The sequence below is a fragment of the Erpetoichthys calabaricus genome, chromosome 9, assembly GCF_900747795.2.
Source record: "Erpetoichthys calabaricus chromosome 9, fErpCal1.3, whole genome shotgun sequence".
Taxonomy (NCBI): domain Eukaryota; kingdom Metazoa; phylum Chordata; class Cladistia; order Polypteriformes; family Polypteridae; genus Erpetoichthys; species Erpetoichthys calabaricus.
Genome location: NC_041402.2, coordinates 75,061,011 through 75,205,189, shown reverse-complemented (window position 1 = coordinate 75,205,189; position 144,179 = coordinate 75,061,011). Strand labels below are relative to the sequence as shown.

The 144,179-nt window shown below is 41.1% G+C and overlaps 3 protein-coding genes across 5 annotated transcripts in view; 2 read left to right on the top strand and 1 right to left on the bottom strand.

Moving 5' to 3' along the window:
* ankrd11 (ankyrin repeat domain 11) overlaps positions 1 to 2,963 on the top strand; it is a 428,609-nt gene extending 425,646 nt beyond the window's left edge. For all 3 annotated transcript variants that reach the window (XM_051931662.1, XM_051931660.1, XM_051931661.1), the window contains 4 exons: positions 70 to 168; positions 918 to 1,061; positions 1,246 to 1,338; positions 1,771 to 2,963. In XM_051931662.1, the coding sequence (XP_051787622.1) occupies positions 70 to 168; positions 918 to 1,061; positions 1,246 to 1,338; positions 1,771 to 1,956 (522 nt within the window). In that variant the 3' untranslated portion in view covers positions 1,957 to 2,963. The remainder of the gene's footprint in view (positions 1 to 69; positions 169 to 917; positions 1,062 to 1,245; positions 1,339 to 1,770) is intronic.
* A 31,578-nt stretch (positions 2,964 to 34,541) lies between these two features.
* slc22a31 (solute carrier family 22 member 31) lies at positions 34,542 to 87,147 on the top strand. The gene is made up of 9 exons (XM_028809757.2): positions 34,542 to 35,243; positions 66,926 to 67,029; positions 69,543 to 69,697; positions 76,948 to 77,116; positions 77,610 to 77,755; positions 78,401 to 78,509; positions 81,388 to 81,602; positions 81,824 to 81,935; positions 85,944 to 87,147. The coding sequence occupies exons 1-9, from the start codon at positions 34,785 to 34,787 to the stop codon at positions 86,392 to 86,394; spliced, it is 1,920 nt and encodes a 639-aa protein (XP_028665590.2). The 5' UTR covers positions 34,542 to 34,784; the 3' UTR covers positions 86,395 to 87,147.
* A 4,523-nt stretch (positions 87,148 to 91,670) lies between these two features.
* Positions 91,671 to 138,533, bottom strand: cdh15 (cadherin 15, type 1, M-cadherin (myotubule)). The gene is made up of 14 exons (XM_028809756.2): positions 138,374 to 138,533; positions 110,810 to 110,968; positions 110,577 to 110,732; positions 110,361 to 110,505; positions 110,087 to 110,268; positions 109,338 to 109,466; positions 107,264 to 107,449; positions 104,676 to 104,920; positions 102,017 to 102,159; positions 101,300 to 101,536; positions 98,328 to 98,567; positions 96,493 to 96,629; positions 95,235 to 95,411; positions 91,671 to 91,956 (listed from the first exon to the last, which is right to left on the bottom strand). Exons 1-14 carry the CDS (start codon positions 138,422 to 138,424, stop codon positions 91,750 to 91,752), a joined length of 2,394 nt encoding a protein of 797 aa, XP_028665589.2. The 5' UTR covers positions 138,425 to 138,533; the 3' UTR covers positions 91,671 to 91,749.
* Positions 138,534 to 144,179: the final 5,646 nt, after the last annotated feature.

Sequence of the window (144,179 nt, the reverse complement as noted above, 5' to 3'; positions counted from 1 at the left end):
AACTTGTAACTATAATAATCCTGTATATTTCAAATCTATTCTTACATTAATCTTTGTATTTCTTTCTAGATTGCACCACCTCCATCTTTGTCAGAGCCTTTGAAAGAACTTTTTAGGCAGCAAGAAGCTGTACGTGGGAAACTGCGACTTCAGCACAGTATAGAACGGGTAATGCATGTACATCTGCAAAATTATGCTTAATCCATTTGACAAATAGTCTGATATTTTTGTAAGAGCAATGGTGCAGCGCCTTCCATGGAACGTTTGCAATATATAATTTTCATGCATATTAGGAAAACAAAAAAGAAGCAGATTTTACTAAATTTTCCATTTTTGTTAGGGAAACTAGGTGTTTAATGTATTGATTCAAGTTCAGCTTTTGTAGCACCTGATAAAGTAGGTTTTTTTGGGTAAACACAAGCATAGCCTTTTAATGTTGTGCATTATTAATATTTTTACTTTAGGTTTAAAATGTTACATCATGAAGCGTCATCAGTTTTTTTTCTTAGTTCTTTAACATAAAATTGCAGTGTGTATGTACAGCTTTTGCATTATTGTAATATAAATGGAAAATGCTCAAAAATTACCAGTTACCTGCTCATGTAATGAAAAATATACAAATAAAAAAATTCTTATTATGAACTTACTTTTGAAAGATGTGATGGAAATAAAACTGTACAATATTGTTATTTTAATACTTGAAGCAGTGGATAAAAGCCACTGTTTCTAAAACTGTCACATGGTTAATTTTTTACAAACATTTCAGAGATAATACTGTATACTTTAAATAAGGTTTTGTGTCACATGCATGAAACAGCTTATTAGAAGGGAACTAATAACTAATTTTGTAACTCCAAAATTACAGAGATGGAATATTTTATCTTTTAGAAAATTATTATTATTTTTTTTTTTTTTAGGAAAAACTGATAGTGTCTTGTGAGCAGGAAATTCTCAGAGTGCATTGTAGGGCAGCAAGGACAATAGCAAACCAAGCTGTGCCCTTTAGTGCCTGTACTATGTTGCTTGATTCAGAGGTGTACAACATGCCTTCAGAAAATCAGGTTAGTATGATGTGAAACTATTTTCAATTGGATTTCTTTAAGTTCCATATCTATGCAGAATTATGTTTGGACATTAAGTGTGATCATGCTAAAATGCCTAAATTAGGAAAATGTATGTTAGTCTTTTTTACAAAAGTTTTACAAGCTGCATTTTGAAATATTTACCTGTTTCTTTATTTTTTAGGGTGATGAAAATAAGTCTGTAAGAGACCGTTTTAATGCTCGACAGTTTATATCATGGCTTCAGGATGTTGATGACAAATATGATAGAATGAAGGTAAGATTTTGTGCGTATTCGTTGTTTAACTAAAAGTAGTGTTCAGTGTTATATATGTACTGTATATCCTGGGGGATTATCATAATAATATTAATTATTGACCCAGAGGTGTAAAAGCAGCCTTCTGAAAATAAGGCTTGCGGGGACCATGCTTTAGTTACCATAAACATTTTTGACCGCCAGTAAAGTGGCCACCAGGTTACTGCTACCTAAAATTTGTTGAATTTCCAGAGCATATCAGGTGATAAGCTTTCAATTAAGACCAATACCATGGTACTGGGCTCATTAGTTTGCGAGTAATCAAGTGACAGACGAACAGATATCATAATTTTAAATATATAAATAAGAAAGAGGTAATTTGGAAATGGTTATAGTTATGTACGTAAATTTGCATTGAGTGCCAGATGTTCTAACGTATTTTTTCATTAATAGACATGCCTTTTAATGAGACAACAGCATGAGGCAGCTGCTTTGAATGCCGTTCAAAGAATGGAGTGGCAACTGAAGGTACAAGAACTAGATCCTGCTGGACACAAGTCACTCTGCGTCAATGAGGTCCCTTCATTTTACGTGCCAATGGTTGATGTCAATGATGATTTTGTGCTGTTGCCAGCGTGACAAGGATACTCAAAAGTTCATTGTAATAAAATATCTGCAACCAGAACGTATGGAAAGGGCTAGTCAGGAATTTTTTTTTTTTTTTTTTTAAAGAATGGTAAAATTTAATAAGTGCTAATGATTCCTATATGAGGAGGAAGCATAATTTTTTGCTGGGAAAACACAAATTGCACTTTTATCCTACAAGAGTCAATGTTCCTCTTCAAACAAAACAATGAGATGGATGTGTGATTAATCATGCCGTTTGGTATATGTTTATATATTTATTGTTACAGTTTTGTTCCCTGAAAATCAAAGCAACTCTAGAGCAAGTAACTGGGTAATTGGCTTAAAAAGTAAAACAATATGTGGCTTTGAGGATAAATCTGAAGAAAGTGGAAGGATATCCAAACCTGCAAAAACTTCCCTGTCATGTTAATTAAATAATAATAACAACATTTGTAATTGTTTTCTTCAGATATATTCTTTAATATAATATATTGTGAATACCCAGGTAGTTAAACCAGTTAATACAAGACTTTAAAATCAACAAGAAAACTTTGCATTACAACTGCAAGTTTTAAAGTCTAGATGCAGTTTTTTTGTAAGCCTCTACTTTTCGTCTTAGTATTTGATACACTTTGGCTACATGCACAAGTGTAAAATAAACCTGCAAAGAAGAAAATTTAAGTAAGAGGCAACGGCTTTTTCAGAAAAGTAATATAGTATTTTAATGGAGTTTATTCTTTTTGGTCTATTTCTTTACTTGGGCATTTCATGTTTTCTCACTCTGAGAAACTAACTTGAAACACTACAGAGCCAATATTAGTTTTAAGAGGAAATAAAATTGTATCCCGTAAATTCTGTACAGTTTTTATATTTGTTAACCAATGTACTTTCGCTGCCTTCTAGATAATTTATTTTGCCACACATTACTGCACAGTTGTAAATAACTTATGTACTGTAACATCACTCTCAGTTAAATGTAAAAAATAAATAAATGAATAAAATTATCTTTGTACAGTTCACTTTTGGGCAGCACTTTCCCTTTTAACAATGGGCCAAAATGTGTACACATTTTCAGTATTTAAAGATGGTCTCCTGTGCACCTAACTAATATTGACCCTCAGCATTCACTAACTTGAGCATAATGCAGTTTGGTATTTCACAAAGTTTTATGAATCAAAAGTATTTTAGTAACCCTCACTACTTTGGTAATATTTTTGCAGAAATTAACAGCTGCATTCCTAAGAAGCAACTTAAATGATAGGATAAACTGAAATATGTGCTAACCCTTGCTTTAACACAGGAGTGTCTGAAATGAAAATATTTTAAACCAAGAAAATGCCTTTTTATTGTCTCTCCATTTTTCCCACGCATCGCACAAAATGTTAATGCCATTTGTTGATATTTTAGTTACGCTTTATGCTGCTGTTGCATTCGTCTAGTAAGCAAAGCTTGTAATAATGTTAGTAGATTATTGTTTATTTCTCCTGTTAATAGTGGCATCATAAAAATGAAAGTAATTTTCTGTCTGTTTAAGCTTATGTATTAATCCTCATCTGTTCTAAAATAAGAAACGACATTTAAATTTAAATTCTTTAAACACAAAAATGAGCCTTTTTTCATTCAACTAAAGCCAGACAATAATGAGCTTGGTTTAGTTTTGGTGCCCAAATGTTAATTTGCTGTCAAGTCTCTTTTTCTGAACACCCATATAAAAATGAATGGATCTTCTTAAGTTATACATCATATTCTTTCATAGTTTAAAAAAAAATGTTTATAGTGTATATTTACTCACTTCCTTTCTAGCAACAGCTAGAAGGAATCTCTTTTATAAAATTTTGAACACAGTGCTAAGATAGAGTTTCATTTTTTTAGACTGTGATGTGTTTGTTTATAGATAATGAAGATATGTTATTGTATAATACGGACGAATAATATTTTCAGCATTCAAATGCAAACCATTTAAATTTAAAATAATGTATGTTTGTTACCAGCAAAGCTATAACATTTGTTGATGTACAGCTGAATCTGCAGTGTCCTATCATGAGGCTATGTTATGAACACTCTCTGGTGACTGCTATAGTGTGTCTGTTCCTGCCCGATGACTGCACTTTTACAGTTCTTTACAAATAACCACTATCAGCAAATAAAACTGATAAATTGTTCTTCTCTCTTATCTATATAGTTAATAAATGGTAATGGAACTGACCTATTATGAAAAGCAGTTTATCTTAAAAAATTGTCTTTATAAAAAGAGCATTCAGTATATTCAATTGTTAAAAAAAAAACACAGTTGTTAAAATACTATGGCTCAGTTTTATCAGAATTATGTTGCCACAGTTACAACAAATAACTTTCAATTAAATCATGTATTTTAATTATACTAATATAAAATACTTTATCACATTTCTGCTTTCTTGCTAATTTTTGTTTATTACTGCTACTTCATTGTTCCTTTTCAGAAAATTGATTGTCGCTCTTTTTAAGACTTGTTTAATTTCAGTCTTTTCAGTTGATATATTATTTAGTTTAAAATGCTGAAAAATTTGCATTATTCAGAATTCCATTGTCTAATGTTTATATATATATATATATATATATATATATATATATATATATATATATATATATATATATATGTGTGTGTGTGTAGTGTACAAACCTTAAAATAATAATATATGGTTAAAGATTTTAATCATTTCCTGTTGAAAACAAATATTTCCCTTTTTTAAATGGCTGTTCAGGAAAAGAGATTTAAAGCTGACTAAAATGTCTTAATGGTGCATCTTTTAAAATGTCAGAACATATAAATCTTCAAGTCTATATGAATGTTACAAATTTAATCCTCTGACTTAGCAGTTAACATGTGTATCATGTACATTTTGAATTCATTTTAATTGTAGGGCTCAGTCATTGTTGTTATTTATACATCATTAATCAAAGGTATTCTTTCACCAGTACAGACAAACAGAATTCATCATGCACAGAGCTGAAAGGCAGTACAGTCTCCATTCCATTGATAACCAATGGTACTACCTCCATGATTAATTCATGTACCAATGTATTGTATTTTCAGTTGTCTTTTAACCTTTATACCTTTAGTGATATTTTAATTTTTTATTATGTGCCCACTGATGTAAAATGCTGCAGAACAAACATTTGCTGTACCAAAATTAAATTACTTTTTTTTACGGCATATTTTGCTGCAAAAATATTTAAGAAAATTAGAGTAGTTTATTTTTTAAACTTTTGTAAAAAAAATAAATAACATTAAACAGATAAAAATATAATAGGTTTGAATAGGATTTATTAGGGTTAACTCCTTTTTTTCTTTTTTTTGCTCCCAAGCTTCTGTATAATACTGTATGAATTTCATGTTAAAAGAAATAGTGTATAGCTTTATATAAAATGTCAGATTTGTATTTGTCTTTTCTGTCTGTTTTATGCTGGAAGACATTCAGAAAAGCAAATGACACATCTTAAAGAGAGATTTTTCATTTACAGATTAACTATCTCAGTGTAAACTAAGTCTTAAAATATTGCACTCATTTTGACACTGGTCACTTCTGCATAATGAATCCTGTATGTCTGTGCTACTGCAAAGTCATTATTTTTGAATATAAATGTAGAAGACCTGTGCTCTCATGGAAAGCATAAACTATTGTAGCTTGTTGTCAGAGCCATGCTTATAGCAGAATGTATACTGTTAGTATGTGTCCCCCACCAGCTATGGTTTATATAACATACAAAACTCTTACAGTGAATTTTGATTTTAAATTGTTTGAGCCCTGTTCTTATGTTAAAATTTTCTAAAGGGCATGAAATTATGAAGAGGGCAACAAATATTACATTAGGTATTTTGCAACATCAATCTGAAAAATAATGTACCAAATTAATAATTTGCTCTTTCAGTTTTGAGGATTTTTGATGTTTTTGGGCACACTGTGAATAATTTTATTTACATCTACAGGTTTAAGCTATGTGTTTCTGTGCCTTTAATACTTCACACCTTTAATGTCAAATTTTTACTAGTTAAAGATCCTCAATATGAATACCTTTATTTGGCTCTTAATTCTATAGCAGTTCATATTCCTTTTCTTGCTTTTGATATGTCGAGTACTAAGAATCAACTTCATAATTTCAAGCTCTTTCATTTGATATTAATCTGAATCAAAAATTAGATGGGGGTCTTTTGTTTGTGTTTTTTTTTTGTTTTTTTTTTTTTGTGTGTGTTTTTGCTTTTTAAAGCATGGAGATCTACTCTTTAAATGGTTAAAAAAATATTTATTTTATCTTTCTGACACCTGTGGTATGTTGGCGTCAAGTCTCTGCTGTGTAAATTTCCCTCTTGTAATGCATATGAGACATTGTATATAGCTGTAAATAACTCACAGGTCATTTTGCACCCTTATCTTTGTACTAGTCTAAACTTGCGTAGAATGTGGGGTATAACAGCGGCCAGGTCGTGCGCTGTCGGTGATGTAACAATGTAATTTTTTGTACAATGTAGTTAATTGTGTACATATTGTTCAGGCAGCTGTGAGGTTATTGCGACTTCCTCCTGTGCAGCTGCAGCTATCGCAATGTCACCTAGCTATATAAGTTTCTGAAAAAGCGAAAAAATTAAAATTATAACAAAAAAAGTAAAATGAAAAAAAAAAAAAAGGCTAAATTGTTATTTTCTACAGTTGCATGTACAGAGAGCGCAAGAAATGCTGTTGTCCCTCAGAGATTATGTTCGTAAATAAATTTTTAAAATATAATTGTTGTTGAGTTTTTATTCCCACATACAAAGCAGCTTAAAACTAAGTAATCTACATTGTAATGAAGCAGTTGTGTAAAAAAAAAAAAAAAGTTTGTATTCATAATGTCACATTGCTTCTAGTTTCTAAATGAGATTTTATAAAATATACAAATTCTAATTAGAAATTATGTAATGAAGTTTTAAAAATGGGCATTTCCCTAGAAAATCCCTGATTTCCTAACTGTTTTTTTCAGTGCTGCAGATGTAAATACATTGGTTTGCATGTGTTAATTATTTTGCAAGACAGAAACAGATGTCTGTTAGAAAAAAAAAACATTACTTAATATACGTGATGATTATTAATGTGTTCCTTAAGTTAACAAATAATATTTAGTTTGTTTTAAGGACATTTGCACTTTTGTCTTTAAATGAATTTTTCTCTCAAAAATTGTATATTTTTTAATATGTTCAATGCCCCAAGTAGTTTGTAGTGATGGAAACAATTAAAGTTTTTATTCTCATGTTTTCATGCGGAACAGAGAGAAAATGTTTGATATAATAGAACCCAATGGTAAAAAATGTTTTACAATGGCAACTGATTTATAAAATGCCCATGGAAAAATTAAGAAAAAAGAAAAATTGCATTATTCGTATCTCATAAACCACATGTCAGTTATCCAGTTGTATGCTTAAAACGTGCAAAACACATGCTAAAATATTGTTAAATACCTTACGAATACTCTGCCTCTTTCTCTTATTCACTGGTCAAGAGTCCTGTCTTCAATTGTCCTCACAGGTGGCGCAGTGGTAGTGCTGCTGCTTGCAGTAAGGAGACTGTGGAAGATTGTGGGTTCGCTTCCCGGTTCCTCCCTGTGTGGATAGCGCTTTGAGTACTGAGAAAAGCGCTACATAAATATAATGAATTATTATTATTATTATAATTCAGGGGTACACAATTATGAGAATGCATTTCCCATTTCTTTCCATTTTTGTTTATTTTTCCCTTGTATGTTTTTCACATCACTTGCAGTTGTAATGTTGTGGCCAAAAGTTTAGAGAATGACACAAATATTAATTTTCATAAAGTTTGCTGCCTCAGTTTTTAGGAGGGCAATTTGTATATACAGTGATCCCTCGCTATATCGCGCTTCGCCTTTCGCGGCTTCACTCCATCGCGGATTTTATATGTAAGCATATTTAAATATATATCGCGGATTTTTCGCTGCTTCGCGGGTTTCTGCGGACAATGGGTCTTTTAATTTCTGGTACATGCTTCCTCAGTTGGTTTGCCCAGTTGATTTCATACAAGGGACGCTATTGGCAGATGGCTGAGAAGCTACCCAACTTACTTTCTCTCTCTCTCTCTCTCTCTCTCTCTCTCTCTCTCTCTCTCGCGCTGACGTAGGGGGGTGTGAGCAGGGGGGCTGTGTGCAGCTGCTTCCTGAAGGACATGCTGCATACTTAAAAGCTCAAAGGGCACGTATTGATTTTTGACTTTGTTTTTCTGTGGCTCTCTCTCTCTCTCCCTGCTCCTGACGGAGGGGGTGTGAGCTGCCGCCTTCAACAGCTTTGTACCAGCGGTGCTTCGCATACTTAAAAGCCAAAAAGCCCTATTGATTTTTTTTTTTGACTGCTTGCTTTGTTCTCTCTCTCCTGACGCGCACTCCTTTGAAAAGGAAGATATGTTTGCATTCTTTTAATTGTGAGACAGAACTGTCATCTCTGTCTTGTCATGGAGCACAGTTTGAACTTTTGAAAAAGAGACAATTGTTTGTTTGCAGTGTTTGAATAACGTTCCTGTCTCTCTACAACCTCCTGTGTTTCTGCGCAAATCTGTGACCCAAGCATGACAATATAAAAATAACCGTATAAACATATGGTTTCTACTTCGCGGATTTTCTTATTTCGCGGGTGGCTCTGGAACGCAACCCCCGCGATGGAGGAGGGATTACTGTACTCCACATTGTTATGAATGTCAGATGAATTTCAATTAATTACAAAGGCCCTCTTTGCCATGGAAATAAACCTAATCCCATTTCCACTGCTGTTATGAAGAAGGCTTCAGCAAGAAAGTCCAGCAAGCACCAAGACCGTCTCCTAAAGTTGATTCAGCTACGGGATTGGAGCACCACAAGTGCAGAGCTTTCTCAGGAATGGCAGCAGGCAGGTGTGAGTGCATCTGCACGTACAGTAAGGTGAAGACTTTTGGAGGATGGCCTGGTGTCAAGAAGGGCAGCAAAGAAGCCACTTCTCTCCAAAATAAACATCAAGGACAGACTGATATTCTGCAAAAGATACAGGGATTGAACTGCTGAGGACTGGGGTAAAGTAATTCTCTCTGATGAATCCCTGTTTCCGATTGTTTGGGTCATCCGGGAAAACAGTTGTCCAGAGAAGAAAAGGTGAGCGCTACCATCAGTCCTGTGTCATTCCAACAGTAAAGCATCCTGAGACCATTCATGAGTGGGGTTGCTTCTCAGCCAAGGGAGTGGGCTCACTCACAATTTTGCCTAAGAACACAGCTATGAATAAAGAATGGGACCCAAACATCCTCAGAGAGCAACTTCTCCCAACCATCCAAGAAGAGTTTGGTAATGAACGATGCCTTTTCCAGCATGATGGAGCTCCGTGCCATAAGGCAAAAGTGATAACTAAGTGGGAACAAAACATCGAAATTTTGGGTCCATGGCCAGGAAAATCCCTAGACCTTAATCCCATTGAGAACTTGTGGTCAATCCTCAAGAGGCAGGTGGACAAACAAAAACCCACAAATTTTGACAAACTCCAAACATTGATTATACAAGAATGGGCTGCCATCAGTCAGAAGTTGATTGACAGCATGCTAGGGCAAATTGCAGAAAGAAGGGCCAACGCTTCAAACATTTACTCTTTGCATAAACATAATGTAATTGTCAATATAAGCCTTTGAAACTTATTAAATTATTGTAATTATACTTTAGTATACCATAGAAACATCTGACAAAAAGATCTAAAAACACTGAAGCAGCAAACGTAAAAAACAATATTTGTGTCATTCTCAAACCTTTTGGCCACAACTGTACAGCTTTGATCAACATTGGGTTCTGTCTGGGACAGATCTACTATCAGTATGTTTTGGGTGTACACCCATGGGCCCGTGATGACAAGGGCCCTAACCGTTTTTTTTTTAAATGGTCAGTTGTCCTCACACAGAAATGACTGAGTTGAAGCCCTCCAAAGTATCAAGTATCCGCGAATTGAAATGATCAAGGGGGATAACCCCCAATTGGGTGATGAAGTGATCAAGTCTCATTCTGAAATAAAACATGGGAAATGCAGCACTGCATTAAATTTACCCAGTGTCTGCTCGCTACATTAAGGAGCTATGTCACCAAGGGGCCTGTGGGGATCTTAATTAGGCCTTGGGTCCAGTTATATCATCAACTTTTTCTTCTCTGTTGTGCATGAAAACATGAGATTAAATTTTTTTCTATACCATCAATAAAAACTACTTGTGGGTAAGTAACATGCAAAAAAGTAATTTTGGGGTGGAGTATTCCTTTAGATTTCTGTCAATCATGTTGCATGTTCAGTTGATGTTGCTCATTCTTTTGTGTATTGTAAATAAGTTAAATATGAATGTTAAACCCCTATTTAAGGTAAACATACACTTTTATTCAAGCAAAATACATGTCAAACTGTGGTATCAGGGGTGAACTTCTTTTGGCATTGCAAGCAATCTTTCCTCCCATTTGGAAGACAGGCATCATCCCAACTTACTGGAAAACGGGACTTGTCATCCCTATCTGGAAAGGGAAGGGTGATCGCCTGAATTGCTGCAACTACAGGGGAAGTAACACTGATCTCTGTGCCAGCTGAGGTCCTTGCTAGGGTCATCCTCAATAGGACCCATGATCACTTGCTCACCTACCAACAACTGGAGCTGTTTATCATCAACCGCATCCTGGCACTGAGGGTTCTCATGGAGCACAAACACAAATATCAGCAGAGTTTCTTTGTAGGCTTTGTTGGTTTTCAAAAAGCGTTCGACTCAGTTAAATGAGCTGCCCTATGGGACATCCTGAGACTTTGCGGGATCTCCTCAAGGTTGCTGGATATCATGGCCGGCCTGCACAATGGTACTGTGAGTGCTATGCAGAGTGGAGGCAGAACCTCTGCGTTTTTCCCAGTCAATTCTGGGGTTCATCAGGGATATGTTCTTGCTTTTACTCTGTTCAATGCTTGCATGGACTGGGTATGAGCAAGGTCACGGAGTCCTGCGGCTGTGGGGCATCTGTTGGTGAAGAAAGATTCACTAGTCTTGCCTTTGCTGATGATACTGTGATCTTCACAGAGTCAATGAAGGCTCTGATCGGGGCTGCTTTTACTCTGTTCAATGCTTGCATGGACTGGGTATGAGCAAGGTCATGGAGTCCTGCGGCTGTGGGGCATCTGTTGGTGAAGAAAGATTCACTAGTCTTGCCTTTGCTGATGATACTGTGATCTTCACAGAGTCAATGAAGGCTCTGATCGGGGCTCTCGAGAGACTGAGTGTCTGGCCTTGCAAGTGTCCTGGATAAAAAACAAGATCCAGGCCTTTAATGACCTCTTAAACACAGCCATCAGCAGTGTGTCTGTCTGTGGAGAGTGTCAACCTTGTCGAGAAGTTTACTTGCCTTGGCAGTGGCATTCATGTCTCTGGTGACTCTTCCTATTCAGTCAGTACATGGATTGGGAGAGCATGGTAGGTCAAGAGATCACTGGAAAGGGGTTTGTGCTGCTCCCAATATTTATGCAAAAGGACAAAAGTCCAAGTCTTTAGAGTCCTTGTGCTTCCTGTCTTGCTATATGGTTGCAAGACATGGATGCTATCCAGTGACCTAAGATGAAGACTCCTTCGGTACTGTGTCTCTTTGGAGATCCTTGGGTAGCACTGGTTTGACTTCGTGTTGAATGAGCTGTTGCTCACCGTGTCCCAAGTGAGGCACGTTACCAGCATTATAACGGAGCGTCAGTTACAGCACTACAGCCATTTTGTGTGATTCCCCAAGAGTGTTCTGTCTTGCAGGATCCTCATTGAGGACTCGTGGGACTGGACCGCATACCTGCCTGGGGGGTTGCCAACCAGGATCCTGAGCTGTCTTGTGTGGTGGGTGCAGCAACACGCTGTACCAGTGCATGCTCCCCAACCTAACCTGACCTGCCCTGAATACACTAAGGTGGAATTGTACCAGTGAACCACCTCATCTAATGCCAATATAAAGTACACAAAACTGTGAAGTAGAGATAATTGTCTTTATTCAAATGTGAATTTCCCCTTGGGATTAATAAAGTATCTATCTATCTATCATAGGAGTTTTGGGCAGTCTACATGTACTTTGCAAATTCAGTCCTAGCAGGACATCTTTCAAAGATGACCCCAAGCTCTGACTGACTCGCTTTCAACATCAATGAAAGAGAAAAATGTTGCCATTGTAAAGTGAATAATAATGGAGAATCAAACAATAATAGTGTTTGAGATGGAAGGCAGTTTAGAAATTAGTTATATTGACACCATTCTTCATAAACAATTAAACATGATTAATGTCTGCTTATATTGGGTGCATATAATGTTGAACCATTACCGCATCCAGTGTTCCCAAATGGAACTCAAGCTATAATAAATTTTAAACTTTTATAATTCAGGATGAAATTTGAATACATCTCTATAATACAAAGTTCAAAGAACAATTGAAACAATGAAAGTGCAATAATTTTTCAACACTAAATAAATTCAAGGTTCTGTACCTGCAAGATCATGTGCACAGTTTTTATGGCATTGACTAGACAAAGAGCCTGTTTCGACAACATAAGATGAAACGGGTACGAGTTTGTGTCAGCAGTGTATGAAGAACAAATGATAAGTAACGAAGTTGTTTTGTAATGATTGTAGTCCGCTTTACTCATTACTGTACAGGCTTGTACTGTTAGTTGATGAATTTTCCAGGCCTATAGTATAATATTGAATGATGAATGTTCCAGTACAATATGGAATAGTAATAAGTATAAGCACCACAAACCTGATATAGGTGTATTGAATGAATGCATAATTGAATCAGGCCTCTAGAGCTTTAATCGAAGTTGCCTTTCTCTTTGAATTTTTGCGGCCGTAAACCCGCCGCGATGTTGGGGTTGGATGTCGGTCTCGTAAGGTTTTTCGGGCAGCTGCGCAGAAGGCGACTGCGCATTCGGCTTCGGACGTGCGCAGAAGGCGACTGCACATTCAGCTTTGGACGGACGTGAGTGAGGAGGCAGGCGAATTATGTATTAAGATAGTGTAGTCCATATTTCTTTTGTGCCTCAAAAGGACTACATGACCAATCAGTATCATACTTCCTTGGTGTTTTGCAGAAGTCAGTAAAGACAAACTCTTGAGAAAAACTGACAGCCAAATATTGCTTGAAAATTTCCTATGTTGTTCCAAAGCTGCAGCGTGACCACTTCCCCTTCCCCCAAAATTAGTTGTAAATTACTTGTCTGACTCACTTACTGTCACATGGAAAGAACATAAATTGTTAAAAATTTAAATAGTTTTATTATTGTTCAATAGAGCAGGAAAAGTCATGGATAAAGAACACAACAAACTTGGGCAGAAGAAAATATTTTTACACAATGTTGTGCGGTTCCACTCTCCAGCCAGCAGGACTGCATGACAATAAAAGCACACTGTGACAAATGCACACAAAACTTTAACCTCAAAGGTAAGATAAGTCCAGCTTAGTGATAATTTATCTATTAGATATTCAGTGCACAAAAATTTCATTTCAGTTATGGAATATAAGCCTTGTATATTTTGATTTTACCATTGAAAAGATTTTTTTATACTGAAAAGGTACATTTTTTTTATACTGAAAGTGAAAAATGAAACTGTGGTGAAACATGCAACAATATGTTGCGCATGCTACACAAACCCTTGTACAGTACTGTGCAAAGCTATAAACAATTCCTTCCAAAAAGTTTAAAAGTGACTGCTGTTCATATGTCAATACTAACAGTTAAATACCCCAATTAAGTTGGACATGTTTTGATTTGAAAGGTAAAAAACATAAAGCTAGCAACATCTTAATGTGTATGTGAGCCTTTTTGTCATTTCTGAAATGTTCACTAAAGTAAACTGCCCTTTTTCTCCACAGTGACCATCTGACATGGATAAACATCCCAAGGTCACTACATGCTTGTAGAGAGAAGACAAACAGATTAAATATTCACAGAGGCTTAGGTAGGGATGCTCCAGTCTGTTTTTTTTATGGCCAATACTGATCACCGAATTCATGTTACTTGATTAGCTGATTCCAATATCAATTCAGTTTTTTTTTCCTTTATTCCTTTAAAAACCTTTTATACTAATCTCCTGCATAACCAGACAAACAGAAGTCTTATGTGCTGTATTAAAGTGCATTTTTGTAATTAAACTATACACCACAGGTGTTAAAGAAAATAAAATGCTACTCATAATTACAAGCTGTCATATTGTTTACTTTTTCTGTAATATACTTATCTGAAACAAGGCTTAATTGAATACAGTAGTTTTTACCGTATCTCTCATTCCTCTAACAATAAAAAAATATATAAATACTCTTGTACTTTATGCACCAGTGTTAAAATGGCTATTTATAAACAAGCTGTAAGGTTGTAATATAAAATACTGCAATTTTAAATTGTACATGTTTTTAATGTAATTTAATACCATATTACTGAATAGTATGACACAGTCTAGGACTATTTAAAAATAAACCTGATCCATTTCTCCAGTGCTCATTCGTCACCTGTATCATACAGTGCATCCGGAAAGTATTCACAGCGCATCACTTTTTCCACATTTTGTTATGTTACAGCCTTATTCCAAAATGGATTAAATTCATTTTTTTTCCTCAGAATTCTACACACAACACCCCATAATGACAACGTGAAAAAAGTTTACTTGAGGTTTTTGGAAATTTATTAAAAATAAAAAAACTGAGAAATCACATGTACATAAGTATTCACAGCCTTTGCTCAATACTTTGTCGATGCACCTTTGGCAGCAATTACAGCCTCAAGTCTTTATGAATATGATGCCACAAGCTTGGCACACCTATCCTTGGCCAGTTTCGCCCATTCCTCTTTGCAGCACCTCTCAAGCTCCATCGGGTTGGATGGGAAGCGTCGGTGCACAGCCATTTTAAGATCTCTCCAGAGATGTTCAATCAGATTCAAGTCTGGGCTCTGGCTGGGCCACTCAAGGACATTCTCAGAGTTGTCCTGAAGCCACTAATTTGATATCTTGGCTGTGTGCTTAGGGTCGTTGTCCTGCTGAAAGATGAACCATCGCCCCAGTCTGAGGTCAAGAACGCTCTGGAGCAGGTTTTCATCCAGGATGTCTCTGTACATTGCTGCAGTCATCGTTCCCTTTAACCTGACTAGTCTCCCAGTCCCTGCCGCTGAAAAACATCCCCACAGCATGATGTTGCCACCACCATGCTTCACTATAGGGATGGTATTGGCCTGGTGATGAGCGGTGCCTGGTTTCCTCCAAACGTGACGCCTGGCACTCACACCAAAGAGTTCAATCTTTGTCTCATCAGACCAGAGAATTTTCTTTCTCATGGTCTGATAGTCCTTCAGGTGCCTTTTGGCAAACTCCAGGCGGGCTGCCATGTACCTTTTACTAAGGAGTGGCTTCCGTGTGGCCACTCTACCATACAGGCCTGATTGGTGGATTGCTGCAGAGATGGTTGTCCTTCTGGAAGGTTCTCCTCTCTCCACAGAGGACCTCTGGAGCTCTGACAGAGTGACCATCGGGTTCTTGGTCACCTCCCTGACTAAGGCCCTTCTCCCCCGATCACTCAGTTTAGACGGCTGGCCAGCTCTAGGAAGAGTCCTGGTGGTTTCGAACTTCTTCCACTTACAGATGATGAAGGCCACTGTGCTCATTGGCACCTTCAAAGCAGCAGAAATATTTCTGTAACCTTCCCCAGATTTGTGCCTCGAGACAATCCTGTCTCGGAGGTCTACAGACAAATCCTTTGACTTCATGCTTGGTTTGTGCTCTGACATGAACTGTCAACTGTGGGACCTTATATAGACAGGTGTGTGCCTTTCCAAATCATGTCCAATCAACTGAATTTACCACAGGTGGACTCCAGTTAAGCTGCAGAAACATCTCAAGGATGATCAGAGGAACAGGATGCACCTGAGCTCAATTTTGAGCTTCATGGCAAAGGCTGTGAATACTTATGTACATGTGCTTTCTCAATTTTTTTATTTTTAATAAATTTGCAAAAATCTCAAGTAAAGTTTTTTCACGTTGTCATTATGGGGTGTTGTGTGTAGAATTCTGAGGAAAAAAATGAATTTAATCCATTTTGGAATAAGGCTGTAACATAACAAAATGTGGAAAAAGTGATGCGCTGTGAATACTTTCCGGATGCACTGTATATATCACATTTCACTTCAGTTGTTGAATGTTCTTTGCAGACAAGGTCATTGCAAGAACATCTCATCATTGTCATACATACTGTACGTAAGTACCCACATGGTGTACCAAATACACCGTATGGAATTTACATCCATGTAAATCCACTGCTCCCGTTAGGGGTTGCCACAGTGGATCATCTTCATCCATATCTTTCTTTCCTCTGCATCTTGCTCTGTTGCACCCATCACCTGCATGTCCTCTCACTACATCCATAAACCTTTGCTTAGGCCTTCCTCTTTTCCTCTTCCCTGGCAGCTCTATCCTTAGCATTCTTCTCCCAAAATACCCAGCATCTCTTCTCTGCACATGTCCAGACCAATGCAATCTCGCCTCTCTGACTTTGTCTCCCAACCGTCCAACTTGAGCTGACCCTCTAATGTATTCATTTCTAATCCTATCCATCCTCGTCTCACCCAGTGCAAATCTTAGCATCTTTAACTCTGCTACCTCCAGCTCTGTCTCCTGCTTTCTGGTCAGTGCCACCGCTTGCACTCTCTTTTTCACCTCTCTTCCACAATCCCCATTACTCTGTACTGTTGATCCCAAGTATTTAAACTCATCCACCTTCGCCAACTCTACTCCCTGCATCCTCACCATTCCACTGACCTCCTCATTTACACAAATGTATTCTGTCTTGTTCCTACTAACCTTCATTCTTCTCCTCTCTAGATCATATCTCCACCTCTCCATGGTCTCCTCAACCTGCTCCTTACTATCGCTACAGATCACAATGTCATCAGCAAACATCATAGTCCACTGGGACTCCTGTCTAATCTCGTCTGTCAACCTTTCCATCACCATTGCAAATAAGAAATGGCTCAGAGCCGATCCCTGATGTAATCCCCCCTCCAACTTGAATGCAACCGTCACTCCTATCGCCAACCTCACCAGTGTCACACTTCCCTCATACATATCCTGTACAACTCTTACGTACTTCTCTGCCACTCCCGACTTCCTCATACAATACCACAGCTCCATTCAAGGCACCCTGTCATATGCTTTCTCCATGTCCACAAAGAGGCAATGCAACTCCTTCTGGCCGTCTCTAAACTTCTCCATCAACATCCCCAGAGGAAACATTGCATCTGTGGTGCTCTTTCTTGGCATGAAACCATACTGCTCCTCACTAATCATCACCTCACTTCTTAACCTAGCTTCCACTACTCTTTCCCATAACTTCATGCTGTGGCTCATCAATTTTATTCCCCTGTAGTTACTGCAGTCCTGCACATCCCTCTTATTCTTAAATATCAGCACCAGTACATTTCTTCTCCACTCCTCGGGCATCCTCTCACTTTCCAAGATTCTATTAAACAATCTGGTTAAAACCTTCACTGCCATCTCTCCTAATCACCTCCATGCTTCCACAGGTATGTCATCTGGACCAACGGCCTTTCCATCTGCTCAACACACTCTTTATCCTTTATCACCCTAACCTGCTGCACATCTTTCTCAACTCGGTCCCTCTGTTTAGCCAATCGGTTCAGGTCCTTTTCTCCCTCCTTAGTGTCCAACCTCTCATACAACTCATCATATACCCTTTCTTTTGCCTTCGCCATCTCTCTTTTCACCTTGCGCTTTATCTCCTTGTACTTTTGTCTACTTTCTGCATCTCTCTGACTATCCCACTTCTTCTTTGCCATCCTCTTCCTCTGTATACTCTCCTGTATTTCCTCATTCCACCACCAGGTTTTCTTTTCCTCCTTCCTCTTTCCAGATGTCACGCCAAGCACCCTTTTTGCTGTCACCCCTACTACATCTGCTGTAGTTTCTCAGCTGTCTGGTAACTCTTCACTGCCACCCAGTGCCTGTCTCACCTTCCTAAACTCAACGTTGCAGTCTTCCTTTTTCAACTTCCACCAATTGATCCTTGGCTCTGCCCTCAGTCTCTTCCTCCTCTTGATCTCCAACGTCATCCTACAGACCACCATCCTGTGCTGCTTAACTACACTTTCCCTTGCCACCACTTTGTAGTCTTCAATCTCGACCCTCTGCTATTCGCATACCAGGAGAAGGTGGGAGTGGAGGATGCCATCTTCTATATGCTACACCAATCCCTCTCCCACTTGAACATAGGCAGTGGTGCTGTAAGAATTATGTTTCTGGATTTCTCTAGTGCCTTCAACACCATCCAACCTTTGCTCCTTAGGGACAAGCTGACAGAGGTGGAAGTAGATTCATATCTGGTGGCATGGATCGTGGACTATCTTACAGACAGACCTCAGTATGTGTGTCTCGGGAACTGCAGGTCTGCCGTTGTGGTCAGCAACACAGGAGCGTCGCAGGGGACTGTACTTTCTCCGGTCCTGTTCAGCCTATATACATCGGACTTCCAATACAACTCGGAGCCCTGCCACGTGCAAGGGTTTGCTGATGACACTGCTATCGTGTGCTGCATCAAGAGTGGGCAGGAGGAGGAGTATAGGAACCTAATCAAGGACTTTGTTAAATGGTGCGACTCAAACCACCTACAACTGAACACCAGCAAAGCCAAGGAGCTGGTGGTGGATTTTAGAAGGCCCGGGCCTCTCATGGACCCCGTGATCATCAGAGGTGACTGTGTGCAGAGAGTGCAGACCTATAAATACCTGGAATTGCAGCTGGATGATAAGTTGGACTGGACTGCCAATACTGATGCTCTGTGCTAGAGAGGACAAAGCCGGCTTTACTTCCCAGGAAGGCTGGCGTCTTTCAACATCTGCAATAAGATGCTGCAGATGTTCTATCAGACGGTTGTGGCAAGCGCCCTCTTGTACGCGGTGGTGTACTGGGGAGGCAGCATAAAGAAGAGGGACTGATGCTTGAACATTATCCTGAAGAATTTGTTGATATTGGGTTGAATTCATTCGACCCTCAACTTTAACAAGGGCCCCAGTCTCTGAACTAGCCACACAGCCCCACAGCATGGTGGAACCTCCACCAAATTTGACAGTAGGTAGCAGGTGTTTTTCTTGTAATGCGGTGTTGTTCTTCCGCCATGCAAAGCGCTTTTTGTTATGACCAAACAACTCAATTTTTGCCTCATCAGTCCAAAGCACTTTGTTCCAAAATGAATCTGGCTTGTCTAATTGAGCATTTGCATACAGCAAGCGACTCTGTTTGTGGTGTGAGTGCAGAAAGGGCTTCTTTCTGTCACCCGGCCATACAGATGTTCTTTGTGCAAATTGCACTGAATTGTAGAATGATGTACAGATACCATCTGCAGCAAGATGTTCTTGCAGGTCTTTGGAGGTAATCTGTGGGTTGTCTGTAACCATTCTCACAATCCTGCGCATATGCCGCTCCTGTATTTTTCATGGCCTGCCAGACCTGGGTTTAACAGCAACTGTGCCTTGTGGCCTTTCATTTACTGATTACATTCCTTACAGTTGAAACTGACAGTTTAAACCTCTGAGACAGCTTTTTGTAGCCTTCCCCTAAACCATGATACTGAAAAATCTTTGTTTTCAGATCTTTTGAGAGTTGCTTTGAGGATCCCATGCTGTCACTTTTCCGAGGATAGTCAAAGGGAAGCACAACTTGCAATTGACCACCTTAAATACCTTTTCTCATGACTGGACACACCTGTCTATGAAGTTCAAGGCTTAGCGAGCTAATCCAACCAATTTGGTAATCAGTATTGAGCAGTTACATGCATTCAAATCAGCAAAATTACAAGGGTACCCAAATTTTTGCACAGTCAGTTTTTCACATCTGATTTAATTTCATACAACTAAATACTGTTTCTCTAAAAATCTTTGTTCGGAAAACACTCCAGTACTCAGATGTTCCTAGGAAATGAAAGACATACCACTGTTATTTTTTTTTTGTTGCAAGTAGAGTAAATTATTATCCAGGCTGAGAGGGGTTCCCAAACTTTTTCATATGACTGTATATACTGTATATATATTATATATATCCAACTCTTTGGTCCCTAAACCCTCAGACCCTTATCTTTTCTGTTTTATATTTGTTGGCCTTGGTGTCTCTAATCTTTCTTAAAGCATTCACTCCAAGCTACTTTTGGTATACATATACAGCTAACTCTATCCCTTCCATCTTCGTACATGATGCTACCAAGATGTGTAAAGTGCAAGTTCACATTAATTCATTAATAGAGTCTCTGATAAGTCATTTCTTTGCATGGCTGTCAGTTTGTATTCCATACAGACTTGTTTTTCACACCCATTCATAAATCCTACCACCAACTACCTAAGTTGTACAGATTTTATTTATAACTTTTCTATTGAGATTTTATTTAAAAGTATGCAATAGAATACTGCTCATGTAGTTTCTGATCATCCGCCTGCTTCTCTTCCCCACATATAACAGTGAACACAGTACAGGTGACAAATGGCTTAAGACTGCTCTCAGGACTAAAGCACTATTGCTGTACCTAAGATAGACATATTTTGTTAAACTGCTATGTTCCTCTCCATCCAGTGAACTTTTTTCCAGTTGCAAAGAGAATAATGCATCCCTAAATAACTTTTAAAATTGTAGGTGGTACAGTGTTCTTCAAAGTAATTATGATTAGATGTTAGGCAGGGTAACAAAAGAAACTACAATAAAATGATTACTCAGGGAGGGTGTACAGTAAGAAGGCGAGGATCCATCATAATACCTAAGGCCTTTAATAGAATGCAGTGGCACTACTGCCATAAGAAGTTTGGTGGAACCTTACCAGAATTTTCCTGTAAGTGTGTAGATTTCTCTAACACTAACATTAACTTACCAAGCTAATAATATATGCCCCATTTTTACTAATGGCTAGTGAGACATCCAAGAATGTGTACCAGTCAATCCACAAAAAAAAAAGCAATGGGATGCTGGTTTCTTGTCTGTGTCGATTTGCATGAGATCATTATGATACCCTCTTACATCGTTATCATAAGACAAAATACTGTACATAATACATATTTAAACCCCAAATAAAGTGAGAGTCTCTCAGCCACCTGCTGTTCAGTAAAATGTATTGGCTATGAACTGCTGAAATTAAAGGTCCAAAACCTTAAGCTTAAAGTTGAGTAGCTTTGAGGTTAGAAAACGACAAGCCACCATAACACAAGAAGAACACACAGACTTTATACACACTGCACAACAAACCAGTACACCTTCTAGCAGTGCTCTCTACCATGCAGGTTAGTGTGTTTACTGGTCAGCGCAGGTCAGGGCCACCAAACAATTTAATAACCTTTTCCACCATACACATTTATTCTTTCCAGATCAGTATTCTGTGTTTCTTTAAAACAGGAGTATCATACTAGTGGCTTCTTTTCAGCAAAGATGAAGTAACAGATGTACACATCCTTGATGACTTGTTCAAATTTAGTGCAGTCCTCCATGGCACTTGCTGAAAATCAAGATGCACTGTGAACAGACATGGGTGTTAAAGGGAGCATAGGAGGAGAAGTTAGATGTGGCAGAAATGTGAATGTTGAGATGGATATGTGAAAAAAGACAAGAATAAATAAGACAATCAGAGGTACAACAAACGTGAAAGACAAAAATTAGGGTTCAAATACTCATATTAAAAACAAGTAAATATTCAAAAGTAAAAGGTCTATGTGCCACTACATGTATATTTATATTTAATGTGATTGTTTATCCTTCATTATTATGAATATTTTTGTTTTTTTACTCACAGTACTTCTGCCCAGCATGTAGCACTTATGACTCCAACACTGACATACCTTTCTAAAAATGGGATTTTCTGTGCATGAAATGTGACATTATCAAAGAGAAAAGTGGAACAGGAACACTTCACCTACTTGTAATTTATTTATGAAACTCATATAGAATAGCTCCTGATTACTTAAACACATGAAATGCACTTATTACTTCAGTCCCTGCCCGCTACCCCCTCCTCTCCACTTTGTGCTTTTTTGGTCCTTGAGTGCATATGACGTGAAGTCCACACCAATGTTTATTTCATATAAGTTTCTGCATAGTGATTCTGTTCTTGTTACACAGATTGAGGTACTGAATGGATTCAATGTTGCATTATAAAGATCTTTTAAGTTTTTTTTTTTTTATCATATTTTTTATTTGGCAAACATTTTCATTAACAGCAACATAAAAATAATAAGCAAATAATACACAGACAAATTTCAAAACAAAAGTATGGGTTATAGTTTAAAAAAAAAAAAAAAAAAAGCAGCCTGTGTAAGGTGTGTAGCAAGTGTTTGGAGGAGAAGCCCGATTTAATGTTTGAAAAGCAAGTGATAGCGGTCAAAGAATAGCATACAGGATTAAACTAAATGTGATTTTTACCCCTTTTACAGATTCAGTAAAAATTTAACACATGTAACCTTAGTACTTATCTTTCAATTTATCTTTGTTTTAGGAATTATACATCACTAGTCATTAAGCCCGTTACAATAACGGGCGCTAGAACAGTAGTGCATAAACATTAGTAGGAACAGTCTATATTAAATGGCAAGGGACCTTGACCTCATTCTTTTTGTTGGTCATATTTTTCTTTGTCTTTCAGCCTTTCTTTTGTTGATGTTTACTTGCTGAGCTGACCGTTGTTCGTGGGCTGCCGCCGTGTGTTGTGTGTCTTTAATTTTCTGTGACAGTAATACTGTCTTGTACGTCTGCTAGCTTGTACGTCCGTAATATACCTTTAATTTTCTCTGGCGATAATATGGGCGTGCGCGTCGGTAATATGCCTTTAATTTTCTCTGACCGTAATACTGGCTTGTATGTGGCTGTAATGTGCATCACTGTATTGTGTACCTTTAATTTCCTCTCGCAGTAATACTAGTTTGTATTTCCGTAAAACGCCTGTAACTTTCTCTGACAGTAGTGTCACGCATCGCACCATAACCCGCGCATGCGCACTTCACCAGAAGACACACACACATGGACACCTGGACGCACACAGGGATTTTATTAAAGAGGATACCTGTAGCCTGTAAAAGACACGTATTGTTTAAGGTAGCCAAGTATGCTTTTGTGACACTGAAAATGTTTTTTAAAATGGTGATTTTAAAGCCAGTATAATGATTAAAAGAAAATCAGAAATTTGGCAGTTACTCCCCATTATGGTTAATTAGAAAAGAAAGCAGTTTTTTTTTTTGATTAACTGTTTTAATATAACACAACAAATAATCAGGGATCTCTGGTTCAAGAGTGAAACGGAACAGGATCAGGAGCAAAGCAATACTTTTAGGGTGCACTAACAACAGATGTGTTTAACATCAGTTGTTAGTACACCCATTAACCATAAAACAGAGTGGTTCAGTACAAAAATCTGTCCCTTTTATAAATGACAGTACAAGCTTACAATTTAAATTGATCAAAAGGCTAATCATAGAAGTGATGTGCAAAACTAAGTATTGTAGAATAGGGTGTCTGGAGTAACACGATGCCAAAATCAGTTCAAGTTTAAAAAAGAAATAAAAAAAAATAAGGGCCATACTTTTTACAACTGATTGTCAGTGTTTGCTTCAAATAAGAATTTTGTTTTTCATATACAGTGTCACGCACGAGCGCTTAGGGAGCCACGGAAGGACTCTAGAGCGAGCGCGAAACCCAAGGCCAAAAAGGAACGGATGAGACACCTAACTTCTGTTTCTTTATTTTCCTAGAAAGAAGGAAACGCCGACACTCTGACAAGACATCAATACCAACACCTCCCTAAATTTTCCCCAGATGACATCACACTTTTCCTAGAAGACACTGCACCTCCTTACCCAGCAATCCTCTGATTGGGGGCCGGTCCAATCCCTATAAAAAGCCCTTCAGTATCCCATGTTGTTGGTCGAATGTGGAATGTCGATCGGGACACTCTGTAAAAAAGTATATTTTTGCAAACTGTTCACTCTACGGGGCCGGAAACCCCAAACCTTTATCTTGTCTTTTGTGTATTCTTTTACAGTGGCGTAGTCGGCAGGAGTGAAAGGAATCCGAAATGAGCGAAGGACAAGACCTGAATGCGGTCCTAACCACCCTGGCAACCCAGCTCCAGACGCTGCAGGTGGAGCACGCGAACACAAAGCGCCTGCTGGAAGAAACCACGGCACGGTTGGATAACCAAGGGGCGGTAAGACTGGAGCCAACCAGGCCTCCGCCTCCCCCGATTCTCCCTCTCTCAGACAATGACGACATAGAGTCTTACCTCGGTATCTTCGAAAGAACGGCCACCCGGAACCAGTGACCGCAAGCGGAATGGGCTGCCATTCTTGCGCCATACCTAAAGGGCGCTGCGCAGTGGGCTTACTATGACCTCCCCAAGGAGGAGGCCGCGAGGTATGACAAGCTCAAGGCGGAAATATTAAGTCGCTACGGCGTCACCACGGACCAGCAGGCAAGTGAATGGCGGTTGTGGCGCTTCGATGTGGAGCGTCCTATCCGCGCGCAGGCGTTTGAGTTCTGGGGTAAAATGGGCCGATGGCTAAGGCCAGACGGACCCCAGGCGCGCAAGGTAGTAGAGCAGGTCGCTTGCGAAGGCCTTGTGAACATGATGCCAGATCAACTCGCCCAGCAGGTCCGTAGACACCCATACCAGGATATGAAAGGCCTCCTGGAGGTCTTGGAGCGTCAGGTCGCGGTACTCCGAGTCGGGGGGTCAGAAAAGCCGGCTCGCGGGGCCCGGCAGGGACGCGCAGTTAACCCCGAGCCCAGCCGCTGCGCGGCGGAAGCCCCACAGAAGCCTCGGGAAAAACCGGCCCCGCCGCGCTGTTTCAAGTGCGGCGAGGTCGGTCACATCTTACCTGCCTGCCCGCTGAATGTCGAGCCCATGGACTGCAGCCTGTCCCTAACCGAGAGGTATGGTGTTCACTCTACTCCTTTGGCAATTCCTAATGTAGGGGTGGTGTTGATTAATGGACACTCGGTGTTAGCTCTCTTTGATACCGGGAGTAACATCTCCATTGTTGCTCGCCGTTACGTTTGCCGCGACAGTGGTTAAAATCACATGTACGGGTTACTTGTGTTCACGGGGAGACCAGATCATATAGGTCCGCCTCGTGTTGTGTTACATGGAAGGGGGAGGTAACTCGATTATCGGTTGCAGTGCTACCCGCTCCTCCCTTCTCTGTGATACTGGGACATGACTGGTCGGAAATCAAATGCGGTAAAAACGAAACCACTCCTACTGCTACATTGGGTCTAGCTATGAGGGGGCGGGCCGCCCTCCCCGCGGCTCCCACACCATGCCATGAGGTAAACACAGGGGAGTCCCTAGCCGGGGGGACACTATACAGGCGTCGGACCCTGACCCGGAATCACCTGGTGAGGGCCCGAGCCAAAACCCGGACAACTTCCCGGTGACGGACGACCCCCTGAGCCGCATAGAGTACCAATTTAAAAATACGCCGGCTTCGTTCAAACGCGAACAGTGGAATGATGATTCCCTTAAGTTTGCCAGGAATGCAATTGCGTCTATTGATGGCCATCTGTCAACCAGTCCCCTGCCACCAGAGCCCTACTTTGTTCTTGAAAACGATCTGTTGTATCGAGTAGCGACCCACGAAGGAGAGATGCGGAAATTGTTGCTAGTGCCCCGCACTTTCCGGCGGGAAGTGTGTGAACTAGCACATGCCCATCTCCTAGGTGCCCACTTGGGAACCGAAAAAACATTGGAGAGAATTAAGCTCCGCTTTTATTGGCCCGGTGTGAATGAGGAGGTCCGGCGGTTCTGTCAGTCGTGCCCCGACTGTCAGGTCCGCCAGATACCCCGGAGGGCTCGTGCTCCTCTCGTGCCAATACCCCTCGTTGACATACCGTTCGAAAGAATCAGAGTCGACATAGTGGGACCCCTTGAACCTTCGACCCGTGGCCATAAGTATATTTTGGTCATGGTGGATTACGCCACTCGGTACCCAGAGGCGGTTCCGCTGCGCTCCGCTACTACAAAGAATATCGCACGGGAACTTGTCAATCTTTTCGCCCGAGTGGGAATACCCAAAGAAATCCTTACGGATCAGGGTACGCCCTTTACTTTGGATACGTTCAGGGAAGTTGCTAAGTTGCTGCGTGTTAAGCACCTGAAAACGTCTGTTTATCACCCCCAAACTGACGGCTTGGTCGAGCGATTTAATCAGACATTAAAACAGATGCTTCGCAAGGTAGTCAGCGCGGACGGGAGGAACTGGGATCAGCTGCTACAGCTAGTGCTTTTTGCCTATCGGGAGGTGCCACAGGCTTCCACTGGGTTTTCCCCTTTTGAATTGTTATATGGGCGCCAACCCCGGGGACTTTTGGATATATTAAAAGAAGGCTGGGAGGAGGAGCCCCTCCCATCCACTAACGCTTTGGAGTACATCACGCAACTGCGCGATCGGATGAATCGCATCAGACCCTTAGTAAAAGAGCATATGATGCGTGCTCAGGCAGCGCAGGCGCGATGCTATAATAAAAACTCGGTACTCAGGGAGTTCCAGCCTGGGGATTGGGTAATGGTACTCGTGCCCACATCACATTTCAAATTGTTAGCTCATTGGCTTGGCCCGTATGAAGTGAAGGAGAGAAAAGGGCTGGTGGATTACTTGATTCGGCAGCCAAACCGCCGACCTGTGGAACGGGTATATCATGTGAATTTGCTGAAGCCCTAGAGAGACAGGGAGGTGACCCCGACTCCAGGTGTGTCCCTCTCTCTTTTCTCCGCCCAGTTAACCCTTAATTTCCCTTAATTTCGGGCCAGAGCCACACATACCTCAGTGCAACACACATGACAGCCCGCATGGAGTTTGCTAACAGACGCCTGAAGGACTCTGAGATGGTGAGAAATAAGATTCTCTGGTCTGATGAGACCAGGATAGAACATTTTGGCCTTAATTCTAAGTGGTATGTGTGGAGACAACCAGGCACTGCTCATCACTTGTCCAATACAGTCCCCACAGTGAAGCATGGCGGTGGCAGCATCATGCTGTGGGGGTGTTTTTCAGCTGCAGGGACAGGACGACTGGTTGCAATCGAGGGAAAGATGAATGCGGCCAAGTACAGGGATATCCTGGACAAAAACCTTCTCCAGAGTGCTAAGGACCTCAGACTGGGCCGAAGGTTTACCTTCCAACAAGACAATGACCCTAAGCACACAGCTAAAATAACGAAGGAGTGGCTTCACAACAACTCTGTGACTGTTCTTGAATGGCCCAGCCAGAGCCCTGACTTAAACCCAATTGAGCATCTCTGGAGAGACCTAAAAATGGCTGTCCACCAACGTTTACCATCCAACCTGACAGAACTGGAGAGGATCTGCAAGGAGGAATGGCAGAGGATCCCCAAATCCAGGTGTGAAAAACTTGTTGCATCTTTCCCAAGAAGACTCATGGCTGTATTAGCTCAAAAGGGTGCTTCTACTAAATACTGAGCAAAGGGTCTGAATACTTAGGACCATGTGATATTTCAGTTTTTCTTTTTTAATAAATCTGCAACAATTTCAAAAATTATTTTTTTTGTCTGTCAATATGGGGTGCTGTGTGTACATTAATGAGGGAAAAAATTAATTTAAATGATTTTAGCAAATGGCTGCAATATGACAAAGAATGAAAAATTGAAGGGGGTCTGAATACTTTCCGTACCCACTGTATTTGCAGTAACTACATCATTTCATCTGATTTTTTTTTTAATTTAGAAACATATAAATTTTGAAAAAACTATTAATCGCAATACCTATTTGCAGTATACTGTAGGTCAAAAATATTGCAAATAGATATTTTTCCAAAATCATGCAGACCTAGCTTCCCACTTCAATGACTGAAGGAATAAGGTCTTCCTCCATACAATGGTTTTGGTCTCCTACAGTTCCCTGTTTTTGTGGAGTTTTACTTAAAATAGAAATTCTTTTCATTAGGGGTGTTTTGTCTAATGCAGAAAACAAAATCAGACAGTAAAATTTTGTTGGCAGTGTACTGCATTTTTCATGGAGCTGCCTGAGTATCGTGAAGGTAGGTTTTATTATACCTACAAGGGTCGAGCCAGAAGCTATATTTCTAGGAAGTAAGAAATGCACAGTTTGTTTTTAATACTGCAACTGATAGCAGTGATATAGAAATAAAATTCTGTTATAATAAGGACATTAAGCCTAGAACACAGGTAAGCCAGAACAGCATAAGAGCTCTTCTGCACACAGGCAATGTATTAACATAGAATCATTTTTCGACTCGCCTTTCGATAATACTTTTTGGCTTTAAGTAGAGAATAAGTGTCCTTTTTGACAGGGAAGCATTTTTAGTTTTAATCTTTCACATATATAACCCCAGTTGTCTAGAATCTTCTCCCTGCAGATGTTAAAAATGTCTTCTCGATCTCAGAGTTTGAATTTAGTGTGGTGTACTTATGACAGAGTTGCTGCTAAGGTGGTTCATATTGCTTTGGACTTTCTGAACTTTTCATCCACTTCCCAGTGTCCTGCATTGTGGCTTGATTCTCCGACTATGTTAAAAAGTTTATCCCTACTAATCTTGGCATGGGGCTCTGAAGCAAGCCTGTCACCACCATTGATTTACCTGTCAGAATGGCATTACTGAGTGTCAGAGGTTAGGCCGAGCAGCTAGCTAACTGAGAACATTTGGAACTCAGGAACTGAATTGATGGATGTTGTCATCTGATGCTTTAAAATGTATTCTTAAAATGTATGTGTGTATTTACAGTTGAGAGTCTGGATTAAGTTTTCAGTCCCATTAGCAAATCACTAATTTCACTAAATTCACTAAACATTACCTGCCTTCTCCCAGTATGTGGATTGTAACACCTGGGGAAATAGGATTATTGACTTACTGTATGCAAACGTTAAGGACGCATACAGCGCCACCACCTGATGAACAACTTTTTTTAGCAGGTTTGACCACCCTAACCCACTCTTACTCTCACCTCAGAGTACTACATCCTCCACCCATCCTTCTGCTGATACCAGCGTAGGAGAGAGTTTCCCCCCACCCACAATTACAGCAGCCCAGGTAAGCAGAGAGCTGAGGAGACTTTGTGCCAGCAAAGCAGTGGGTCCAGATAGAGTATTGCCATGACTGTTGAAGGCCTGTGCGTTGGAGATGGGGAGTCCTCTACAGCGCATCTTCAACCTGAGCCTGGAACAGGGGAGAGTCTTGAGGCTTTGGAAAACATCTTGCATCACCCCAGTCCCAAAGGTATCATGTCCTAGTGAGCTGAATGAACAAGGCCTGACGTCGCATGTGATGAAGACCATGGAGCGGCTGCTGCTTCACCACCTGAGACCACAGGTCCGCCACGCCCTTGACCCTCTGCAGTTTGCATATCAGGAGAAGGTGGGAGCGGAGGATGCCATCATCTACATGCTACACCGATCCCACTCCCACTTGGACAGAGGCAGCGGTGCAGTAAGAATTATGTTTCTGGACTTCTCTAGCGCCTTCAACACCATCCAACCTCTGCTCCTTAGGGACAAGCTGACAGAGATGGGAGTAGATTCATATCTGGTGGCATGGATCGTGAACTATCTTACAGACAGACCTCAGTATGTGCGTCTCGGGAACTGCAGGTCTAACGTGGTCAGCCGCACAGGAGCGCCGCAGGGGACTGTGTTTTCTCCGGTCCTGTTCAGCCAATATACATCGGACTTCCAAAACAACCTGAGTCCTGCCACGTGCAAAAGTTCACTGACGACACTGATATCGTGGGCTGCATAAGGAGTGGGCAGGAGGAGGAGTTTAGAAACCTAATCAAGGGCTTTTTTAAATGGTGCGACTCAAACCACCTACACCTGAACACCAGCAATACCAAGGAGCTGGTGGTGGATTTTAGGAGGCCCAGGCCCCTCACGGACCCCGTGATTACTGTATTAGAGGTGACTATGTGCAGAGGGCACAGACCTATAAATACCTGGGAGTTCAGCTGGATGATAAACTGGACTGGACTGCTAATACTGATGCTCTGTGCAAGAGAGGACAGAGCCAACTATATTTCCTTAGAAGGCTGGCGTCTTTCAACATCAGCAATAAGATGCTGCAGATGTTCTATCAAACGGTGGTGGCGAGTGCCCTCTTCTACGTGGTGGTGTGCTGGGGAGGCAGCATAAAGAAGAGGGACGCCTTACGCCTGAATAAACTGGTGAAGAAGGCAGGCTTTATTGTAGGCACGAAGCTGGACAGTTTGACATCTGTGGCAGAGTAACGGGCGCTGAGCAGGCCCCTGTCAATAATGGAGAATCCACTGCATCCACTGAACAGTATCATCTCCAGACAGAGGAGCAGCTTCAGCGACAGAATGAGGAGATTGTTCCTCCCCCACACTATGTGACTCTTCAATTCCACTGGGGGGGTGGTGGTGGTGGTGGGGTTAACAGTAACATTATACAATGTTATTGACTGTTACACCTGCCTCGCACTCTCCACCTTGCACTTTTTAACTTGCACTGTGTTTTTATCACTCTTTAATTAATATTGTTTTTATCAGTATACTGCTGCTGGAGTATGTGAATTTCCCCTTGGGGATTAATACAGTATCCATCTATCTATCTGTCTATCTATTTTTACTGAATTCTAATCCATTTTTATTTAAAGTCACTTAAACTCAAAATGTGTTCTTAACATGACATTTTTGTTATAAAGAAAAACCTGGGCAGATGGCATGTTTTCTTTATTTTTCTTAAGTATCCAATCCCCCACAATTTAAGATTTTGTAAAGTCTGCTATTACAGTAATAACAGCTTTTGGGGTTAGTACAGTGCCTACAAAGGGTATTCACCCCTTAGTAGTTTTCAGATTTTATCTTTATAAAACATTGAATCACAATGGATTTCATTTGACTTATTTGACTGATCAACATAAAATAACTCTTTAATGTCAAAGGGAAAACACATTTCTGCACAGTGGTCTGAATTAATTACAAATATAAAACACAAAATGATTGAATACATGAATGTTCACTCCCTTTAATATGACACATCTAAATCATTACTTATGCAGTCAACTGGTTTTAGAAGCTGTGTAATTAGCTAAGTTTTCAACTGAGTGTAGTACTGTATAAATGCACCCAACCTGAAAGGTCCAACTTGTGGTGATTCAATATGGTGGTCTAACCTACACAATGAAGACAAAAGAACACTCCATGCATCTCACTGGCTGAAAAGCACAAGTCAATGGATGGAGACAAAAAAAATATCCAAGATGCTGAATATCCCATTGAAGTCTAGTCACATCAAGAAAGGCAAAGAGTACGGCATAGCTGTAAATCTTCCCAAAGTAGGCTGTCCTCAAAAACAGAATATTTGTACAAGAAGATGACTAGTGAGGGAGGTCACCAAAAGACCTGGGAGAAATTGAAGAAGTAACAATCTACAGTGACTGAGATTGGAGAGACTTTGTAGAGAACAACTGTTGCTTGTGTGCTTCACCAGTCATAACATTATGTGAGTATCAAAAAGAAAGCCATTGTTTAAAAAAAAAAAAAAAAAAAAAAAAAAGCAAATGATGCCTCAGGTAGAGTCAGCCAAAAGGAGACTCCAAAGTCATCTGAAGAAGGGTCTGTGGTCTGATGATATCAAAATGGAGCTTTTTGGTTATGAGACTAAACACCATGTTTAAACACTGCAAATTATTAAAAACAAACCATCTCACAATGAAGCATGTTGGTGGTCTGCTTCTCGGCAACAGACGCTGGAAGGCTTGCAAGGGTAAAATGAATTCAGCAAAACACAAGGAAATCCTGGAAGAAAACCTGATGTGGTCTACAATAAACCTGTGCCTTGGCAGGAGATTTGTTTTCCAGCAAGTGAGCACAAGAACACCTTAAAAACCCCAGTGTGAATGTCTTGGAGTGGCCGAGTCAGAGTCCAGATCTCAGTTCAACTGAAAATGTATGGATTATCTTCTAAAAGGCTACTCACTCATAACATCTATGAAACATGACAGAGCCTGCACAGTTTTGAGAAGATGAATGGAGAAAAATCCATCCATCCATCCATTTTCCAACCCGCTGAATCTGAACACAGGGTCACGGAGGTCTGCTGGAGCCAATCCCAGCCAACACAGGGCACAAGGCAGGAACCAATCCCGGGCAGGGTGCCAACCCACCGCAGATGGAGAAAAGTGGAAGTACAGTAATCCCTCGCTATATTGCGCTTCGCCTTTCGCGGCTTCACTCTATCGCGGATTTTATATGTAAGCATATTTAAATATATATCGCGGATTTTTTGCTGGTTCGCGGATTTCTGCGGACAATGGGTCTTTTAATTTCTGGTACATGCTTCCTCAGTTGGTTTGCCCAGTTGATTTCATACAAGGGACGCTATTGGCAGATGGCTGAGAAGCTACCCAACGTACTTCTCTCTCTCTCTCTCTCTCTCGCTTGTGCTGACTTTCTCTGATCTTGACGTAGGGGGATTGAGCAGGGGGGCTGTTCGCACACCTAGACGATACGGACACTCGTCTAAAAATGCTGAAAGATTATCTTCACGTTGCTACCTTCTGTGCAGCTGCTTCGTGAAGCGACATGCTGCACGGTGCTTCGCATACTTAAAAGCTCAAAGGGCATGTATTGATTTTTGATTGTTTGTTTTTCTCTGTCTCTCTCTCTCTCTTTCTCTGTTCCTGACGGAGGGGGTGTGAGCTGCCGCCTTCAACAGCTTTGTGCCGTGGTGCTTCGCATACTTAAAAGCCAAACAGCCCTATTGATTTGTTTGCTTTCCTCTGTCTTTCTGACATTCTCTGCTCCTGACGCGCACTCCTTTGAAGAGGAAGATATGTTTGCATTCTTTTAATTGTGAGACGGAACTGTCATCTCTGTCTTGTCATGAAGCACAGTTTAAACTTTTGAAAAAGAGACAAATGTTTGTTTGCAGTGTTTGAATAACGTTCCTGTCTCTCTACAACCTCCTGTGTTTCTGTGCAAATCTGTGACCCAAGCATGACAATATAAAAATAACCATATAAACATATGGTTTCTACTTCGTGGATTTTCACCTTTCGGGGGGGGGGGTTGGGGGGGGGGTCTGGAACGCAACCCCCGCGATGGAGGAGGGATTACTGTACATTTTTACTTCTTCAACCTCTCGGTCTTCTGTCTGTGATTTTTGTTTTTCTTCTTCTTGAACTTGTCTCATATTTGTAATTGTTCGAACATTAAGATTGATAGCATGAATTAAATAGTTTTTGAAGCAAATGAGGAAAGAGGTCTTTATTTTCAGACTTCATTAGAGCTTCATTAGGATTTATGATGAAAATGTTGCTGTGCACTGGACATTGGTCATTGTAGTGGTGTAGACAGCCAATATAATGATGAACTTGATCATGAATTGTGAACATGTAGGTAAGATGTCCTAGGAGATTATCAACAGAGTCTACCATGGATACATAAGATAAGGAGTTTTGGATACTGCATATGTGGAATAAATTGTGGTGTTTTGTACTTGTGTTGTCGTGGAAGTTGTAATGTGTTTAGTAGTTAAGTAGTGCTCATCAAATATATTCTGCATTCTAACTGTGCTAGTGCTGTGTAAAAGCGGTGAGGAAGGACGCTGCATCTTCTTGAACCTGCCTGCCACCTGTCTGTGCTTGTCCTTTTTGTGCTGCTTCAACATGCCTTCTGCTTGTAAAGATTTGGCCGTAAGGGATGATTGAGTTAATAAACTCCTGCAATTTTCTAGGACATGTGAGGAGAATTGTATATATTGTTAGGACGTGAAAGCGTTTGCTTAAGCACTTCATTTGAACAGGTATGTACAGTATGTGATAAGTTATTGAACCTGTCTGGCATCTGTGTGTGTTGATGTAGTCCACAACTCATGTGAACACGTATCCACCAAGCGTTGTCTCCCTCATTTGGACCGACCTGAGCCCAGGTTATTGATCCAGTTGTTTCTACTACTGTACTTTGTTTTGAGATCAGACTGGAAGTTTGTGCATGAAGCTGTCAGTGTCATGCCTGCATTCTGTGTCCTGTAGTCCACGTGCGAGTCATTCGGGTGTTTAATGTGTCTGTGTCCGCGCTGGTCGTGGGTGCAGTTGTGTCCCTGTTGTCATTCCTTTGATGCCCATTAAGGCGAGTGAGGTGCGTGCCCCTGCCGCGACTTTCAACCTTTTGAGAAGGACACAAAGCGGCCTGTGCAAGTGCTTATTGAAGTTTGTTGCTGGTCCTGCACTCACCTCCATTCTTCTTGGCGTGATCGCTTGGCCATTGTTTTCAGGCCAGTTAACTTGGGCAGGTGAGCAAGATTCAAGGTGCGCTGTTGTGTCTCCGCTGGCTCTGAGGAGGAGTTGCAGCCCAATATTGGAGCTGCTGTGGCCTGGACGGCCAACTAATGGGTCGTGTTGCATGTGTCACAGCATAAGCTGTCCACTGAGACCAAGATGAATCTTCAGGGGTCAGGGGTGTGCAAGTTTTTGCGTAACATACAACCCTTAGCATTTTATATACAGTAGTTAGATATATTGTACACAGAGTGTTTCTGTATCCTTCAGCATTTTCCTCTGTAATCGCGTTGTGTTTTAAAAGTGTTGTATTGGTATCAGTGTTCAGCACGTTGGTGCTGATAAATGGAGGTGCTCTTAATAAAAGCTAATTAAATTGAACCGAGCACATGTTAAATCGTGTCCAAATGATGAATGGGGGAGTCGCAGGATCGTATCACTCTTCATCACGCGGGCCGGCGCATAGCAAGACAAAGTGCACCACCTAGCGGCGTGGAGCTGCTAGCGTATTTGCATAGACCCGCCCGAACACATGCAAACTCCGACTCAGCTAGAGGGGAGTGAAGCAGCTTTCTCGGCAGCCCGCGGCGTGTCTACAGTAATGGACTTCGAAGCTAAGGTTCTGCCCAGGATCGGTGGCTATGGCCCTTATAATAAGGCAGTTGCCGCTTTCAGCTGGATTCCCTGCTTCGCCGTGGCCGAGAGTTTACTTTCCGAGGTCTTCCTGACGCTGCTCCCGCGATCTTACCGTTGTCGCCTGGATCCAGTGCTGCTTCCAGCAGGCATCAGCTCGTTCAATCTATCCGAGAAGCAGCTGTTGAATGTCAGCATCCCGCAGACGAGGAAACAGGGCTTCAGCCACTGTGAACTGTACAAGTACCCGGCCAACTTCTCCCGATTCGGAGAGGACTTGCCCAATGAGACCGTGCCATGCACCGAGGGCTGGGAGTTCAGCTTGAGCGCCGGGCTGCGCAGCTCCATCGTCACGCAGGTGAGGCGGCCTTGAGGGGGTCTCGCGCCGGGCTCTGCCCGTTTATGGCGAAGGTCACTTGCTTCTCACTTTCGAGGTCTTGGCAGTTCGTATGAGGTGTTGACAGTTTCGCGTGGCTCGCTGTGAGCAAACTCTCGAGAGAAATGTTTTTTAGTGTTTCAAGTAGAGTGAAGTAACCGCCGTTGGTTTTCGAAGTTGTAAGGGGCCTGACACGGTGTGAGCAGGACGGGGCGTTCATTTTAGAATTGGTTGGTTAATGGGTTACACATGGCAATCGAGAGAGAGAGAGAGACTCAGCAGCCCTCGATTCTTTTAGTCCTGCTGTGTCACGTTTTGTCCGTTCATTTGCGACTCATTCCCAGATGTCACGGTGGTGAGAAAATAAGCGGATCCCTAGTTATGCTGGATATATTGGCATGACTGTTGGGAAAGCTGAAAAAGAGCCAGACTAGAGCCATGCCTGTTTAGACAGTAAATGAGAAAAGTTTGGTCATCTAATGACATATAATTTATTTTAAAATGTCACTGCTCGAAAGTGTCTGATGTTTCAACTTCAAAGCAAAGAATCAATTCTGCTGTCAGACCAGCTTCTTTAGTATTTCCCTGCATTGTTCAATGGGCCAAAGTTTTAATGACCTCAGCACAGTCCCACCTGATCTGAAATCTGAACTGGTGCCACTCTTTTACTTTTTTTTTTTTTAATTAATTAATTGTCCCAAGTGTCCCAGTAGGCATCGGGTGTCTCCATGAGTCACATCACTAGAGGTATAAAATGGTTGGATGTTTTACAATTAATTAATGGAGTTGCTCTCCCAGCAGTGTGATCTGAATGAAGGGATGGACTGGGATTGTCACTTTTAATTATGGGAAATGAGACTTTGTAATTAATGAAAACTCACATTGCCTTAGTTAGCCAGTCAATGAATTCAAATCTTAGACCATGACATTAATGAGTGTTTTGTATCTGGATATATTGTAGCCTGGATGTCCCTCCAGTGTCCAGAACTGAGATCCATTATCACACACCCCCAAGGCCATGCAAATTTCAAATCTGCTTCAGTTTCCTATAAGTGGTTATTGGATGAGATAAAAGACACATTTGCGGTTAACTCTTGCATTGATTGTGGTGGATATTCATCTCTGGAAGTGGTCGGCGTCATTTGGTTACAAGTGTTTTTACACCTGGCTTGTCGGGTACTATTTGTTTGAGATCGGACCACTGAAAAAGTATTAAGGGGCCCTCAGGGTCTGAAGTTAATTTGTTATGGCCAGTCTGCACACACATGCTGCGGTATTCTGGGAATGTTGCTTTAGAGTTAATTCATAATGTTTAAGACACATGTTCATAAATAATGGTCTTTGAATGTTCAGAATGTATTTGATAAAGGAGTTTGTCTTGGTGCATCAATGCCTTTGAAATCCAAAAGAAAAGAAAAAATGAAGCTTGATAAGCAAGGGCAGGTTTAGGAAGGTTGAGGGTGATGTCGAGGACGGGTTGCCGAACATCTGAAAATGTTGAACTCTAAATGGAGCTGCACTTCGTCTTGCTGTTGTAAGACTGTAGAGCAAAGTGGGTGGCGTAACAGAAGTGCATGTTATTCTGTACATTTGACTCTCAGTAATACCGCGCTGTGTTTTTCTTGGCACTGTGAAGCTACTCGTCGTGCTTTACCTTGTAGGCTGTGGTCTGTTCCTGTCCATTGACCACGTTGGATGGCTGCCGGCCGATTTCATTAAATGCGTTAAACAGAGGTCATGAACTTTACCAATTGGTGGATTGGCATTGTGCACAATTTATGTAATGAAAACTGGTGAAATGAGGACCCCAAAAATGACTCAAATATGGAGAATAACAAAGCCCAGGATGATCCGTAGATCTGATGTCTGACAGACTTTGGCCTTCTTGAGATGTTTAATGATAGCCAGACACCACTGTCCAGGAATGACACATTAGATTATGATACTGGATATGGACAGAAATGTACAAAGTGACAAGATGGTACAGGCTAGGGGTCTGGCTTGACTTGTGTGCGGGGCCAATCAGGTGACTGTGGTGTAGCGGGGCCACAGCTCAAGTCAAAAAGGCCACTTTTTAAATAAATAAGCACTGCCCTCGCGGCTTAGAGAGGGGGCGTGATAGTGTGGCCGGAGCGTATCCCACTTAAGTGCTTAGGTGAGGAGTCGTCTGCATCCGTAATTGTTGCTAGGAGCTGCTGATTGCCATACCTGATCCACGTCCCCATAATATTTAATAGAAGCTCGAGGTAGATGAAAGGGAGGAAAGAAAGAAGAGAGAGACAAGAACGTGAGGGGAGGTTAAAGGAGAAGGCTGCTGCGGGAGAGTGAGAGCGTGAGCAAGAACAGGCTGTATTAAGGTGGAAGGCAGCTGGTAGGAGAACCCCAGAGGAGTGTTTGGCCAACTCTTGGAGGGGGGCTGTTGGAAGCGGTCGCTCCAGCTGAGCAGTTTAGAGGAACTGGAGTGACCGGCAGAGGAAACGACTCGGAGCAGAAGGTAGCGGGAGTCATGAAGGCTTTGGGCATGTTGAGTCCCAGCGTGAGCACCCTGGCCGCTGGGGAAAGAATGCAAGTCTTGGTCTGGCCGGAGCCCGACATAGCCGGGGATAGGAGGGCTACCAGACCAGAAAAGAAGGAGCTGCATTTGCTGGTAGGACGACTCCCCTGTAGCGTGGCCCGAATGGGAGAAGCAGGGGGAGCCTCCAGTAGAAGAACGCACCTGGCTTTAGTTTTAAAGAAAGACTGCTTCTAGCCGTTATTTTAACCTCGGTTTTTAAAGGATTTTTTTCTCGTGTGTTTTTAACATCCACAGTTCACATGTTTTTATGGATTATTTATTTAATGACTTATTTGAAGCACTGCACTATTTATTTGAACACTTTGTTTTGGTTTTGTTTTTTTAATAAAAGCACTTTGCAGTTTTTGCACCATCCCCTTGCTTCATGGTGGATGTCTTCACTGCCTAGCTCATCGGTGACATTACCGACTGTGTCGGGTTTGAGGGCAATAGCATTTAAACACTGATGAATTGCAGTAATAGTACATGACACTTTTGCACCTACCCCTTGACTGGATGTGTGTTTCCTCATCTCTGGTCGAAGAGGGTCTTGGACACAACAAGGGAGAGTGGAGCCATCCTGGGCCGTTGCACTTGTCCCCTCCATCCATCCATCCATCCATTTTCCAACCCGCTGAATCCAAACACAGGGTCACGGGGGTCTGCTGGAGCCAATCCCAGCCAACACAGGGCACAAAGCAGGAACCAATCCCGGGCAGGGTGCCAACCCACCGCAGGACACACCAAGCACACCCTAGGGCCAATTTAGAATCGCCAATCCACCTAACGTGCATGTCTTTGGACTGTGGGAGGAAACCCATGCAGACACGGGGAGAACATGCAAACTCCACGCAGGGAGGACCCGGGAAGCGAACCCAGGTCTCCCAACTGCGAGGCAACAGCGCTACCCACTGCGCCACCGTGCCGCCCACTTGTCCCCTCCTTTAAACCAAATAACACATTTAGGGAGGAGTCGCTACTGTGGTGATGCGTTTTGGCCATGCCATTGAGGTAGTGCATTCCTGTTTGATTTGTCGCCCTCCATGTTTCAGAGTCCTGCTGCACCAACCCCACCATTTAGCGCAGTGTTAATGGCATTTCTGCTTAATAATGGCTTTTGAGAATAAAACATTACAACATAATAGAACTCGGTCAAGTCATTTCAAATACAGGTCAGGTTTGGGAGCATGCACTGGTACAGTGCATTGCCACACCGACCACAACGAAACAGCTTGTGATCCTGTTTGGCAACCACCCCCAGGTACATGTGGTCCAGTCCAACCCCCCAGAAATGACCATCTCTCTGCCTGAGCCAGGTGTTATGCAGCCATCCCCTTGGCCTGGTCCAACCGCTCAGGTCCTCAGCAATGAGGATCCTGTGAGCCAGATTAACCTTAGGGAATCACGCCACATAGCCGTAGTGCCGTAAATGACGCTCCCTCACAGAGCAGGTAATGTGTATCATTTGGGACTCTGTGAGCAACTGCTTGTTTGAGACAAAGTCAAACCAGCGGTACCAAAGGATTCATTGAAGAGAGATACTACCGAAGGAGTCCAGTCTTTGTCTTAGGTTACTGGATAGCACCCATGACTCTTAATAACTTGGACCTTCATCCTTTTGCAAAGATATTGGGAGCACCTCACACCCTTTTCCAGCAACTGCATGACACAGCAATGCTCTCCTAATCCATCTACTGACTACATAGGAAGAGTCACCAGAAACATGAATATCGCTGCCGAGGTAAGTAAACCTCTCGACAAGGTCGACACTTTCTCTGCAGACACACACTGCTAATGGCTGTGCCCAAGAGGTCATTAAAGGCCTGGATCTTGATTTTTATCCAGGATACTCATTTAGTCTCTCGAAAGCCGTGATCAGAGCCTCCATTGAATCCGTGAATATCACAGCATCATCAGGAAAGTCACTGGACCCCAAGAACACACCCCTGACAAACCCAAGAATCAACTGGGGGAAAAAACGCAGAGGCACTGCCTCCACTCTGCACAGCACTCATGGTATCGGTATACAGGCCGGCCATGATATCCAGCAACTTTGGGGAATTCTGCAAAGTCTCAGGATGTCCCACAGGGCAGCTCGATCCACTGAGTTGAATGCTTTATGAAAAAATTGAGAAAGGCTGCAAAGAAACTCAGCCAATATTCACATTTGTGCTCCATAAAACCCTCATTGTTAGGACTCGTTTGATGGTAGACTTCTTAGGTGTAAAATCAGACTGTGTTGGTTGCTGGTAGGTGAGCAATTGATCGCAGATTCTATTGAGGATGACCTTAGCAAGGACCTTACCCGACACCAAGAACAATCTAGGCAATCACCCTTCCCTTTCTAGATAGGGACAAAAAGTCCTGTTTTTCCAGTCAGTTGGGATGATGCCAGTCTCCCAAATGCAAGCAAAGATTGCTGGCAATGCCAGGAGGACAACCTTACCACCAGCCTGGAGAAGGTCACCCCAGATACCACAGATCCCTGCAGCTTTCCTTACCGTAGACTGGTTCACCACCTGTGCAATCTCCGTGAGATTGGGTGGTTCAAAGCTAATTGGAGGATCAGCCTCAAGAACTCTCTGAGGAACAGAGTCTGATGTGTGTAATGCTTCGATTCCTCTGTTAGCAGGATGTGTGTCACTAGACCATACATAGATGGTGTGTCACTTGCAAACAGATTCCTCTAACAAACACCTCCTTATTTGCCCTCAGAACCCTCGCAGCCATCCTTCTCAGTTCCCAGTACAGACTGGAATTGTCATCAAGCCATGTGTTGCCACTCCTCTTGATGATTTCCAGGGTGCTCTGCAAGATGAAACACCTCCTTTTGGGAACACCGGCAACACTAACACAATCCTCAACAACCTTCAGAGTTTTGTCATGGAAGGTCACCCATATCGCATTGCGATCAGTAATCACACCCAAGTCTGTAAGTTCCTCACACAAACTGCGTGCAAACTCGTTAGAAACAGCCTGATCTTGAAGTCTGGCCAGGTACAGCCTCATTCTCCTAGTAGGTGGTAGCCTATTGGACCTAAGCTGGATCTTCAGAGTAGCAGCAACAAGTTTGTAATCAGAATTCACAAACTGGGCACTTCTGTAGACCAAGCAGTTTTGTTAGGAGCATCCAGCATCTTCCCACGAGGATGTGATCAGTCTCCTTCACTACTCCACCAGTATTGGAGTACCAAGTCCAATGATCCGGCTCAGGGAGCTTGAACCAGGATCCAGCCATCTGCAATACCTGACCTTTTGCAAAGTCAAGGAATATGGAGCCACTTTCACCACAGTCGCCAGACCCATGGGAACTGACACAATCCTCATAGCCAGCCCTGTCTTATGAAAAGAGGTTGTCTTCACACACCCTTCTCTACTGGCACTCCGCAGCAATGAGGTCAAGGCTGGCCACCATTCTGTGACTTACCTGGCTGGTTGCTGCATAACTTTTTTTTTTTTTCTTCTTCTTCTTTATTTGTTGTATGTGGATAGAAAACACATTTGCATTCCCACTCAAGTTAAATATGGTCGCTGTCTGTGTCTGACCAACTCTAAATGTAGTCCATGTGATCTATCATCAGCGTGTTTACACCTGGCTTTTGAATGTGGTCATATTAGGTGCCTTCCAGTTGTGATGCATGTTAAATGCAGGTGTAAACGGATGTTCTTTACTTTAGCGACAAATTCTCACATGTCTAGACTGCTGCTGTCGCTTGAATTTTACTTTTTCCCCGATTTATTTATTTCTGATTTTGGTCCCGTGGCTGCTGATGTCACAATGTCCAAGAAAAGTTGATGAAAAGGGAAGACTGTTTCAAGAAAGAGACAAGGCAGAACATATGACTGTGATGAGCAGCAAGGTCCCCGTGTGTCTAGTTGGTAAAGTAAGTGTGGCCATAGCTGTTTGTTGATGTGTTCTGGCCTGTGGTTGGTATAGAAAAGGGCATTTTTGGCCCTCAAATAAATCTGCACCAATTCAGATTTAGCATGATTTCAGTTTCTTATTTGATTCATCAAATTCCTGAATTTTATTTTGTGGCTGAATCAACTTAAAATCCTAAAAATTAAATCATGAGTAAAATTGATTTTAAAATATTTTTGATTCCATAATGGTTAATTCAGCTGTCAACAGCATGTGTTCTGCTTTCTAAGGCACAAATGGGGCCACTCAGGATTACGTTACTCATTTCCTTGATGTTAACTAGCTGTGATTGGGCCATTCATTCAGTGCCAGATTGATCTGTTCTCTTCTTTAGATTTTTCTCCAGAAAGAGCTGAAATGCTGTTTTTTTTCTCCTTCTATGTCAAGCTATTAGGGCCACAGTGAACTACAGCACATACAGAGTAAAATATATGAAAACATCTTCCTTTAAAGTTCCAGGATCCAAACTAGAAATTGTATTAAAATGAAGACTCACATTTGGTAACATGTAACTTGACTGAAATGTGTCAGGCCTTACCCTTCATTCACATGGCAGCTGTTTGTCAGTCCCCAGCTGACCTCTGCCTTACTTCATTTCTCCATGTTTGTAGCACTAGGGTGTTGTACCGTGTTAGCCATTATGAATGTAGAGAAAAGCCAAGCAAAATGACACCTTTTATTGGCTAACTAAAAAGATTACAACAAGGTGCCTGAGTTGCCCTCGAAAGCTTGCATATTGTAATCTTTTTAGTTAGCCAATAAAAGGTGTAATTTTGCTTGGCTTTTCTCTACATCCATGTTTGTAAAGAATTCGGAGCTGCTGACTTTGCGTTGAATACACTCCTGTCCACCATCCACTGCACAAATTCTCGAGAAGTGCCGACTCTGTGCTAGAGTTCAGCTTTACTTAAGAGCCCGTGTTAATAAATAAATGGTAGATAATAATTACATTTATATAGTGCTTTTCTCACTACTCAAAGTGCTCAGCAATTGCATGTTAAGGGCCTTGCTCAAGGGTCCAACAGAGCAGAGTCCCTTTTGGCATTTACGGGATTCGAACTGGCAACCTTCCAATTGCCAGTGCAGATCCCTAGCATCCGAGCCACCACTCCACCTGTGCTTAGTAAATGCAACGCCTCCTCAGCATACTCCTAACTCTGGTGAGCCCTATGTAGGAGCTGATCAGTGGCCAAATCTTAGAGTCTGCATCGTCATCTCTCTCAGGTTAATGACGTGTCTCTGTCAGATCATCAGCTTCACTCACTGTCATGTGTTAGTCAACACCACCAGCTGCTTAAGAAGTACAGCGTGTTATGTTGTGACCTTCATGTACACTCCTCAATTTATACATGACAGCTATTTCTGTTTACCAAGCAAAGCTGGTGACTGGTGAGCTGTGACATATTTAAAATACACCTCAACCTTTGGGAATTGCTTATACTTTTAAATGTTGACGCCTGAGCATGAACTGGGCCCACGTGCCTCATAAAACTGGCAACCATGGGTCACTTACATGCCAATTTGCAAACCGCTTATTAAAAGCAAAAATCGCCTCAGTGTGATATCTGCTCAGACCGTCTGCTCCACACTACTTTTTATGCCTGTTTTATTTGTTTCTAGGATGACTGATATTTCACATATACATCCCCTAGAATATTACAAGACTGGATTTTAGACGCTGTACGTTGTGAATCTTCAAAATACCCCCCATTTAACTCTGTATTGTCTCACATGTACAGCCCATTCTAGTAACCACGAAAATCATACAACATAACTGAAAAAAACACCAGGAATGCGTAAGTGACACATTGTGAAGAACTTGCAAACATACACTGAAAAGTTACCGTTTTAAGATTTCATAAATATTTCAGAAATGGAAGGAATCTGTTGGAGTGGACTGCTAGATCTTTAACATGACTAGCTACCCAGGAATGACTGCACCTGCATGCGAGTGCCAAGGCATGCGGAGGTTATTAATTCAACATTTAAGAAGTCGGAGTCGGTCATGAAGGTGTTCATACTGTTACTCGGCTACCAATTCAGCCAGAATCTCCAGCTGGAGTGGCAGTTAACTGGAAGACACAAAAGCCATTTTTATTAATGTGAGATGCCATTGGAGACGTTGCCTCCGCTTTCACTGCGATTTCAGTTTGCATGTCCAACAAGCTTGATGGACTGAATGGTCACCTCTTATTTGTCAGATTTCTTGAGTTCTTATGTCACATTCCTGAGTGTAATGTGAAAGCTCTGAAACGTCTGCACAACTGAGGTGGGCAAACAACATGAATAGAGAGTTCAAGTGGCGCCACCGCGTGGCCTGTTTTTGAAGGTTCAGATGAAGTACTCCAGTACACTCTGCTCATTTTGTGTTGGTTTATCCTGAATCATCTGTTTGAAGTCAGTAAATGCACTTGTATCACTTATTGCTCGTCGCTTTCATCATTAGGCATTCCATTGAACAAGCCACTTGTAAAACCCCAGAAAAGTCAATCACCCGCTGTTAAAACACTTGCATTGGGATTTTAGAAGATTTCTGGAAAAAATAACCACTTTAAGAAAATAAACAGTGTTTTATGTAGACATTCCTATTCTTTGACAAATTTTTGATTAAACACTTGCTGATCGTGTGGGAGAAAATCCCATAAACATTATAAGTATGATATTCGCACTTCAACTGGTAGTTTTCATTTATCAGTTTTTTTTTTTTAGTTTATCTCCTTCTTTCGCTGTTATTAAAAGTTAAATGTGATGTCAAGATGTAGGAAAAGGGTTAAATGGATCAGTCAGTTGATTATCAGTTTTACCTTCGATTGCCAGTAATTGATTAAAACCATTAATAAGATGCCCGCACCAGGGACTCCAAATTATTGTCAGTTGAGTGAGGGACCACTCTTTCACTTTCCAGCCGGAAAGGCAGATATGTGAAGAGATCTGTACGATTTATGAATGGGGCTCATAAATTATCGAATGTCTGCAGTAAACACATCTGCTTACTCTGTTGCCGTTTGGATGTGGTGATTGGGTTATTTGTCGAAAATAAGTCTAACATGCTTGTTTCAATAAACAAAATAATACAATTTATTTATAATGTAAGGATAATAGAAAATGGATATCTGCCTCTGTGTGTGTGTATGCATATGTGTGTGTGCGCATAAATATATATGTAGTACTGTGTGTGTGTATATATATCTACATATATTTTATTTATATACCAGCTGATTACCCAGTGGCTTTGCTCACTGACTGCAAGGGAAAAAAATAAAATGTAGTCTATAAGTTATTAAACATTAACATTTAAGAAGTAAAGATACATTGAGCACTACTGGAGTGGTTTCGGGTAGACTACATTTTAAAGGCGCTATAACACAACAGGTAAGTAGTACTAAGAGCAGCTAAAATGTATTTGGATTATCTCTCGGTAGTGGATCCCTTGTGAAAGGCGCTACACGACCGCCATGGTATAGAAATTACATTTTCTATGTGATCGTCCAAATTTCTGCCTGACAACCTTGCACTACGTGCCTGTGTGAAAATAATTCATCACAAAAGCAACCTTGAATGTTGCGGGGTTTTAGTGACCCGAACTCGCATTAAGAGACAGTAAGTAGTCGTGCAGGGCAATTTACAAACAGAGTCCTGCTTCAATGGCGCAGATTACACTTATTCGCAAAGATTTCCACTCTCCCAAGAGCTGACGGGGCACTTGAAGTGTGACAAACAGTGCGAAAAGAGAGGACGCTGCCCGAAACTGCGAAGCTCTCCACTCGGCGGAGCAGCCCGACATTCCATGCCTCCCAGTGTCCACTTTGTTCTCACGAACCCTCGCTGCTGAAGGCGGTCTCATCTTCACATTGTTTACAGCACTCCACAGTTAAAAAGTAGAAAGACGCAAAGCTGTTTTCCTCATCTCTTCTACTATCAAGTACTGCCAACTAAAAAAGAATTACAATGTAGCAGTTTCAGCGACAGTCACGTGGATGAATAAATAAAACTTCTCTGTCAGAACGCGCCTGGTGGCGGATGGCTCAGCGCTGTAGTCCAGAGTGGAGGGCTGTGAGAGGGCAATGTGGGGCGCACTTCTATGGGATAGATTGTCGTGTTTGCGTTTACTTCTTTTCAATATCAGTAAAATAACTCTCACAGAAATAATAACAATTCGTAAAGACAATAGAAAAATGGTGTCCACAAACGAAGTGAGTAGTTCCTGTATTATGAAATGATCTGTGGTCATACGTAATTTCCATATCGCGTGGTCATACGTAATTTCCATATCGCATGGTCATACGTAATTTCCGTTTCAAATGCGAAAAGAATGTTTTCTATAATATATATATATATATATATAGAAAATATATATATATATATAGAAAATATATATATGTACACACACACATACACAGTCAAAGTAAAAAGTACCATATTTTTCGCACTATAAGACGCACTTTTTTTTCCCCAAAAGAAGGTTGGAAATGTCTGTGCGTCTTATGGAGCGAATATTGCGTCACAGACCATGATGTGTATTACCTGACAAAAGTCGACATCCAGGGGTAGAGGGCGACAAAACTCTCTGTTACGTTACAGGCATTCCCTCTGTGCTTGGAGGAATGTTAGACTCATTGACTCGGCATCTAATCCTTGCGTGTGCGTGAGTTGCGAAATCTAAACAAATATAAACAAAGGCAAGATAGCATCTACATCTCATGAGGGAGCGAAGCGAGTGCAGAAAACAAAAAAAAGCAGAAGATGTTTTGCGCATTATCACTGAGTCGGACTCTGGACTCGATAGATTACCAGCCGCTGGACTACTTCAGGCTGTTCTTTCCTGAAGCTGCCTTTCAGCTACTGTCAGACGAGACAAACAGGTATGCAGAGCAATTTTTTGAATCGAGGGCTGTGCTTGCACCGCATTCTCATTTTTCAAACTGGAAACCCACAACAAAACACGAGATGAAGGGCTTTGTGGCATTACAAATATAGATGGGACTAGACTGGCGATATAACTTCAGGGAGCATTGGTCCAAACGTGCTTTGTCCCCTGGTGGCTTTGGACAGGTTATGTCACGTGATGATAGGTACGTGCTCCTGCAAAGTGATTGTGAGCAACTGAGCTTCATAAATTCTGACACTAGCGATGAGGAGTTCTTGGGGTTTCCATAAAACTAGAAGAGTGCTTGAACCTTAAAGTCTCTCCTTATTTGTTAATGACAGTGATGATGTTTCTTAATACCGCTGTTGAATTTACATGGTTGAAATATTATTCTGCTATATTTTATTAAACATATTAGTACACCATTTGGTTCAGAATATTTTTTTCTTGTTTTCATCCTCTAAACCTAGGTGCGTCTAATGGTCAGGTGCGTCTTATGGTGCAAAAAATACGGTATGTGAACCCTTTGGAATTATCCTGTTTACTGCATGAATTTGGTCATAAAAAGTGATCTGATCTTCATCTAAGTCACAGGTACTGATATACACAATGAGCTTAAGCCAATGACACACAAAAAATTCTACTCTTTCATGTCTTTATTTTACAAACGCATTCAATGCTTACAGTGGTAGTGGAAAAAGTAAGTGAACCTTGGGATTTAATAACTGGTTGACCCTCCTTTGGCAGCAATGACCTCAACCAGGCACCTGCTGTAATTGCAGATCAGACCTGCACATCATGCGGGGGGAATTTGAGCCCATTCTTCCCTGCAGAACTGCCTTACCTCTTCCATATTCTTTGGTTGTCTTCTGTGTATGGCTCTCTTCAAGTCAGTCCACAGCATCTCAATAGGATTGATATCTGGGCTCTGACTGGGCCACTCCAAAAGGTGGAGTTTGTTCTTCTGAAGCCATTGTGCTGTGGATTTGCTGCGATGTTTGGGGTCATTGGCCTTTTGCATCACCCAGCCTCTTCTGAGCTTAGGTTGAGAGAATTTGTTGATAAACTTGTGAATTGATTTTCCCCTCAATGATAGCAAGCTGTCCAGGCCCTGATGCAGCAGAACAGGCCCACATCATGTTATTTTCTCCACCATACTTTACTGTAGGGATGATGTTTTGATGTTGATATGCAGTGCCCTTTTTACACCAAATGACTCATAGCTAGAGAGTTAGCCAGTTCTAATGACTTCTTCAAGACCTTTGCTGTCATTCTAGGGTTCTTCTTTAGGTAATTGCTGACTTTGCATTGTGCTCTTGGGGTTATCTTGGCAGGGCGCCCACTTCTAGGCAGAGTAGCCACAATACCAAATTGTCTCCATTTATAGACAACTTGCCTAACAGTAGACTGATGAATATCTAAAATCTTTGAGATGACTTTGTAACCCTTTCCAGCCTTATTAACAATTCTCAATCATAGCTCTTCAGACAGCTCTTTTGTGCGAGGCATGATTCCTATCTGGACATGCTTCTTGTCAAAAGCTCAAACTTTATAGTGTTTTTTATCAATCAAAGTAATTCTAGGCCACACCTCTGAACTCGCTTCATTAAATGGACTCCAGGTGTGCTAAATCCTGACTGCAATGAGCTTTTTAAAAAGTCTTTAGCTTAGGGTTCACTTGCTTTTTCCAACCTTCAGTTTCACAGTTTGAATGATTTATTCAATACTAGACAAAGAGCCTGTTTCGACAACATAAGATGAAACAGGCACGAGTTTGTGTCAGCAGTGTATGAAGAACAAATGATAAGTAACAAAGAAGTTGTTTTGTAATGATTGTAGTCCGCTTTACTCATTACTGTACAGGCTTGTACTGTTAGTTGATGAATTTTCCAGGCCTATAGTATAATAATGAATGATGAATGTTCCAGTACAATATGGAATAGTAATAAGTATAAGCACCACAAACCTGATATAGGTGTATTGAATGAATGCGTAATTGAATCAGAATGCATAATTAGGCCTCGAGATGTAGTCAAAATTGCCTTTCAGGCCTCTAGAGCTTTAATCGAAGTCGCCTTTGTCTTTGAATTTTTGCGGCCGTAAATCCGCCGCCTGCCGTGATGTTGGGGTTGATGTCGGTCTCGTAAGGTTTTTCGGGCAGCTGCGCAGAAGGCAACTGCGCATTCGGCTTCGGACGGACGTGAGTGAGTGAGTGAGTGAGTGAGTGAGGAGGCAGGCGAATTATGTATTAAGATGGTCAAAAATTCTCTGAAAATCTGTGTATCTTTAGTTATAGGAGACTGTTTGTTCATTATTGTGACTAACATGAAGATATGACCATGTTTTATATTGGAATTAGACATAAATATTGATAATTCCTAGGGGTTCACGTACTTTTTACTTTGACAGTGTGTATATATATGTGTGTGTGTGTGTGTTTCGCTCGCCAAACCCCCTGCCTGCACTTCACGCCAGCAACTTCATGTCTTTGCCACTCGCAAACAACAAATCTTTTAATTCCCATGGATAGGCCTCTTGATCGGGAAGAAACACTACTTTTCCCTGATGGCAACATGAATTAGACGATGTACAAGTCTCCGACTTAAAGTTTAAATACGAACAATATATTCAATCTCTATTCGCTGTTCCATTATTTCACAGAGTAATAATTTCCATTTGTTTGCGCTAATGTGATCTTTACTATAATTTTTTTTTTTTTTTTTGAGACTTTAGAATTTTCATACTTCCATTATCTCTAACCTGCTCTGCATGTGTATCGTGCCATCGTTTTTGAATTCTTTACGACATTCTACTTTGTCATCTACTCTTTGTGTTTTATTTTCGGGCCCTGGGTGTGGTTAAATCTCTTGGCACAAAGTCTCGTCTCGCGGGATGTGAAAGTGTCTCTCTTCAAAAGATCACATCTCGTTGCAAGATAAAAAGTCTCGTCTTCCAAGATTTTTTTATTATAATAGAGAAATATATATAGATATTAATGCGTATATAGATGAACAGTATCAAACAACTCAAAAAAAAAAAATTTCAATGGCTCAGTTGAACTTATTCTCTTTACAGAAAAAGACACATAACTTATAAATTCAATCTTTGGCATTCAGGGGTATCCAGCTCCCATCCTGGAGGGCTACCATGGCTGCAGGGATTCATTCAAGCTATTTTTTTTAATTACAGACAAGTTTTGGCTGCAAATTAACTATTGCCTTTAATTTTAATTGCTTTGCTATTTAAGACTCATACCCCTCAATTGTTTTTTTAATTTGCAGCCAAGCAATAGTGAGATGAAATATGACCCAACAGGTGACCGTGTAACCTGTGTCCATCTTTTAATACCTGAAAATAACAAAGGTGAAGGTGGCTTTATCTTGACTACTAAGTTACAATGAATAGTTCTCAGAATCAAAGCAGGTGTACTGATGGCTTGATGTAAGCGATGCTTTGCTCCTTTCCTGGTCATCTTTCTCCAGACACGTGGAAGAGTCTTCAGTCTGCTTTTCGTTGTTTGTTCAGGAGCTCTACTCCTTCATTGCACCTTTTGGTTGTGAGTGGTCCTACAGTTTCTCTTTCAGGTTCAAGCCCTCTATGTCGGTTCTCTTGTTGTCTAGCAAAATCCTGTCTGCTAGGCCATTGGTATTCTGGTAAGTGTGTTATCATTTTTAAACAAGACAAATGTGTCCCTTTCTCGTCCATTCTCACTCTCGCTCATGCAGTTGCTTTCCTTGGCACAGTTCAGATTCGTGATCTCCTTGTCCATGTCTAAAATTGACAAGTCTTCCACTATTACAATTCTGCACTTGTTGTCCTTCGGATTAAAAAGGATTGCTCCAACCTTTGTTGCTGCCACAGCCTATAGCCTGTGATGACCAGCTTTGGACAGAAGAAGTTTCAGCCATGTTGAAAGCAGTGAGCTTTACAAATTTAAAATGTTTTTAAATGAAGGAATAGATGTGTTTAAGCTCATCCTTTTTTGGTTGACTAATGGAGCAAAGTTTTGTCCATCAAGGTTGCTAATCTTTGAGTAATGGCTCTTTGTTTGAGTATTCAGATGGTACCTCAGAGAGCCACCTCTGGGGTGTCACTTAGTTTGTGATTGATCATTTTATCAGATAAGATACTTAGGCTTCATTACAAAGAGAGGCCCAGTCATAAAGAAGCTGATATTAAAATGTTTGGCAATGGCTTTTGAACCCAAGCACTTGAGTGGTTCCAGCCATAGCATAATGAATAATGTCAGTCAGTCCTGCAGGACGCTTAGACCTTGGGAGTTAATCAGAAGCAGTTCTCCTCATTCCTGCAGTTGCTGCTCCCAAGTAATCCTTCTCGTCCTATGGAGTGAGTGCTCTCTGCCTGGCTCCTGTCATTTTGCAGGCTGCCTTCTCTACACCTGCACTTTCTCAGTTCCTGTAGTACATTGATTATAGCAGCTCTGCAACTTCCGTACAAAAAAATAAGGCGAACCCAAAAGAAATATCATTTTTGACATTTAGAAATTAGAGTTTGGACTCCCCATCAAAGTGAGATTATTCACTAAATATTCGATTTGCCAGAGCTCACGTGTTGTATACTTTACTTACATCTGCTGTGATGTTAGGTACAAAAAATGCTTTTTCAGTAACACATGGAGAACTAACGGAGTTAAGTTTTAAATGCAAAGTCATCTCTTATAAGATTTAATGTTCATGTGTAATTAGACTTGAAAATACAGTCTTATCTGTAAATCTTGCTGTAATATAACTTATTTGTACGCTTTAATGGACTGACCCTTCATCCTGTGTTGGTTCCTGCATTGTGCCTGATGTTGCCAAATAGGACAAACTCAAATTGGACTGGACAAGTTCACGGAGTAGGCAGATTTATGCTGAACAAGTAAATTATTTTTATTGAAGTACAGGTTGAGTGCCCCTAATTTCTGAAATTCCAAAATCCAAAACTCTTTGAGCTGTGACATGATGCCACCTATGGTCTTTCTAATTTATTTATTTATTTTTTTTTGCTCGGCAGATTCCAAACAGATTCTTTCATTCTGAGCTGGGAGGGGGGTGGGTCGTCCTTTTTGGGGCACACAATCAATGAACCGGGGTTGGGGTTCCCCATGAAGCAGCGAGCACCCCGAAGCACCATCACTTGATGGAATATCAGGGTGGCAGCACCCCCCTACCCCTTGAAGTGCTAAATAGATACTGCATGGCAGTTTAAATGTGCTGCATGGAGGTTTCAGGAGTGAAATGATCAAACCTGTGCTACGCATTAATGGAATGTCACTGATCACGGTAAACAAAAGCAGCTTCATTCTCTCTAAGTGCCCTTATTGCGATGTCAGAGCAGTAAATTGCTCCATGTACATTAGGAGAACTGGACACTGCTACAAATTGCTTTTTCATGCTGGCAAAAATATGTTTTATGTATAACATGTACACCCACACCATATGAAAACTGGATGCAGCACCTCGCCAATCAGTTAATGGTTCCCTGCATAGTGGGCACAAGGACTGAAGCTTAGCCGAGAAGTTAAAACAGGTAGCTGATGAATAGCCAAAAAAGTTCTTCAGTGCAAATATGCAGCATTGGCCCTCTTAAAAGGGAACTAAAATAGAGTATGTACATCATATCTATTACTTCTGAAGTGTAATATGTTTATCATGTCAATGCACATTATAATAATGGCACACTGATATGCATTATTATGCATGCGAGTCATTACTTATCAGGGTTTGTTCTTTCTCCCTACTTGATCAATGGAGTCCCCAAGATATCTCATTTTGTAAATGCAAATATTCTAAAATCTGAAATACTTCTAGTGCCAGGCATTTCAGGTTTGGGATCCTCAACCTTTAATTTTTACATCTGTGCAGGCCTACGTAGTCAAATAGCCATTGTCAGAACAGGGTCCAGAGTGAATAAAATGTCTGACTAATGTTCAAGCCTGAGCCCACCCGACTGGTAACTGTAGAAACTGAGCAACTTTCTGACGTGGACTACGTGAGACACCATGGTGTGGCAACTCCTTTCGATTCTTTTGGCGTCATTCTTCATAGTTTTCTCAGGTCCGTAGTACCGCTTTCTGGCGCCTTTTGTCTATGTGTTAGAAATGCAGTAGGCACTGTACGTCTGCGTCTCCCTTTCCATTCTGTAACGTTTTATCAAATGAGAACTGTAAACATTGTCATGCAAGCAAGAGGAATTCATCTCAGATGCCTACAAAAGCACTTGCGTCTTTCCCAGACTGGAGCCCTGGCTGTTGCCTTGTTGACTTAGCCTGCCTCTTTGTGTGGTTTTAAGCTTATTTCCAACAGTACATTTAACATTAAACAGAGTCCCTCAGCTTCATTGTTTGTCAAAGACGTCACCACACCGCAGCTCTCAGTGCATTAGCAGGCCTAAAAGCTACAAGTCTGTGACTGAGCCTTTTAAAGCAAAGAGCTGTTGGACGGTAGCCTCTGTAGGAACCATTCTTCCAACCATCAGGCACTTCCACCTTCCAACTTGTACCGAATGACCCGGCTGGCTTTCCTTCTGGGTATAATGGACGGAAACCTGCTTTGGCATAGCTAGAAACTCCCGGATTTTAATTAATTCTTTTTACTCACAGTATCCACCAAGTCTCAAGTGTTGCGTCACACCAGTTTGATTTGAGGTCTCCATTGATTTTAAGCCCCTAATCTGTAAAAACCCAGCAGAGTAAAGAATTGGAATGTAGAAGAATAGAGAAAAATGCTGCAGAATGCCCTGACTTCAGAGCAGGAGAGGTTGGCATGTTGTGGCATCCCAACTGCTAGTCCAGTGGAATGAACAGAGAAGGAAGGAAAAAGTCGATTTGCAAATGCAGTTCTTAGCTTCTCAGGTGAACTACCATTGTGTTTCAAAAGATGCAAAATGAAAAAGCAAAAGTGTCCTGAAGAAAGGAGACAAATGAGATGACAATGGACATCAGGTTGAGTACATTAATACTCCCATTAAATAAAGCCAAATAGCTTGCTGCGCTGAACTGATAATTGGGATTCTGGGAAGAAAGGCCCACATTGTCTGCTTTAAGTCTTTGCACATTGACCGTTCAGTGTGCAGCACTGTGTGACCTTGACAAACACTTAAGAGTGGGGTGGGCATGTAGGCGATGAGCCAGGGCTTGGCATTGCACGGCTTGTGTTCCTAATCAGACTGATAACAGAGTTTGCTGTCATTGATTTTGTTTCAATAACATGAGTCCCGGGTGTGTGCGTGTACTGCTAAAAACCTGCAAGTGGGGAAAAAACGCAAAGAAAACATCTCTTGTCTGTCTTTATGAACATTAGTAACAAAAGAAACATGGCCACTGTTTATGTAGAACAAAGCTCAGTGTTACCAGACTGTTAGAGAAAAACACAAATACTGTACCACAAGGCCTGTTAAAACTCTACCATAAATCCACAATCCTCAAGAATATATTTACTTTTATATATTTGACTGACACCTTTATCCAAAGTGACTTGCAATATTTTTGATACAATTGGTTCATTTGGAGGACAGGCAGGTGAAGTGACTTGCTCCTGGTCACACAGTGACAATGACGAGATTTAAGCCCACAACCTCAGGGTTTGAAGTGCAAAGCCTTAACCACTACGCCACTCTGCCACACAATGACTCTTTACATTTATATAGCACTTTTCTCACCACACAAAGGGTTTTGCAAGGTCCATGCGGTGTTGGGGGGTCTGGGATGTGAACCCACAATCTCCTTGTTGTGAAGCAGCAGCACTACCACTGCGCCACCCCACCTTTTATTTAGGAATTTAGTGCCTAACCTCTCTGTAATTCCAGATGACAAAAGTGGATGGCGAAAAATAAAAATAGGGTCCCATTATGTTTCCCCCACAAAGTTTTGATTAGTGGGTGGCACTGATTGCTTACCCAGTAGGGTGGAGGTTGTAGGAGGTGTTTTTTTATGCAAAGGTGACACTGATAAAATAGGAAATAATCGTCGTAAAAATAAAAAAATGTTGTTTGGAACAAAAAATATTAGTGTGTCATGCTGTGTTAGCCATTATGGATGCAATGAGAAGTCTAAACAAAATGACCCCTTTTATTAAATACAATATTTAAGCATTCAAGGCAGCTTAGGCCCCTTCTTCAGGCAAGATGTGAGTTGCCTCGAAAGCTGGCATATTGTTTTAGTTAGCCAATTAAAGGAGTCATTTTGCTTGACTTCTCTTTGGAACAAAAACTCACATTTTCAATTCATAAAACTCATAAAAAGGCATGCATAAAGATTTAAAATTTGACTCGCTGTCACCTCAGACATACACTACCGGTCCAAAGTTTTAGAACGCCTCTGTTTATTCCAGGATTTCAAAATATAGCAATTCTGTTAAAGGCAGGATCAACTGAGAGAGCAGAAGTTCTGCCTTTGGTACTGGAAGTGTTAGGTGCACATTTCTTTATAGTACATTTAATTTTTGTTGTTATTCATTTCTTTATTTTACAGATTGGGGTATAGATACTAAAGGCTAAAGGTTTCTTTGTATATAATGTTTTTGGTAAATGGTCGTCTTTCTCCATTATCTGGATGTACTGCACTGGCACAAAGCTAAATCATATCATTAACCCTAAAACAATACGGGCAAATGCCCGGGGAGAGGTGTGATCCTGGCACCCAAATGCTACAGAGCTATTGATGGATGTAATGTTTACCATGGCATTTTTTTTTATATATATGGAGTCTGGTTATTAACTGTTGCTAGTCCTTACATCCCCTCTTCCTTTGTGCTTCTCTGTCATTAGACATGCTAGCTTATCTTTCTTTTCGTCGTTCTGCCCTTTTTTTTTTTTTTTTTAACTTTTCTCATGTTCCAATTGCTCGACGTTCGAAGTAGTATTCATTTTAACTTGTATTAACTTCCAAATGGGGATTAGTTCAGCTTAACTACTTTTTCAAAGGTCGTCTTGTGGAAGTTGGATGACATGAGTGGCATTGGCACGTGTAGACGCTGCTATGTTTTTCCCGGACACCAATGGATGCCAAATGTTTTGTTGTTTTATATATGTACAGAGATATATGTCCTTTGGTACAGTTTTAATAGAATTCACCTTATAATACTGCATTTTTTATTAGAGTAAGAACATTTTTGCTCCCTTCTCCTGCCATCTGTATAGTCCTCTGTTATCACTAGTGTATGTTTATCATGCCTTACAAAGCGTTTGGGGTGTTTTATCATGCCGGAATTAGTGATAACTGTGTGACCTTTTATTTCACAGTCCACACTGTGTTCTTACTCGGACTTCTTAATGTCCCAAGTTGGAATTCTAGCAGGAAAGGACATAGTATAACTTGAAATCCAATCTAGTGAATACAAAACTACAAGCTAGCCTGTGCAGGACTGGAAATGCTTCAGCAAACTCAACTCAGACTACTGTATATTCATATTTATTGTTCTCTGTTAAAGCCTTTATCAATGTTATAATGGATCTCACTCAATGTACAGAGTGCTGCCGGTCAGGTCAGGTTGGGGAGCATGCACTGGTACCACACAATGAAACGGCTCCCAATCCTGGTTGGCAACTCACCGGGAAGACTCGCAGCCCAGTCCCACTCTCTCAAAATGGCCATCTATCTGCTGCAGCAAGGTGTTCCGTGGTGTCCCCTTGGCCTGGTCCAGCTGCTGTGGTCCTCAACAATGAGGATCTTGCAAGCCGGATCACCCTCAGGGAATCACACCACATGGCCGTAGTGCTGTAAACTGATACTCCCTCACAATGCAGGTAATGTGCCTCATTCAGGACTCCATGAGCAACCACTCATTCGACACAAAGTCAAACCAATGGTACCCAAGGATTTTCCGGAGAGACACAGTACCAAAGGAGTCCAGTCTTCATCTCAGGTCACTGGATAGCATCCATGTCTCACAACCATATAGCAAGACAGGAAGCACCAGGACTCTAAAGACCTGGACCTTCGTCCTTTTGCATAGATATCGGGAGCACCACACACCCCTTTCCAGCAACCTCATGACCCCCCATGCTCTCCCAATCCGTCTACTGACTTCATAGGAAGAGTCACCAGAGACATGAATGTCACTGCCGAGGTAAGTAAACCTCTCGAAGGTCGACAGTCTCTCCGCAGACAGACTACTGATGGCTGTACCCAAGTGAAATTGACAAAGTATAGGCATCTGAGATATTGTATTTGAAGCTATTTAATCTATGTAAAATTTCTTTAATAAATTTTCTATACAAGAAAAAAAAAATACAAAGTGATTTATGTGGCTAAAGTCTGTCTGTAATTGGGTTCCACACTAAACCAAAAAAGTCCATTATGTGCTACCAGACAGACCGGGCCTACACGCCCTTTTTGTTGCCACATTCTTTTAGGAGAAACACGACATTTCTGAAGAAGCACACTTTCTAATTTTTTTTTTTTTTTAGTAAATATATTTAACCCATAGCCTCCAGCTGAATTCCTTTGCGTAATTTTTCATAGCCTCTTAATCTCCCATCTTTCACTCATGACAGACTGAAACTAAAGTTGGCCAGTGTGCGTTAACCTACTGCGCCACGTTCCCAGCTGCCTTTGGTGTTTACTCTCCAGAAAATCAGTTGTGTCACATTCTCCATGGCAGCAGAGCAAAGACCTCAGCTTTCAGTGGAGAGGAGCCTCTTCTCAGGTATGTGAAGATGAGCTCTTTGTTTGTTTTTTTTTTTTGCTGTAGTGACTTCAGAATGTCTTTGCAAATGAGTCATGAAAAAGGATTTAGAAAAGCAAAGTGGAAACAATGCAGTCCCCGTCCCCACACCCAAGGCTGAACCGGCCATTTCCTAATTGACTACCGCATGGCCTTAACTGAGCAGTTTGCTGTAGTCTCCCGCTGCCCACCCTTCCCAGCGTTTCACCTTGCCAGAAGCAGATGCCTTCCTCTCTCACAGATCCCAGTAATAGCCTGCCTTGTGGTACATTTTCATTCTATGATGTCACCAGCTAATTGTTAAGACCTTCCTTTGCTTTGTGTTTAGCCTTCTAGAAACTTGGATTTACACAGAACTGCAGCCCGACATCAAATGTGCTCATCACCAAACAGGATATCCTTGTTCTGCCACTTGCGCGTCCAGATCAACCACTCTCATAACTACAATATCCCTCTTTCAGTGTTATGGCATGCTGTGTGCAGATGAACAAAGGTTTTGCATGCAGATGCGAGTGTGTTGTCGTCACTCCTCTGTAATAGTTTGTGAAATAAGCAAAAGAAGGGTTGAGGCTCCAGTGGCCCACTGACATTAGAGGGACCTTTGTAAATGCATTAGCGCTGCTGAAACCTGCTATCCTGTTCAGTTTGGTTGTAAGGTAAAGTTCAGCTCTGGGTTCAAAAACCAAATGAAGGGGCTTTCTCAAGAAACATGTTTTTGCAGAATGAAGCCTGTTCAATATGACAGACTGGCAAGAAACTGAAGATTTCATACAAAGGTATATATTACTGTCTTGAGAGAAGGAGGCAAATTTGGATCTCACCAGTGTAGAAAGAGGGGGAAGGCCAAGATGACCAACTGCATAAGAGGACAAGGACATCAGAATTCGTAGTTTGAGAAACAAACGCCTTCAAGGTCCTCAGTTGTGTTCTTATTTAAATACTAGGGGGCTTCACTCGCCATCCCCGGGTTTGGTTTACCGGATATACAATTTAAAGAGATTGTTATTTTCATGGGAATTGTTACATATGCATTATTTTCACTTTTACTTTAAAACTTTTGTAAAAACAATACTTGTCCTTTATTTCCAGCCCCAGGCGTGGTTAAATCTTTTTCACAGGACGTATAACGCTGCTCATGTTGTGAAGGGGGGTGGCTGAACGCACGCCGAGGAGATGCCGTCAGATCATCTGCTGCTGCTGCTGGCAAGCTACGTGTTCTGTTTGTCACGCTGCACGTTGATCATTTAAAAGCCTGTACAGCAGCTGTCCTTTTGCCACTTCGTGTCTCTGCCACTTGCGTTGTGAAGGGGCAGCTGAACGCACACTAAGGAGATGCAGTCGGATCATCAGCTGGCTTGCTGCTGCTGCTGCCGGTGAGCTGCATTTTCTGCTTGTCGCGCTTTGCGTTGATCATTTCAAAGCCGGTACAGCAGCTGTCCTTTTGCCACTTCGCGTCTCTGCCGTTTGCATTGCGTAAGGGGGGTGGCTGAATGCATGCTAAGGAGAAGCAGTCATCTGCTGGCGAGCAGTGTGTTCTGCTTGTTGCATGTCATTGTTTTAAGAGCTCGGAGTACATGAAGTGTGTCTGCCAAAAGAATTCCAACAACTGCTTGGTTAGATGTCTGTAAACTTGTTTTAAATGTTGTCTCACTGCCTTCTCTTGCGTGACGTTAAAGTGTCTTTCTCGGGACGTCAAATTGTCTTCCGAAAAGATCACGTCTCGTCTCCCTCCCAGGATTTTTTTTTTAATAGAAAGACATGCCAAATACAAGTGTCCTCTGCAACAGGGAAAAGATGATTCTGAGATGTATGTATCCTCCTTGAGTTTTTTTTACAATTTGAATGTTGCATACTTGTGCAGAAGGTCAAATAATTTACTGGTCACTACAGCCGAGTTACCATCATTTCAAGGATTTTCTGCCCATATGCGCATGCCCTGCGTAAGCGAATGTTCGTGTCATATGCGGTTTCTGTCATTTTAGTGTGAGTAGAGGTACTTTCATAAACAATGTGAAAACGCTAGTGTGATCGGAAATTGTGTTCAGTTGACTATGCCGTAATGTGAACGTAGCCTAACACTGAAGGAATTTCAGCCTACTCCTCCTCACAGCACTGCTTCAGCTCTTTTATCTGGTATTTAATAGAATGAAGTTCTGGACTATTATTCTTAGCTTTTTCAGATGTCCATTTGAAGATTTGCTGCTGAGGAACATTGACCTTTTGCCTCATTCAGTTTTGGCCACGCTACTTCACATTGTTGGCCATAGTAATTTTCAGTTAGATAACTGTTGCTATCAATAGAATTTCATGATAGACTCAGTAATTGTAGTACAGTAGGCTGAGGGTCAACCTAAATCATCACGTCTTCGGAATTCTGTTTGAAGGATTGTATGATGTTCTTGTACTGATACTTTCTTCTGAATATAAAGATGTGCAGAACTGTACAACCTGTCTGTTCTGAGAAGATGTTTTTGAGAACTTCATTTAGATTACTGTTCAGACATAAGCTGTGCTGCTGTGTCCTTTTCGGAGGGAGTGGGCTTTTTCCTGGTTTCTCTTCCTTGAAAGTCCACCTGTTCCAGCTTTCCCTGATTCAGGAATTGTAACATTTACCATGTTGACAGACCTATTGATACCTTGATATAGCTTTTGAGGTGCCTGTGATTTCTCAGAGCTTCATATGTTCTAAAAAAGTGGGTGACCTTGTTGGGATGGCCATTCCTAGAAATGTTGACAACTGTTCTGAGGGTTCTCCATGTGTAAGTACCCTCACTGTAGAATGGTAAACTTCAAATTGTTCACAAATGGCTTTTGACAATTCACATGCGGCTTACCAGCAATGGCCACTTATGTCAGATCACTGCAGATGCCTTTCATTTTTGGCTTGAGGTGACCTCAGATGTGAATGCTCGAAACTCGGGGTAGCACTTTCTGATTGTCACCTCATCAAGGAGCAGCACCTCCTTAACTGGTATGAAAACAGTAAGGGGGTACTTAACGTTCTGCATGTTGGCTCAGTCTGTTCAGAAAAACCAACGACAAAGTAAAACCTGTTAAGTTATGACTCATTGGGTCGGGCTGGCTTAAGATTTCACTAAATTATTATAAGGCTTACCCTGGAGAAAGCAAGATTCCCTCTGTGTCTGTGGATGCTTACATCATCTTGACACACAACACAAGTGTAGTGCCCATCCATGTCTTTACTGCCTTCATTATTTCACAAAAAATTGCCGTGTTACCTCAAAGACTTTTGTCCTAGCTAGTCATAGTACCACTAGGCCATGTCAAATGAAATTTGTTTTCTAAGTGCAGTCCTGCTGCCCATGAGTAGTTCTCATGGAGAGTTAGTTGGGGAGGAAAAAGAAGATTTTATAGTTGAAAAGCAGGTTTTTCAACTTGAGTAGTTTTGCATGTTGCACAGTGGTATCAGCATTTATTTTTATTTTGCAATGTGCAAATATTTTCGGTGCTTTGTTTATCTAACTCCATCCAGTTTTGAGTCATTGTTCAAACTTGAGTCATTCAATGGGTATTCATGCATTGTTCTAGAATTCGCATCTCTGCATTCTCATGATCTTTTACTTCTGTGCAATTCTTCTGAGCCTCGCTGTGCTCGTCTTTGAGAGCCATTGATGACAGACTCCTGTTAAGGACGGCAGTCAAATGCAGGTTATTTATATAATGCAGTTTCTGTCCTAGTTGTGTTTTTTTCTTCATTTTTTTTCTCCTTTTTTTCTCTTCATACCCTACACCACTGTTTGTGTTGACCTTGCTGAGGCATTTTTAGATCACACCTTAAATCTTGCCAGTTTGTTAAGACCAGAGGTAAGCTTCTTAAAATCTTAAAAATCATCTTGTTCCATTCTGATGTTGGCATGTGTCCTCTTAGCATACCCCACTCCCAAGCACTCTGCATTTCCATGGTGTTCCAGAAGATGGTGCTGTTGAGATTTCTACCCTAAAGGACATGTAACTCTTCAATACTTCCACCTGCATTATCAAAACACCACACAGTTTGTGCAAAGAGGCCTGAATTTGGCTTTTTGGTTGGTTGAAAATTTTGTTGGCTTTCAGGGGTTTTCACTTGTTTTCTAAAGAACTAGGGGGCTCTGCCCCCTGCTCGCTTCGCTCGCCAACCCCTCGTCTTGGGTAACCTGAAATAGATTTGAAAGAGATTATTGTCTGTCTTGGTAATTGTTACATATGTATCATGTTCACCGTCACGACATCTGTAGGTCTATGTAATATATGTAAATGACAATAGCAGTTTAATTGTTATGTTATGTAAGTATAGAATGTCTTTGAGTTTGTGCAGATCTATGTATGAGATATATTGGAGTGTAAAGGTGTAGATGACGTACAAAGGATATCTTTATACACAACATTTGTAGTAAAGATGGGGTGTTGTCCTTGAATGAGTTTTCCTTGGTATGGAGTTATTATAATCCTGACGTTAACGTCACATGCATGCCAAACTCTTGAGAAGGCTACATAAAGTTGTCCATGTCTAAATACAGGCTCAGAGAGGTAAAGGCCGACTCTGTCCATGGTCTTTCCTTGGTATTTGTTGATTAGGTATACGTTGTTTACTGTTAGTAATATGGATAATAATTGCACTTACTGTTAAAATTACCTATTTCCGTTAGTTGAGCTGTTTCGTTTCTGAGCCGTGGCTCCTTCGCTTGCGGTGTATAGGCGCATGCGCCCTCCGCACTATGTCGGGTTTGACTATGCTGTGTTTTGTGGACGTTTGGGGCCTCCGTACTTTGTCTGGTTTGACTGTGGGGCAGGATGCCGAAGCCTCTTCTGTTTGTGTTTTCTGTGAGTACTTATAATATTGTCTTACTGTAATGTGATTCACATATGCTGTGGAGTCCGGATCTTTGGGGCTTCTGTACTATCTCGGGTTTTTGCTTGTGGTGCTTTCGAAGCGCGTTGTAGGCGCCTGCACCTTCCGTACTATGTCGGGTTTGACTATGCTGTGTAGTGTGGACGTGTGTCAGTCGAGCTCTTTCTTTTTGGAGCCGTGCCTGCTTTGCTTGCGGCATTTCAGATGCGCGTTATAGGCGCCTGCGTTCATTGATTCTATCCAGGCGGGCTTGTGGTTTACCATTCTTGGTCAGCCTGTGTTTTCTGTGGTTGTACTGTCAATATTGTATTACTGTAATGTGCTTTATATTGTATTACTGTAATGTGATTCACATATGTTGTGGAGTCTGGATCTGTGGGGTTTCTGTACTATCTCGTGTTTATGCTCGCGGTGTGTTAGAAGCGTGTGGACGTTTAGTTCAGAAGCGCGTTGTAGGCGCCTGCGACTTTCGTACTTTCCCGCGCCTTCCGTACTATCTTTGTGGACCTGTGGGGCCTCCGTAGCCTCTTCCGTTTGACTCTGGGGTGCAGCGCAGAATCCTCGTGTTTATGTGGCTGTGTCGTTAGTCGTTAGCTATGGGCGCGTTGTTGCTTCATTTCTTATTTACATTAGTTGAGCTCTTTCGTTTTTGAGCCGTAACTCCTTTGTTCGTGGTGGATCAGACGTCGCTTGCGGTTTATGAGATGCGCGCTGTAGGCGCCTGCGCGCTATGTCTCCTGCGTCCATCGCCGTGTACCTGGGTCCGTGCCTTCCGGTTTACCATTCTCGGTTAGCAATATGGATGAGGTAATCATTGTAAAGTGCTGGGTTTATCTTGTGTCATTGTCACATTACATGACTTCAAGTCTGATCGCACGACTAGAGATGACAGGATATAGCAAATGAGATTAGTGTGTCCAGTTTTACATTTCCAAAGTTTTGCAAGCTATCCCCTTTTGTGGGAGCCATTTATGTGGTGCCCAACGGAGCTGGTGCCGGTGTGAAGGCTTTTCAGGTACACCTATTTCAGCTCCGATTGCTGCCCTTTTTTCATTTTTTTATTCCCATCCAGATGAGTCTCTGTTGTGGTTGTCAGGTCTAAAAACACCTGCATTCCTTATTTCTCATTGCTGTATTATATGCATTGTACTTCTGGATGAGCATTCATTGGTTGTCATCTGTCACGCATACACAAGCCCACCCTTATTACTTGAGACAAGATCAGACCTGTTTTGATTTTGTCAGGATGAATCACGGATTGAGTCGTCGGGGATCTGGAAGTTACGGGAGAGCACTGCGACTGCCCCAACTAGCCACGGTTATGTAAACGAAGTCTATGAAGATGATGATGATGATTCACTGAAAAAAATCGTTTACTGTGACAAGGCTTTTTTATTGTAGTCTTAAAATTGTTTCTTTCGTAACAGTAGTACTAGGGTGTTGTATCATGTTAGCCATTATGAATGTAGTGAGAAGTCAAGCAAAATGACACCTTTTATTGACCAGCTAAAGAAATGACAATATGCAAGCTTTCGAGGCAACTCAGGCCCCTTCTTTAGGCAAGATCATTAGGTTTGATTGCTCTCTCATCTGCTGTAGGACACTGGTACACGTACTTTAACTGCTGCTATGGAGTAGCACAAACCAGTCTTGAAGTCTCAGCAGCTGCACACTGGGTCCACATAAGGTAGTGTTTCTCAGCTACCAGATTGTGCTGCCAGTGGGCCACAAATGGCCGTCGATGGTTACAAGTGGGTCACGTAAGCAATCGGCAGTTCTGCGCATTATTTTTTCCATTTTCTAAGTGAGCTTGTTTCACCAAGGGGATGGTTTACAATTTCTGCTAGTGGATCATCAAATGAATTTAAAAAGACAAAACTTGAGTGTTGGACCATAAAGGTTGAGAAGTACTAGCATAAGGAAGGCAACGCGGGCTGAATATATAAGAAATAGCTGCTTTGAGCAGCAGCAATCAAAACAGATGTTAAAGGGCACTCAAAGAGTCAGGAAATATTTGAGACCCTGTGAAATAATAATAATAATAATGAAAGATTTATTACTACAGCTGGTTTTGTCAATTTCTAGCACATTTTTACCTCATTGTTTTCCATTGGCCTTCAGCCGTCGGTACAAATTGTCGTAAATCGGTGCATGAGAAGTTCTTTAGAACCCTTTTGAAACCACTCCACTTAATCTATCTGTGTCATGTGTATTAATTTATTCTTTTTTACCAATTTTGGTATGCTGTTTATTCATTCCTGTTTTCATCTATTGTAATTTGTTTTTCTTTTCTTGGAACTTTTTTCTTTGATCTCTTGTAAATCACTTTGAGCTACTTTCTTTGTATGATATTGTGTTGTAGAAATAAATGTTATTATCAGTTTGTCACTCTGGCAGGTTTGGGAAACTTACTATTGTTAATTTTGTTTACATCCCTAAGTTCAGAAAACATTAGTTGATTAATAAACACATACCAAAAAGTAATGTTTAATGATGAACAAATTCATTAATTTCAATAACTAGAGGTGTGTCACTTTTTGAAATCTCTACCACCCTTTTTCACATTTGTTTCCACTTTAAAGCTGCCTTTTAGTGTTTGATCATCATGCATGCAATTTAATCCAGTTGTTGTCATCAGACTGGGATACAACAGGGTGGGCCTCATCTGCAGTTAGGTAACCGGGTAAATGGTCACAAGGATGCTAAGATTCACACCGTTCAAAGACGGTGGGTTGTTTATTTTATTAAGGGGGACCCCAGGAACACACCCAGCCTTGACCTGGGACACACACCACACACTCATACACAGAGACACTAATTAGCAGCTAAATGAATCAATTAATATTAAAGATATAATAAAGTTTATATTTAATGAATAAAGAAAAAAAACCAATACATATACAAAAACTGCCCCCCCACCACCACTATATTCCGCTGACGAGAATTATTTACAAACACTACATACAACAAACCAAAAGAAACAATGGATGCTACTCAGTAAACAACACCAACGATAAAGTCCAACACAATCCAGTGCAGCATGATGACGGTGTTGTGTGGCATGAAAACCCCCCTGTAAACAGCCCTCCAAATGAAATATAAAGTTTTGTCCTACCAGGTTCTCATTGCAGTGTGAAGAGTTGATGTAATTGGAAACAATCATAGGTAAAGACGTATCCAACCGAGATGAGTCCACACTGACAAGCAGGCACTGGACAGCACATACATCCACAAAGTTACTGCAATCCATAGTGGTTATTATCCAATACTGTGTGACATCGTAGAAACAAACACAGACAGATGATTGCGATTCACTTGGCATCTTTTTTGGCTTCTTTTTAAAGAGACCGCTTAATTATCCTCCTACCCAGCAACCCCTGCACCCTCGGACTCAATGGTGCACATTGGCCTAATAGTGCCAAGACTTCTGGGAGTTGTAGGCAATTTAAGTAGCACTGCGACAACTGGCAATGGACACTGCTTCTGATTCCTGCCTGTATCATTCTGATACGAGCCATATATACTTGGCCACATTTTTGGTATTGTATGAATGGTCCATAAACTGAACAAATGAACTGAATCTAGAAGAAGAATGCTGACTGTGCATCGCTCTGATTCTCCACTGCTGCTAACCCATTTGATGTGTCATTAGAGCCACCCACCTCATCCCTCGTTTCTGTCCAGTAAGGACCTTTGGAGACATTCAGTCAGAAGCTTTATTATGGAAGGAACATGCCAGTCAGCCCTTTTCACTCATGTGGTAGACATGACATCTGTACAGTTGTGGTGAAAGTTTGTATACACTCATAACAGACATGTACATCAGGGCAGTATTGGGCTTTCAGTGACTTCTTTTTCTGCGCCAGAATGTTTGAACATCATAAATAAAAAACAAATCATAAATGTAGTGCAGAAGTTTTTAATTATGGATTTTTTGAAATCATCACAGTTTTCTTAACTTGCACGTGTTTGGAGATAAGTCATGGAATGTGCAGACCCCATATGGAGAACAACTCTGGAAGTGGGAATCAAACCCAGGATGCTGAATCCATAAAGTGACAGGACTACCCGCCATGTCAATGTGGCGCTCTAGGATGTCCAGTAAACGGCTTAAAAACACAATATTACCACTGCACCGAGGAGGAGAGAAAATTCAATAAAACTATTTTGTGTGTGTTTTGACTGTTTAAATGTACCGTTTGGTAAAAAAACAAAACTATGATTTTCATGTCAGAATATCACTTTGAAAAGTATTTTCAATAAAACAATTTAATCAAAGAAAACTGGCCAGCTCTCCTTGCATGTGATACTCAGCATGCAGCACATCATCATGATTAGTAAGTTCCCTCAAAACTCCTTTCTTTTCCGTGCCTGAAAAAATCTCAAATAAAACAAAACAAGAGACAGCACAAATAATCAGAAGGCTTCACCAGGACTTGTATTTTATTTTAAGCAAATCAATGCAAATGATAACATTTATAGAATGAGTAAAATTGAACAGAAATGTGATATGATATTCATATGCTTACATTTGTATCCTTAGCCATATTTACATTTTGTCGATTGGAATTTTCGCTTTTTTTTATATACTTATAAAAACCGATTTTTTAAACCATCTTGGTGATCTGATCATCACCATACTTCAGAAGCATGATTTGGAATTGAATCAACTTTTTTTCCCCACCCCTAGTGATTATAGTAATGTGACCTCCATTATGGCTATCAGTGAAAGGTACCTCATGAAAGTCGGCTTTTGACAGACAACTCCCCCTCTTTAATGTCCTCTTTGTCTTCTTTAATTACAGTGGAACTTAGTGTGTCAGAACTACTGGAAGATCCCACTGCAGCATATCTTCTTCATGATTGGCTGGATCTTTGGGTACCTTATCCTAGGCCTCGCTTGTGACCGGTAAGTGGCTCTTAAATCTTCAGCATTGCTCGACTATTTATGACAAACAGCTGACTTAATGCTTTTTAAAATCATTTTAATCACTATATCTACAGTGCCAGCTGTTTCTCTCACGTACACAAGTGTAGGACTCAGTCAAATGTGGCCAGTTTAAAGTTTTACTCCATCAGCAGGCTTTGTGTCTTAATACAGTAAATACTCACTTTGCAAATTGTGTATTAATGAAGTAGCTTTCAGATTTAGCTGAAATGAAAAACATACTTTTTTTTTATATGTCTGATAACATTTTCCTCATTTTTTTTTTTCCTGGTGAGTTTGTTATATGGCATCCAGTACATTACTGTGGTTGCATATTACCCGGGGCCGTCAGAGTTACAGCTGATGACTGCCGTGGGTCTTTTGGAATGGCTGCCAGTTTCATTCTCTCACTCATTGAGTCTTTCTGACAGATTTGCCCAAGCTAATCTAGGACAAAAAAAATCCTGTTCTAGCCCACTACAAAAAAAAATCTGTTGTTGTCTTTGTTTCTGTTCATTTTACTTTTAGTTCTTACTTAATGCGTAGTTCCTTCTGAATACTGCAACACCGTGTCCAGCTTTCTAAAGCAAAGTGGTGAAAGCCACACACACAGTGGGACCATGGCTGGAGAATGTGAAAGGGATGTCTTTGTGTGGATTCCTTCCGTCAGCTGCTTCATGAATATTTGGCCAACTTGAAATTTGCAGTTCAAAGTAATGTCCAACTAATTTGAGACAGTAAGAGTAAAGCAGAAAAGATTAATAGACAAAGGCTTTTTTTATTTCCCTAAAGTATACAGAGTTAGTAGACATTAATATTAATGTGAGTTTACATGTACTTAATGAATAAATTGTGCAGTTTAGACATCTCATTTATAATTTCAAAGTTGTTTAAATGGCCCATTATGGAACTTAACATCATGTGGACAAAATGTACCTAAGCCAACAGCAGACCAGCCGTCATAGGCAATTGCATCTGTCTCTGTGAGACTCACTGTTCTGGTGGCATTGCATTTGTAGCATATTGTCTGTGTCATCTTCATATGAAAATCTGGTTATCACGACCCCGAAAAAATAAAAACAGAATTTGCTGCTTTTAATGGCCTGCCATCAGACCATGGCATTTTGAGATGTTCAAATCGAGCTTCAGTTATCAGTGATGTCAAGCAGATGTGGTATGGAGTACCACCTCTGTGAGTCCTCCACCCAAGTCCAAGCCATTACCTGTAACTGACACCACATACATGTATGTGAAGACCATCAATTCATGTATCAATTGTTGCAATAACCATTCCACTGTCTGTTCTTAACAGACAAAACATGCTGCTGCCCATCTCCTTGATCATCTAGCTTCATGAAAACCCAAATTCTAAACTCATCCTTGCATCCTTAAATACTTTTTAAAGCTATTTTTGATGTGCAGCAGGGACTGTGCAAATGTCCCAAAGTCACCATAATCTGACTCTGTCCAGTTCAAGTGGCAGTCATAAATTTTTTGATGTCCTAGCCTTGTGGGGCCAGACGTGATTCTCAAATGAGAATCCACATCTGGGGACAACTTGTGGAAAAGTTCGTAGTGAAGAAAGGAAAAATCTTCTGCTGCTAAGGCCCATACCCACAGGGCTTCTTCCTTAAACCCCTAAACCCCTCACCCCAATTCATCCAGTCCATGCACTTTTGGGGTTACAGAGTGAGAGCAAACGAAACCAAACAGAAGACTTGATGCTGAGCGAAAATAAGAAGTTAAAAGTGCGGTTATCATTTCAGGAGCTCAGTAGCAGAAGGTAACTGAAGCTCAACACTAGAATTACCGAAGCCTAGGAAAAAAACTCATAATCCCAATTCAGTTCATATTTTCACAAACATAGCTGCCAGATTTTTCATCCTTACATTGACTCTGACACTATTATTGTAACTGAACCACAGAGAACATATACGGCACCTGGGATAAGTTCAAGTTCACTTTTACCACTCGTCCATTGATGTATAATCCGATTGTACAGAAAGGTTTTTCCCTTGCAGCAGTTTATGTTTATTTTTGATTCATTCATTGTGCTCTCCGCACATGTCATACACATACAGTATATATGCTTAATAAGGGTCTTTTTGGGAGACTTTTTAGCTGTATACAGTTTATAATATTCAGGAGCTTGCTGTCTGTCGGACCAGGTTAACGAGAGTATCATTGCTCTTTGCAGTTCAAGATGGCTGCCCCTACTTTGCACATTGTCCTGAGGATCTGAAATGATTTAGAAATGTGACACTCAGTGACAGCAATTGTCCAAACCCAGTTTAAAGCAAAATCCAGTCAAGGTTGTCTTCAGACATGTGTATTATACATCTTGCACAGTGAGACTAATAACCCACAAATCTATCAAAGTGCTATTTCACTTGCAGTCTCTGGATGCATTTTGTTCGGCAATGTAAGCTATGTAATTCCATGTTAGTGCTCTGAATATGGAATAACAGTTCATTTTAACTGTGCTTTTCTCACAGGGTTGGCCGACGGAGCACGTTTCTGTTGTCGGTGGTTCTCTCAGGGATGCTTGGGGTGGCCGTCTCCTTCTCGATGAATCCTGATGTGTTCCTCATGTTGCGACTGTTCCAGGGAGCTGCCTTGGCCGGTGTCTTTCTTGCTGCGTATGTTGCCAGTAAGTTGTTTCATAAAAGGCATTTCTGCTTCTCCACTGAGTACATAAAAACCAGCCTAACATTTATCTTTGTGGCGTGACATTACTCAAATAAATAATTACCTGTCATAATTTAGTTAACCTTGCATAATGACACTGCATAAAACAAGATCTGAAAACAGATGAGAAATAGCCACTCCTCCTTTCTGAAATTTTGTTCTGACAATCTTAAAACTCACTTGGACTCCTCCTGTCAGCTTAGTTTCTTTCATACACTTTAATGTTTGCTTCTGGGCGTACTTTGGTCATAGCATAACTCCAGACAAAAGACAGAATCCTTGTCTGTCATGCTTACATTGCGGGCCATCAAAAGATATGAAATAGGCATGAGGTTCCTTATGGTCATGTGCGCAGAGTAAACTGACAGTAATGACCATTTAAATGTGCAATTTGTCACATGGAGAGCTTACCCTTTTCCAGAAAAACCTGTTCCAGTTAAGATCAAAGTCTATGCAGATAAGAAAAAAAAACAAACATTTTCTCTTCAAAATCTCGACAGACGACCAACATGAGCTCTCAATCAATTTTTTGAGCACTGTTTAATTCACAATTCAGCCTTGAGCTGAACACTCGACCAGTGTCTGAGGTGTCTGCTCAGCCGTGGTGTTTAATCAAGACTCATTATTTTACTAAACTGTTTTACTGCCGATACAGGTACATTTGTTATTTTAATAATCTCAAGCCTTCATCACGATTAAGTCTAATTAGATCTTTGATCCAGGTAATCCCACCTGCCCTTGAGGTAAGACCTCCGAATGGATGAGAGACATTAGCATCATCAGTGACTGAAGCAGCATCAGACATTCATTGTATTTTGCCAAAATCATGGAGACTGCCATACATTGTAGACTATGCTTCTGGTAGATCTTTGTCACTGCAGTTTTTCATGATTCAATTCTAGCAGCACTGCCATTCCAGGCAACATACTGGAAACTTCATACCCCAATCAAGCATCTGAAACACACAAGTGTTAGTAAACACTCTTGAAACCAAGGGATCATGAGTACGAATAGCATGGTATGACACTGGAGCTTCCAGAAGTAACTGTCAGGTATGACAAGTATTTTCCTTTCTTGCAGTCAGGATCAGGGTCAAGAATGAGACCCCTGTAAACGCTAGGGGTCGTTGTTGTCACTTTTAACCCCAGCAGACAGATGCTCAGAACACAAAGTAAAAGCAATAAGAAGTATTTTAATCAGTGCCTCCAAAGCACCCCAGCCACAATAAACAGGCAAGTGAATATACAATAATAATAATAGTAAACACAATCTCTCCTCCACACCTCCCAGCAAGCTCTGTCCTACTCCTCCCGACTCTGGCTCGCATGCTGGGTTCCCATCAGTCCTTTAAATAGTCCTTGACCCGGAAGTGCTTCTGTTCTTTCTCCCACATGACTTGCCAGCACTTCCAGGTCAGGTGGAGAATCCCAGTTCTTTAATCCGCCTGGAAGTACTTTGGGGCTTCCACCCTCATGACTTCTTAGTACTTCCGGGCTGCAAGGGAAGCATGACTCCCCAGGTCCTTTTACAGCTCCCCCTGGTGGCACCCAACAGGGCTGAGAAACCAGACTCCAATATTCCCTGCAGGAATCCAGGGCACCGCTATATTCCAGGAGAACTGCCATCTAGCATTTTGGGGGAGGCAGTGTCCTGGAAAAGCTGCCTTCCCCCATCCTTCCATCCTTTGAGCATCCCGACTTTGTTGAGTTGCTGGCCCTCCCTCACTCCCCATATCCATGTTATAAACTGCAGTGCATGGGTCCGCTAACTTTCAACTCTTATATTTAATGCTTGATTCATACCAGAGGTGTGAGCAAAATAGAAATTATGTTAATTAACAAAAATGTGTGACATATGTATAATTACTGTATTAAATTTGACAATACGTATACACGGTGCTTACAGTACTTTTGCGTTACGTTTCAAGTAACAGTCTTGCTGCATGACCCATCTACACTTCAGCTCCAGTGACAGAATGGCTGATGTGAAAGGCTCTTGAAGAGTCCTCTGAATTAATGGCTCCTTCATTAAGATGTCCTTCCAGGCAAAAGCTCCAATTTAACTCATCCGACAACTGATGATTTTAATAAAACTCTTCAGGATCACTCAGGTGCAAACTGCTGGCAAGCACTCCTGTTTTTATATTTACCTGGATTTGCAAAGCAGACGCTTTTATCAAAAAGAGGTCAATGTAATCGAGAAAACATCAGACTGTGGGTCTGTTGGGGAACAAGTGTTATAGGACAAGGTTACAAAATTGATCATCACAAGTGAAGAGCCCAAAACAAAACACAAGCTAGTTGTGATCCTTCACAGTTAATATCAGACAGAACTTCACCAAATAATAGAGTCTTCCAATGCTTCTTAACACTAGAATTACCAGAGCCTACGAAAAAAACTCGTAGATCCGGCCCACCTTGAATCGCTTCTTAAATCCGTTCACACCTCTCCGCCAGCGTCCTTTGTCCTCTAAATGTGCAGATGAAGACAAGCTGCAAACAGCCGGCTATTCCATCCCCCCACTGACTTAGAACATGCACAAACTTCTCCCAGCTCATGCCTTGATTGATTATCTGGGAGTGAAGTGGAGTTTTAGAGTGGAAATAATAGATCGTTATTTGGAACACACGCATTTCATGTGTGTTCTGTTTCTACAGTAATCTATGTAAACACATTGTTAAAACAAACTTTTTCATATTTTAGTAATAAATGTTACAAAATGTAGGCATAAACTATAGAATGTGTAAAGCCTGAATTCCAAAGATCAAATAAACACTTTCACAAAAGGTTCAAAGATGATACAACAGTTTCCGTGGCGTAGCGCGCTAAGATTTGCTTCTCAGAGCGCTGCAGCTTTGCCGTGCCTCACAGACCTGAGTTCGATTTCCTCGCTGGGAATGAATTGTTACTTTTTTTTTTTCTTTTTAACCTCAAACGGACATAAAATTTATAAATTGGTATGCACTGTCAGTTAATGAGATCGTTATATTTTTTTATGTGGGATGCTCCTTTTAAAATATTTTTTTAACAATTGAGACTGCAATTAACATGAACAACTGTCCTTATAACTGTTATTTTTAAGATCCGTAACACACAGACAGACAGACAGAGCAGTGCGTAATACAGAGACAGACAGGCAGAAAAGTCACTAGATATACAGTGGTGTGAAAAACTATTTGCCCCCTTCCTGATTTCTTATTCTTTTGCATGTTTGTCACACAAAATGTTTCTGATCATCAAACACATTTAACCATTAGTCAAATATAACACAAGTAAACACAAAATGCAGTTTTTAAATGATGGTTTTTATTATTTAGGGAGAAAAAAAATCCAAACATACATGGCCCTGTGTGAAAAAGTAATTGCCCCCTTGTTAAAAAATAACCTAACTGTGGTGTATCACACCTAAGTTCAATTTCCGTAGCCACCCCCAGGCCTGATTACTGCCACACCTGTTTCAATCAAGAAATCACTTAAATAGGAGCTGCCTGACACAGAGAAGTAGACCAAAAGCACCTCAAAAGCTAGACATCATGCCAAGATCCAAAGAAATTCAGGAACAAATGAGAACAGAAGTAATTGAGATCTATCAGTCTGGTAAAGGTTATAAAGCCATTTCTAAAGCTTTGGGACTCCAGCGAACCACAGTGAGAGCCATTATCCACAAATGGCAAAAACATGGAACAGTGGTGAACCTTCCCAGGAGTGGCCGGCCGACCAAAATTACCCCAAGAGCGCAGAGACGACTCATCCGAGAGGTCACAAAAGACCCCAGGACAACGTCTAAAGAACTGCAGGCCTCACTTGCCTCAATTAAGGTCAGTGTTCACGACTCCACCATAAGAAACAGACTGGGCAAAAACCGCCTGCATGGCAGATTTCCAAGACGCAAACCACTGTTAAGCAAAAAGAACATTAGGGCTCGTCTCAATTTTGCTAAGAAACATCTCAATGATTGCCAAGACTTTTGGGAAAATACCTTGTGGACTGATGAGACAAAAGTTGAACTTTTTGGAAGGCAAATGTCCCGTTACATCTGGCGTAAAAGGAACACAGCATTTCAGAAAAAGAACATCATACCAACAGTAAAATATGGTGGTGGTAGTGTGATGGTCTGGGGTTGTTTTGCTGCTTCAGGACCTGGAAGGCTTGCTGTGATAGATGGAACCATGAATTCTACTGTCTACCAAAAAATCCTAAAGGAGAATGTCCGGCCATCTGTTCGTCAACTCAAGCTGAAGCGATCTTGGGTGCTGCAACAGGACAATGACCCAAAACACACCAGCAAATCCACCTCTGAATGGCTGAAGAAAAACAAAATGAAGACTTTGGAGTGGCCTAGTCAGTCCTGACCTGAATCCAATTGAGATGCTATGGCATGACCTTAAAAAGGCGGTTCATGCTAGAAAACCCTCAAATAAAGCTGAATTACAACAATTTTGCAAAGATGAGTGGGCCAAAATTCCTCCAGAGCGCTGTAAAAGACTCATTGCAAGTTATCGCAAACGCTTGATTGCAGTTATTGCTGCTAAGGGTGGCCCAACCAGTTATTAGGTTCAGGGGGCAATTACTTTTTCACACAGGGCCATGTAGGTATGGATTTTTTTTTCTCCCTAAATAATAAAAACCACCATTTACAAACTGCATTTTGTGTTTACTTGTGTTATATTTGACTAATGGTTAAATGTGTTTGATGATCAGAAACATTTTGTGTGACAAACATGCAAAAGAATAAGAAATCAGGAAGGGGGCAAATAGTTTTTCACACCACTGTATAAATAAACAGGGAAGGCAAATCTTAGCGCACTACGCCACGGAAACTGTTGTATCATCCTTTGAACCTTTTGTGAAAGTGTTTATTTGATCTTTGGAACTCCGGCTTTACACATTCTATAGTTTATGGAGTTTATACATTCTATAGTTTCTGTAGTTTATTCTATAGTTTATACCACCTATGGAGTCTCAATAAAAAGTCCCCAAACATTCGCTGTCTGGGCAGTGGTCTCTGATTGGTGCTGCTCTTTAGTAAAATGTTCCAAACCGACAAGTTATTCTAAGTGGTTTTGAGGGTTTCCTTTTGGCCAAAGTGTGATGCACTTCTAGGGCCTGACAAATTCATTCTTGTGTTTAGAGCCAACTTTAGATGGGCTTATTGTGGGCAGATTAACCAAAGTATTCATTCATGTGACCAGAATCATATGGTGTTAATATGCTATGGGAAATGCACACTTTTCAAAGGGGGATTTTGCATGATTGCCATGATAGGCTGGACCACCTAGACCAGTGTTTCCCAACCTCGGTCCGGAGGGCACACAGTGGCTGCAGGTTTTTGTTCCAACCAGATTCCTAATCAATGACAACACCCGATAGCACTGAGCTCATTTAATTAGCTGGCATGTTTTTTTTTTTTTCTCTTATTCAGAAAAGCACAGCAGCATGATTTTTACACTTATAAGACATTTAGAAATATTTCTGCTTTTGCTACAGATTTAAATGCTTAACTCTCTTCTATTGATTTCATTAGATTTTGCCCTCTGTGCAGTTTTTCCCCCTTCAGTGTATCTTATTAATGAATTAAAAATAAGCAGAGCAGACATGCTGGCAAACAACACTGAATAGTCAAAGGCTGCAAGTACTTTAGCATCAGACCCACTAATTAGTAAATAATGGATTAAACAAACAAGTAGAACACCTAGAAAAGTAGAATGAAAATCAAGATGAAAATATTGTTAAAAAGAAAAAACTACATTATTCCTATATAACTGCTTGGTACATTTTAATAGATATATATATATATATAATATTTTTTTTTTAACCAAACTTAGTTTTCTAATTTCTATATTGTTCCCAAAACACAGAAATAACACATCACTTAATTTGCCCAGGAGTTGCCCAGAAGCTGGTTGGAACAAAAAGCTGCAGCCGCAGTGGGTCCCCAGTTCTGAGGTTGGGAAGCACTGACCTAGAGGGACGACGCAGAGATAGGTTTGCCATCAGAATTTGATCTCTCATCTTATTTACTTATGTAAACTAGAGCGGAGAGATTGGGAGTATGCGGTGATACAGCACGTTGCTGCTTCCAGCACACGACAAACCACTTCAGGATTCCAAATTAGGACCTAAGTACAGCCGTGCAACAGGTGAAACTAGAAAAAGAAAATAATCTGCTCAGCTTGAAACTGCATTTTGAATATGGAAGACCATATTCTTGCATCAGACAATTTAATAGCACTCTGTCTTCTTCTTTACTCTTGCCTGAAGAAGGGGCCTGAGTTGCCTCGAAAGCTTGCAAATTGTAATCTTTTTAGTTAGCCAATAAAAGGTGTCATTTTGCTTGGCTTTTCTCTACATTCATAATGGCTAACACGGTACAACACCCTAGTACTAAAGATTAAAGTCGAATCTCAACATAGACCTTTTTTTCCCCCCAGACGGTGGACTGCAACTCGCCTTTTCATGTTGACTTTGATATCTGACGACTTCTGTTTTATTTCTATGACCTTAAACTTTTGAGTGCCTCCATCACACTGTGGACTCCCATCAATTTCCTTTTGTTGCTTACACCACTTCTTAAGCCTTGTTCTTTTTTCCATGTGCTTTTCCTGTCTTTTTAAGAAAACACTGAACAGAAGGGGCTATTTAATATTGATTTGCATATTCAAATATGTGAAATTCTGGGAGGAGTCAAGGTGAGGCTGTAGGCTCATGCAAGTGCATTAAAATTCATGTTGATTCTGATTTATAAAGGGGAAGTGCATGGAACTTTGCTGTCACACAATTTTATGCATCTCAGTTTTTTTGTGTGTGCGCACATTTCCAGTTTTGTCTGTACGCCATATCTTAGTGTCAGTTCTATGCACACCGTTATGCATGACGTCTCAGGTCTCCTTACTGTGAGGCAGTAGCACTACCATTGCGCTACTGCGCTGCCCAACATACGTTTACAAGCAATAAAATTGGGCTATGACTAGAAAAGAAAAGAAAAAAAAACAAAACTTCCGTCAGCAGCATCCTTTGAGAAAATAATCCTCTGGCAGTCTGTCTCATTGTACAAACTCGAAGCTCTGCTGACTTGGGCCAAGCTGGTCGCACAACCTTCTGTAGTTGAGTATGTGACGGGCAGAGCAGCATGAAGCTTAAATCCTTTAATAAAATGTGATGCTCCTGCTGCTGTTTGTCAAGTTGTTATGCTTACCTACTTTGTCATTCAAGGGCTCGAGGTCTGTGATCCCCCCCATCGCCTGATGGTCACTATGATTGGTGGGCTGTTCGCTTTTGGTGGAGAGCTGCTGTTGCCAGGGTTGGCAGTGGTCTGTGTTGATTGGCAGGTTCTGCAGGCTATAGTAACTGTGCCTTTGTTGCTGCTAATTTCTTACTGGTGGTGAGTGAAATCTTATTCACATAGGCCTTTTTAACACTTGACATTCTATTTCAGTAAGTGACTTTAGTCTTGTGAATTTTGTCTTTTTGGCATGCATAAAAAAATGAATCTCCTGTAAAATGCACAATAATGTTATATTGACCCAGGTGTTGCCAGTTTTGTACTGCTGCAGTTTCATGACCTTTGCCAGTGTATTTTTCTGGCTCTTTGATTTACTGGGCTAGCCATCTGAAGACATGTTCATTGTCATTTTCGAAAGTATTTCTTGCTAGTGCTCAGTATGAAAGGCCCTTAATAAACAATCCATCCATGTTCTTATTCTCCATATTCCATTACAGACTTTCAAGAGGGCTGAAACCTATTATAGCACCAGTTTATTATTCTGTAGTTACAGAGATACTCCATTGACATTTTAGTTCACAGTTGTCTTTTTTCTTTTGTCAGATCAGATGTTTGTAAAACTCTCTCATATACTTGTGGCTCTGGTCAACAGGTGTAACTCCATATTCCCTGAATCCCCTCGATGGCTTCTGGCCACATGCCAAATCCGGAAAGCCAGGAGCACCCTGCAGATCTTCTCATCTCGCAATGGCGTGCGTATGAGTGAAGAGATTTTTGCACACGAGTCTTTCCTATCAGGTAAAAAAAATATATATATAATAATTTTTTTTTTTTTTACGGTGTTTTCCTATTCAGAGTGACGTTTATAGTTAAAGAAATTGGATACTGCTAATGATAAATCCATTCTTCTTTTTGTTAAGCTCTCTTAGTAAGTATCATGTCTAACTCTATCATGTAGTTCCTTCCATCACCTAAAACACACATCTTTGGAGTTTGGGGTGCCTAGAGAACAACGTACAGCTTGCACATGAGTAACACCTGGCCTGTGATTCTAATGTGGATATTACTTATAAAATTCAAACACAGCCTGGTCCAGGTGTAGATGTATGACTGCACGATTTTATATATGGGAGCATCAATCCTGAGTATGTAGAAATCTAAACCCCACATCATAAAGGGAACAACCCATCAGGAGGCTCCACGGAGCTATTTGTACACTTGGACTGTGTAGTCCTCTGATTTCCTGCGCTTTGTACATTTTCAGTTTATTCCAGTCCAGTTAGTTGAAACTGAGCAGTGCATTACTTCACTGATCTAGTCACTTTTACTATTTGTTGAATTTTTATTTTTCCATTTCACTGTTGGATGTTTTTATTATGTGCGTAAGACTCCTGGGTGATCTTAAAGGTGTCACGAATACTGACTTCATATGCTTTGTTTCAGAGTTCAACACTGCCTACAGTGACAGCTACCTGCCACATTTTCACAATATTTGTGAGATGATCCACGTCCGAGTAGTCGGGAAGAATTGTCTCATCTTGGGATTCACAGCGTGAGCAGCTTGTATTATTATGTTTATTATGTGTTACATTTCAGAGAAGAAATGGCCCTGATGGGTTCTCACCTCTGGGTTATACATACATAATATATTGGGTCCTGGAAACCTTGTCAGCTTTTATATGTTTATAATGAAGTGTTTTTATTTAACTCTCTTGAAACATTTCCAAGTAGCACGTGAAGGACTCTTGTGTAGAAGCCAGCACCAATTTAATTACTGAAATCTATCAAGTACCATATTCTGGTGTCAGATTATTAAAGATGGGCTGTTTTGCACAAATACATAATACAAGTACAGGAAACTAGCAGGTATTTAGTTATATCAGGTTAAGGATTTTGAGGAATATTTCTTCACTTTATTTTACACTTTTAAGAATTAAGAATATATTACTACCCGCCTTATTAAAAGGATTACATGTCTGTTTTCCATCCAGTTTTGTGCATCACAACCATTTTTAGTAATAAAATGCATTGAATTTGTCTTTCCAACAGATGGTGTATCACAGACTTTAGCACTGGTTTTACAAATCCCACATAACGGAGACATACACATTACAAATGTTAGCTCTGAGGTCTCCGTGGATTGCTTAAATTTCAACCTGCCCGAGGAGTACCACAGCGCCTAATATAATAATTGCATGAAAATAACATAAAACTATTATTTAAACATTACTGTTATTTGGAATTTTTTTTTATTGTTTCCCTTATTTATGTTTCAAAGCCATTTTTGAGTGTAAGAATGTCCAAAAATAATTGCTGGCTTTGCTTCAGTTGTATTTTCCTGCCTCCATTATGCATGCTTCCCTCTTTTACTTTCGTTACTGGAGTTGTGTACTTGAGTAAATAACATAGGGAATTGTACTTTTTAGCATATTTTATATTTTTGCTTTTTAAAACATATGTTTATTTAGTAACAATTCTACTTCAGTACATTTATAAAGCAGGTCGTTACTAAGTACAATTGATTGTTTATGTAAAGTTTACAACGCAGAGGTAAAAATCTAACTGCATGTATAATTGTTTTGGGGCTGTAGGTCATTATGATATTGGAGCGTGACGTGCTGCCTCATGGCCGGCTTTTTTTTAGTGGGTGCATCTAATTTTATCACTGTATTTTATTTAAAGAAGAAGGCACCATCCAGCCAAAAAGAAGAATTAAATGTAAAGAAGATAATGAAACTCGCCACTTAAGTTACCTGATCAGTTTTTAGTGACAGTACACAATGCCTCTTAAATCACTGAGATGGCCGTTTTCTTCTTGTCTACACGCAGTCATGTGAAACAGTAAGTACCCCCCATGGGAGCTGTTGACTTTTTTGACGTATCTGAAGAGGCCAACAGTAGATCTCCACGCAAACAGCGCCTACGGATAAAGGTGACAACCTTGAATAAAAACAAAAAGAAAGTTTGCCTTTTCAATCATTGATTCATCAAAAATGTGGACGGATGTATCAATCTACTGGGTTGGGGGTGAGAAGTATGTACAGCCTCAGAAGCAGCTATTGGCCCCTTGTAGGCATTTTACAGAATTACCCATCAGTGTCTGACATTGATGCAGTGAAATTCTTGACCACTTCTCAGTGGAAAATTCCTTCAGCAGTGAGATGTTTGTGGGTTTTCTTGCACGTACTGCATGTTTCAAATCTCCCTACAGCATTTCAGTTGGATTCAAACGATTAGGCCAGTCCATAAGATAACCCTCCATTTTCTTTTTTGAAGCATTTCTTGTAGATTTGCTGGTGTGCTTCGGATTATTTCTGTGCTCAGAGGTCCACTACTAGTTCTGACAGATGGCCTCACACTCTCCTCAAGCACACTTTGAAATGTCGCAGGCTGTAAGCTGTGCAGGCCCTGAGGCAGTAAAGCATCCCCAAACCATAACGTTCCCCCCACCATGCTCACAGCTGATATGAGGTTCTTCTCCAGAATTTCTGTCTTTGGTTTGCACCAATCATTGTTACTATGACCGAACAACTTTATCTTTGGTTCATCTGTCCAGAGCACACCGTTCCAGAAGGTCTGATCTTTGCCTGTGTTTTCAGTGGAAAGCTATAGTCTTGATCTGATGTTTTTTTTGGGCCGCAAAAACATTTTTCTGAAATGGCTCACATGCAGGTCAGATTTGTACAATCCCTTTCTGGTTTGTAGATTCATGAATTTTCACACCAGCTGTTGCAGAGGTTTCCCGTGATGACATTTTTGGTTTGTTTGGGTCTTATTTTAGTATGAAACAATCAGCTCTTGGGATGAATTTGCTGGGCTGGCCATTCCTGATTAAATTAGCTGTCATTTGAAATTTACGCCTCTTACAGATGATCCTCCATATGGTGGAACGATTGATTTCAGCTAATTTGGCTATCTTTTGAAATCTCTTGCCAGAGTCAAACACATCCACACTCTTCTTTCTCAGAGCTGTTTTGACCTTGGCATGATGACACCCCACACACCAATAGCAAAGGGAACACCAGACCCTCGCGATCTGTGGTTTCCACCTGTATACTCCGTAAGGAGGTTCTTATCATTGGCACCTAATCTGGAACACCGAATTCTAATTTTCTGGATTTGAAGTAGTGATAAATGTAGGTGTTTACTTACTATTTCCATGTGACAAACCTGCATTGGTGTTAACTTAAATTATGAGATTTAATACAGTATGTCAGTTTTATGTGTCATTTGTTCAGGTACATCACCTTTATTTGTAGGCACAGTTTGCTTGAAGGTCTCATGTTTGCCTGTTCAGATATGGTGAAGAAGTCAGCAGTTTCCTTGGGGTGTTCTTACTTTTTCACGTCTTATAATTGTGAACTGAGATGAGACCAACAGAACGTTTATATTGGCAGCTCATCACTTTTTTTGTTCTCCTTTTCCTGCAGGTTCATCGGCACCGGGATCCAGTACTGCTTCACGAGGAACTTGCGCAGCTTCCAAGCAGACTTCTATTTCAGCTACTTTCTCCGCTGCATTTCTGGAGGCTTGGCCTGCTTCCTACTGTGTATCTCAGTAAACCGCTTTGGCCGCCGTGGGATCCTTCTCCTGAGCAGCATCTTGACTGGCATGGCCTCTCTGCTTCTGCTTGCTCTAACACAGTGTGAGTGTTTTCACAGATCTCTGCTCTCCTTAATCCGCCCCTCCGCCGACAGATCTTAACACCTTGCATGTGATCAGAAAGTAGACCAGGCCGGCTGTACTAGTACTGGGAGCAAGCCGTCAGCCTGAGCGGAGATGTTAGGGCCTGCCGTCTGAACTACTTGTAAATGAAGTGCAAAACATGTTTCAAATTCTGAATCGACCTGCTCCTCTCTCTTGCAGATCTCAAAGACGGAGTTGTCCTGCTGCTCTCGCTTATTGGCCTCCTGGCCTCCCACGCCATGGCAATGCTCAGCATATTTTTTGCAAGTGAGGTGCTGCCCACTGTCATTAGGTGAGAACATTTAGTAAATGCAAGAACAAAGTGCAGACCTGGACAAGAAACATAGTTTTGTTTAATTTGCAGTAGTGGAAAATTCTTTGCTGAGGAAGTGACTTTAAGGTTTTCACTGTTGTCATCTGTGCCTGCGTTCCACTAAAAGAGAAACAAAAACAAATCCCTTAAGTGGCTTTTAGCTGTGATCAAAATTGTTAGGGTTCACTGACTCTTATGTGACTCAAATGCAGGGTGGAAGGGTTGGGGGGGACACACCGAGACCACCTCTACCATCTGAGCCGTTACAGTGGCTAGTGCTGCCTGCCTGTGAGCTCCAGGGACTGCTTGCGTGTTCCCCGCGTATCCCAGACATCTTCATGTTTGGTTAACTGGCAAGTCAAAGTTAGCCCAGTATTACAGAATTTGTCCTGCAGGTGGGGTCCTGCCATTGTGACCAGTGCTGCTGGGACTCTGTGTTGGTTTAAGTGTGTTAAAATAGCAAAGCGATTCATTTGAGGCTGACCATGAGAGTAAGTAAGGCAGTGTGGTGCACCGGCTAAGGCACTAGATCTAAAAACACGAGGCCCCTATTCACTGTGTGACCCTGCGCATGTCATTTATTCTGCCTGTGCGCCATCTGTTAAAAAAAAAAAAAGAAAAGCTAATTAAGTTTAGAATATTGTGATCTTATAAATCTCCATGGATAAAAGCTTCAACCAAATATAGATCAAAATAGAGATGAAGGATAAATAGTTTATTTGTCCCAAGGAGAAATTGTAGCATCTAAGCTACACAATAATCTACAACCCCAAATCAGAAAAAGTTGGGACAGTGTGGAAAATGTGAATAAAAAAAGAAAAAAGCAAGTTATAAATTCTCCTCAAATTTTATTTCATTGCAGACAGTATGAACACAAAATAATTCATGTTTTTTTTTGTCAACATCATTTGATTTGTAAATAAATATCCATTCTTGCCATTCAGGCTTGCAACACATTTCAAAAAAAGTTGGGACAGTGCAGCATTTACCACTTTGTACAGTTCCCCTGTCTTTTAACAACACTTAAAAGATGTTTAGGCATTGAAGAAATCAAGTGACTAAGTGTTGCAGGTGTTAGTTTGTCCCATTCTTCCTGCAAACGCCGCTTTAGGTCCGCAACAGTACGGGGTCTTCGTTGACGCATTTTTCGTTTCAAAATGCGCCAAACATTCCCTATAGGAGACAAATCAGGGCTGCAGGCAGGCCAGTCAAGCATCCGCACCCTCTTCCTACGCAGCCATGCCTTTGTTATGCGCGCAGTATGTGGTTTGGCATGGTCTGGCTGAAATAAGCACGGGCATCCCTGGAAAAGACGTCGTCTTGAAGGCAGCATTTGTTCCTCCAAAACTGAGATATACTTCTCAGCATTGATGGTGCCATCGCAGAAGTGCAAGTTACCTTTGCCGAAGGCACTGACACAACCCCATACCATGACAGACCCTGGCTTTTGGACTTGTATCTGGTAACAGTCTGGATGGTCCTTTTCCTTTTTGGTCCGCTGCACACGGCGTCCATTTCTTCCAAAAAAGATGTGAAAAACCGATTCGTCTGACCACAATACACGTTTCCACTGCACAATGGACCATCCCAGATGCCTCCAAGCCCAGAGAAGTCGACGGCGCTTCTGGACACTATTTATGTAGGGCTTCCTTTTGGCACAGTACAGTTTTAGCTGGCATTTCCTAATGTAACTACGTACTGTAGTGCTTGAGAGTGACTTCCTGAAGTAGTCCTGAGCTCACGCAGTTATATCATTTATTGATGAATGACGGTTTTTAATGCAGTGCCGTCTGAGGGCTCGGAGATCACGGCCATTCAGTTTAGGCTTGCGCCCTTGGCCTTTGTGCACGGTAATTTCTCCAGATTCCCGGATTCTTTTCATTAGGTTATGCACTGTAGAGGGAGAAATGCCCAAATCTCTTCCTATCTGTCTTTGAGAAACGTTTTTCTTCATCATTTCAAAGATTTTTGCCCGCACTTGGTGGCAAACTGGCGATCCTCTGCCCATCTTTGCTCCTAAAGGAGTAGGCCTCTCCTCGATGTTGCTTTTGTACCGAATTATGATTGCGATCACCTGTTAACATCACCAGTTTCAAATCACATTATTTAGTTATATTATACCTCATTACTACCCCTTAATTGCCCCCATCCCAACTTTTTTTGGAATGTGTTGCAAGCCTGAATGGCAAGAATGGATGTTTATTTACGAATCAAATGATGTTGACCAAAAAAAACATGAATTATCTTGTGTTCATACTGTCTGCAATGAAATAAAAGTTAAGGGAAATTTGTAAATTACTGCTTTATTTTTTTATTCACATTTTCCACACTGTCCCAACTTTTTCTGATTTGGGGTTGTACAAATGCAAGGGATAAGTTAACAAATATCCACACTTTTATGATCATTTTGTTTGGGTTGACTGTATCCGGGGGGGGATTGGGGACGACAAGGAAAACATAAGCTGCAGCTAAAAAGAAGAAGCTTTCAGTCACCAACGCAAAGGTACACCATGAAATATTCTTTTATTATTGTATATACGGGGGGGGGGGGGGGTGTCAATAACTATCAGCCCTTCTGGGATCATTTTGTTCAGGTTGGCTGTACTGCTTTCCCTGTGCACATGTTGAAACCCGGTGTGTCTGGTCACAATACTGAGGTGATCAGTCCGTTTCTCCTGTGCTTTCTAGAAGTAAATGTGGCCACTCCATTCTCTGTTTGTACCAAAGGAGAGCAGAGAGCAGTGATCCACTGTTTATTGGCTGAAAGTTTACCGGGGACCTTGAGGGTTCTAGATTACAACGGCCCTCAAAGGTGGTCTGTTATTGGCCTGAACTTATAGGAGACTCCTGACCTTGGCCGAGCAGATGCTATATCTGAACACTACGAGCGGAGCACTTCCTGGTGACGTCAACTGAGCTGTTTCTCTCACTCACCCCACACCTTATTGCGTGGCTCCATCATACCACACTCCACCTCTTGTAGTGCCAACTACGCCAAGTAGTTTGTCGTGGACTCCCACCACAGTCAATCACAGATTGCAGATTTCTGTGCCGGCCACGACATCTCGATTACAATGGCCCTCAGAAGCAGTCTCTTACCAGCCTGTGCTAAAAGGCGACTCTCAGCCTTGGCTGAGCTGATACTGCGTCTGAGCACTTTGAGCAGAGCGCTTCCTAGTGATGTCAGCTGAGCTCTTGTCTCTCGCTCAGCCCCCATCATACTGCACAGCACCATAACAATACCCTCCACCTCTCCACAGTGCAACTACACCAAGGGTATTGTGAGCAGAATTGACGATGTGCACTTTCGTATGGATTGGTGACCTGTGGTGGCCAAACCCACAACGTCTTGATTACAGCGGCCTCTCAGAAGTGCTAATAGGAGATCCCAGGTACTGGTGATGTCAGCTCAGCTCCGTCTCTCACTCGGCCCCCACCACTGCACCACACAGTGGTCAAGATTTGTACTTTGTAAAAACGTGATGAATGTAATAATCTGCAAATGGTGTAAAAATGAAACTGCAATAATTTTAACAGTAACATACTGTACATAAGAAGAGCAGTGCATGCTGTAACAAACCAGCTTTGCGGAGTCTGCAGCTTTAAAGAACTTCACCAAACAGAACAATTTAATATAGGAAAGTTGAGCTAAAGGACAACCGAGAAAGCTCTGTTATTGTGCCTTGAAGCAGGGCCTCATGGGATGTGTTCTCAAAACAAATCAATTCTTCGGGGTTGCACCTTAATGCCATGCTCGCCCCATTTATACAGGCTCATCAGGCCCAGATCAGAGTTGGTCATGTCAGCCCACAGGCCACAGGATGTGTTCCAGTTCCGAAAGTCAACCGCTTCTCAGGGAGCTCCCATGAGTCCTCATTAATCTCTCGTAATTATTGGTGTTCAATTCAACTATTTTTTTTCTTTCTTTTGCCATGTATTGTTCTTGTATTGGGTGTTGGTTCTGATGCTTGTCCACTTTTCTGACAGGGGAGCGGGTCTTGGGCTGATTTTGGCGGTGGCCTGTATTGGCAAGGCCACATCATCCCTCATGGATCTCAAGGACACTCATGGCTACTTCCTCCATCATGTGGTGTTTGCCTCGTTTGCAGTACTGTCAGTGCTGTGCATCATGCTGCTTCCTGAGAGCAAGCGCAAACCTCTGCCAGATTCGCTAAAGGATGGAGAATCGCTGCACAGACCACCGCTGTTCCTTTCAAAGCGTGAGCAGGATGACCTCCCCCTCCTCCATTCTCATCCTAAAAGCACATCTGACTACAACTCGGATAGCTACTCGAGCTTGGTAAGTGCCACCAAGAAGATGTTGGGAAGCAATGGCCACCCATTTGAACCGATGGTCCCGCCTGCTCCTCCACACCTGAAGAAAAATGAAGAACAACATGGGATTGAAAATGCAGCTTTAAGTGAAGACCTCCCTTAAGGGTAGTTGTGTTTTCGATAGGAAACCATTGAAAAAGCCACCAACTGCGAGGTTGGCAAAGGAACACGTCATTGATGTTTTTTTGCTTAATTTTCTGTACACATCCCTGTGAACCAGGAATAAGCTACAACCTCCAAGAAAATGAAAGAGTGCACTGCTTATATTGAACAGTTGGGCTTCCCAGTTTTTGGGAAGCAGGACCTGAAACGCAGGTTGATACCCCAAAATGATACCATACTGTTAGTGTCATTGCTGTTAGGTGCCTACTGAATTTCAGAACCACCTGCCCGCTGCCACCGCCATAGCAATTATGCAAACCTTTACAAGCCTCAGACTGACGTCTCTCTCTTTTTTCTTACTTTAATTCTGAAAGCACATGGAAGCCCCTCTGCTGGACCCACTAAGCGTGCTTGGTAACCACAAGTTCACGTGATTTTTAAGAGGGTGACAATGGCACGGACAGGCTTTCTGCTCACAGAGAAATGTCTTTTTTCATTCCTTTACACTTTATGACACTAGCACTGGATTACATTCTGCACACCAGCATTCATGAGTGTGCAGAAAGTCCGACCAAAGCTCAAACGCTACACTCAGGTACCTCATCGTGTTTCTTACCAAACAAAAAAAAGTGCTTTTGTATGCATTTTTTAATTTGTAGAATGTAAACACAGAAAAATGAGCACATGCTAAGTGTACCAAAGCAGTCTCTTAGGTTTTGTCTGGAAGGGTTGTTAAATAAACGTGTTGCTGAAATTCCGGTGGTCTGCTATGAGCTTATTTTAGGAGATAGACGGGATTGCTAATTTAGTAGTGGCTTCTAGTACTGGAACTAGTAATGAGTTCACAAACTCGAAAAAGGCGTATCAGTAAGAGATATCAGTAATGACTCGAGAACTAGAAATAAGTTCTACTACTAGAATTAGCAATGAACTGCTTATGAGTTCACAAACTAGAAAAGGGCATTGCTAGACATACAAGTAATGACTAATGGCTCTAGAACTGCAAAGGGACTTTAATTTGACCAGTAGTGACTCTGGAACTAGTAGTGAGTTCATGAACTAGCATGGTCTTGTGGTGATCAGACATTTCATAGTAATGTTCATTTTAGTAATGAGCTCTAATACTAGAACGAGTGATAGATAGATAGATAGATAGATAGATAGATAGATAGATAGATAGCATGGACTAGTAATGCCTTTAGATAGATAGATAGATACTTTAGAACCACTAGTGAGGTGTTCTGCAAGAACTGGTAATGTCTCAAGAAGTAGTAATGAGTTGAAGAACTATAAAGGTGTACTAGTAATGGTGGATGACTCTAGAACTAGTAATGGGATCTAGTACTACAACTAGTGATGGACTAGGAATGGCTTTAGAACTGCTAGTGAGTTGTAATACCTGACCTACTAATGACTGCAGACCTAAGAAGAGATCCTGATGGACTGGTAATGTCTCTTAAATTAGTAATGAGTTCAAGAACTAGAAAAGTATACTATGTAAGGGACTAGTAATGACTAATGACTCTGGAACGAATGGTGGACTCTCATGGACTAGTAATGACTCTAGAACTAGTAGTGTGTTCCAGTGCTATAACTAGTGATGAACTCATAGACAGTTCTTGAACCTGCAGTGTTTTGTGACAATCAGACATTTCATAGTAACTTTCATACTTCACTATTTGAGGTTCACTACACTTGCCCTTTGGCACCCTTGTCTTTGTTTCTCCTGCACGCCACTGAAGTCCTACTTAGGCGAGTGCTCTCTGTCAGATGTAAATACCGTTGTATACATTAGCCTGCTTTACTGAGGGCAAGTGCAGAAGACAAACAAACCTGCTGTCTTTCTAACGTCTATCAGTAAACGCTCCAAAAGATCAGTTGAGACATTCTTGTTTTTGTAACCTAAACTGGGGGGCCAAGCCCCCCTGGCGCCTTCAGTGCCCAACCCTCCAGTTGCGGCCTGGTAGGCCTCCCCACTTGTGGTCAAAATCAGGAAATTCTATAAATATGTAAAAAAAAAAAAAATAAATAAATAAATAAAATAATATTTAACATAGTAAAAATCATGAAATGAGAATAAAATCTTTACTCTCTTACCAATTGGAGTATACCCGTTAAACTGAGCTCCACTATGCTCGATGAGTATTTATAAGAGACTAAATAAACGATCCATTCGTTTTAACTGACATTCTTATAGATAAAAAACCTTTTTTTTAAAAAAAATGACTGATTTAAATAACAGGAAAAATCACATGAAAACTAAAGTGGTATGCAATGGGTCATCGTAACTCGACCTTCAGCTAATTAAATCACTTAAATACAAACAGTGGTGTTATGAATAGATACTTTTTTTAATAGTTTGTTCCTGTGAAAGAAAGTTTACTTAATCAAAAATAATGTAATTTATTGAATCAAATTATTAAAATAAATTATTGAAATTAAAAAGCACAACTTTTCTTGATATTAAAAACCACGACTTTCTTGATATTTTAGTTTATAATTTAAAAACGGAATAAGAATCTGACAATCTAACAATATTAAAGTTCGATAAACTCTGAAAAGAATGATACCAAACTTGTATATGTAGGTTTTAAAATAAGCTGATGATTTAAAGTGTGACAAAAATCGTTGTACAAAATCATTGCACTTTTAGGCTTATTATTTTATTGTATATATATATATATATATATATATATATATATATATATATATAATATATATAATATAATTAGAGAGAGAGAGAGAGTAGATGTGTTAAATGTCCTCCTGGGACATCCGGTATCTTGCCATTTCCTGCTCACTTAATGCTTCCAAAGTAACACTGATACCAAAGTCTTGAAATTCTGCATTAAAGAATACTGCCATGTACCTTGAAGTTTGGATCTTTTATAGCGCCTTTCAATGCACCGTGTTTCATTGAATTTATTTTTTAATAAATCACAGTGAGTGAGCGGAGAGGCCTGACTGATCACCTCCTCAGTTACAGTGCAGACTCTTAGCCATCAGGCCTCCCTTTCATGAATCTACATGTCCATTTGTGAGGAAATGGAAGCAAATCTGTAACGATCTCACTTTGTTGTTATGTTGTTGCATTTTATTTCTGGAAAAAATAGGACCACAATTAGTGATCTTTTTGATACATCCATCTGTTTTCAGTATTTAAAAAAAAAAATCTGTCAGTGTAAACACGTAACACTGTGGGCAAAATGCAGTGGCCTGACGCCAGGGAATCGGTCAGTCGGTTCAGTATTGTCAGACGCATTCGGTGAAATCCAAGAATGAAATAAAAAGATTTGAATGTTTTTGAGGTGCCCTTCACCTGACACACTGCTGGTATTTTGATCGTTTCATCTGCTTATCTAAATCACTAACACAGCACCCACCATCAGCAAACGGTGCCTTAACTTCGCAGGCACTCACAGCAATCACCACAGTCACTTAAGCCTGAACTTTCTGGAGGAGTCTCTTAACACGGCCCTCAAGTGCGACGTCGATATGAAGGTGCATGGCGGACTAATAAGAAATCCATTCATTCTGATTGAAGGAGAACTGACTGAGTGTCCTTTAAGGAAAAGAAAGCGCAAGACATTGCCTGGTCAGGGCTCTTTGTTAATTACTTGTATCTTATTGAGCTTAGCACTGGGTGGGCTGTGTGAGGAAGAGGGGTCAGCACAGTGGCACAGGTGGACTGCGCCTTGTCCAGTGTGTTCATAGATAATGTGTGTGTACTCGTACTGTATATACACACACACGCACTCGACTGTCTATGATACGATATAAACAAGCCTGTGTAATGGTTACCCTTTCAACTTGACTTTTGCTGACCTCATTCTGTTCTGGCACAATGTTCCGGTGACTTCAGTTTTTCACATTTGTGTTATTATTTGTAATTGTCTAATGTAATAATATAAATGGATAATTTTGCAGACAGTGAACTTTCTTTTAACAGATTTGCTTTAGTTAGAAGCTAACTGTCACATTTCCCAGGTATGCGTATTCTATAAAGATGGAACTCTTTTTTTGTTTAGTCAGAAATTAATGAAACTGTACACTTTGCGTCAGTTTGGTTTATGTAATACAAAGAATACATCAAAAGAGAACACATGAAGCCCCCCTAGAATCGTCCATCCAGCCATGCTCTGACCTGCTATGTCCAATTTTAAAGTCCCACTGAGCCCAGGTCTTAACTCAAACAAGTCAGACATCAACCCCCAAATGGGATTTCAGTCGCGCATTCATTCAGGTGCCAGTTTAGCGCCAGCACTTAGCTTATCCTGCACACGGGAGAACATGCAAATTCCACACAGAAGGAACCCCAGAATGGCATGAGGCCAGGCGGTAAAGGCTGTAGGCCCGCATCGCTGTCCTTTTTCCACCATATCATCCCATTGGGAGCAAATAGATTCCTCTCACTTTCCCCTACAATGGCCAAATCAACTAGAAATAGATTTTTTTTTTTTTTGTCAAGTACATGATTTTGACTTCTTCTTCTTCTTGTTTACAGTACATTTCACAACTAAAGTGGTTTACCATCACAACATACCAAACCTTTTCATGTCCATCTTCCTCACTTGTCCTTTATGCACCTTCAGGCCGCTTTTACCACATACACGTGTACCCTTCATTATTAGTATTGTCCTTTAGATTGAGCTTTAGATTCCATGCAGGTTGGCGACGAACGTTAACAAGAATTGACTTTCGTCCTAACATTCCAGGCTTTACAAAAAAGTAAGGCATTGCTGAATTAGATTTTCTTCCTTCTGACCCCAACATTGCCCCACTCTCTCGTGTTCCATTCCTTGAGGTGACTTTATGTGTTAACAGAAATCAATAAGAACCATCAAGCATACTGAAAATAAGAGCAACGTCCCCCAGCACCTGGTCCACATGAGCTTTTGCGAGGGGGGCACATGAATCCCTCTGAAAATTGAACTGACAGGGGAGTCTTCAAGCTCAGAGACACGTCTATTGCAGGCGTTCTTTCTTCTTTTAAACTAATGGGGCTAAAGATCCACCGAGTGGGGAGTCCACATGGCCGTCTTTTAGGTGTTGTGCACTTCCCTTTATTTCCTTCTCCTTTCTGATTGGAGTGGTGAGAAGGAATGAATCAGGGATGTGCGGACTGGAACAGATACATCGTCATTTCATGATTACGACACGGTCATGTCACGCTGCTACTGTAAGCTCCTTGTATGGGGTGTGACAATCTGGTTACAGTGCTGAAGAAATGGAAGGTGTTCCAACTAAGTGAACGGTCTTCTGCAATGCACTGGGTCAGTCTTGGGACAGCAGGGGTCAGGCACAAGGGGGCTTAGCGAATGTTCTTGCAGCAGACCAGTCACTTCTGTTAGCCCAATCAGTGTCCGTGGCTGTCGTAGAGATCGGCCAGTTTCTTGAATCGTGGGCCCCAGTCATTGAGATAATCATAGTCGTGGTCCCCATCTGAACTTCCCGAGGCTATTGAGCTGAGGCTGCCAGCCATGGATCCGTCTCCCTCGTAATCGTAGATGAGCGCTGTGTCGTAGGGTGGAATATTAGGATCATTGTCTGCTGCGTCCAGGGCCTGACAATACAAAAAAAGAAAAAAGGACAAAGACATGAACTGCAGTGTCTGACTGCCAGGAGCGGAGGTGGGTTTGCAGACTGCAAGGCTGAATAGTAAAAGAAGAGTGGCGGACCAGTGACAGCCGTAACATTCACCCCTGTGAAGTCTCCTCAGTGGATGTGTGAATCGCTAAAGTGGTGGAATGGCTCTCTGCCCCGTATCTCACTATTTTATTATGCTTGTAAAATGTCTAGTAGTTACATTTCGGGTGATCTACATGTGGAGTGTGGGCATTGATTATTTCTTCTAAAATGGGGCAATGAGACTTAAAAAACAGACTTGGTAAGTTCCCTGATGTGTCCTTATGATCGTCAGGTTTTTTTTTTTTTTTTTGAAAGGACGTAACATTAAAAAATGTGGTTTTTACACCATAGTCCAATGTGTATAATAAATACTGTTAACAATTTCTGTACATTTTCCTGAAAAAATCTTTTATGCTAATTTAAGTCATTTGGTTTGCATAATCTGACATTATTTTTCAGCTAGGATTTTGTTTTCAGAGAGTTACTTTCTCCAGCTGCAGACCTCCGTAGCATGGCCACGATGAAGAGCTAATCCAGTTGTGCACATCCCGTGATGTTCAGTGTCCTTTATGTTACATGTCAGTGATGCCATGCAATACGCCCGGGAATGTGCGTCTTTCTCAACACAGCCATTTTGAAGGCCATTTTTGTGCTTTGTTCTCATGAAACATTCGTGCACTGTGGTTAAGGTATAAGTTCTCTGACTCATGAATGGTGACGACTGTCAAGTAGGAGTGTCTTGATGTGAGCGTGTCATGGAGTGTGACTGTCTCTTAGGTGTTGACTGTAAACCATGTGACATAAACGTGCAAACCAATTGGCTGTTCGGCGGAGCTCCGGACATCTGTAGCTAGACCCTGCTCGTTTTTTTTGCATCTTTCCCACCATTTGATTTTCATGCACATCATCATTTCAAGCAGTGGCTAATACAACGCTGCTGTGCAACTTCACTCAGACAGACATCATCATTGTGTTGGGATAAAAGCTTAGCAATGTAATGTGCACTTCCTGGTCACCTGAATTTGTGAGTAATTTAAAGGACTCACCGCTTGGCTGGTGTGGTGTTTTGCTATCGTTATTCAAGACCTCGCTCTGGCTTGCCTAGCGTTTTTCATTTTGACGATAGAATGGACTCTCTGTAACGCTTTTCTTGGCTAGTATTTTGACATTTCTTCTCCTGGTTACCTCCATTATTGTAAGTTTAATTACTTCATGACAAGTATAATAAACATATCTTATTCTTTGTAGATTTTTTTTAAACACAAGTGAGCTGTTACATACTGTGTGTGAAGTCCTCTTAATGGATTACCAGAGTGGAAATGACATGGTCCTCGGTACGTAGAGAGGAGGCTGGTCGCTGATGTTAGCCAGTCAGGACATTGTTAACTTTCAAGTGACTGTAGTTACGCACAGTACAGCACACAGCAAGAGGAGCAAAAGTAACCCATTATAACGAAGCAAAATGTCTGCTGAACATGAAACATTGGACTATTGCAAGTAACGACACTTGGCTGATAATTTATATAAAAGCCAAATACCACTGACTCACTCATCACAAAATCTCCCAAATCATGAGGACTTGGGACTTAAAATTTGGAATGTAGGACCCTTGGCCCATAGGTGCTCACTAAGAAACGGTTTTAAAAATTTCATGGTCCAAGCATGAAATTTTGTATAGTTTTTTAGACCCATTTGTATGTCTGTCCACTTTTCACGAGAGAACTACTTAACAGATTTAGATTGGGTTTTTTTCTATAATTTGCTTGAACATTCCGTTGATTTTGCGACTTTCTCATCGCGCCAAGTATCATAGTTCGCTTGCAGTACTGATTTATTAGTGGGAATCCGAAAAAACTCATCGGGCTGCGGGGCCCTCCTCACTCACGCGTCTGCCTCTAGGTGTAACCGGAACTCCGCTCAGCAAATGAGAGAACTACTTGACGGATTTAGATCTTTTTTTTTTTTTTTGTTCAATAATTTGCTTGAACATTCTGGTTGATTCTGTGACTTCTCTCATTGCGCTAAGAATCATAGTTTGCTTGCAGGAGCATATATTCTCGCTAATCCGAGACTGAGGCTGTGGGCCGAGGGGAGGGGGAAGAGTGACGTCAGGAGTAGAGAGCTGGGCAGAGCCCTCCTCACTGTCCTGTTTCACTACTCCGAGGGCGAAGCCGCAGGGGATGGCTAGTGTTAAATATGTGAGAAAATTTTAAGCTGTCAAAATGACTCCAGTACGAAGATTGTCAGTCCATCTCTTTTTGTTTCTTAACAAGGTCTGCAGCTAACATCTATTCTGCTAATCAGTTATTTGGCCAATTATTATTTTGATTAATTTGTGTTTTTTAATGTATAGTTCATGGCAAAAGTGCAAGCCTTTTATTTAAAAATGAAAAAAATTTCTTGTACAAACCTATCCATCGTAATGGTAGTACCAGTATGACGTAAAGTGACATTTACCGAAAAAGTGAATCGACGTTATTAACTGTATGGTCTGGTTTCACATTGACATCGGGGACAGAGGGCTGAAACCATCATTGAGGTTCCGCAAAAGCTGCCACAAGGTTGCGGTTTGACTTTATACACTAAATGTTGCGAGAAGAACTGAGTCACCATTGCTGTTGTCAAAAGATACCTTCTGCTAAGGAAGCTTTGCATGTCATTGATGACTTTGATTTTGCACCACTAGGTAAGAAAGCGACAGAAGAAAGCGACATTGGGAGTATTTCTGGATTAGCCCGAATGTGAATGAGAAGGGAATCGCCGATACCTCAGGGTGCTTTTTGCTATCCAGGCTTCCCTGTTGTGATTCCATACTGAATGAGCTCCTTTTACAGACATACATTTCTTAACCAGACATACAGTAAACTTGACATGACTCCAAACTTAATTTTTTTTTTGCTGCTTATCTCTCCACCATATGTACATCCCTCTGTGTCTGCCATGTTTCAAAATGAGATTAACGTTACTCTTGGTCCATAAAGTGATGTTTGTGATATGTGACAAGGTAACTAATTGTTATTAGAATTTGATGCCTCTTTTCATCGCAGATTATTGGTTGTTGCAGCCGTATACTTAACCAAACACAAACATGTAAATATTCACACAGGCTTTGACGACTTGTTTTACTGACTTTGTGTGTGTGTGTATCGCCCTTTCTTCCACAACAAGCCCCTTTTCCAACTTCTGACCCTTCTTTACCCGGCCTGCTCTTACATCGTTTATGAAGTCTTCAATATCCGTGGGGTCATTAGGTGCTTTTCGTGGGTAGGATGGTGATGGGTAGTTGTAGGGGGTATCCTTCCTGAGAGGCTGCTTCATTCTTGGCACGGTGGCAGTTGGAGATGGGATGACATCATTGGGGTTTCTCAGCTGGTCAATGTTGTATCCATCCTGTATCCAAGCAGAGGAGCAGAGAGTTAGAATCGCTGGCGTGTGGTGCACAACATTTCCTGTCTCATCTTACCTATAACATTGCATTCAGTCTAAGAGATGCAAAACATTTAGCAACTGGAAAAGGTCCACACACCTCAAGGGTGAGTGTCATGTGGTAGGTAAATCTTCCTTTCTCTGTGTACTTACTGGGCTTAAATTACTCATCGAAACTTCAGTTTTGAAAATCTACTACTTGTCTTTCTGACTCTTTATGCACTTCTTGACTTGCAAAAAATGTAAACATCTGGCTATAAAATAAATGTAATAAAAAAAGGTGTGTTGAGTCCGTTACACTCCTTGACCAAAATAGCAGCATCAAGAAGAAGCGATCACATTTACCTGATAGCTGGCACAGGATAACCCGCCTGTCCAGGTATGCAGTTCAGTTTACATGTCTGTTACTCTCCTAACCACTGCTAGAGGGCTGTGCATTGGACATGCCATACAGTGTGAACTGGCTTGGGAAATGGCGGCCATGGAACACAGCTGCTGCTGATGCTAATACAGAAACCAAGAATCTGTGGGAGAAGCCGTATGGGTGTGACAGTAAGACAGAGCTGGAACAAAAGGGCACAGGGAGTCTTTGCTGTGTGGACTGGACAAAGAGACTGGACTGATTGTAACACATATTCTCCCATGTCGATGTTTTCACCTTTCCTGGATTACTGGCTAACGTTTTGGACTGTCACAACTGGGACAGCATGTCATAACTGACACCATCTATAATGTTTTATTGCTGTCATATCCTAGATTCCCATGAGCTGGTATTGGGTTACTTTCAATAAATGAGTTCTGATCTTCCCCTAACGTTATTGCCCACTAACGTAACCCAAGAAGATGACGCAAACAATGCTGTGTAATTGAGATGGCATTCTTAACCAGCACAGCCAATCTCACGTGAACTACTTTTTCAAACCTTTTCCGTCCTGCATGTTAGGGACTGTGTGGTGATCTGTTGAGAAGATCTAAAAACTAAAGTTCTTGGCTTGTGCACCAAAATTATTGTAACCTACCCACTTGTGGAGGTGCAAAAACTGACCTCATCTTCCTCACCACCTCCCTGCTCGTCATAGTTGAGGATGTTATCTCGAATGTCATCATCAGATATTCCCAGCAGGCCTTGCTTGACGGGGACATGGCGACAGTGGCTCACTGTTGTCATTAGCAGCAAAAACACTAGAAAGAGAGCGAGAGACAGAGACGATGAGAGCGTTAGTTTAATTACTGCTCTGTGCTGACCTCGGGTGCTAATCTGCCTCACTGTTGTCTGTCTTTGCCAAGGCAGCTCGGTGAAAGTTTTGTTACCAAGCAGGCCCCACAGCGTCCACTGCTTTCAGGTATGTTTTCTCACTGGTGACTTAAAGGTGGGCTAACGTGTGTCTTTTACAATTACGCTTTTCTAGTTTTGTTTCCATCGACTGGACACCCAAGCACTGATTAGAAATGGATAAGTGCCTGATTAGGTCTTGTTCTGAGAATGGGTGACCTTGTTCAGTTGATTGCTAGGACAGTTTATGGACTAGTTATGTTTTATAGAAGCACACAACCGAATCTGGGGAGCTTCATTTGGAAAACTAACAATTAAAAGTAATGACGAGCAAGTGAAGGCAGTTGATTGACTAAGACATGTTGCATTCTGGAATGCTACTGTAACACATTTCAAATTCCTTGTTTGTGTTTTCAGGGCCATTAATACGCAAATAAATCTATTGTGAAATGTGACAAGAAGTACAGAAACAATGATCTGTGAGCATACTAAATTCAATTTGCTATAAGATATATGCTTTGTGTGCTTAATTCTTAATGTATTTAATTTTACCTTCATTTTTTGACTTCGGTGGCACCACACACAACCTGAGAACTGAGAGGGTGGGTTCTAGTGAGTCCTGTGTTTTAATTGGTGAATCATCAGTGAAGCGGATGCTCGAAGACGTGACTGTACAAGTGTTTTGTTAGCGAACTGGCAGATAAAACGTTTTAAGCAAAACCAGGAGATGAAATTGAAGCCCAATACGAGAGACATTAATCATGGTCAAGAGAACAAGAGGATCAAAACCAAAAGTACACACGACAAAAGAGCACAGTGATAAATAAACTGAGATCTTTGGAGTGTTGGCATCTGCAGATCAAAAAAGGATAGTCGTCTTTTAATCCCGCAGTGTCGATTATGCTTGGGTCACAACCCCAGAGGCCACACCCCTAGCAACGCTGGAAGCGGACCTAACAACGGAATGAAAGAGAGGCCATGCCCCTAGCAACACTGGAAGCGGTCCTAACAACGGAATTAAACAATGGCAGTGTCTGAGGAGCCAAAGTCCTACCAGATCATGACAACAGATTTACCGGACATAGTGGCTACTTTGAAATGAGCCTTGGGACTGTGCATTTGAAGTATCTGCTGTACATGATTCACCAATCAAAACACAGTACTTGGTAGAGCCCGCCTTCTCAACGTTAATGGGGGAAAATGGCAGTTTTTCTTTTAAGGCGTATTTAATGTTGTGTGTGGTGTAACTGAAATAATTAAAGAAATACATAAAGAAATAAGAACTGGAAAACACTGATATATTTAACTATTTATGCTCAATGTACCGTTTTGCTATTATTTATTGTCACATTTCACAATACAATTTATTCGTTTAATTTTAAAGTATTTCTACATAATCTACAATGTCTGTTTTAAAGACTGATGTCTGAAAGCTAGACTTCTACACCTTACAGAACCTTGCATTTGGTGTTAATTTTACAATTTAGCAGTAAAGCGTATAAAGTACTAAAATTCCGTTTTCACATGTTCGGCCATTCACATTTTGCTTTTGAGCCCCATCAACTAGCACAAGCAGTATGTGATGTCAAAGTGGTCCTTGTACTTACAGAGCAGGAGAACGATGCTACCCAGAATGATGAGGAGGGCTTCAAGGCTGAGGCCAGCTCCCACTTGAAAGATGGCGGCTGCTATGGGCTGGCAGCTGCCGGCCCCGTTGCAGTGGCAAATGGTCACATTGACTTCCTGGATGCTTGATTTGGTGGGTTCACCCGAGTCCTCCACAGAGACAGATATAATGTACATTCCTTCATCAACAGGTGAAAGCAGACCCAGGATGGCATGAGTGCCTGAAAAGGAAATTCAAAGTGAGACATTCATGAGTAAAGTGTAGTCTCCCATGCCAGGTTTGGAAAATGAAGGACTCCGCTTGTTTTGGTTAACATGAGCTTCTTGTGCTAAATGAAACGTGAGCTCGTCTCTAGCTGTTCCTTCACCTTGCATGTAGGCACATCCTAATCAGCCTCATTGCTGTTGTCCTTGTTGTGAGCAGGACCCTCCTAAAACCTTGCAAGTATACACTACAGCAGGGGTGCCTCAGTGGCAGCAGGTCTTTGTTCTAACTCAGTTTCTTAATTAGAATTTGTGCTTGAATTTAGTTAAAGCACTCATTAGGATTCTGAACATTTGATTGGTCTTTTAAGTCTTAATAAACTGCCAATTAGCAATGAGATGCAAATGACAAAGAATCTGACAGTTCACCATCTAGTATGGACACATTTACACCTATGTGTGATCAGCATGAAGTGTCCTGTTTTAATATATAATAATTTGGAAAGAAATGAAAGAAACAAAAAGCAAACAACTGAGGGTTGCTAATCTGCTCCAGGCTACATGTACTTATGAAGGAAAGATCTTCAATATAAGAGTAGCCAGTTCTAAACACTAGCGTGGTGAATTGTTTGCGTACTGAAGTGACTTTAGCTGCAGGTGGAAGTCCCATTTTACTTATGGTGCCAAGCAGAGTTGCATTGTGGTGCAGAGCAGTCTATTAGCCAGCGAAAGCTCTGTGAAGAAGCTGTCTCTTGTTACGGTTCTGCCTTTGCCCAGTCTGATAGCGGTCACGGGACATTGTATCTTTGATTGCCGGTACAACAAATAGTTCTGAGCAGGCATCAGCCAGAGCAGCAACTGTGGTCATTGCTGCTCTTGTGAAAAGAATGGAGATAAACGGCTTCAACTCAGAGAGGGAGAGGCAAGTTTGTTGTACCACGTGAACGTCACTGAGACAATAAAACTGAATAATAAAAAACAAAACAAGCGCTAACATTTACAAGGTGCCAAAATTTACACCAGGTGTTACAGACTCAAATCAAATGTATGTTTATAGTAATAATAATAGCGGCTCACTACTCAAAAAGTGGAGCACGCAGACTCAAACCTGGAACCTTTAGGCATATAAGGCAGCAGCTCTTACCTCTGCACCATTCAAGAATACATAACAACATTCTGTCGACTGACATTTGAGCTTAGGATTTTAACTCAATGACAGTCACGTAAATCGAATGCTTTTTTTTTTTTTTTTTTTTTTTACTTTGGTTATATTCTTGGATAAAAGCACACATGTTTGATATTTGGACTAAAGTCTTCATGCATTATACACTTGATGTCAATATTAGTATAACATGGAAAAACTTTCTGCTTTAGGTATGTGTTCAGCATGTCTTTCATTTCATTCTTCCTTTCATCCTACAGTTACTCAGGTCTTTCTAGACGAGGAACACACATGAAATGCATGTATTCTAAATAACATATACGATATGGATACGGAGTGGTGGCTCTGAGGCTAGGGATCTGCTCTTGCCGGTTCGAATCCCGTAAATGCCAAAAGGGACTCTGCTCTGTTGGGCCAAGGCCCTTAACCTGCAATTGCTGAGCGCTTTGAGTAGTGAGAAAAGCGCTATATAAATGCAAAGAATTATTATTATAATGCTATACTGTATTATTTACCATATACAACTCCAGGCATCTCACACACAGATAAGGAGCCTTGGCTTGAGCTGGGAGAACTTTTTACCTGAGCTGAGCTCCATCAAGGCGGGTTGATGGGATAGCAGGCTGCTTGCTGCTTGTGCTGTTCAACACATTTACAAAACAAAAGATGCTGATGGAGTGGTGCAAAGGGATTTAAGGTGGGCCGGGAGCTTTTTCGTAGGCTTCAGGGATTCTAGTGTTAAATAAGCAGTCATCTGGGGTTTGGGAGCAGATTAATCCATTTTGCACTAATCCTTACAGAAAAACGGTTTCAGTTATCAAACAAATCGATTTCTGAAGAGCCTTTAGGGAATGAATTATGTTCGACAACTGAGATTCCACTGTAATTAATGTGGAAATGCATGAATTTGTGTGACATGTTTGTACCCAGGTATTGTCTTTCTTGAGGTGGCCCAGTGTACTGCAAATCTCCAGTGGGATAACTCTAATACAGTATTCTCATTCATAAGGTTGGATAATTTTATCACTCTTTTTTCACTCAATTTTTTATACATTTTTTAAACTACAATCAACGAATTAGAAGACAGTTAAACCTACAATGCTGTATCATATTCAAAGTACAAATAAAAGACCATCAAAAACACCCCTGTTTTTTTACCGAAGAGTAATCTAAGGTTAACTATTGGCAGCCCTCTTAGTTGCCTATAATGATCTTGATAGCCCTGCTTAGATGCTGGAATCTTGAGCCAGTGAACTCCAAGGAAACCCATCTCTAGATGTTGTGCTGTAACTTCCCATAAAAGGTTCTACGTTTACATTACCAGCAACATGAAGCTCACTGCTTTTATATTTCAAATGTAATGCAGAACTCTTAATACTCTGTTCTTGAATTCAAACTGCTAATTTGTACGTACTTCTCTAGAAAGACGGAGTCCACAGAGGGTCATCTACAGCTAGACTTTTCCAAAAAATCTTTCCATCTAACCTCATGGGGGATCTGCTCCATATTTTGCATTTTTCCATTTATTTGATCTGTATATGTTTGCACTCATTTTGTGGATACAAGTAAAGCAATGCAATCGTGTACCATTGATAGGGTTGATGGTCCAGTTCTGAGATTGCTCTGGGTAGTTGGGGTCTAGAACAAATTCAAAAGGTGCTGAATGAGGAGGATGGTCCCGATCCACTGCACTCAGCACTAAACCAGGGCCCTTTTTTGGGTCATGACACATGGAGCCTGTCAGTGGGAATAACTCAGGTGCGAAGTCATTCACCTCCAGCACAGTAATCTCCACTGTGGCTGTTGCTGTGGTACTGTCGTGTCCTGTAAATTAAAAAAAAAATTATAATAATATGAAAACAGTAGTCAGTTAACTTTTAAAGATGCAGAGAAATTAAGCAGCGTCTATACCACCAAAGCACTCCCCCATAATCGAACACTGCCTCTTGTTCTGTCAGCTCATCTACAGAGCATCTGTCTGAGCTTAAGGAGAAGCCTCTGCATCCCTGCTGATGACTAGCACATCGGTCATTTACTGGGGCAGTCAGGCCTGTCGCCACTCACGCCAGAGCTCACTTTTCAGACATTGCGATTCTCATCCCTATTTTTCTCTTCTGTCTTTGGTGAAGGATACACAACTGTAACCAGGATCTGCCTTTGTCTCAAAGCCCAGCTGAGCGCCAGACAACCCACAGTACTTGGCCAATGTTATGTTGTCTGGCACAATGAAACGTTAAATTGATAGATTTAGAAAGTCGTAACACACATAAAACGGAAAGAATATACCAGGACTTCTTGACTCACCCAGTTCTGACACGGTGAGAACAGCGGCGTACACGTCGTTAATCAGGAACGGAGATCCCTTGCCAATATCCTTCTTGGCACTAATCTCTCCCGTTTCACTGTTAAGTGTAAGCCAGCCATCTGGATCACTTTTTAAAGCATATCTGTTCAAACAAAGACAAATGTGTCAGACAGAAACCCACCACAAAGTCACTTTTTGCTGTAAACATTTTTTTTTTTTTTTTAAACCATGAATTCTTAAAGATGGTGGCTTAGTGGTTCCTGGTGCTGCCTGACAAGTCTAAAGGTTGGCCTGGTCACCGTCTGTGTAGAGTTTGCTTGTTCTTGCCATGTTTGTTTGGGATTTTTTGCTGTACTTTAGTTGCCGTGTGGGTGCTGTAAGGGGGCTGCTCCAATGCAGACATGGGAGGAAGTTTACTGTGCAGTGTCGTCGCCAGACTCGATACTTGCTTTGCACTGAATTCTGCCATAAACTGTGTTGGACAAATGTGAGTTAAGAACACGGGTAGATATGTGGATGAAATATTTTATAACCACAACCAATATCGGTGCACTGCGCAATAGCGTGCAGTGAGTACACTTGACTTGAGCATTCCTAGTTTTCATCCTCTTTCTCTGTACGTTTAGCATTCATTTGCTCAGAGGTTGATGCACTTGCTGCTTCCTGAGCAACTCTTCTTTTCTCCACCCAAGTGGCCCGCTGCTTCTCTTCTTTCGTTGGCATCTTTTCATGTTAAAACTGATTAAGTCAGTGGTTTGTATTACAATTATTTAGTATGTTTTCTTTATATTTTCACTTAAGCTGGCACTTAAGTCTTCAATCTGCCTCAAGAAAGATTTAAGATATGAAGAGGTAGGGGAAGTGACGGCGAAGGTGGTAGGGAATGAGAACGGCGCCCGCTGCTGAGAATTGATTTTACAATAAAATTAAAATAAAAAGAGGAATAACCTTAGAGGTCAATCATCACCCCGAAAGCGGACAGTAGAGGTCACGTAGTATATGTGCACTAAATTTTAGGTCAATCGGTCAAACGGTTTGCGAGCTACAGGTGATTTTAAATCCTGGACAGACAAATGGACAGCCACGGTAGCATATTATATATAAAGATGGATTATTATGTTTTTTTGCACAAAGCAACATTCCAGTTTTCAAGTACGGCGTGGATCATAAGGCACATCTTGAAGAATTTTGACAAATAGTGTTCTGGTATAAGGGGCCCATGGAGGCACCACTTTAAAGACATTTCTATTGCATTTGAGATGCAAGTTAAACCTCAGTTTGGCTTTGAGGTCCATTCCACCACCATAAAATCCAACTTTGTACCGCCATATTGAAACAAGCATTCTAGTAGAGCTCATTTTAATTTTGTGTTTGTCCTTTTGACTTGCGCTGTGCCCGCTTCATTTCAGACGGAGTTTAACGATCTCTCGTGCAGATTATCTTGCTCCATAATGTGCTGGAGGGACATCTCTGTTATTCTGCAATTACAGTAATACAATAATAGAATGAAGTTTTATAAAAATCAAGCTACAATTTCAAAAATTCAAGAAGAAATTATTTCATCCTGCACACTGTGGTGGAATAAGGCAGGCCACGTGGGCTGAAAGGACCAGGTGACAGAGTCGTTTGGTTCAGTAATGGGTAGCCAAAAAATACTAGGAACAAATCAAAATCGCTAAGAAAAGGCGTGGATGCAAATCAAAGAGATTTTAGTAGCCTAAAACTTTTAAATACGAGAGTTTATCCAACTGCTGTGATGTTGAAATTTGTACCGCTGCTGACGTGATGCGTTGGGACTTGCGTTTCCGAGGGCACACACACACAATATCTATCTTCAAGGAAAAATAATAAAACAAAAATAAAAATGATTTCTTTTAGATCTTTATTTTAAAAACCATACCTTTCTATTTTCAAAGTATCAAAATTCCAAAAATTAACTTAATGGAGAAGTACATTTTAGAAATACTCAGATCCCAAATTTTACATGAGGTGAGATCCTGCCTTGTGCTTGTTGGTGTTGTTGCTATAAGTTGAGTGAGAATTTGAAAACATTTCACGTTATTGGAAAAAGGGCGATCTCGGTATTTTAATGTGTGCTGTTGATAAGTTGTACCACTGTTTATCTGATCAAAATAATTTGGACGTTTATTATTAGCCAATTTTTAAAATGCAGTTAACAGATATTGCGTGTGTCCCTAAATGTCACAGCCAGCCTGAAGCTGCAGAGCTTTGTACTTTTGGGCAGTGCAGTGCAGTGCAGTGCTGTGTGTTATTAATAGACGGTCAAGCAGCTGAAGTTGGCGGAGTCCTCATCCCAAGAGCCTCCAGTGATTCATGTGCAGTACTGTAATTCAGGAGTATTTGGGGTCCAGACCTTTAAAATAGCAGTGCTAATAGTGGCAGATTTAAGATGTTCTGCTGTCTTCACACTAAGCAGTAAGTAAAGTAAATTAGAACAAGTGCTGGACACATTAACATGGGGGGCCATATGCATGAATATCTCCCATGTTTTAACAATTCTGCATAAGGATCATCCTGAAGAGAGCTTGCTTGAATGATGACAGTTCAACTAAACATTCTGCACTCGAACTAAAGGAGGTGCAATGGAGGCTGCAAGTGGGCATGACAAACACAGTGTAACACAGCGCTAAGACGTACCTGAGAGCTTGTCTGTCAGGGTCAAAGGCAATATTTCTGAAAAGCACCGTTCCAGCCTGTGTCCCCTCAGGGATGGCCAAAGTCAGGGGGTTTGTTCGGAACACAGGAGCCTCGTTGTGGTTCAGCACTGAAATAATCACAGTGGCGCTGCTCTGTGGGCCCTTGGGTGCCAGCGTACTAAGGGGCCTCGTGTTCTCCACTTTCACAATCAGCTTGTAGGCCGGCTTTGCTTCATAGTCCAGGGGCTGTAAAGGGAGGAAGAGGAGGCAGAGACATTTGAAACATATTGCAATGTAGCCATCATGGTTACTAGAGCGACATTTGCATGTAAGTCTACCATTTACATGAGACTTGCTTTTTTGTGATCAAACTTTTATTAATGTAATCATTTTTATTAATAAAATAAAAAGGAGTACGTTAGAAGGAATGCAGAGTGGTTTTTAAGATATATAAGACAGAAAAACGCCCCCACCCAGGCCATCCTGAGACAAAAAGGAGGCCGCAGACAACTCAGGAATATAAATATGAAGTTAATGGGAGGACTGGCACATACACCCAGTGCCAAAGACTGCTTGGGAAAACAGGAAAAAGTGGAAAGCGAGACCCTCATCATGGAGCAACCCCAGCCCGCTCTGAACTACCTGCGGAACACAGTGCCAGTTTTTAACAGTCAGAAGAGGTGCTGAGAGATCAAGAAGGATGAGATTCCAGTTTGCAGGGTACGTGAGACCCTTCTTGTTTGCTGGGATGCTTATCCCTTTTCACTTTTCACTGTATGTATGAACACCTGTGTATAAACTAATATTGTCTGACTGCTTTTATGTCCTCCGACTTCTCAGGTGGTTCATGAACTTTTGGAGCCCCCCCAGATTATTTAGAACTAGACAAAGAGCCCGTTTGTAAGAACGTAAGATGAAACGGGCACGAGTGGAACAGTAATAAGTATAAGCACCACAAACCTGATATAGGTATATTAAATGAATGCGTAATTAGGCCTCGAGCTGTAGTCGAAATCGCCTTTCAGGCCTCTAGAGCTTTAATCGAAGTCGCCTTTCTCTTTGAATTTTCGCGACCGTAAATCCGCAGCCTGCCGCGATGTTGGGGTTGGATGTCAGTCAAAGTCGCCTTTCTCTTTGAATTTTCGCAGCCGTAAATCTGCAGCCTGCCGCGATGTCGGTCTCGTAAGGTTTTTCGGGGCAGCTGCGCAGAAGGCGACTGCGTATTTGGCTTCGGACGGACGTGAGTGAGTGAGTGAGGAGGCTGGCGAATTATATACAGTATAAGATGCTTTCTCCTGATGTCACAGAGACTGGAAGGGGGGTGTTAAAGGTCCTGTCTGCAAGTGCCCAAGGACAAGTGTGACAGAAGGTTTGTTAGACTACTCAAATTTAAACCAATAAAACTGACTCCATTTATTCATGGACTATGTGCACTTTATGCCACAGCTGTTGGGTTTATTTTAAGTGACGTCCATAAAAATAGAAAATTAGGAGGGCACAAACAAAGTGGAAGTTGGTTCTTTATTCCTGGTGTTCACCAGACTGCAGGTCTTCATCATTTGATGGCTGGCCAGTGTTGGTTTTGAGCAGCACACTGTAGTGCCCCCTTATTTGTGCCTACAAATGCTCATCCAGTGACGTCACCCTACAATCACATGTTATGGAGCAGGAGGTGTTCACTGGCACGGGAAGAAACAATGGGCATACCCAACTGAATACACATGTTGACTAGCGTGAAATGAAATGGACTGGCCTGAACACCACTTTCATCCTTGTTCATCTCACATGCACAACAGCTTGCATTGCGTGCAGCGTAGAGGCTGGCACCCTGTTTCTTGTGTGACCTCCTCTGTTCCCTTATATGATTGATTATTTCTTTCTCCATGAGAGTGAGATGTAAGCACTGTTCTGTTCTGGGTATTTACAGCAGGCATGCTTCAAACAGCCACATCAGTCTCTTCCTGTTATCTGCATGTTCTGTTCCTCCTTACTCAGCTCGGCCAATGCAGAGAGTATAAAACTGGCTGAAAGAAATGCACTGCGACAGCTCCTTTCATGAAGTGATTTCTTTAAATGTATACCTGGAGAACTGAATCGGATAACTGGAGTCCCTTATAAGGGTCTTTTATCCAAAGGGTGTTGGGAAAGAGAAGTAAGGAGTTGTATCAGGTAAACTGATTTGAGTTTTTGTTAATTATTGAAGTTATGTCTTGTAATACATTCTTCTGTAACATAGCAGTGATGGAGTGCTGCTTGTTGCTCAGATGTTGAATAAGAAGTCACAATATCACTAATACTACAGATGAAGGGGGGATGGTTGCATTGGGTTCTTTCTGCAGTCTGTATTTTAAAATTGGATTTTTTTCTCACCACTAGATGGCGTCCTAATCTTACTTTTCTGTATATTTTTAGAACACAGGCCAGTGCTGATGTACTTCATACTTGTTTGCCCGCACCTACGGTCAGTGTGGTGAGGCTGATCCTCCAGTTCTTTAGGTCACATCTGCCTTTACTCAGATCTACTCACATGAAGCCCTCAATCCTCTCCTCGGGATTATACTTTTGGTATGTATCACTGCAACTGCTTACCTTCAGCACTGTCACTATGCCTTCATTGGTCAGCGTATCTGTGGTGATGACAAAGTTTCCTTCCTCATTTCCAATAGTGATAGTAAATTTTGCCCACCAGTTGTCTGTCATTGGCTCATCCTCGTCTGTCACTGTGATTCTGCCAATATCTACTGGAGCTTTGTTTTCTGGCACTGACATGTAAAACTGCAAAACAGGAAAAGAAGCTGGTCAAGAAAAGCCTTGCTCTGGGAATGGCTCACCTGTTCAGGACAGCCTGACAATATGGAGCAACACCTTGGTGGAGGTGAATTTGGAGCAATGCAACTCGGAGGAAGAGCGTGAAAGCAGGGGTATTGCACTGTGATAAACACACTTGTGAGAGGTGAAGACCCTGACACGCTTGCCATCCTGTACCCTCATGTTCAGCTCTATTTGATGGTCACTCTTTGTGGCCCAAGGGTTTGTTCATATGGGGTTTAGACTTTAAATTCAACAAGTTATGGATGAGAAGTTCAAAATCTTTAGGCCACAGTTTGAAAGAAAAATAATGTCCAACAAATTTAAGCACAAAATTGCCACACTGACACATGGCTGAGTTGACAGTATGTTTGGTATTAATGATTATTGATCAGTATATACAGTATTTATTTATTTGTGTGCATATATTCATAAAACCTTTTAGCTTCAGAAATGTTAAGTACTTGGAATTACTGCTGATGACTGGATTCTTGTAGTATGACATTAGCATCACTGAATGGCTTTATTAAAACAAATAAATTAAAAAAGACTATTCAGCTGATACAGTATAATGGGAACAATTAAGCAATTCAATAAAATACTCAAAAGAATCTCTCTATTATAAAAGAAAATCTTGAGATGAGATGAGACTATTGCCAAGAGATTTTTTCAAGTCCCAACCTCCTCTCAACCATTTACGTTTAACAGCCCACGCCTCTCATTTATGTGAAAGCTTTTGTCAGACAGTTCCTGGTCTCTCAGCTCTTATACACTTTTACATTTTCCTCATTTTAAGTTCCCAATAAAAGAAGACTTATTATGTCCAAATCTTAATGAAGAATTTCATCCTGAAGGGTTATCAACAGAAGACATGAGTTACACGGGCAATCCTTGCACTGAGAAACAATGAAGTCAAACAAATTAATGCGAAAATTGTTGATTGGTTACACGGCAAATTGGTTAAATGCATATCAATAGACTATGCTGAAACAGTTGGTGGTGATGGTGCGGAAGATGAAAACATCAACTTACAATATCCTGTAGAATATCTACAACTGTTAACACCATCCGGTCTTCCACCGGTCGAATTACTGTTGAAAGAAGGATGTATCGTAATGTTATTGCGTAATTTATGTATGAGTGATGGGCTGTGCAATAGGACAAGATTAGTTGTATTCAAAATTAGTCAAACAATTCTGACATGTAAAAATAAAAAAAAAAACACGATAACAAAGGTAATGTAGTACATCTTTCGTGGATAACATTAGACACCAAAGGAGATCTTGATATGCTGATTGTATTAAAACGTTTACAGTTTCCCGTTAGAATAGCTTTTGCTATGACATTTAGCAAATCACAGGCACAAACATTAGAAAAAGTTGGTTTATTTATTCGAGAGAAAGAAACGATATTCACTCACGGGCAGTTATACGTTGAGTTGTCACGATGCAAGTCCAAACACAGAATCAAAATTCAATGCAATATTGACAAAAAGTTAATTCCAAATACTGTTTTTTAATGAAGTTTTACAGTAAAAGTGTAACTTTAAAAAGTATTTGCGTGTTAATTTCAAAGCCAAATAGAACGAAAACATATAATGCAACGAATACCTCTAACACAACATGAAACATTCTTTCAATTTATTATGTTTTACTATTGTTTACTATGGTTAATTACTCGCTGTAATCTAAAATAGTTAGTTCTACTATGCATACGTAACAATTCCCATGAAAATAACAATCTGTTTAAATTGTACCTCCTCTTCCCCATACGCGAGCGGCAGAGCTCCTTAGTTTACTAAAAAATAAATATCTAATAAAAAGTTTGTCTCTATAAGTGAGAAACTGCGACTTACCACGTCTGAAGTAAAATTTGGAGCGTTGTCGTTTATGTCAGTGATGTATATAAGAGCCGTGGAAAAGCTACTCAGCCCGTTTCCTTCCATGTCAGCCACCTGAATAGTGAGGTTGAAGCCTTCAACATCCTGGAGACAAAGGTACACATTTGAATGGAGAGCTTTAGATTATCATCAACATAACCATTGAAATAATGTCCTCCTTATAAATGAAACTTCTTTTCCATTACAAAGTATGTGATCTTTGCCTCCCTGCCAATTGTTTTCCAACTAAGTGGCTTGAATGAAAGAGTGCCCCCACATTATCAGACAAATAGCGATGTTTTGCATACAATTTTGCCCCTAAAATCCATTTTGCATGCAATTTTGCAATTGTGAAACATAACACTCATTAAATTTTTTACTTGTTTGGGATGGAAACCAAAAAATATTGCTCCCTAAGGGCTATTCTGCATTAAAAAACATGATTTCTTTCCTCACCCGCCCTCCCACGGCTCCTGCCATGCAGCTTCATGCACTCTTGTCTTCTGCCCACCTTTTGCTTTGCACTGCTCATTTCATGTGAGAGGTTGGACCGTTGTGTTCTCTCTCTGGCCAATGGCTTCCAGAAGGCCATTGGACTCCCAGAGGAAAGTGAACTGAGCGCAAAGAGAACATGCAATCTCCACACGCTATGAACTGGCCTGGGGTTCCCAGGTGAACATCATAAGTGCGTTAAGATGCTCCTATAAAGCCAATGAGCAACTCACCTCCCGGTCCAGACCCACATCCAGACTGGAAATGACCCCCGTTTCCCCATCGATCCCAAACATGGTTTTGTTGTTTCGAAACGGGGGGATGCTCTCTGTGCTGTGGATGGAGTAACGAAGCAAGGCGTTGTCTGTCTCAATGTCGTCCGCGTCTGTTGCTGTCACATTCATGACGAATGTCCCTGAGTGGAATCATTCAAACAAAACACTAAAGTGTCAAGACAGGGACATTCAGGGGCTGCTTCTCCTATCGCATACACTCAGACCTGCTCACCTGGTTCTGAATGTTCCAGAATGTTCCCGATAAATTCGATTTCTGTGAAGACAGGTCGGTTGTCGTTTTGGTCCACAACGACTATTTCCAGCTCTGTCGGGTCCTCCAGTGTTTTGCCACTCAAATCCAAAGCGAAGGCTTTAATCTGAAAGACAGCAGGGCTGAAGACAACAAGCTCACTCGGGACGACGCCTCCTCACGTGTGGCGGCACTCACCTTAAACTTGCTTTGCTTTTCTCTATCCAGCACATTTGTCAGGATGACCCATCCTGTCTTTTCCTCAATACTGAAAAAGCCTTTGGGATCTTCATCGACTCCAGGACCTTTAATCCTGTAGATCACCTCTCCCGGTTTCAGCGTGTCGGATTTAATCTGAAAGCAGGAACGTTTCAACATTTGGTTACTTGTCCTCCCATCCATCCGCTTCCTCCATGAGTGAGGCGCCTTACCTGAACCAGCCTCTTAGGGATCTGTTTGGCGTTCTCTGGGGTGTTTACTGGGGGGATGACCCAGGCCCTCTTCACCCGGTGCCCCAGCCCTATGAGTCGCCATGGAAACAGGATGCCTGGGCTCTGCTCCTCCTCCTCGCTTTCCACTGCACAAGCCACCTGAAAAGATTCAGTCAGTTACTAGCAGTGCAGGATGGGTACCCACAGTGCTCTGGTCTATTTTTGTTATCCATGTGTTTCTGTGCTCGTCTTTGTCACCATGCCCCCTACCGTTTTCATGATTCTTCTAATTTAAACAGCCTTCCACCTCAGCCTGCAACATCATTTAATGAATGCAAAACTGGAAGGTGGCTGCCACCAATGACAGGTAGTGTGCTTCGTGAAAGGCTCTACATTAGAAGAGAAAAGGCATTGCGTGTTTACAATGAAAGACAGCACTCAATAAAGCAGATTATGATCTGAAGATTGAGGATTTGGGATAGTGTTAATGGTGAAAGCCACTGTGTTGGACACTAAACTGTTATTTTTATTGAAACATTTACTGCTGCTCTAGGAGATACGGCTCACTGCAAAAGTTATCATTGCCTGCAGGGCGCTATATACAATAACTGTAGATGCATATCCTGAGACTCTGCTACTGAAGCTGTGAGAGGTTGACCTAAGCTGCCTGGTCCCCTTCACAGCCAGTCACTGACTACATGGCATTTCTGAGGGTTTTCGCTGAAGTGCAAAAGATGTGCCAGATAGGTGAAGTGGCTTGCTGTGTGTGAGTGTGGCCTGCGATTGACTGGCATCCATGCCAAAGCTTCCTTGTGCCAGGTGCTGCCAGGTGAGAGGGTCAGAAAATGGCTGAATGGACAGGTTGTTACTGCAAACCTGTCATTATGAAGATATTCAAGAAACGGAATGAGAGCCACTGCAGATCTCTCTGAAATGTCGGGGTAGTCGTGGGGAGTATATGACAAGGAGCTTCTCGAAACCATCAACACAATACACGGACTGAGTGCGTCCACCAAGGAGGAGGTTGAAATTATTTAAATGCAGTTTGGTAATCTTCTTAACTGTACAATACCATCCATTTATCCATTATCTTAATTCTCACGGGGCATGCAGTCATCAATTAATTATTAGTCACCAATTAGCTTGTGAAACATAAATTTGGAGGCTTTCATTAGTCACAATAATTGAACTCTATTGCGTAAAGCACCTTTCAGACGGATAGTCTTTGAAAACACGAGCAATGATCCTCATAAATAGTTTAAGGGGTGTTTAAACAACATCAGACTAACGCTCACACTGGGTTACTGGCAGCTTATGTGATGTTCCTCATCATGTCTGTAAATGATCTGTCAAAGTGTGATTCTCCTTTACTTGGTTCTACCAGAATAAAAGATGATTTAAGCTGAAATTTTATATTTTGCATTAAGTGGAGGGAGTGCTTTGTGAATAAAATTGTTACTTTGAATTGTGCTTTACTTTATGAATATAAATGGAAATGAGTCAGAGTACAGGAAAGTCATGGAGGACTTTGTCCTTTGGTGCATCAGCATGACAAAAGAACTGGTGGTGGATTTGTGACATGCCAAGAAGCTTCTGAGACCTGTCACAATTCAGGGGGAGGACATGAAAGTGGTGCAGAGCTACATGTACCTGGGGGTTCACAGAAACAGAAAACTAGACTGGTCTGACAACACAAGGACAGCCCGAGCAGACTGCACTTGCTAAGGAGTTGTAGGTCTTTTGATTTGTGCAAGAAGCTGCTGGAAATGTTCTATCAGCCCATAGTAGCCAGTGTGGTGTTCTATGCTGTAGTCTCCTGAGGAAGCAACCTGAGCACAAAAGACGCACAATACCTGAACAAACTTATCAGGAAAGCCTCCTCCATCACAGGGCAAACCCTGGACAAAGTGGAAGCTGTTGTAGACAAGAAGATGGTGGCTAAACTGGATGCTGTCATGAAAAATTTCCCCATCCCCTCCAGAAGGTGTTCTCCTTGGGCACTTTTAGCCTCATTCCACCATTCTTCCACCATTCTTGGGGTCTTTAATAAAGTTTATCTTAAATAAACTACTCTAATGCAGTTGCTTGCAATGTGCCCAATCTGTGGCTCCTTGCATCAGTTATTAGGCAAGAAATTAGAACTAGAAAAATACCTTTGTAATCAGGTATGATGATGAAACCAAGTTGTTTCTCAATATTCCAAAAGCAACAAACTATTCTAGACACTTGTTCATTTTATGCTCATGCCAGTATGGAGTTTTTAAAGCAGTCGATATTCCGGTAAACTGTAATGACAATTCTGATGACACCCCAGCTGCTGTGAAGGCCGATGTCTTTTATAAAGTACACTGTTAATCTCTTGTCATAATAAAATCTTATTAACATTTTTCAGAGAGGAAAGATGTATTATATTTATGCTACTTTAGCTAATTTTGGTACTTCATTGGGAATCTGAAGACACGTCAGCTCACATCGCTTTTTATGCTTATTTTTTCCAGTTGAATGCAAAGGCTGCGATTCAACTGCATCTGCTGCATTTTGATGGATGTTTTTCTTGGAATATGTTTTGCTCGCACTCTTTGAAGAAACTGATCTTACATCTTTAGAATGACAGGAATAACAATTTTTTTCACTCGTGTCAAGTATGTAGACTTGACACAAATGAGTCAACTCAATGTACCAGTGAGACTCAAATTACGTGTAACTATTTTTATCTGATTATATGTGTTATCACTTGAAATTTGAAATAACAAGAATCTCATTCAGATGTGTGCCAGACATGCCACACATCCAACAAATAAGTATACAGGGATGTTTACTGAATGATGATTTTAGTTGAATTAATTTGGTTTAATAATCCCCCCCTTGTTCAAATGCAAAGTCCATTGTATTTAACAGTGCTGATGGCTGCTGTATTAAATGTTCACAAACATCAACTGGCTGTACTGTCTAGAGATGGACAAGTGGCTTTGAATGTGTTGGTGCCATCAGACAGACCAGTAGTTGGGGGTTCTCTGTAACGCAATGTAGCGGAACATTACTTTTAGCAGTGAGTGCCACATGTACTTTAGATAGATAGATAGATGGATAGATAGTGTACGCCTGAGAACATGAGTTGGTGTGGGTTCACCTTTAAAGAGGAGACGCTGCGTGGACAGGACGGGAATTTAATGTGGAAAGATGCAGTGAGAGAGAGAGAGAGAGAGAGACATCTTTAGGAGAAGCAGGGAGCAACAACACCCAAGTGCGGGAAACACAAACTGAGGCCACCTACTGAGATGAGTCCAGCTGCAGACATCCACAGCTCCACGATTCAGTAGCTCTGCTGGACAACCAATTGGATTGCAGGTTTTTGTCACTTGGTTTGCTTGACTTGAGTTAGATAGTCCTAAGCACCTACTGGGATCTTGCCCAGACATACGTGTGAGAAGCGTCTCACTCTTTTATATTTTTTGCTGAGCCGTCCCACCATATTTCCTGGTAGTAATGAATATTTATTTTATATTTCTTATGGCTTAGCACAGATTTCTTCTGGCTACCAAGACTAAAAAGGCTTAAATGCAGACTGTTATTTTCTGCTGAAATGGGACAATAATCACGATATCATCATGCATCCTGATTTGCAAATATTAAGCTTTGATTTGGAAATGTATTTGTTGTTTGAGGGGGTTTGTGTTGTAATGTAGTTGTTTTTTTTTGTTAATACATTATTTATACATATCACTGATTGTTGAGTGTTGCTCTGGGATTTTTGCAGTGAGTTGATAAATGAGGACGGGTGTTGGTCACAGAGCCCCGAAACAGTTTGTAGTTTTTACTGAATATGTGCTGTGTGCGAGATGGCAGCACTTATTAAGTTGATCTGGGTCAACTTAGTTACATTACTTATTACTTACAAAAAAAGCAACCAGATATGTTATATAATTACTTATCATAAAATGTAATGTATTACAAACAGTCTGCTACTATTTCTTCTTTCGTATGAAAAAACTGTACATTTCACTGGGCAGCCTTTGTTATTAGCTCTTAATTAAACTGACCAGAAACGCAGCCATTTGGTAATTTTCTTGTGTTTTATAAATATATTTAGGCCTTCGTGTATATTGAAGTAAATAACTTCCATCCCCAAACACAAGCCCTCTAAGTATGAACATTTGCTGCTGTGTCAACATATCTATAGCAAATAGCTGGACTAAAAGTTAGACTGATGCTTTATTTGTAGGTTTCTTTTATCGGATTGCACACTGCACACTGTGTTTTGCTTGGCTGTGTGATTGTGCCCTGCAATGAACCGCCATACCACATGTACTTCTTGCTTCACCCCCAGTGCTTCTGTGATAACCACTGCCTCCCTCCCTGTGACCCTAAACTGGGCCGATTAAATCTGACCCTCAGCAAATGCAGAGTTTAATGTACGTCTGTAACATTTGTTCAGTTCTTTTCAATTGTTTTCATGCTGCGCATGTGCTTAACCAGTTGGCCTGACAAAAAATCGTCAGGGATCTCCCCTAGACTTTCTCGTACACTCAGATATTGGGATGGATATTTGAGGAATAAACCACAAGACAATGATTCTATTTTTATATTATGTACATTAAAGAACCGTCAACAACAAATCAAATCCAATTATAATATATTGAGCAATTATCCATCCATTATCCAGCCCGCTATATCCTAATTATAGGGTCACGGGGGTCTGCTGGAGCCAATCCCAGCCAACACAGGGTGCAAGGCAGGAAACAAACCCTGGGCAGGGCACCAGCCCACAACCCCCCTGCTAGGGACAATTTAGAATCGCCAATACACCTAACCTGCATGTCTTTGGACTGTGGGAGGAAACCCATGCAAACAAGGGGAGAACATGCAAACTCCATGCAAGGAGAACCCGGGAAGCGAACCCAGGTCCCCTAACTGCGAGGCAGCAGCGCTACCACTGCGCCACCGTGCCACTGAGCGATTATTATAAAAGTAAAGTTGAATAAATCGGACTCTGCAGCTGCATGAATAAAAGGTAAAGTACAACTTCCGGTTAACGGAAACAGGCCAAAAGTTGATGGAAATCTACGTTTTATGCCTAACACTTTGGTTGACCTCAGTGAAAGCGTACTCAAGTTATCAAGTTTACATACATACATACAGACAGACAGACATTATTCCAAAAATGGTATTTTCGGACTCAAGGAGGTCTAAAAATTTATAAGAATCTCGAAATTGAAATTTTAGAGGATTACTATACTTTCCCATTACTTTGTATATGAGAAAGTAAAAAACACAGCAATTATTTTTTCGAGTGTCAGGTAGAAGCTTCCATAGTAACACAGAAACAACTAATGCAGGTGTTTTTACTTCAGTAAAATAAGTATTGTGTTAGGTTACTCCATACTAAAGAGTAATCTGACTATGTAACTTATTTTACCTCAACACTACTACTGGCAGCAAAAACAAGAAAACTGCACTCCTTAATGTCTGCTCTCTACATGGGATGGATTTGGTGGATTTTGGGTGAGAAACTAGCTGAACTTTATAAATGAAGTGTGCCTATTGTTTAATCTGAGAAAGCAAATACTGTATTCATTTCAAAAACTGCCGGAGTTGTGTCTGACAAACGTTTGACCGACATAAGGCACTTACGGCACATTTTCTTTTCCTTTCTAGTTGCTTACCCAATTAGAGAAGTGATTACCTGCAGTTTAAGCACTTTGTACCCAGTCGACTGGGGGGCCTTAGGAGGAAACCCACCTGTGGAGTTTAGAAGTCTCTAGCTAAAATAAATCTGATTGACTCCACAGCCAGTTAGTGCTCGGGTGGCTGCATGTTTGCACTGGTGCAAACTCTGAAGAGCGATATTTAAAAATACGATCTTGCCATTCCTAGCGGGGGTGTAGCCAAGAAGCAATTCCAGGGGGGATGACTATATGAATAATATTTCTGTCTATGACCAATCAGTTGGAAATGCTAGAGAATATATTGTGGGGGAGGGTTCAAGCCCAAAATCTCATCCGGTTATACCCATGATTCCCAGGCTGGCTACCTTTCCTGTGTATCACTAAAGGCTGATCCAATCGTGATGATCATCTTGGCAGTCTTGCTTGCTCTGTGGTCCGGGGCACAGAGGGCTATCAGAAGCTGGCCATTCCTCACATGCTTGACACACTCTCACAGGTCAGCCTCCTGTTTTTATCATTTAAAGATCACTCATGCAGTTCCCAAGCACCCCACTGCGTCTCCCTTCATTCCTTTTGGCTTTTTCTGATCTGCTGCACTCATTTAACGCTGGTCACTCTTCCTAAGGTCAACGTCTCCCTTTTGCTTCACACTCTTAATGGTGCCTCAGCTAGAGAAACAGCACTGTTTCTTATCTGTAAATTTCGTATTAAACCCCAGAATTCATTTGGTCAAATAGACAGCAAAACCATAAATGTACGTGCACATGTTTAACAATATGTATGGGCATGTAATTGAGTAATTGCTTAATAGATTAAGAGTAAACAACTTTGCCAGAAGAGTGTATGATGAATTCCATCAGGGATTCTTATCAGCACTGGTCTAGGAATGCGCTGCCCAGCAGTCAGCAGAGGCATCTGGGAGGTTTCTGCGTTGACAACCCTAACACAGCTGTTACCCCGGAAAAGGGGCCCAGAGCAGCCATTCCTAACAGGTGGAAACTGATACACACACACACACACACACACACACACACACTCTCACATTTTTATGTTTATCAAAGTTGGTGCTCAAGGCTAAATTTAGAAAGATTCCTATCAATGTGAGAACCTCAAGCTCAGCGGAGGTTTACTGATATAATACATATGTTGGATTCCAGCTTATTAGCGAGTGCTGAGAAATGCTGCGGCTGCACTTTACACCTCTCAAAGTGCAGGGAAGTCAAGTATTTCTTATCCCTGACAGCTCCACTCTTTGCCCAAATTTCCCCGGAGTCCTCTGTTTTGATAAACTGTGTCCACTCCTAGCAGGCATAACACAAACCTGCCCAGCTTTGCTGCCTTATCACAGAAGCTGAGTGAAATGTGCGCTTCGTCACTTTTAGAGGGAATAAGCACCAAGTTCTTTGATATTAAATAAAAAACACTGCTTCCTAACATCAAAACTATATTTTTACATCACCTCAAGGCTATTTACACATTGTCTGTATTTTTATTAATTTTCAAAGGATGTATTTTTTTACAGTACAAGTCAATTTTAATTTCAGGTTATGCCATTCGGGTTAGGAAGTAGTCGTGAAAGTCAAGATCTTGTCCTGGTTAAGATGGCAGTTGGTTACTTGCCAGCTGTTTCCAAGTGCATTTTCCAGGTAAAACACAGTTTGTGATTAAAAAAACATTTTTTTTCTTCTACCCAAAGAGATGTTTGTGAAAGACGGGCCCGAAGCTGATAACAGTACTGTACTGAGTCTGCAGTTGTCCAGCTAGACTTGGAGGTTTTCCTAATATGTTGGAATGGAATGCTGTGCATGCGAACGATGCAGAGAGCTGAAAAAGAGATGATCCCTGGCTGCCCTTAACGCAACAATGTATTCACCAACATTTTTCCCACAAAAATGGAAATGAAACCACAGTTGGTGCTATTTGCAAGGAATACTCCTGTCTCTGGCCTGTAGCTCCTCATCTTCAAGTGAGTTGCATGGCGAATGTCTTTGGTAAATAAGCATTGAAAAGAGCAGAGTGGACTAAGCAAAAGGTCATATCTCAATATACAGACCATCTTTTTATTCTGGAGTTCATCAATAACAATTCCAGCTTTCCTACTATCCAGGCATTGACATAAAGTCAGTAAATTATCAGAATAAATCATTTAAAGTGTTTCTATATAAATCAAGGGACATTATGTTCCGACTGCTCAGTGCTCAGTTGAGACAGTATCTGCAGTACTGCTGGCAGTTTTGGTTACCACACTACAAAAAGACATAGCAGCACTAGAAACTGCACAGAGGAGGCCAACCAAGTACATCCTGGGACTAAAGGACATGAGCTGCTGTTCCAGGATAAGTGAAGGCTGCACATGGGCCTAATCCAGATCTTCACAATTCCCAAAGGTGTCAATAGAGTTAATCCAGCAGAATTATTTTCATTAAACAATGAATCACTTATTTGAGGACACAAGTGGAAACTAAGGGAAAGTGCAGTTAAGTATTGAGCCAGAAAGGATTTCTTCATGCAAAGAGTTGTGGGAACCTGAAACAAATCAACAGGTCATGTAATCAAAGCAGAGATCCTGAAAGCTTTGAGGAATATCTAGAGAAGGTTTTAAGAAACTTTGTAAGTAATCAGACCAGTCTTATAGATGGATTTGACCCCTCTTGTGTGTAACACTTCTTATTTTTGCATTAAAGTAAACAATGTAGCATATTTTGAACAAAGGAAAGGTTTTCTCTATATTTTTTGTACAAGGTTTTTCTTCTGCATAGTTTTATTTTCTAAATCATGTCTTAATTTTTTTAAACATTTCAGCTATAAAAATGAAACCGCCTTTATAAAGCATCCATCAATCCATTTTCTTAAACTTGCTTTTTTTCATTTCAAAGTCATGGCACCCCAAAGCCAATTCTGACCGCATGTCCGGCTCCTGCTTTGCATCTATTGCTGCCAGAATATGCTCCGGCTCCATGTAATGGACTAAGTAGGTTCAAAAAGAGGTGGATGGATGTTAACAAGTTGAAGCAGACGAAATTTTTTCAGGTTTGTCCTGATGGCCAGGTCTGCCTGTGTGAGATGAAAGTGTTGAGCGGTCTCTAGCTTTTAGAAATGTTCTGATTAATGAACTGCTAGGAAGGATGTACATAAAAACATAAGAAATCTGACAAATGAGAGGAGACCATTCAGTCCATCCAGCTCGATTGTTTAGCTGATGGCTATGCTGTCCCAATATCTCATCCTGACACTTCTTAAAGGGTGTGAAGGTTTTGGCTTTAACTGTTAAAGTAGTTTGTTCTGAAGTCCCACAACTCTTTGAGTGAAGTGCTTTCTGGCTTTAGTTTTAAACGACTCCCCCTTAATTTCCACTAATGTCCTTGAGTATGTGATTCACCCTTAAGCTGAAAGAATGTTGCTGGATCTACTTTTTCAATGCCTTTGAAGATTTTAAAAACCTGGATTAGGTCTCCACACAGTCTCCTCTGCTCGAGACTAAACAGGTTTAACTCTCTGAGTCTGGGGTGTGTGACATGTCCTTAAGTCCTGGGATGCACTTGGTTGCTCACCTCTGCATAGCTTCAAGTGCTGATAAGTCTTTCTTGTACCGTGCTGCCCAAAACTGCACATAGTACTCCAAATGTGGTCTTACCAGTGCACTGTATAGTTTGACCATAACATCTCTTGACATAAATTCAACAGTTTTTATGATATAACCTAACACTTTATTTGCCTTTTTAATCACTTCAGCACATTACTTCATGATTAAACTGTTGTGTTAACAGAAACTGCTAAATACTTTTCAGAGATTTCTTCCTGCATAACAGTGACTCCCATCTTGTATTTATGATTAATGCTCCTTTTAACCACGGGTACCACTTTGCGCTTTTCTACATTAAACTAATTTCCAAGTGTTGGCCCTGTTTTGAAGCTTGTTCAGGTCTTTTTGAATTCTCTTTGCTGAGTCCTCAGCATTTGCCTTTCCTTCAATTTTAGTGTCATCCGCAAATTTCAGAAGTTTACTAAATATATCAAAGTCTACGTTTTTAATGTAAATGAGAAAGAGTAATGGTCCCAGTGTGGGACTCCACTGATGACCGTGCTCCATGTGGAGGGAGCATTCTCCTCTTATTTGTATTTTTTGTCTCCTGTTGGTTAACCAGTTTTGTAGGTTACTTCTGGTGCCTACAGCTTCAGACTTTTTGGGAGTCCAAGTAAATGATGTGTGCTTTTCAACTTGCTGCAGTGCCACTTTTTCTTTTCTTTCATTTTCTTTTTTGTTAGAGCGTATCATCTGCAAATGGTCATATTACACATTACAAAGTTGTTCAGTGTTAGTATGAAATAAAAACTGACAGATGAGCATCAGACAGATGTAATCAATTTCTACTCATATTTCTCCCAATTCCTGCTGTTCACCACCACAGGGTTGAGGTTTAGGGCTCCCCATGTAGGCAGACATTCCTCCTGTGCCTCTAACTGTGGCTTGAAACAAAACGGTTTGGACAAGGCCTCCCTCCAGCTGAATTCTTAAGGCTGCCTAACTTGACATCAACTGTTTTTGTTGTTGGATCACCAGCCATTAATGGCTGTGTCATCACATGATTTCTTATCAGTTGTCCAGCTGCCTACACACTGCTGGGATGCATCACCTAACTTACTTAAATCAATTCATGGTCACGGCTGGCCAGAACCTATCCCAGCAGCATTGGGTGCAAGGCACGAATTAACACCAGTTAGGGTGCAGGGCTCACTGCCTCTCACCAGGCCAGCTTATGGCTGCTGGTCTTTTGACGGTGTGACTTTTCATCACAATTCAAGATCTGGTCTTGTGCCACAAAAGTACCACAATGGCAGCCATCAAAGTGTAGCACACTGGAGTAAATTGTAATCTCAGCCTCTGTTTTCCTTCTTCCACTTAGGTTAGGTAGACCTTTTAATCCCAAAAGGAAATTTGGACATTGTTACACAGTTATAAGAAAATAAGCTATGATATGACGAGCATTATTATTATCTGTACACACACTCATTTCTAGGAAGTGGAATAATGAACTCTAATGATACACAATAATAATTGAGAGCTTCGTTATGAGATAACAAACACAACGCCTTGAGCAGACATCTGTGCTGACTGTAAATTTTGATGATCCTCTCCTCTGTTTGCACATTCCCAAACACTTGCTTGTCTTCTTTCCTTGCAGCCACCAGTGACTCTTATGGTTCATGGGCCTTGTTTGTATTGGATTTCTGATTGTGCGCTTGCTGGCAGCTGACTCTCTCGGACATAAGAGCTACGTCTGGGACTAGTGACTCACTTCAAACAAATTAAGCCCGTTTGATTTTTGTTGTGCTGTGGAATCTGCTAAAAGCGCAGCGACTGTGTCACTGGGGACAGTAAAGATGCCTACAAGTCACTGTGACTGCAAATCATTGGAAAAGTCATGTAGTGTGACCAAAGGCAAGTAATGTCTTTGTTGTGGGTGACTAATGCACTATGGGCAGTTCTTGCTCTAAAGGGCTATCATTTTGCCACAGATCAGTAGCCGTTTTGTCCATGAACACTGACCCTAACCATTAGCTTCTGTACCCACCTCACCACTCAGATTCTTCCAAATACCCGTTTTATGAAGGTGCGTGTGAGTGTGCCCTGTGATGCACTGGCGTCCCATACCAGAATGTTTTCTGCCTTACACCCAGAACTCCCCACAACTAATTCACCTGTTCTTACTTAGCAGACATTTTTATCCAAGGTGACTACAAAAGTGGTTAGCATAATCGAGTAAACATCAGCTTGGGGGACTGTTTGGGAACAAGTGTTACAGGACTAGGTTACAAAATGGATTATCACAAGTGAAGAGCTCAGCTCAGCTTTGTCGCAATTCTTAGATTATAAAAATATAAGTTAGACAGAAATTCAGCCAACAATAGAGTCAAATTCTTAAACACAGTAAGGGAGTCAGAATTCCGAATGGAGGTGGGCAGCTCATTCCACCACCCTGAAGCTACACGTGAAAAGAGTCTGGACTGGCATTTGATACTACACAGAGGTGGCATCACCAGACGCCATTCAAAACCAGACCTGAGTGGTCGAGAGGGACCATCACAAGTGTCTCCATATTTAGAGGAGCTGACCGTCTGACTACTCTGTAGGCAAACATCAAGGATCTGAACACGGGTGTTTCGAAAATCATTGGAGGAAGCTAATTGTTTGATGGTATCTCATTCAGGATTCTTTATTCATCAGGGCTTCTTTTGTTCACTGTGCTGTGACTTTCTTCAATGATTTCATTGTGTGCTTTAATCTTCATAATTCCTTAGGCTAGCCATTTTTTAGCCATGTTTGTATTTTGGTGCTTTTATGTTCCTTGTCCACCTACAGTGCAAATTTTGGATTAGAACAGAAGGAAAGTTGAACATAAATTCAGAAATGTGTTCATCTACAAGGCAAACACACATCGGCATCCATAAGATATTTTAAAATGCAAAATAAAAGGCAAACAAGAAATGCAGCCCACTTTACATTTTCTGCCTGGGTTATTTGTCTTGTTTTATACTATTCATAATGTCTCATCATTTGATTGTTAAGACAGTTACAACCCAATTCAAATTAAAGCGCCTTTCCTGCTCAGGCCTGTGTGATTTATGCATGCTGGAAATTGTTGCTTCAGTTCATACTCTTCATCTGTTCTCCAGCTGCCATTTCACAGCTGTAACCTGAATGGTACAAGCAGATCACATTACCAGCAAATAGCCCTCTGGTCTTTTAATTAGAAGTAAAGCTCAAGTTGTCAAGTGGCACGTCCATTCTCTGCAGTAGGCTTTGCTCCATCTGTCACACTAACTCGGTTACCACGTGAGGATTCATTCTACTCATCCGTCTCGCTTATCCAGTTCAGGACTGCCAATCCCAATAGCACTTGGCAAAAAGTAGAAAGCAACCCTGGACAGGCGGCAAATCTGTCAGAGTCACCACAAAGCCTGAGCACTACATTCATTTTAAGAGATGTTGTCGAAATACAAAGCAGATACATATAGTTAAGTGACGGGGGTACACTTTGGTTGTGCTGGGAATGCTGTCTGCTGGCATCTCCTTATTCAAATGCTTGTGTACTTGCATTGCTTGTCCATCCTCTCATCCAGACATCCATCTGTTATGATCACGGAGTCTATTTTGGATGTCAAACCTAAAATGGTTCTGTGGTCCACCACAGGGCACACTAATGCACACACGCAGCCACTCTGGGCTGATTTAAAGCTGCTGGTTAACGTAAGCTTTTAGTTGATATACTCGGCTCTTTAGAGTTCCTTTGATTTTTATACTGGCTGTACTAGCCATATAAGATGGATCAAAATCTAAATAATCAATGTAGACCTCAATTACAAAGTTTACAAAATACTAACTACATAGATAGATAGATAGATAGATAGATAGATAGATAGATAGATAGATACTTTATTAATCCCAAGGGGAAATTCACATACTCCAGCAGCAGCATACTGATAAAGAACAATATTAAATTAAAGAGTGACAACAATGCCGATAACAATGCAGGTATACAGACAGACAATAACTTTGTATAATTTTAACGTTTACCCCCCCCCCCCCCCATAATGCACACATTATGTTTATGTTTATTATATAACCCCTACATAATGCACACACAGAAAGAGATAGATTAGTTAATATACCCAATAAAACAAAACCATTTCAAATTTAAATTAAATGATCTACGGTGAAGCTTAAGAAGTTCAGGGCCCATCAGGCCTTAGCAGGAGCCCTAGCATTATGGGCTTTATACACAAGTTTTGTAAAAGTTTGAAAAGTAAGGCATTCTAACCCTCATCAGCTAGGCACCACTGTCCATTCTGACTTCTCCTCCATCATGCTTTCTCTCATGTCAGGGGTGCCTGCAAGTTCCATCTTATTGCTCACAGAGGATTGGGTTTCTCTCTCAATTTGGAGGAAATGAGTCAACCATTCCAGTAAAGGCTCGGCTCTGCTTTGCTTTAAGGAAAGAGGAGGATGGGGGGAATCAGGCCACAGGACTGATGGTAGGGTGATGTTAGACCCTCTGGTCTCAGTGCACACAAACAGAGCCGTCATCCCCATGTGTAACATCATAAGAAAGCTGGTGGGAGTGATCTATGTGTCCTGTGTAACACAGGTCCTACACCTGGACCTACACCAGCTCCCCTTTCTCTAACCTATCATGATTGCACCACCTCTCTTAAAGCTCAGATTCACACCGTTGTAACATGGCTCTTATTTGTCCCATTGAGATTCACTACTTATTTGTCTAACTTCTCTCTCTAAACTGCCACTGGAACACAATCTAATCTTCGGCCCATTACCTGCTGCCTGTATCCTCCACAAACACGTTTTAAAGTTCCTCATGCATCTACTTAAACTAACCCCTCCTGTCAGAAGCGTTCACTGCCCAGCATGACCCAAACTCTATTTTGATCCCACCTCAGCATGAATTTCGCTAAGGTTTGAATGACCTGCTTGCAAGTACTAAGGTGGCTTCTTGCTGACTCTTATTTACCCTTTTGACACTGTTTATCACAAAGCATTCTTCAATAGCCTTGTGGGCAATGCTGAGCTAACTGGATGTGTCCCACCACTCTGCTGCCTATGACCTGTTGTGCCCCCCGCACATTTGTATATACAGTATGGTGTGCTGCTCTGAAATATCTACTGGATGCTGTTATCTACCAGGATGGCCTTGTCTTCTGCTCTGTGACACATGAACATTAAGTCATTGATGTACTGTGGCTGTAAGCAAGGAAGCCACCTCTCTATGTGGCATCAGTTATGCCAAGACAGGTGACTTCTTGTGGGATTGTCGAAACAAGACACTCTAGTCTTTCCTTGTTAACCATACTTAATCTTAATCCAAGTCTTTATTTGCATATATCTGCTGTGATAACAATTATCTCTACAACTTGTGCAGTGTAACCAGGGTCTGTCCCTACCTCCCTTTGACTGGTGAGGTGGGCATTGATTTCACCTTCATGATCTCAGCTCTTATTTAGTCATCAACAGTCAATAGTAAATTCTGCTGCTGGATTTCAGACTCAGTTTAAATGATTTCATTCACTGATAGGTGTGCATTATCAAGTCTTGCAATTGTTGTGTCTCCCTGATGTTTCCATAAGAGTCCAAATAAGCCAAATTAGTAAACTGAGCACCTGATAATTTTGGGACATTGTAGAGAGGCTGTGTTGTTCAGAATTCGTAAAGTCCACCATAAATCTATCATTAAATTCAGGGGTGTTGATGAGATTGGTGGTCAAGTCAGTACCAGGAATTACACTAGAGCAGTGTTTCTCGACCTTTTTGGAGTCAAGGCCCACGTTCTACCATGAAAGTGTCTTCAGACCCCAAACCTCCTGTCCCCCATGGTGAATCAAGTGTGATTGTCAGAAGAAGGGGATTGAGCACAATAACCCAAGGTGACCAAGTAGCATTATATTCAATAGTAACTCTTGTCCCAGTAGCTGCAGACTATGACTGCCCCAGTGGCTGAGAAACTAGATCACTAATAGAAAAAAATAAAATAAAATAAAACAGGTCAAAGTGCATATGTGGCACTTGAAGCGAGTCTGATCAGGAGACAATTCACTTTCTTTGATGGCATTTCTAAAAAGATGGTATTCTTATTAAAGATGTAGCTAATAAATACTATGTATATGCCTTCGCAGCTTTAGTTTCCACCATTTTTAAACAATATATTTTTACAGAGTTTATGACTGTAAAAAAATCCACAAATGCACAGTTTTCAACCCATCTTTCTAGTGAATCCATTTAATCCAGTTTTAGGGTTGCAGAGTATCAGAATCTAAGCCAGCAAAAGGCAGGAATGAAGTGTGCACAGGGTACACAACAAACTGGCACTGATACAGAGTCGCCAGTCAGCAGTGAAATATGCAAGGAGATTGGAAAAACCCCAAGAAACGCTCACCTGGAGAGGTCCACACACACAGTAGCCAGCGGCAGGGTCATAGCGATGTTAGGCATCGTGTCTGTCCACATGAAACAGTCAGGTTGCTAATGGACCGATTTTGTTGAAATGTGACATGTTTATACTCTGAGGAGATTTGTCAAGATGGATCTAGTTTTTTGAGATATCTTGAATACAGGGTGCTGTGCACATTTTTGAAATTTCAAAATCTCCCACTGAAAAGCACTGGCAAATCTGTGAACTTATCTACCTTAAAACAGAGGAGTGTTCTGTGTGACTTCAACCGCACATTAGTTTACTATTTCAATTTTAACATGAGAGTCGTCACTTTGACTTCATGTTTTTAATTTCTTTCTTTTGCTCATTCAGCAGCAAACACCTGCAGTGGTGTGACACTGAGGCAAATACACCGTGGGGCGTGGTCAGATGTGGGCAGGGTTGGAGGACGAGGGTTAGCCTATGAAAACAGTGCAATGTTAGGCGTGTATTTATTTATTCAGTTTGCAAACAATGATATTTTTTTATTTAATACAGTAGTAACAATATTGTTTATTTATCTATCACTGTGCCAGAATGCAGAACTAAGTCTCGTTAAATGCTAACAGTTCACGCCATCCTGCGCTCGTCTCTGTGGCTACACTGCGTCCTGTGTGAACTTCTGGTGCAGCAGCCCAGTTCTCATGAATTGAAGCAGATAAGTGACATAATGTTCACGTCTGTAAAAGTAACAAATAAAATTTATGTAGAAATGTATGAAAGATAGCTCGGTGAGGCTTTATGCTGCAGTGACTAAACATGTACTCGGTATTTCCGTTACAATAAACACAACCTCACGGCTGCATTATGTTATGACTACAATGATTCAATATTCCTCAGACATTGTAGTTTATTGGCAAAGTGTCCCAATGATCCACTGTCTGTTATGTTTGGGTGCATCCAACAATTTTAGATTGAATCTTCAGGAAAGATTTTCAATCTCCACAAGGTACTTCATTAAAATATTTTATGTTTAAGAAATCTGAACTCCAATAAGCCTCAGACCCTCCACAACCAACAGCTAACAACAACACATGAATCTTTTCGTCACTTTAGTTGCAATTTGTTGTTTATGAAAGCAACAAATTGTAAGATAGAATTAAAACATGTTCATGCACACTACCAGTACATGTAATTACATTCTATTATCATTGTTATTTTTGAATTTAATTCGCTGTTACAAAAATGCATAATAAACAAAATTGAGGTAGGAAACTCTTTGATGAAATGACTAGAAATTTAAAAATGATCCAGCCTGTAAAGTAACTGCTACCCACGTCTCTAAACGCACCTGAATGTTACGCCAGGGGTGCGATTTCTTGCTTGTTTAATGCTGGCTGTTTACTTCATTTCCATTCTGGGATGACCAGATGACAGTTTATAGCTCATCCTTCTGGCCTGTTCTGACAAATAATTAGTAATATTATGGTTTTCTTTCTCTTGAAAAGTAATTGATCAAATTTATTTATTTTTCTTTTTCTAGGAAGAAATACTTCCTGCTGCTAAGCTGACCATTGTTAAGCTGCTTGAGAAAACTTCATGACCAGGTGCCCTCCACCATGACACATTGTGTTTCATGCTCTCTGTTGTCATACAGGTGCACTTTCACCCCAGTGGCCACAGATGTTGAGCATTTTCTTTCGTTTCACTGCAAACCAAGATGAGATTTACCAAACGAGGCCATAAGTCACTAAGGAAGGAAAAAAAAAATAAAGGAAATCTCATAGCTGCAAGAGCGGCTGTCCGTTTGCCGTGGGCTTATGGCTCAGTGCTGTCTAAATGGTGCTACTTGAATTTCATGCCTTCAGTTTTTTTTCGGCACGTGGAAGACGCAGGGATTACGGTCAAGCAGTGTGCCCCAGGTTCACTTGAAGAATCCATTTGCTGGGGCAGCTGCAGCTTGAATTTCAGGAGTGGAAAACATTTCTCAATGCACAGCTGTTTTTTATTGAACAGTGCTAGAAAACGCAGAAAGCGGGAAGAAAACAATGAGCCTGTTGTCCAAATGGGAAGAAGGAGTGGAGTTCATCGGTTATTATGTACATTCAGGTTGGAGAAATGAAAATTAGGAATTTCTTAACTACATCCCTATTTCATTTTATATTTAGGTATATGTGAATATATTGGGTCATTATTGTCACATAAACAAAGTACAGTGAAACCTGTCACATATTACAAAACTATATTGTTTCATTTTATAGCCCACCTTCACTGTAATAATTCCTCTAATTCTAGTGTAAACGTGTATTATTAGGGTGTACTTAACATGTAACTCAACAAACAGTATAAATGAGGATGCAATCTGGGATGAAATAAGAGTGAGAAATGTCTAGTTACCCTCCATTGTTACACCATATCACACAGTATTAATGTCTCCTTACGCAGGACATACCTGTAAACAGGTCGGTAGTGAATAACTGTAAGGAACACCAGCTCAACGAAGGAAAGAAGTGAAGAACATCAGAAATTTAACAAACGAGAGGAGCCCATTCAGTTTGTTAAACTAGTTTTTTTAGCTAATAGCTAAACTATCCCAATATCTCATCCAGAGACAGTGTTGTGCATGATCTAGTTCATAAAAGAGCACGTTCATTGAACAAGCTCATTTTTCTAAGAACGGTGAACTTAACGTAACGTATTTGCAAGTTAAGAACTTGTACTTGACCTAGTTCAGTTTTATGTGACATTCTGGATCTGGTTTAGGTCCTTACCTTGTAATGTAGGTGTGGAGACGAATCTGAATATGGTATTCGGATAAGCACAAATAGTGGATTTTTACGAATTTTTATTTCATGCGAATTTTTTGCCATTTATTTGTATTCGGAAAAAAATAACGTAAAATCAAATAGGCACTTTATGTGTCTGCCTGCTTGTGCTTAAGCTGCACTCCCACTAACACGAGCACACGGTGAAGCTCTGCTTTCACTTTTAGGAAAATGTACTTCGCAAGGCCACTTTACATTTTTCCCCGTTGGATATGCAATATGTGGCACAAATTTTGACCGGCAGCGTAATCGGTTAGTTCACCTACACGCTGGTTCCACAATCATCATTTGTGTCACATGGTTGTAAATAGAGCAGTAATTTATATGTATAGTTGCATCTATTTCATTTCTTTTTTGACTGGGAGGACATTAGCATATTTGGTTATACATGTTTGTTGCTGGGTATAACTCAATAAAACGTATTTAAATAAAAACATCTTCATAAGTATTGTATTTTATTCAAGAACACTGTAATAGGCTAATATAAGGCATGCAAAATTGAAAAAAGTAAACTTATGGGTCTTTTATTCTCACTCCTTAAAAAAATACAAAATGAACTGAACATGAGCTAGTTCAAAATTGAAATGATGACCTGTGAACGTGAATTTATTCATTTTAATCTGTGTGAACTGAACTTTGAGTAAGTTCTTGTGAGGTGTGAACTTGCACAACACTGTCCAGAGACTTCTTAAAGGTAGTCAATTAATTTAAGAAATGAACAAGGAATTGTCATCAGTTTCCTACACCAATGACCTCATCGCCTGGTCCAGTCCTGGCAGCAAGTGAATGTTGACTAACTGGTCCAATCAAAAGGCCAGCAAGGTTTAAACAAATTTGGTGTTTCCTTAATTGTGTTTCAGATCCCAGTCTACAAGTGAACCTCTGATATGTCCCTTAAGCCAAGAGCTTAAACAATTTTTGAAGAACAAAGCCTGATGAACATAGGCAAGCTCTAGAGTTAATAAATTGTGGCTTTTCAAATATGTTCTAAAAAATTGATCTGGAAATCTTGTGTGGCCTCAACTATTTAATACATGGGAATCCAAAAAAGAGTGTTGGAGCAAGACGACCTGCACCAGTGTATCAGATCACAACAAATCAAATGGTGCGTTTGAGAGTGTCCATCCATTCATCTGTTCTTCAGGGACACAGAATCAGGCAAAACTTGGGACACAGAAAAAAGCAACACACTCACAACCAAACCCATAGTGGGTTGACTCGGAGCTGCCAGGTCACCCAACATGTGTGCCTTTGGGAACAAACTCAAGCAGTCAGGGGAAAACCATGTAGACGTGGCAAGAATGGCCGATTCCATACAGACTGGGGCTGTGTCCGGTTATGAAGAGAGAGTCAGCAGTGCAAAGTGCGGTGCCACGGTGCTTCTCCAAAGCACTTCCGATCGATAATAAGTCCATCAACCCTGCTTATTAGAGTAATGAATTTATTACGTGAGTGACTTGTCTAAATGGTAAATTTTTGAAAGTTTAAATTTTTGAAAGTTTTTAAGAAAAATATTCCTGCGCTGCCATTTAAGTTGCTTTAAATGAGTTAGAAATGATTGCATGTTTTTATTTTTCATTCCAGGCTTGAATCTCAAGTGAATTCTGTAATGAATGTACCCTGTGTGGTGGAATGTTAGCATACTCTAAAATCATTTGGTTATTATTAATTCATTTTTATTACCTTTCTTTATTATTTTCTTTGCTATTTTCGGTTGTGCTTTTATTGATTGTGGGCATATTGTTGTCTGTAAAGCATTCTTAGTTGCTAGTTTGGACACTGAAGTGACATGTGGCATCTTCACACACATGATGGCTTTTGATTTAGATTAGTTAAGGAAAGGCTTTTTAGTTCTTAGTTAAGATCTTTGGCATCGTATTTTAAATTGAACCTTTGATTTTTGCTTTGGTTTTGACACACAAACAAAAACACACAAATCACTTCTGGTGTCTCACCTCAGCTTTGTTTTTCTGACCACCTTTTACTCGACCCTTAGCATATTTCTTCTCCTGTTCCTCATAATATTTAATTTCTTTACTGCAGGCCAGTGGCGGGTTTAGGTATGGGTGGTATGGGGCACCAACAAGTTCAGAATGGTGTTTATAGCCTAAGCCTCTCAATCCATTAGGGGTGGCATTTATGAAAGTTAAGGAGTGCATGCTCCAAACACCAAGAGGTGTGCTTAAAGTCCTTGCTATGTACACCAAGGGGTGCCAATTATGTAACTGAAGGGGCTTGTGCTCCAGACAGCAAAGGAACTACTCGCTGCTATGACTACTCATGGGTATCGAGGAGTGCCTCCCTGCCACCCCACCTAGGGCTCCAAATTGGCTACAACCAGCAATGCTGTTGGCTACAATGAAGTACAGGACATCATTCAAAAAAGACAGCAGAGATTCCAGTGCTTAGCATACATCACATATACTGAAATATTATTCGTCGTGAATGTGTTGAATCTCTTCATTTGTTTTGTGCGAGTTTAATGGCACAGCTGTGCAGTGGTGCAGATGTTACGCGCCAAGAGGTCAGAATGCAGAAGCTTAGCAGAAGGCATAAATGAGGGAAGCGGAGTATTGAGGGGGCTATGACATTCTCCCAGTTTGCACTGACATGGCCACTTTTACATAACGCTTTAGTGAAAACATCATGAAGATCACCCACCCTACCACTTGCCAAAGCAAACATCACGCCCGCATGTTCACACAAAAATCAGCACAATCACAAAGGAACACAACACCAACCATTTTCCTTGTAAAAGCCTAAGGACGAGCTGTAGATGGCCATCATACACCAAGGAGAATGAAACAAGCGACACAGCGTTTTGTGAAATGGTGGCCATCTTTGTGGATTTACCATATTTGAGGGAAACAATTTAGTTAGATCTGCAACAAAAAGGCTTTTGGACCACCTGCTGCTCTGGCATTACCAAACTGTCATCCATCATTCAGCTTTTTAGTAACTAGCCTACCCTGGCATTGCTGGGTATAAGGCAGGAAACAATTCTGGTTGAGTGGGCGTCAGTCTGCACACGGCCTACACTATTTTAGGTAGGCAAACCATAGTGGGCATGTGGTTTATGATTGAATATTATACTTCAGTACAGAGTAGCTATGCAGGTTCAGAACCTTTCACAAAGCCCCCGTTGGAGAAGCTTCAGTGACTGGGTCAGTTTTAATGCAAAAGGAAAAAAGCAGGAATTCGTAATCCGTCTGACAAATCTAGAGGTGAACTGCCAAGATGAGTTGGTGAACGTTGCACAGTTCTTGTGTGCTAAGTCTCAGGGTTGGGTGAATGTGTTCATTTTCTTTCTGTTGTATTTTTGGTTCAGATAAGACATGTTTGATGATGTTATTTCTCTATTCTGTTCTTGTTAACTGTAATAAAGTTTTATGTTGATGTCAGAATTGCAGACCACAGGGCACTTTGGTGCACTACAGACAAGTCCAACCTGTGGGATGGCTGATGCTTTGAATAATGCTTAGAGCATGGGAGTGATAGATGTGATCAACAGAATGGCATCCTGACGTAGAGGGGTCTTTTACCAGGCTGAGAGGCCATTATGGAAGGACAGCGTGAATGGAGGCGCAACCTAGATGTACTGAAGGAGCCTGCATGCCAGGAACAATTCATCTGCCAGTGTAATATGTGGCAGTTCTCCAAGGATCAACAACCATAGGGGTGCATGGGACTTGTTTTTCAGAAGACCAACTCTTTTGGGGTCGTTGGGTACCACCAGTGGGTGCTTCCAGGAGAAGACCTCCCTGTTTTTGATCCAGAAGTGCTTCCACTGTGCATTGCTCTGGCAACAGATGTAGTCTTGGGTCCAGCACAAAAGTAGCCATCTCACCTCAGTCTGGGAGTTGAAGTTGGGATGTGGTGGACAAGGCTTTCTTGCAGCAGAATGGTGAAGGGAGCTGGAATTGTGATTGGGACTGTAATTGTGTTGTTGGAATAAGAACCTGAAAAGGTATTTTGCATAATGTATATACTTTATATGAACTTGTGATTGTGTATGTGTCTGGTGTCTGGGGCTCTGTGGTACCCCCTACTAGTAGAAGTATTGCATGGCTGCAGTTTAGAAGATCTTTGTGGCTCTCTGCCTCTAGGAGTTGAGTGCAGATGAGAGTTCAGCATACAAAGGGAGGTGAGAGCTCAAAATGAGAAGAATGGAGGTAGCAGCAAGAATGAATGGTAAATGGACCAGCCATCCCATGCCTAGAGTTGAAAACTGGCTGTCTAATTCACTCTAGTGAAAGTGTAGGTGGTTGTATTTTCCCCTTTGTGTTATTCTTCCATTATTTGTTAAATAAACCCCTCATCCTGACACCTTGTTTTACTTGGGCTTATTTCTGGATTTCGGGTGTGCCCTCCTGCAGTATATGGTAATACTGAATTACTTTCATGCAAAGAAAGGTTTGTTAGAACATTCAGTTTGGAATTAATAATAGCCTCAAAATTTTTTACAGAACATGATCTCACTCTCCATTTCCTGAACCGGCATAAATTCATTCATGGCTGTAGGTGCTGAATCGGGTACAAAGCAGAACCTAAGCCTGGATGGGGTGTTAGCTCCTCACTTGCTCACTAAATATGCCTGTGTTTGTGATGTGCAAGTTTAAGGAATGATTACAAGTGGTGACTACTTCTGCACATTCAGTGAGTGGGCAATTGTGTCTTTTTGAAATGCTGATTTATAGTTAGGGTGCGAGGGTCCTTTTGGGGTTAGGTCACTGCTATTTGCTTAGACCAAGTAAAGCTGCTGCAAAAATCCTCTGAATGCCAGGAATGTTTTGGAGGTGTGGGGGAATATTGTAGTCAGCATGACTAGAGTTGAGCAGCCATCCTACTACTGGGCATGGCCTGACAGCTTTTACACACGCATTATAATAAAATTAATTTTTATTTTTATGTACATTATTGAGCTCTGAGTAATAAATATATATGTTGAAGAAAATCAAATACATTCATGTGCTGACTTAAGGCTCCATTTGGGATGGGCCATTTGGACATATGTTGGCCACAAAGTGTATGGGTCATTGTAGTTGAGGCTCTGTGGGTCTGGGGTGAATTGCCACGTAGCTGTGCTCCCAAACCTCTACAGGGAACTGTGTTCGACGTTCATGTGTTTGTGTTTTGCGCGATCTACTGATACTTCATGTGGGAAAGTACATGCAGTGCACTGAAATTGAAAAAATGGATCCTAAAAGGAAAGTGCCAGCTCATTTATTATTTACAACCTCTCAACAGAAACAAAATTGGCCATAAGTATGAATGGCTTCAACTCAATCTGCCATAAATTGGCAAAAGACTGTATTGTGAATAGTTTACCTATAAACACTGATATTATCAGGCACTTTTAATAACTTAACATTTGCAAACCTGCTTATCCAATTCAGGGTTGCAGGGTGCCAATGGCTATCCCAACAGCAGTGGGTACAAGGCAGTAGCGAATCATGGATGTGGCAGCAGTTAGTCACAGGGCCCACTTAAACACACACCTACATAGTGCCATTTGGGATCTGCTATAAACCGAACACGCTCACTTTTGGGATGTGAGTGGAAACCCAAAGTACGCCAAAGAAAGCCAATGAAGAGTGAGCAGGATCTCCCAATGTCCACATAAGCAACATATGGTGAACTGATCAAGCAAAGCAGGCCCTGATCTGTGACAATGTGGTTTATTCATGAATTACTGTGAGTGCCGGTTTGATTTTACTGGTGTAGAACTTAGAAATGAATCCCAAGTGAAACTGCAGTGTCCATAAAGTCTGTCACAGATTGTGTGGCATGGATGGCATACACTGAGCTCCAACCATATTCTTTTTCACGTCATTATCATTACTTGTCCTATCACCATATTAAATTACAAAGTGTCAAGCACATCTGATTGTGGCAAATGATGATTTATAGGGCTGACCACATCTGCAACTTGCCTGCTCCAGTGAGGGAGTCAGTAGACATTCATTTATTAGGAGCAAGCTAACTGCCCATTATCATGGCAAATGGATTCTGTCTATCACCATGTCTAAAATCGTAGCCTTTGATCCCCATGGAACAGACATGCTTGGTCATCACATCTTTGAACAAAGGGCCTCCCATCATGGCAAGCTACTGGCTAATTACCTGTTACTAGCTTTCCATCATCACTATTAAAGAGGCACTCACTTATCTAACTGGGGCTCAAGTTCCCCCCTCATCACCATATGCTCACGCAGACGTCTTCATATGTCTTTTCATTGTCATAAAGAGCTACAGTCACGCTCCATTAGACATTTTCATCACACATTATGAAAATATTCAGTTTGTTCAATAAATGCAAACACTAAACAAACCCTGTTTTCTGAAATGGTGGATGTAGACATGATGTGTGGTAGCCAGAATGCCACCCTGTTTGAGCCTCCTGGCTGCTCAATACCACGCAAAGATACAATACGACTGATAAGAAATAATAAGGGAGACTGGAATGGGTGGCTGGAGCTAAATTCAAGTGTTGGTCCAAACAACAAACCCACACCAAAAACATAACCATGTGAAGTTCAAGCAAACTTCTGATTTACACTGCTTCTTTAATTAGTAGAAAGGTTCATGACCTTCCGTATGGAACAGGATCTGTGGTCATACTTTGTATTGAGACCACCAACCACCTTCATCTGTGATTTACAAACAATGAAACAACATTCACCTCCAGCACAAAGTCAAAGTGATGACGGCAGGCGCGGCGGGTTAACTTTGAAATGAATCCAAGTCCCTGCTAAGCTGAATGTCATGCATGTTTACCCCAACATAGACTTTAAAATAAAGTCCAGCACAAGCTTTTAACCCAGCTTCTCTTTCATCACGGCCCACCATTGCTTTAGAACTGGCGTCTCTCACTGAAATGCGTGTTTAGTCTTTGTTCGTGTTTTTGTGTAAGAAAAGACACCTGCTAGTTGAAACCACCATCGGGGAAACAGCCCCACATTTAATGCTAGTAGGACAAACATGAACTAAATTAATAGAATCTTGAAATGATAATAAAAACAGCAGCATGTGTAATGAAGTCTAAGGAAACATTGAATGATCGACAGATAGATCTGAAAGGTGCTGTGAGATACATAAAAATCAGCATTTAGTTTATTTGACTTAACAATTCCAGTTTCCTTCTTTTTATTACTTTTTTGATGCTGGTGATCTTATCCGATGTTTCATTTCATTGATATTAAATGTTTTTTAAGGATGCAAACCACAGAAATCATAAACATGTGGCTTAAGAGAGTCCATCAGAAATGATGCCAAGTTACAGGCATTGCTTAGAAAGTCCAGCAGCTGGTGGTCGACAATTAGAAAATCGTTAAAGGATATCAAACAATCTTTAATTTAATAATTTATTGCACTCTTTGACTTTCCCTGTTTAAGCTATGGGTATGAACAAGATGTTTAGAAGATGTCTATGATTTAGGCAGCCCTGAACAATTTGCTCTGCTTTCAGAGTGATGTCTCTTCTCCATCTGTATCTGTGCGTCTTTGTGTTAAGATTTGAGTCTCTGGACATAATAAATTATTAAAAAAAGGTTTTGAGAATGAAACTTTGTATGCTATTAGCATTGCAAAATGCCAGATGTCCATCAGTTTTGAGCACAAATCAGATTTAACTTAACCTCGATAATATTTAGCAGATTAAATCAATCAAATCACGTTCAACATATCAAATTTAGGTTAGCACTAAGCATATTAAGTTTTTTCTTTTCGACTTTTGAATATGTTTCAAAAAGTGATAAACTGTGTAACTGCTGTCTTTCAGGTCATTCTCTAAAGTGTATTGGTGTGAGAATGTGGTGGAGTGAGGACTTTCCTAGGCACAGCGAGCAGGGGGCGCACGCCTACAGTGATGCACCTTGCAGGTCTCTGCGGTTATGAACAGCCTTGAGGAGTGGTCATGCATGGCAGTGCACTCAGGTAGTCTTGGGCTTCAACAAATTGAAAAAACAAGACCTTCAATTGTGGTCTTCATGAAGACTGATAGTGATGCCAATCGCTTCAAGACAGTTTGGGTCACAATATCAGCCATAACTGGAAATATATTTTATGATTTTGTCATTGTATTTCAATTAAGTAGTCATGAAGTGTTCAGATACTGGGGGCTGCTCAGTAGCAATCTGTGCATTTGGGGACTGCTGAAAAGCAGTGGGATTGGCTGGAGATAATTAATAAAGCAGTGGTCCTGGGAAACTTAGGAATGATCAGTAATTCACGTGGTGCATTTAAACTGCGAGACGTTCAGGTCTTTAGTTGGAAATCACTGGGCATTGTGGACCAAAACATAGTGCACAGCCTGCTCCTGAAAACAAGTGACTTTCATGTGTGTTTTAGAAATATTATTATTAATTTGAGTTATGCAGTGTGGAAGCACGGAAGTGAAAACAGTTAAAGGAGTGAAGCTAATGTGTTTGCAGCAGATTTGGGTTGAAAAGCGTTCCATTCACTTTCCATAATAGTAAAAAAGTAAACCCTGCCAGGGTTGTCTGCATTCATTTTTAACCACAGAAGAAAAAGATAAAACATTCTCATATTTGTTATTTGTGAAATCCTGTTGAGAAAAATTTGAAAAGGTAAATATGTGTACAGTATGTTTGCAAAAGTATCATGCTAGTAGTAAAAACAAGACTGCCTCAGTAGTCTACCCTGACTGGAATATCACATAACACGTATGTGTTAAAAGAGCAGGTTGATGTTTCCAGGTCAGGATGATCTTCAGTTATTTTTTTGGAGTGTCCCAGATATTTCTTGTTCTTCATTTCTATTTATACTAGTTCCTGCTTAGACTCATTCATTTTTTCCTCACATTATGTTATCCATGGAAAGTCAAAAGTTTAACTAATCAACGTAGAAAAGAAGCACGTTGATTTTTTTTTTTATTGAAGAGCTTTCACTCTCTGGGCAGCAGCAGGGTCTTCGTATCTGATAAGGACATTGTGGTGCTGCAAGCCTTTGACTCAAGTCTGCCTCACTTTACGACTGACTTGGCTAGAGTTTCGCTGTTGCTTTGTCAAAAATCTCAATGGCCCCCTCTCACTTTCCAGTCCTAACCACATGCAAAGCTCTCACGACGGCAGAATAGAAGAAATCTGTGCAAGGTCGCCCTCAAGATACCCATGCAGGTGGGATACTTACCTGGCAGGCTAAGCCTAGCCAAAGGCAGACTGTCAATCCCCGAATCAACATGTCGCTTCGCCACACAGGACTGACTCAGGATTCCAGCTTAAAAATCTCCGAGTGCTGGCTGGGCCATCCAACAGGAACTGAAACTTATGGCAGAGCTAGGCTAGACAAGATTTGTTTCACGTTGGAGTCTAAAAAAAAAAGATCTAGCAATGAATGACAGCACAAGTGCTGAGTGCCTATGGGAGGACTGAAATACTAGCCCCTGACAGAGAAAAACGTGGGTGGGTGGAGAGATGGCTGCTTAGACAGTGAGAGAGAAAGAAGGAGCAGCTGGTCACAAAAAAAAAAAAGCACCCGCCAACTCAATAAAGGTCAAATATCAGAAGTGCCCACTTCCTAGCAGAAATGCCGCTCCTCAGGCCAGTGTGCTCTGGCCAGCTTGAAGCACATGAAGTGCCGGGCCTGGGGAAGTCATCTAGGATTCTGTTAGTGGAGGAGCCTTCTGAATCAACACAAGTTCAACACCCAGTTTGTTCATTTGTCCAGGCTGTAGATGACAGAGTCAAAGCAGTTCACAGGGAGGCGACTTGGATGTACAGTGGATTCAGAAAGCATGCAGACCCCTTTACTGTCTGCACACTTTATTGTGTTCTAGGTTTATGTTTATTTGCCATTTTTGACCATCAGTCTACACTCAATAACCCTATAATAAAAAACTGATTAAAAAAATCAAAAACTGAAATCTCTCATTCACCTAAGTATTCCGACCACTCCAAACTGTGGTCAGGTGCATCCTGTTTGCTTTAATTCTCCTTGAGATGTTTCTAGAACTTGACTGCAGTCCACCAGTGGAAAACTGAATTGATTGGGCATTGTTTAGGAAGGCACACACCTGATGAATATGAGGTCTCACAATTTACGCTACATGTCAGGATGAAGTCCAAGAAACACTCTGTAGACCTCTGCGATCAAATTGTGGTGAGGCATAGATCAGGGCAAGGGTATGAAACTATTTCTAAAGCTTTGAGTGCTCCTAGGAGCACCGTGGCCTCAATAATGTTGAAATGGAAGATGCTTGATGCCACCAGTGACCATCTGCCAAGCTAAATAAAGGGACAAGAAGGGCCTTGGTCAGGGAGGGAACCAAGAACCCAATGGTCACTCTAACAGAGCTTCAAAAGTCCTTTTACTGAAATGGGAGAACCTGTTAGAAAGATGACCATCTCAGCAGCACTCCATCAGTCAGCTGGTTATTGTAGTGTGGACAACTTTTAGCCACTTTTGACTAAAAAGCATCTGACAGTTTAAAGGACTCGGAGAGCACAAGGGAAAAGATTCTGTGGTCTGATGAGACAAAAATTGAGCTCAGTCGGCAGAACCCCAAACATTATTTATGGCAAAAAACAGGCACAGCTCTTCACCTTCCTGGTACCATCCCTCCGCTCAAGCATGGTGGTGGCAGAATCATGTGATGGGTTGCTTCTCGGCGGCAGGGACAGGGAGACTTGTGAGAGTTGAGGGAATAATGAATACAGTCAAATGGGGAGAGGTCCTTCAAGAAAACCTGCTGCAGAGCTGGGGTAACAGTTCCCCTGCAAGCACAACAGTGACCCAAAGCATACAGCCAAGGCACCATTAGAGTGCTTTTGGGACAAGTGTCTGAGTTACCCAGCCAAAGCCCAGACCTAATCCCTTATCACATCTGTGGAGAGACCTGAAGATGTCAGTTACAGGCACATCCCGTCCAGCCTAACAAAGAATGAAAATATCTGCCAGGATGAATGGGATAAACTGACAACATCCAGGTGTGCAAAAGTTGTAGAAACACTCCAAAGACAACTTGAAGCTGTAATTGCTGACAAAGTGGCTTCTACAAAGAACTGAATTAAGGGTCTGAATATTTATATGAATGGCAGATTGCAGTTGTTGATTTTTAATAAATGTGTACACCTTTCCAGAAAAGTGTTTTATTTTGCCATTATGGGTTATTGAGTGTAGTTTGATGTGCGAAAATGACAAATGTTCCCATTTAATGTTAAATCTACAACAAAATAAAGCATGCAGAAAGTGGTGAAAGTATCTGAATATTTCCTGAATTCACTGTAAATATTGCATTGTTTTCATTTAATGTACTGTTTTTAGGCTGGCAGAGTAGTAGCTCCTGCTGCACAGCTTCAGGGGTCTCAATCTGCATGTTTACTGCTCATCACCCTCCTGTCTCTTTTGGATTTCATTGCTTTCCTCTCAAGGATGTGCTGGTTGACCTGAGTGCACTCTGATGCCGACCAGGGCTCAACACTGCTGGGGTGTGCACTGGCTCCCCTTGACACTAAATTAGCGTAAAACTAAGTCTAGAAAACAGATGATTTATAATTGTAAACCTGTGTTTGAGTTCTGCGCTTGCCTTCTGAGAATTGTGCTATTTTATAAAATATAAAATGAACTAGCTGTGCTACCCATATAAGACCGGTTGAAATCTAAGTAATCAATGTAGACCTCTGTGTTAATGTTTGCAGTGCACCATCATGGTAATGTGTGCAGTAATAAAATGTATTGCATTTGTCATTCTAACAGATTTCGCATCGCAAACATTTGTAGTAATAAAATGCATTAGTGCAAATGTTTCTGATGTGCCATCTGTTGGAATGACAAATATAATGCATGTCTGTCATATGCCATTTGGTATAGGATTTATAAAAATAGAGTTAAATGTTTGTAATGCACCATTTGTTGGAATGACAAATAAATACATTTTACTTCTACAAATGTTTAAGATGTGCCATCTGTTGGAATGACAGAGACATTGCAACTGGATAGACACACAGACACTTAGACGTACAGACACTTATCCTTATATTAAGGTGTATGTTAAGAAGGACTGATCTCATGGGTCACAACCCAACACCTTAGGCACTTAATGGCACTAAACTGGGATGGCTATTGAGGGATGCTGTGTAATATAAACAGTTCATTGGAATTAACTTATGCATACTATGCTTTGTTCTTTGCCCGTTTAAATGTTCTCCTCAACCCAGCTACTGCCTGGTGAACACTCCCTAGCAAAAGCAGAATAAATACCTGAACATCCAGATTTTTACATTTTTCCACAGGTGATTTCAAATATCTGCATTTAAAAACATAATTGTATTTCCACTTATTAGGTAGATTTGATTAAAACAAGGACAAAAATCAACTGAAATACCACAGTTGGTGTATAAATTGTCGTCTGGAATATAATTTGTAGCTGTGAGGTAATGAAAAATGTGTTCTGAAATTGTTTGGGTAAAGTAAGTTTCAAGGTAAGGTATGTACACCACTAAAGGACATTGCAGCATCCCAAACCCCAGACACAACAGCACAGACACAATTCCAGACGCCAGTAAGGAGATCTATTGCCACAAATACCAATCTACAGCTCCAACAATACAACTCTTCCCCTCTTCACTCCTCTCAGATGAGCTTCGTCTCACTACTCTCCCGACTCTCACTGCTGGGGGAAGCGGAGCAGCTTCTTTTATACTGGATCTGAGAGTACTTCCGGTGTAATCACATTGCATCCTAGAAGCAATTCTGGGTCAGGCAAAACCTCCCAAAGACAGGCCCCTCACAGCAGCATGTGAGGACCCCATCAGGGGTGCTCACCAAAACTAAACTCCCATACAATGGGGTGCAAACCAGAGGGATGTTGCTACCCAGTGTACTGGGGAAGCACAGGGCCTTGGGAAGCAGATTCCCATTTCCATCCATTGTAACGACATCCTGACCAGGAAAGGTACCACTAACCAGCCTGGTCGAGATACCTGTCTGCCCACATCCTTTCATTAAAAAGCCCTCCCGGCCAGGTAAAGAACCATCCTTCACAGCCGGGTTGCCAGCCAACCCATGTTGTCTATCACAGGTAGTTTAAACTCACTAATCATGGAGCTGGAGTGAAGCAACGCCTTGACTAGCACATGCAAGTAAGAATTTCACTGCACATTTGTGCATGTGACAGTAACGGCCTGATAAACCTGCCACCCCATCCAGTTCTGGTTCCTTTTAAGCTGCTATGAGCCTGTACTAGGAATTTAATAATAATAATTCATTACATTTATATAGCGATTTTCTCAGTACTCAAAGCACTATCCACACAGGGAGGAACCAGGAAGCGAACCCACAATCTTCCACAGTCTCCTTACTGCAAAGCAGCAGCACTACCACTGCGCCACCTGTGAGGACAATTTATCCATTTGAGGGTTGAGGGGGGACAAAAACCATCTGACCAGGATTGGGCAAAAGGGTGAAAATAAGACTGGACAAAGATTGCTGTCCATCACAGGGGCCAGTCTCACTCACACACACACACACCATACTCTCACACAGTGACAATTTGCAATTGACAATTAGCATAATCAACAAAAAAAGAGAAAGTGTAATAGTAAAGGAGGAGTTGTGAGACTGGGTTAGTGTGACGTAAATATAGAGTACATGTGTATTTTCTCTGCGTGTAACGGCTTGGGTACAACAGGGTACTTCATTCTTATGTGTTAAACCGTTTGTTTTGTTTGCTTTTATTTTTTACTTTTACGGTTAACTCACCTGTTGCCACTTAAAGCACTGGAAGGACTGAGGTGCTGGTGCTTTTCCGTTTGTGCTGAAGCGGCTAACCCGCCTTCACAAAGCAGTAACAATCTCCCAATGCAGAGGTTTCCCCTCGTGCACGTAAGTGGACTTGCAGGAGAGGGATTGACCGCCCGCCCACAATCATCCAATGACAGCGGCCCGCCCGACAGCAAGCAGCCAATGACGTCGACCCACCCGACCGCAAGCAGCCAATGACAGCGATCCGCCCGTACGCGCACGCCGTCTGCTGGTGTTTTTATTAGTTTGTACTAGAGACCTATTGCGCTGCAGTCGGTAGCGGCTATTGGAGGTGATAAACAGGAAGATAACGAGGTTCGTGTAACTCAGTTAAGGTCCAATTGAAACCGTAAGGGAATTTGCAGTTGAAGTCGCACACAATGTTTCTCCATTTTAAGACAGACAAGTCTGCAGAAACGCCAATGTTTTTCAATTGGAGATTTTGAAATGAGATAACTTTGTACAACGCAATATGTGCGATAAATTTCAATGAAAATTGAAATGATTTGACAAGTTTCTTTGAAAAATAATTTCCACGAGATTGGTCCACGAGTTGCTTCTTGGCGACAGACCGACATGGCTATAGCAGTAGATATATTATATGTGAGCACACCTAAAAAGGGATAAGGATCTTAACAAAAGATGTCTCTTTAAAGAATCTAATTTCTAACACTCTGGTAAGGCATTTTTGCTTTTAAGTTTCAAAATGATGAAGCAACTTATTCTTTTCCTCATTTTTTTTTTATATGTGGTCACTATTTTTTTTTTACTTGACCTCTTCAAATAGATGTTCCAGTGTCAACATTTGTCACAAAAAGACACTTTCTCAGTGTTTCACAGCGGGGGTGTCCTGATGCAGTATGGCTGGCAGACACAACCATAGTGTTGTCAGATATGACCGGCGTCCCTTTTAGGTGTTCTTGTGATGATTGTATGCAGAATTTACAAAACAGGATATCAGGCACATAAAACAGTACGTCCTGCCCCTCATGTTTTTGTGTTGGAAAGTGGGTTTGATAATGGATGAGAGTAAAGCAGTTGTCACTTAATCACCTAAAGAGGAGCTCTACTGCAGTCCTTGATGGGCCAGGTTGCATTTTTATTGTTTTTATTGTTATTGCATTGATTCTTTTACTAGAATAGTCAGACCTATTTATCTTCATGTTTCTGTTTTAATAGATGAGTTTAGGCTGGC

Bases quoted from the DNA above. Each gene is read 5' to 3' on its own strand.
- slc22a31 (XM_028809757.2), top strand. From the start codon at position 34,785: ATGCAAACTCCGACTCAGCTAGAGGGGAGTGAAGCAGCTTTCTCGGCA. The intron at 35,244-66,925 runs GTGAGGCGGCCT...CTTTAATTACAG, and splicing joins GCAGCTCCATCGTCACGCAG to TGGAACTTAGTGTGTCAGAA. The intron at 67,030-69,542 runs GTAAGTGGCTCT...CTTTTCTCACAG, and splicing joins CTAGGCCTCGCTTGTGACCG to GGTTGGCCGACGGAGCACGT.
- cdh15 (XM_028809756.2), bottom strand. From the start codon at position 138,424: ATGTTGATTCGGGGATTGACAGTCTGCCTTTGGCTAGGCTTAGCCTGC. The intron at 110,506-110,576 runs GTGAGTGCCGCC...GCTGTCTTTCAG, and splicing joins AAAAGCAAAGCAAGTTTAAG to ATTAAAGCCTTCGCTTTGGA. The intron at 91,957-95,234 runs GTAAGAGCAGGC...TTGTATTGTCAG, and splicing joins TTGAAGACTTCATAAACGAT to GCCCTGGACGCAGCAGACAA.